The following is a 144,179-nucleotide window of genomic DNA, read 5'->3' on the forward strand; positions in this document are numbered from 1 at the left end:
AACCAAACGAATAGCTGTCAAATGGTTCAAATGGCTCTGAGCACTATGGGACTCAACTGCTGAGGTCATTAGTCCCCTAGAACTTAGAACTAGTTAAACCTAACTAACCTAAGGACATCACAAACATCCATGCCCGAGGCAGGATTCGAACCTGCGACCGTAGCGGTCTTGCGGTTCAAGACTGCAGCGCCTTTAACCGCACGGGCACTTCGGCCGGCATAGCTGTCACAACTGGGATTTTATTGTCTCCAAACCTCAATGTTAAGAAATACAAATGACGTATTTTGTGGGCTGATGGCATGATGCCCAAAAAGAGAAGCTTGGGAACACGTCTGGTCAGGAGGAGAGACCTTGTGGTATTGGTGCGCTCTCGCCAGCCCGCTCTGCGTCCCTCACGTGACTGTTTCTTGCTATCCAACTGGCTGGCAGCGCGTCTCTCTGTCAGCAAAGCGTTTACTGTAGCGTCCCTTGCTCAGCAGTGCTCATTGTGGGAAGAGCAGAGAGCAGCCAAGTGACCTGAACGTTGGTAGTTGCGTAGCTGGTAAGATCTGGTACTGCACAGGTCAAGGCCCGGCCACTGTTCCATTAGACGCAATACCAGAATCATAGAATACAATGGAATAACAATTCTGAAAAAATTTCTTCAATCCCTTAGGTAATCCTTTCAGTCTGACTGCTCACCTCGCACATCCCCCCCCCCCCCCCCCCCCCCTTCCGCAGGAGCTACGTGCGTGGTTGGAAATAAAATAACAGTTACAATTGATAGCAAGAATTTGAGGCTCTCTTGGATGGGTTTGCCGACATTTAGTAGGCTTTTTATTGTGTTGGACAGTGCTCTAAAACGAAATTCATTAAAATGGCTCAAGTTGTACAGACTTTGGTAACGTTGTTATTTTACAGAAGCTGAGTACATTAATTACATTCCAAGCTGACCGCGTGGACTTTTACATGTTTTACAAAATAGGGAAGAGGGTGAATCTTCGGACCTTTGCGCTGATGCGATGTCCCTTCGGAGCGAAGTTAGTGCCAGGGCGGCAGTGGAGGATGAAACCAATGGAGGTGACCTAGGGCTTCACACGGGCAGCGGCTGAGCTGGTGCACCAGCAATGCCTGTGCGCAGCGATGGTAGTCTGTGGTTGAAACTAACGGCGTTGGTAGGCGTTGTGATCAGTCCTCACAGATTACATGAAAGTGCAACATTCAGTTAAGGGGGCACAGCAGTGGTGGCTCATGGTGAGATGTGACAATAGAAGAGGTTTACAGGTAATCGTGATATAAGGTGTTTACGGTAGCAGTTTTCAGATAGCAGTAAAGGTAGTTATTGACCAATACTTATAAATCTGAATTAGTTAAATACCTGTGTTTTTCTTCTACTTTAAATGGTATATAGCATTAAGAGTTACCAACAGAATCCTACTCCCGATATGGCACACTACCCAGTTGGGAGTTGATCAAGTGCAGAAAAGCACTTACGTATTACTACATCTTTTTACACGCAGTTAAATCAGTTCTCCAGTATAAGGTGCTAAGGAATGCAAATGTAAAACCACTAACTATTGTGAGCACTTAATTCCTAAATCTTAAACTAGGATGGGGGGCTATGCCTGAGAGGTACCATGTTCCTTAGTGTTCCGGCCATGATATTCACCGGACGCTGCTGCTCTGGTACTGCTTGTTGCTGCGATTTACCACATTTACACTGACCCTCGTCATGTGGAACACGTATAAGAAAGTAGATAATGATCAATGTCAGAAGAACACGTGTCACATTAGTAGTAACTGTTTATTTACGTAATCCGTAGTGTTCCAGTCATCAGTATGGCAAGTCGCACGGTTAAGGCTAATTTGTCCTTATTTACGAGTTAATAAATCATTGATAGACTTCAAGAGACGTATCTTGGTGCAATATGACAATACAGGCAGGCTGTCAGGGTGAGACAACACCAGGGGAGCTTCAGGCAGGTAAATTAGAATGGGCGTAATGCTACGATTACGTGCATATGTTAGGCGGGCAGATAGTCGGGCGGTGATCGTGAGAATGTCACTGCTAGAGAGGAGTCCACTATTAGCCAAATTGACCCGATATCTCTGACACATAAACGCACAATTATAGCAAAGTAGTGAGTTGTGGTACAGAATGTAGTAAACTGTTATCGACACAGACCCCAATGTTCGTATATCGCGACAACAGTACGTGTGCAAGCAGGTATATGAGTATCCTTTAGAAACAGCACCATTTCACAGTTGCTCTCACCAGAGCTAACGGATCAGGTAAGTCACACTAGTAATTAATATGAATGAAAGATTTCCATTAACATTTAGATTAAGTAACATTTAGATTTAAGTAACATAGCCGACTGCGTCTGGCGATCTTTACTGATCATGTAAATATTTTTGGTTTGCTAGAGGACGTATTTCTAGTGAGGTGTCGATGAAACTGAAAAAGGATGAAGATGGTAACACTAAATTCACAGTTCGTGCAAGTAACAGGCTCATTGCAAATTTTGTGGATGTATGGGCCGTGACAGTTGTACACTGGCAGCTGCATAGTAATGCGGCAGAGTTGATTAACATTTGGGGTAAATAATCTGCATAAGGGGCGATAAACGAGAGGCAATGTTTGTTAAAGTTTACAAAGAGCTCTCGGCGAGTAAGAGGTTCGGTTTGAGGTCTGTTGTAGTTCCAGCTGAATGATGGAATGTAAAGTGTTGATATGTAACTGGGTTGCATGCGTATTGCATAGCAGGAATTTTTAACGGTTTGGTTACATTCAAGGTAGCGGTCAGGTTTGATAATTCGCTATGTACAGTGGCTATCTCACGTGGTATGACTTTTTAAATTCTTCTTATTGTTAGAGTAGCTTCGTAATTACGCTCCGGATTTTTGTGGTAGTGGCCAGAAGGTTGCCTTCAATCCTTCAGTATGCGAAAGACGCGCATGCTGGCGAACAGGGTCTCATGGTTTTGAGCAGCGAAAAAGATATCCTGAAGGAATGGTTTGTTCCAGCGATCAGTATCAGTCAGATCATGGCTAACGAACATTGTCTCCAACACGGCTCCGTTTCCGTTGAACCAGGCAAGCTTGGCGCCATGGAGCGGCAGGGCAGTTTCCTCACAAGATGGCAGGCAGTCGACAGAAAGTAGGCATTTACCTGAGCGCTGTTGTGCGATTGATAGACTGATATGGGTGGTGTCCGCAGTATACTGGCTAGTCAAGTGCAGGATTCGATTACAGATAGAACGTCCTCTGACTGAACAATGTTCATAACACGGTGGTGGAAAGCCGAGTCATCTCAAGAGAGGGATACAGGAGGCAGGAGGCCTAGTGTTGTCGAGAATGCTTACACGAGACTCACCTACACTACTGGCCATTAAAATTGCTACACCAAGAAGAAATGCAGATGATAAACGGGTATGCATTGCACAAATATATTATAGTAGAACTGACATGTGGTTACATTTTCACGCAATTTGGGTGCATAGATCCTGAGAAATCAGTAGCCAGAACAACCACCTCTGGCCGTAATAACGGCCTTGATACGCCTGGGCATTGAGTCAAACAGAGATTGGATGGCGTGTACAGGTACAGCTGCCCATGCAGCTTCAACACGATACCACAGTTCATCAAGAGTAGTGACTGACGTATTGTGACGAGCCAGCTGCCCGGCCACCACTGACCAGACGTTTTCAATTGGTGAGAGATCTGGAGAAAGTGCTGGCCAGGGCAGCAGTGGAACATTTTCTGTATCCAGAAAGGCACGTACAGGACCTGCAACCTGCGGTCGTGCATTGTCCCTCTGAAATGTAACGTCCAGTGTTCAAAGTGCGGTCAATGCGAACAAGAGGTGATGGAGACGTGTAACCAATGGCACCCCATACCGTCACGCCGAGTGATACGCCAGTATGGCGATGACGAATACACGCGTCCAATGTGCGTTCACTGCGATGTCGCCAAATACGGATGCGACCATCATGATGCTGAACAGAACCTTGATTCATCCGAAAAAATGACATTTTGCCATTCGTGCACCCAGGTTCGTCGTTGAGTACACCATCGCAGGCGCTCCTGTCTATGATGCAGCGTCAAGGGTAACTGCAGCCATGGTCTCCGAGCTGACAGTCTATGCTGCTGCAAACGTCGTCGAACTGTTCGTGCGGATGGTTGTTGTCTTGTAAACGTCCCAATCTGTTGACTCAGGGATCGAGACGTGGCTGCACGATCCGTTACAGCCATGCGGATAAGATGCCTGTCATCTCGAGTGCTAGTGATACGTGGCCGTTGGGATCCAGCACGGCGTTGCGTATTACCCTCCAGAACCCACCGATTCCATATTCTGCTAACAGTCATTGGATCTCGACCAACGCGAGCAGCAATGTCGCAATACGATAAACCTCAATCGCGATAGGCTACAATCCGACCTTTATCAAAGTCGGAAACGTGATGGTACGCATTTCTCCTCCTTACACGAGGCATCACAACAACGTTTCACCAGGCAACGCCGGTCAACTGCTGTTTGTGTATGAGAAATCGGTTGGAAACTACCTCTCGTCAGTACGTTGTAGGTGTCGCCACCGGCGCCAACCTTGTGTGAATGCTCTGAAAAACCAATCATTTGCATATCACAGCATCTTCTTCCTGTCAGTTAAATTTAGCGAATGTAGCACGTCATCTTCGTGGTGTAGCAATTTAAATGGTCAGTAGTGTACGTGGATGAGGGCGTAACATGATACCTGAACTCGTTTGTCGTATGACCTAAGTAATCGGTCAGCAAAATCGACCAGAAATCGGTGGGTGCAGGTAGGCCCGAACCCTAGCACAAATTGTCCACTTTCAATAGAGTTTGAAGTGAGGCGTTGCTTTAATGAAGCTCAGAATTGAGTAATGGTACTATCAGATTCATTGACAATGGTAGAAAGTAGGGGAGCCTACAGCAACAGATAAACGTGAATGTCCGAAGAAACATTTCAGACATGCCTCAAGGAACTCATGAATTTCGCGGGACAAAAGGGCGATGAGTAATGTAAACGCACATGTTAATGAAAATGTAAGATGTATCATGGTTAAGTGTGTAACGTTAGATGCCGCAAAGGCAAGAACTTTAGAGTGCTAAATACGTAGCAACTCTCTCTAATTAAAGAAGGTTTAGTTGGTGAAACTTCGTGCAGAATACATCATTGTGTGCGAGTCGAGTTATATAATATTGGTACCGTAATATTCCGGCCCGTGTCGACGATGTTCGAAGGGCGGAAGCTACTGTAAGTTTTGTACTGAATACAAAGACGTGTAGTTCACAAACAGAAGGCACCGAAGTGGGTAGTGGGGGTAGCCATATAAATGTGACCCTCTGAGGTTGGAGCGCGTTAGCCGAAGGTAGGGAAAACAAAGTTAGAAAGCGGAGAAATCAATGGTGCGAGAGTAGCGGTGCCTGAATTAATCTCATTACTGAGGTGTGTTTGATTTAATAACTGGCGCGTAGTCGGGGTGAGTCACACAACAGTCAACTGTTGAGGGCCTAACAAAGCCATAGATATGTTTTTCAGATATAATAATAGCATAGGTCACATGAATAATGACAAAAAATCGTTCAAATGGCTCTGAGCACTATGGAACTTGACATCTGAGGTCATCAGTTCCCTAGAACTTAGAACTATTTAAACCAAACTAACCTAAGGACATCACAAATATCCATGCCCGAGGCAGGATTCGAACCTGTGACCGTAGCGGTCGCGCGGTTCCAGGCTGAGGCGCCTAGAACCGCTAGGCCACACAGGCCGGCGGATAATGACACAATCGAATAGCAAGCAGATGACAAAATATGTCTGAAAGGGTATTCAGATGCATAGCAAAATGTAAGTAAGCGTATGATCAGCTGGGAAGGTGATTGCAATCATCTGTTGGAGCTCGCACCGTCCTAAGTAAAGCGGAGCGTCGCCCACTACACCGAGGCGCTCGCTGAGAGGCAAATAAGGTGCTCACGGCGCACGGTAAAGTACTCAGCAGTTAAATTTTGTATGATGCAGCTTTTCAACAACTTGATTGGCCTATTATTTTAGCTAGACAAAGAGCTAACGAAGCATGGCAATATAGAAAAGAGGCTTTTTGTGTAATGGGGGTGGAACACAACTATTCTTCGACGTGCACGTTGTACACAAGAAATACCAAAGATAGATATTCTTTCCCAGAATAGGGTCCTAAATTGAGTTAGCTGAAGTAAATATGTGACTGTTGCATCAAGTTCGCATTTGCCACTTGTCTGAAATGCAGATACAAACAAGTGCACCAAGGATAAGGACTATAAAAATGGTTGGGTGGGGATTGTCCGTATCATGCGGAAACAATACGCATCCCAGTGGTTAGATGACATTTGTTCGGTGCAGCAATGTTGTGCTGGAAAAGAGCGTAACGATTTGTAAGTGTCTGGAGTGTTTTGAACGTCGCGTAAGTTAATCGATCAGTGTTTTGTGATCACATATGACAAGCACAAACACCATAAAATAGTTGGTGCCTGAGAAACGGCTATCAAATTCTCCCCGACGACAGCATCAGTAGCTGAAGGTACCTGATAAGGGCAGTTCAGATGATATTTTAGCATCAGGATTCTTATCGGCTCTGAAGGAAGTGTCGAACATGGTGTATTAGTAAGACACCGAAGCGCAGAGCACACGAACTAAACAAGGTAAGTTAATGCTTCCTGCGGCATCATCTTCGTCAAAATTAATTGCATTGAAATAATGTAGGTAACATTTGTAAAATCTAAGTGTGGCGAACCATCAATAAAAATTGTGCGATTACACAGACATCTAATGTTATATTAGCTCGTCCATTACGCATTAATTCATAATGTCATCACAAACTCAAAATCCTGAAGATGTTAGAAAGCAAGTGTCAGTGAGTACGAATAACTCAGAGAGTATGATCAGATGCATTAAAACCGTGCGCGCATATGATCAGGGTTTCTCTCTTGGGTGGACCACTTTGAAAGTGGTACCTACATATGTATAAGGGCTTGCAAGCAGAAAACGGTCTGTCACATGTCTTAATAACGTCGAGGCTACAAAGAGTTGGATAACTCAGTACTTCTGACTCGTAGGTGTGAATGGCTAAGGGGTTTTGTAAAGGTATTGGGAATGCGGTATTGGCCTCAGTATTGTCCGTCACTTTAGAGAGTAATGCAAGCTGGGCACGAAGGATATTGATGGGTAGTCAGGACCATCATGTGGTCATGTAACTGCAGTGGCAGTATATATTTCCGATCATCGCTCTGTCTACATTTCCACCAGAAATGGAAGGCTATTCCAGCGTTTGTGGCATGCCGCCCATTATAGTATGTCAGTAAACTGTCATGATACTGCGCCAAGATGCGCTGTTGCAGCTCTTCATGTATTACCACTCTGTTAGACATTGGGGTCTTGCAGTATCGGATACTAACCTCTGTGACGAAATGTGAATAGGAAGCATACCGACGACATTTTACATTTATTTCCTGTGCTTCTTTTAGTTATTCTATCGAAACATCATCTGTTTGAACCACTCTGACTTTATGGCTGAGTGAATCAGCATTCTGATGTAAATGACCTGGTTGTATGATACTTCGTTGTCATATTACGACTGTTTCAATGCCCATGGAATGAAGAAACTATTTGGTTCCTCAAACTTAACATCCACACACGGACATCTTGGTCAGTGACCACAGTAAATTTTCGCATGTACAAATATCGTTTGAAACATTTTACTCCAAAATTAAGGACTAACTACTCCTTTTCGGTAGTACTTCATCTCCGCTGAGATCATTTGACTAGAAGCATAACCTGTCGGTCTTTTTTCACCATTATATTCATGACTAAACGCAGGACGGACAACATGATTCGAAGCATCCGTTGAAAGAATAAAGGGCTTCTCATAATGTGGGTAAATTAGCAAAGATGAACTTATCAAAATATCCTTAATGTGTCTCATGACTATCTCACCCTCAGCTTTCCACACAAGCACAGCACTTTTGTTTCATAAATTTGCCGATGGTTTAGCCACCATAGCATAATCCTTTACAAAACGATGGTGATAATCAGAAAGACCAAGAAAACTGTCTGTCACATGTCGTAACAACGCCGAGGCTATAAATGGGCGGATAAGTCAGCACTTACAACGCGCAGGACTCAATGGCTAAGGCAGAAGTACGGCACCTCAACTGAATCTGTAGTCTTGGGTTGGGCTAAACCCCATCAGCTATAGTGATATGTCCCAGGTACTGAACCAGCGATTTTGCGAAATAATACTTTCCTATTTTGAAGCTTAAATGTCCAGCTTCCAAAATTGACAACACACTTCTTAACAATATGTTCCTCAATTGTTCTTGAAAACAAGTATGGTATCATTTAAATATATGAGACACACAGTGGGCTTAAAGCCTCTCAACAAAAAGTCAGCGAATCTTTGAAAAGTGGTAGGTGCATTCCTTAGACCAAAAGGCATGCGGAGATACTTATACAGTCCAGAAGAACCACGAAAGAGAACTTTCTTTGGTCGTGTGATGCAATAGAAATTCGGTGGCCACAGAGCATCGTAAAATACTTAAAATTCTCTAATCTGTCCAGTGTTACACGGTACAGGGTAGCGGGTAAGTGGGGGGGGGGGGGGTCACATCCTTATTCTCTACTTCATAGAGATCATGACAGTTGGTGATGACCGTGTATTTGAATAAGGTTCAAATATATCTGCAGCCAGCTGTTGTTGAACAGTAAGTTCAACAACGGTTTCTGAGAAATCGTTCTACCACGTCCCTCAGGAACTTCGTGTTATACGAGGTCTGTTTTTCGCAAATACTGTCTTTCCTCAAATAATCATGCATATTCCTCCAGAACTGGGTGCAAAAGGCTTTGGTATAAGTCAGAAAAATGTACAAACTTCTCTCGTAACTGATTTCATAGTTATAGCCGTAACAGCAAGAACCTTTCCCACTGGCAACTGTTTCCTTCCGTTATATTTAAACTGCTTTTCAAATTCAACTGCTGCTTCCAATACTTTCTCATCAGTAGCCAATATAGTTCCAGGTGGAATCTCAGTGTCCCTCTGATCAAAATCATCAACATATATTGCCACACGAATCCACTTTCCTACTGCTTGTGGTTTACTTACACATCTTTTGAGAATAATATGCAAACGAGGAAGTCGTTCTGGCTGTGCAGACCAACCAGAAAGAGTGATATCGCTGGTGTCTGGGTTTAACATCAGTCCAGAGAACATTTACCGTACCACCGCTGATTCTGAGAAGGGTGCTAGGTAATAACACCCATTTACACGGTTCTATCAGAGCCCGTGGAGGAGGTCATACATCATAGGTTCCTCAGGACAGAGGCACGCGCTCAAATTTGAACGGAATTGTGCAGTTCGCATCGTATAATCTGTTATCGATTGAAAGAGGATTAGGAAGTCGGTCCCTAAAGTAACATCAAAATCCTGTTGGCATTTGCTCACTACTTCCATGTCAGACCTATACTTCTTCCCATCGATTTGCAAATACACAAAACACTTTCCCACAGGTACTGTTAGCTGTCCACTTAACCCACTTACGTTATATTGCTGCAGCTTGAGCACACGCTTTTCATTTCGCGAGACAAATGAAACACTAATCTGAGCTTCTTCCTCTGAGCTTGCCTCCTAAAACGACGTTTGCCACCTCATTAATTTCTCCTTTTCGTAATTGATTGATTATTGTTGTAGGTATCGAGGGTGGATGGCACCGCCAATTTCAGGTTCGTTTCCCCACTGTGCGGTAGCAATTCCCCATTGTAGCCTCTCATTTTGTTTATTGCTTTGCGACGCATTTCGCTGTTTATAGCTCCGCGTCTGATTTTGTAGGCAACAGCCACCGTATGATATTTCGTGCAACAAGGAGTGTGACAGCGCCAGGCTGTGTGGTTCGGTTTTCCACACCTCTGACCATTTCTATCATTTATAAAGGTATGGCGTGGCTCATTGCTATGCGTAGGTGCTGAAACAAATCGACTCACTTTTTCACGAAACAGGGCCAATCTCACGGTTTCGTGCTATGTAACAGGCCAGGCCACTTTAACTTTTCTCCCTTTCTGCGGATTTATCCATAGAATGTCTTTGCTAATCTCTTTGCAAGGGAATCAGACGTAGTCCTTTCGTGCAAGGCATCTACTGATTCTTCAAAGGTGTGTGCATTGCCTGAAAGTTTCAGTTTAATTACGCTTAACAGAAAATTATACAGGCATGAAAAAGTGCGTCCCACGTCTCAGACATTATGCGAAAAGTTGATGACATTCTCGCAGCGTTTTCCTGAGTAAAGAAACTGCAAGAAGAGTGCTTTGAACATTTGGCACAAAAGCCACTGTTTCTATTGCGGAAGATCTGAAGTTGTTTGTAGTATTGGGTCAGTCGGTACAGCAGTACAGTGTGTGGCGTGGGCGACGGGTTTGTCAGCAGATTCCTTAAAACGAAAACCATGTAAGAACGAATAGTTGTCACAATTAGGGTTTTATTGTCTCCAAACCTCTCTGTTAAGGCATACAAGTGATGTGTTCTACGACCTTAGGAGGCTGCTGTAGACAGACTGAGGGCATCGTGCCCTAAGAGAAGAACTAGAGAACGCGTCTGGTCGGGAGGAGAGTTGATAGGCGAGAGAGAGACCCTGTGGTATGATTGCGCTCTCGTCAGTCCACTCTGCATCTCCCACGTGACCGTTTCTAGCGCTCCAACTGGCTGGCAGAAGGACACCTCAGCGCGTCCCTGTGTCAGCAATGACTTTACCAAAACGTACCCTGCTCAGCTGTAGGCTGTGGGAATGCTACCCATGTAGGCGAGGGTAGATAGGTGGGTATCTAGTAACATCCGGTACTGCACTGGCCAAGGTACAGCCACTTTTTCGTCATAAGATGGAATACCAGAATCAAAGAATAGAATGGAATAAAAATTAGAAAAAAATCCTCGTTAATTTAAATAATTCACTCAGTGTCACTGCTAACCACTTATAAAAATTTACTGTCGTTTGTTGTTAAGCAAATGTGTGCAATGTATTGTGTTGCCTGTGGGCTTGTGTCCATGATCTTTCCACGTCTGAACTGCGGCGTAGGATCGGTATCGCATAGGTTTGACGATTAGGAGGAGGTTATTGTTGAACGTTCCGTCGACAACTAGGTCATTAGGGACGGAATAGAAGCTCGGATTACGAAAGGAAGTCGGCTGTACACTTTCGGAGGATCCATCCCGGCATTTACCTGAAGGGATCTAGAGAAATCACGGAAAACCTAAATCAGGATACCCGGACGCGGGTTTGAACCGTTTTCCCCCGAATGCGAGTCCGGTGTGCTAACCACTGCGCCACCTCGCTGGCAAGGACTGACGAAGGACATCGAAAAAGTTTAAGGAGGGGCAGCTCGTTTTATATTAGCGTGAAGTAGGGGAGAGAGAGGAACAGATATGATACACAAAATATTAAAACAAAGGCGTCCTTCTTAAGGCAGTACCTTCTGAAGAAATTTGAATCACCAAATTTCTCTTCAGAGTACGAAAATATTTTGCGGGTGCCCACCTATATAGGATGAAATGATCATGATAAGAAATTAAGAGAAATCGCAAGTGTTTATTTTTCACGCTCGCTGCTTGAGAGTGAAATGGTAGACATGTAGCTTGAACGTGGTTAGATGAATCGTCGTCCAGTTGAAAAGTAATCGTGTAGATGTTTAAACACATTTAGGACTGAGCATAGCTTGCAATTCAGTTCACTGTTATCGAAGCAGATCAGATTATTGGTAAGAAAGTTTGGATTTGATCCATGATTTATGGGCCCAGCACACTTTCACTTGGTAGCAGACGCAAATTTGGTCATGACGCTTGGACCCGTGTAAGTCCAGGTACTGACTGTACTGACACACAAAGAAAGAAAATATGTTATTGCACATGTGTCCGGAAACGCTTACTTTCCATGTTAGAGCTCATTTTATTACTTCTCTTCCAATCACATTAATTATGGAATGGAAACACACAGCAACAGAACGTACCAGCGTGACTTCAAACACTTTGTTACAGGAAATGTTCAAAATGTCCTCCGTTAGCGAGGATACATGCACCCACCCTTTGTCGCATGGAATCCCTGATGTGCTGATGCAGCCCTGGAGAATGGCGTATTGTATCACAGACGTCCACAATACGAACACGAAGAGTCTCTACATTTGGTACCGGGGTTGCGTAGACAAGAGCTTTCAAATGCCCCCACAAATGAAAGTCAAAAGGGTTGAGGTCAGGAGAGCGTGGAGGCCATGGAATTGGTCCGCCTCTACCAATCCATCGGTCACCGAATCTGTTATTGAGAAGCGTACGAACACTTCGACTGAAATGTGCAGGAGCTCCATCGTGCATGAACCACATGTTGTGTCGTACTTGCAAAAGGCACATGTTCTAGCAGCACAGGTAGAGTATCCCGTATGAAATCATGATAACGTGCTCCATTGAGCGTAGGTGGAAGAACATGGGGCCCAATCAAGACATCACCAACAAATCCTGCCCAAACGTTCACAGAAAATCTATTTTGATGACGTGATTGCACTATTTCGTGCAGATTCTCGTTAGCCCACACACGTTGATTGTAAAAATTTACAATTTGATCACTTTTGAATGAAGCCTCATCCGTAAAGAGAACATTTGCACTGAAATGAGGATTGACACATTGTTGGATGTACCATTCGCAGAAGTGTACCCGTGGAGGTCAATCAGCTGCTGATAGCGCCTGCACACGCTGTACATGGTACGGAAACAACTGGTTCTCCCGTAGCACTCTCCATACAGTGACGTGGTCAACGTTACCTTGTACAGCAGCAACTTCTCTGACACTGACATTACGGTTATCGTCAACTGCACGAGGAATTGGTTCAAATGGTTCAAATGGTTCTGAGCACTATAGGACTTAACATCTGTGGTAATCAGTCCCCTAGAACTTAGAACTACTTAAACCTAACTAACCTAAGGACATCACACACTTCCATACCCGAGGCAGGATTCGAACCTGCGACCGTAGCACGAAGAATTGCCTCATCCATTGCAGGTGTCCTCGTCGTTCTAGGTCTTCCCCAGTTGCGAGTCATAGGCTGGAATGTTCCGCGCTCCCCAAAACGCCGATCAATTGCTTCGAACGTCTTCCTGTCGGGACACCTTCGTTCTGGAAATCTGTCTCTATACAAGCGTACCGCGCCACGGCTATTGCCCTGTGCTAATCCATACATCAAATGGGCATCTGCCAACTCCGCATTTGTAAATATTGCACTGACTGCAAAACCACGTTCGTGATGAACATTAACCTGTTGATGCTACGTGCTGATGTGCTTGATGCTAGTACTGTAGGGCAATGAGTCGCATGTCAACACAAGCACAAAAGTCAACATTACCTTCCTTCAATTGGGCCAACTGGCGGTGAATCGAGGAAGTACAGTACATACTGACAAAACTAAAATGAGCTCTAACATGGAAATTAAGCGTTTCCGGACACATGTCCACATAACATCTTTTCTTTATTTGCCTGTGAGGAATGTTTCCTGAAAGTTTGGCCGTTCCTTTTTGTAACACCCTGTATAACACGATCTTAGATTTGAGCCTTGTAAATACGGAAATCGCCAGTCGTCTACAGATTCAGCAATTGCTAGGTGATCTGTGTTGACACCAGCATAGAGTTAGTTTATTCTACTGGCAAGGAGGAATGGAACTTGACGTTCCACAGCTAAATAAAGGTGTAGTTGTTCAAACTGATGGTCAGGAAACTAAGTTTACTTTGAGTTATGCTTAAGTGCCAAATCTGTTAGTGTCAATTAAGAGTAGTTATCTCAGTTTGTCCTTGGAAAATCGTAAGGAAATCGTGAAAGTTATGTTGTTAACCGTCAATTTGCAGGATCAGGAGGCCTTTTTACGGTTCTAACGTGGTTTTATGTTGAAAGTATTGTAGCAAGTGACTGTAGGACTTCTAAATATGTCCGAAGTCACTAAATATGCAAATTCAATAAAGGATTTCCATAGTAGAAATTTTCAAGAGATGGGTGTGCGCATGAGGAAATTCTTTGTTAATGTTTTTCGAGTGTAAGAAGGGCAAGAAGGGTTGAGTATTTATGTGGAAAGGTTTTGTTCGCCGGCATACCTTTATCTGTACATTATCAAAAAGTGAGATGACGTTCGTAATACTTCAAGGGATGCATCCAGGGGATCGGTCGTCTAAAGCGTTTTGTGACATACCGACTTCGTTCGCCGATCTACGTGAAATGATTTCAGCAGTCAGGAACATTAGGTTTGCGGACCAAAAGCATAAATTACCATCGGAGGTGGACCGGTGGGAAACACCTGAAAGTGGATGAACACCAATTAGTACATGAAAACGGTTACAGGTTTCATTGCCGTCAGCCTGGTTATGTGGTCAGAGATTTCCAACAACCACGAGGGTCCTTTAGGAGCAAATGATGCCTTCTTTCGGTCCCCAAATCATCACTTAATGTTCGAAAACGTGTTCTCTTTTAAATTCTTAACCGGTCTTTGAACAGGTTGATTATGGCAGTGCAATATTTTCATTAGCAAGCAGATACTACCTTCGGTATCATAGCGTGGGAGGGTTTGATCCGATAACTCCCGTGCGAAAGAGATGTTTTATTTCCAATGGCAGTTCGCTATCGATAGTTGACCAGAATCGCTTGAAATTTGCGTGGCCTATGAAGGTTATGGTGGTAAAAGGGTTAATGAATTAGGTAATATTAAGGTCTGATCCCTTAATGAAGACTGGATGTACGTTGAACTATACTGACAAACTTAATTTATTTTGAATTTCAAAGAGGAGGTGAAGTTTCCATTATGCTAGGAAACGGTTCAGTAGAGGATTTGTGCGGTCAGTGGTGCGGCCAGATCGAGCGAGGTGGCGCAGTGGTTAGCACACTGGACTCGCCTGCGGGAGGACAACAGTTCAAACCCGCGTCCGGCCATCCAGATTTAGGTTTTCTGCGATAGCTCCAGGCAGACGCCGGGATGGTGCCTTTGAAAGGACACAGCCGATTTCCATCCCCATCCTTGACAAAATCCGAGTTTGTGCTCCGTCTCTATTGAACTCGATGTCAACTGGACGTTAAACGCAATCTTCCTTACTTGGTGGTGCCAGCAGGTCTAGCGAGAGTCATTTGAGTCAAGAGCAAGCTGAACAGGTGCTCGATGTTCTTTAGGAATTTCCCTAGGTTCTTCACTGATAATTTGGGAGTTACTAACTCGATCTAATGCCGCATCCGATTGACTTATTCACTCCTGCGAGACAAAGAAAATATATCATCACCGAAAATATGGTAGATGCGTAAGATTGTGAATCGGCCTCTGATGCAAGGCTTTATTAGATCTTCGGTCTCCTCGTATGCCTCGCCTATTTTTTTTTTTTTTTTTTGTTCCTAAGTAAGAGGCCTTGGGGAGGGAGAGTATCGCCCAATGGACTATTGGGTCTTGAACCAGAAAGCCGTAATGGAATCAGTTCCAATGCCTGATCTCCGGGGCCAGCATCTCGTGGTCGTGCGGTAGCGTTCTCGCTTCCCACTCCCGGGTTCCCGGGTTCGATTCCCGGTGGGGTCAGGGATTTTCCCTGCCTCGTGAAGGCTGGGTGTTGTGTGCTGTCCTTAGGTTAGTTAGGTTTAAGTAGTTCTAAGTTCTAGGGGACTGATGACCATAGATGTTAAGTCCCATAGTGCTCAGAGCCATTTGAACCATTTGAACCTGATCTCCGGAACTGTTTCGCTTGGTTATCTGGAGCTTGTATTTATAGCGATATGGATTTGAACCAAGCTTACTATCAAATCCCATTGGCAGAGGAATCTAAAACAGTTACGATGTTATGTACCAATTACAATCCCTTCGAGTGTAATATTGTTCCCTTTGGCTTGGCCATAGGAGCTTTCCGACTTCTGGGACGCTGTTTTGGGGAATATAACATTACGTTGTGGCTACAAGTACCGTGATGATGTTGTGATATACAGCAAGACTTACGACGAACATGTGGGGCATCTGGGTCAGGTTTTGCATGCTCTCAGGGAGGCTGGCTTAACTGTTAATTTCTCTAAGGTCAGCTTGGTTCACAGTCAGATTTACTTTCTTGGGCGCACTGTGTCAAGCCCTGGGGTAACCATGGATCATAGTAGAACTAAGACCATTTCAGACTTGAAGCCGCCGAGGGACAAAAAGGCCGTGGAACGGCTCATTTCCATGCTTAAGTACTTCTGTAATTTCATTCCAGATTTCTTCCAGCATGATGCGTCTCTTAATCAGCCACAAAAAATTATGAGAGTTTTTGCTGGACTAATCTAAGAAAAGCATTATTCGATTCCTTGAAAATGGTTGTCACCAGCACTCCAGTTCAGGCGATACCAGACTTTAATAACGACTTCGAGGTGCAAACCGGTGCCTCGAATAGTGGTGTCGCTTCATGTTCTTTCATGGTGATGAACGTGAACGCAGTACCTAGCACATGTCGTCAGACTCACAACAAAGATACTCAGTGTATAAGTTAGAGGCCCTTGCAGTCCTTTCTGCTTGGAGAAGTTCAGGCTTAGGTTGAGCATAAAGAATTTGATTTGGAAGCCGATATCCAGGCATTGAGTTGGGTGTTCGAGAAGACTCGAGAGACTGGCCGCGTTGCATGTTGGGCGGTACACACACTTCAGCTTTCAGTCTTAGGTGGAACATACACGTGGGTCTGAAAATCAGTTTTCGGACAACTTGAGTTGCATGTTTCAGGAGGAGTCATCCAGATTGGATTCTGATTGACTCAGAAGTCGTCGCTGCTGCTTTGACGGATATTTCATTGCTCTTTTGGAATTTAAAACAGGAGAAGGAGCAGGATCGCGAGATATACCATATTTTGCAGAGGTGGGACCAAAGAGAGAAATTCGATCAGTGTTCCGTTTAAGGGGATTTATAATTTTCCAGAATCATTACGATGGCTGCTACAAGATCTACTTGCCAAAGTATCTTGTAATGGCAGTGTTCAATTAGTTTCTTCGTTCCTTTTGTGGCGAGAGTGTGAATTTCGTGAATACTGCCTAGAAGGTTAGAACACCTTACGTGGAACGGTATTTTGAAAGATGTTAAAATATTGATTGCGCAATGTGAGTTGTGCAAGACAGAAAAACCAAATTCCAATCCCCACTGGGGGTTCTTATGTTCCTCTTGGAAATGTAGTCCCATGGATAACTATTTATTGACTATGTAGGGCCCTTGCTGTGCACAAAGAGTGGGAATCAGTATCTCTTTGTCGCAGTACATGTGTTCAGTAGGTTTGTGTGGTTTATGCCAAGCAGGTCAGTTACAGCCGTAGTAGCTATTCAACATCTTTTAGAGATTTTCATAAGTTTTGATCTGCCCAGGGACTTGGTTTCTGATAGTGTGGCAGCATTTCTTTCTAACCCATTGAAGAGGTTTTGTTTTGATCGCACCTTCTCTCATGTCACCACAATACATTTTTCTATAGCCATCCTTTTCCGAATCTGAAGCCCACATTGGTTATTTACCACTCTCATCATCTGTCGAAGTGGGATAGTTTAGTTTTGTGGTTGGCCTTTGCTTTTTATACAGCAATATAAGACCACACTGGCCAATCTCATGTTGGCCTACCACACCAATACCCCATATGGTAAGCTATGGATAATCACGAATCTCCTACCTGAAATGGAAATGAGCGTGCGGCATTGTGGGCTGGGAGTTCACCATTCGGGGAAGTTCAACGGCCGAGGGCAAGTACTTATTGCATCCGGCGCCACATTCGGTGACTTGCGCATCGGAGATGGGTACGAAATGATGATAAGGACAACACAACACTCAGTCCCTGAGCGGAGAAAATCTCCTTCCCCAGCTGGGAATCAAACCCTTGGGGTGGCATTCCGAAGCGCTGACCACTCAGCTGATGGGGGCGGACACCTCCAAGCTAAGAAGGACCCAAATTGTTCCAGCTGAGAGGGGGAGTTGCAGAGTGTGTCTTGCGTATAAGGGGCTGTTCTAGCAGTGGCTTCTCTGGCTACTGAGCTGTTGTTCACTTCGTTTGAGGGAAGAACTACTGTGGACTGTACGGCTTGGCTGTAGCTGATGGACACATAATTGTCATTTGGTGGTCGAATCAGTGAGCACTATAGAGGAAACCAGCCGGAGTAGTTGTAGAGCACAGTTCGCAAATTTGGTCCATTAATAGAGGTTTTATTTGGTAGCCGAGCGATGGACGTCGTAGGACCTGTCTCTACTAAGTGTGAATTGTGGATTCTTGGGATACATAGATGATTCACTGTAATGGTGAAAAATTACTAATATTTCAGTGCATGAGATGATGAGCGTTATATCTATATGAAAATATTTCTTAGCTTGTTTTGGGACAAGTGATTCATTTACTTAAGTGAAATTGAATGGCTTTGTCTTCAAGATCTCATACATGGCCAAAGATATGTGTACGTTAAGCAAACATGTCTATTTACTAATTTGGCTTTCTTAGTGTAATGTGTTAAGTTAATTATGCGTCAGCTCACTTATTCTGGTAAAGTTAAATTTTCCTGTAACTGCCCTTCAGGGCGATAAGAGTTAGTATGTTTTGGTGGGTTTGCATCATGTAACTGGGACAACTGAGAATGAGAGCCATTATGTTATAAAGTGGCCAAACATTTGTTTTATAAGTTTTCAACGAACCTTAATTAGAATTTGACTAGGTAAAGAATTTTAAGTCTTTCAAATAATCACGGCTCACATAGCTGATATTCTTTCAGTAAAATTATGTACCTATTTTAATCACAGCTAAGTTTTATTAATTGGAGCTTTCGTAATTGTGGGAACAATAGCGAAAATTGTTTGTGTTTTTAAAACAGTTTTCTGGTTAAGAATTGGTGACGTTATTGACGACTTCGTTTGTTGATGCTCTTTGAGTAATTACTAGTACTTTATAAGTGTGTTCTGCATTTTCCCTGAGCCTTGTATTGTTGTATTATCAATGTATTTTTGACGGCAGCAGCGAGGAAGATCGTAAGGCGTCATCTGGTTGTGAAACCTACGTCGTTTGTTGTATGTGCAACACCAGTGCAATCTGAGTTTTTTTGTTAATGGTGCAAATCCGTACATCGTGTTTGTTGTTATAACTTACAGATTTAATATAATTTATAGTTACATAAATGTGTGGAATTTATTATGTTGCCTATAGGTTTTTGTCCACGATCCTTCCACGTCTGAACTCAGCAAAAGCTGCAGTTGAATCTATTGTCACTAAATTTGGTCAGCTAAGACATAAAAACTCTGGGTCCTTCAATCTGTTACACTGTGCCAGGCCTTTCGTCCAATGCAATGTGTAAAGGACATGCGTCGACATTGAATTATTGACTGATGTCGACGTGCTGCTCTTTCCAAACACAGGGTGCACCCATCTGCAGGTGGTCGCTCATGTCGGCACCAATGATGTTTGTCGCTATGGATCGGGGGAAATCCTCTCTGGCTTCCGGCGGCTATCTGATTTGGTGAAGACTGCCAGTCTCGCTAGCGGGATGAAAGCAGAGCTCACCATCTGCAGCATCGTCGACAGGACCGACTGCGGACCTTTGGTACAGAGCCGAGTGGAGGGTCTGAATCAGAGGCTGAGACGGTTCTGCGACCGTGTGGGCTGCAGATATCCCGACTTGCGCCATAGGGTGGTGGGGTTTCGGGTTCCGCTGGATTGGTCAGGAGTCCACTACACGCAACAAGCGGCTACACGGGTAGCAGGGGTTGTGTGGCGTGGGCTGGGCGGTTTTTTAGGTTAGATGGCCTTGGGCAAGTACAAAAAGGGCAACAGCCTCAACGGGTGCGGGGCAAAGTCAGGACATGCGGAGACCAAGCACTAATCGGTATTGTAATTGTCAACTGTCGAAGCTGCGTTGGTAAAGTACCAGAACTTCAAGCGCTGATAGAAAGCACCGAAGCTGGAATCGTTATAGGTACAGAAAGCTGGCTTAAGCCAGAGATAAATTCTGCCGAAATTTTTTAAAAGGTCCAGACGGTGTTTAGAAAGGATAGATTGCATGCAACCGGTGGTGGAGTGTTCGTCGCTGTTAGTAGTAGTTTATCCTGTAGTGAAGTAGAAGTGGATAGTTCCTGTGAATTATTATGGGTGGAGATTACACTCAACAACCGAGCTAGGTTAATAATTGGCTCCTTTTACCGACCTCCAGACTCAGCAGCATTAGTGGCAGAACAACTGAGAGAAAATTTGGAATACATTTCACATAAATTTTCTCAGCATGTTATAGCCTTAGGTGGAGATTTCAATTTACCAGATATAGACTGGGACACTCAGATGTTTATGACGGGTGGTAGGGACAGAGCATCGAGTGACATTATACTGAGTGCACTATCCGAAAACTACCTCGAGCAATTAAACAGAGAACCGACTCGTGGAGATAACATCTTGGACCTACTGATAACAAAGAGACCCGAACTTTTCGACTCTTTAAGTGCAGAACAGGGAATCAGTGATCATAAGGCCGTTGCAGCATCCCTGAATATGGAAGTTAGTAGGAATATAAAAAAAGGGAGGAAGGTTTATCTGTTTAGCAAGAGTAATAGAAGGCAGATTTCAGACTACCTAACAGATCAAAACGAAAATTTCTGTTCCGACACTGACAATGTTGAGTGCTTATGGAAAAAGTTCAAGGCAATCGTAAAATGCGTTTTAGACAGGTACGTGCCGAGTAAAACTGTGAGGGACGGGAAAAACCCACCGTGGTACAACAACAAAGTTAGGAAACTACTGCGAAAGCAAAGAGAGCTTCACCCCAAGTTTAAACGCAGCCAAAACCTCTCAGACAAACAGAAGCTAAACGATGTCAAAGTTAGCGTAAGGAGGGCTATGCGTGAAGCGTTCAGTGAATTCGAAAGTAAAATTCTATGTACCGGCTTGACAGAAAATCCTAGGAAGTTCTGGTCCTACGTTAAATCAGTAAGTGGCTCGAAACAGCATATCCAGCCACTCCGGGATGATGATGGCATTGAAACAGAGGATGACACGCGTAAAGCTGAAATACTAAACACCTTTTTCCAAAGATGTTTCACAGAGGAAGACCGCACTGCAGTTCCTTCTCTAAATCCTCGCACAAACGAAAAGATGGCTGACATCGAAATAAGTGTCCAAGGAATAGAAAAGCAATTGGAATCACTCAATAGAGGAAAGTCCATTGGACCTGACGGGATACCAATTCGATTCTACACAGAGTACGCAAAAGAACTTGCCTCCCTTCTAACAGCCGTGTACCGCAAGTCTCTAGAGGAACGGAGGGTTCCAAATGATTGGAAAAGAGCACAGGTAGTCCCAGTCTTCAAGAAGGGTCGTCGAGCAGATGCGCAAAACTATAGACCTATATCTCTGACGTCGATCTGTTGTAGAATTTTAGAACATGTTTTTTGCTCGAGTATCATGTCGTTTTTGGAAACCCAGAATCTACTATGTACGAATCAACATGGATTCCGGAAACAGCGATCGTGTGAGACCCAACTCGCTTTATTTGTTCATGAGACCCAGAAAATATTAGATACAGGCTCCCAGGTAGATGCTATTTTTCTTGACTTCCGGAAGGCGTTCGATACAGTTCCGCACTGTCGCCTGATAAACAAAGTAAGAGCCTACGAAATATCAGACCAGCTGTGTGGCTGGATTGAAGTGTTTTTAGCAAACAGAACACAGCATGTTGTTATCAATGGAGAGACGTCTACAGAAGTTAAAGTAACCTCTGGCGTGCAACAGGGGAGTGTTATGGGTCCATTGCTTTTCACAATATATATAAATGACCTAGTAGATAGTGTCGGAGGTTCCATGCGGCTTTTCGCGGATGATTCTGTAGTATACAGAGAAGTTGCAGCATTAGAAAATTGTAGCGAAATGCAGGAAGATCTGCAGTGGATAGGCACTTGGTGCAGGGAGTGGCAACTGTCCCTTAACATAGACAAATGTAATGTATTGCGAATACATAGAAAGAAGGATCCTTTATTGTATGATTATATGATAGCGGAACAAACACTGGTAGCAGTTACTTCTGTAAAATATCTGGGAGTATGCGTGCGGAACGATTTGAAGTGGAATGATCATATAAAATTAATTGTTGGTAAGGCGGGTACCAGGTTGAGATTCATTGGGAGAGTTCTTAGAAAATGTAGTCCATCAACAAAGGAGGTGGCTTACAAAACACTCGTTCGACCTATACTTGAGTATTGCTCATCAGTGTGGGATCCGTACCAGATCGGTTTGACGGAGGAGATAGAGAAGATCCAAAGAAGAGCGGCGCGTTTCGTCACAGGGTTATTTGGTAACCGTGATAGCGTTACGGAGATGTTTAATAAACTCAAGTGGCAGACTCTGCAAGAGAGGCGCTCTGCATCGCGGTGTAGCTTGCTCGCCAGATTTCGGGAGGATGCGTTTCTGGATGAGGTATCAAATATATTGCTTCCCCCTACTTATACCTCCCGAGGAGATCACGAATGTAAAATTAGAGAGATTAGAGCGCGCACGGAGACTTTCCGACAATCGTTCTTCCCGCGAACCATACGCGACTGGAACAGGAAAGGGAGGTCATGACAGTGGCACGTAAAGCGCCCTCCGCCACACACCGTTGGGTGGCTTGCGGAGTATAAATGTAGATGTAGATGTAGATGGGATTTGAGTGGCACCTTGCCAATGTGTCCATAGACATGCTAAGGCAAGTAAGCCCCGAATGGGTGGAGAGTTCAGAGTATCTGAGCATTAGAGTAATATCATATGTCTCGATCTAAACAACTTATACGGACATGCCAAGCAACTACATCTACTTGCCTGGGGCGTTTTGATGGCTGTCCGATAAGGACACTCAGACCATTTTGTGTGCGTAGCAGTGAATTCTGGTGAAGGATATGTGGTGGAGGGATCTCTTGTACATCCTGCTAGTGTGCATGCCACGCACGGTGATGAGCGCGCTATCCTAGCCCCGTGAAACGGTTCCTTCCACAACCTGATGAAGGTAGAGGAAAAATAGAGTTACATTAGGCACTGTGGAAACCTCCAGCAGTGTCTCAGTGTCGAAATACGACTTCTTAGAGTCACTCTTGGCATTTCCTTCAAGAGCCACGCTCTTTTAAAGTCTATATTGACGTTAATGCCGCAAAATGGTCGCAGGCCTGATGAAAGATGAGGTAAATGGTTCACAGATTGTGGTGTTTGTGGGTCTTAGATCAGAAGTATATTTGTACCTTAGACAAACAAGTGACATGCCAAGGAAGGAAAAGGGTATGCATAATGCAGAATCAATGAATCTCAAGACTGATGATTACTTCGACTGCCTGCTACCTGGTCAGGATTTGTCGTCTTCTCCACATTTGGTGCGCCAAGTGCGTATTCCATTGCGAGACCACGAGGTGTATACTGTTTTGCAACTTAATATAGGTCTGTCACGCCAAACCATTCATCTCGCAGACGGGACTGGGACTCCCCTGCACTCACATTTCTGATCTGAGTGACAGAGTGTGTGAATCGATATTTATTGGTAAATAGCAGATGTGTGTGTACAAGTGTTTATGGGATAGTTGCATCAATAGTTTGTCATAGTGTGCAGTTGTGTATATACATGCGTGTGTATGGGAATGGTTGCACACTTCATGTGCCTGTAAATTTTGCTATAGTGTATGCGTACGATGTGAATGACAGGATGTGTGTATGTATATGCATACACTATGTATACATTTTTTCTTCGCCTGCTCCTAGATATCCCAGTATTATTGGTGTGTGATTATTCATATCCCATTTTAAAATATTAAGTCTGTTGTCAAAGGCGAAAAAAATTATAGTGGCCTTAAAACATATATCTCGAAATAATCTCTAATCTAACAGAAGCTATATCAGAAAAATATTCTCGCTAATATTGCATCAGAAAATATCACATTTATCATAGAACACCATGGGCCATGCATTTGTACTGTCAAAAAGTTTCTAGTCATAGACCATATGAAATGAATCTTTGTGATGCTTTTCTTTCAGTCTTCAGTGTCTGGTCTTAAAGACATTCACCAACGGAAAAGGTAAGTCTGTAATTTCTAGCCAAAGCTGTGTATCTCAGTAAAAAGTCTTTATTGTAATCTTGTGAATAAACCAGAATTATCAAATATGTATAATTCTGTCTTAACCTTTTTATTTTGAAAAGAGAGCTATCGATCTGTCACATATTTTGGACACTTCCGCTGTTTGTAAAAAGATGCGTAGCCATTAATAGCTTAGAGTAAGGTGGTAATTGAGACAATCTCTTTATTTCTCTTACAAGGAACACCTTGAGGGTGAGGTCACAAAAGGCCAGTTATGATTATGGCACTCGTTGCCCCATATATTGTGTACCACGCAGCCGCAATATCGGCTACAAATAGCGACAGAGGGAAGGACTGGAGGTAGCTAGTGGTGGGTCCGGCATGAGGCTACGGAGCGTAGGTAAACTGTCTTAATCGACGAGTTACTCACAACAGCGCTACAGTGCTAGCGGTGTTGATAAAAAGCAAAACAGTGGCAACGATAAACAAGGCAAACGTTGCATTACATCTACAATAACAACTGCCGAAGTTGAACCTTCGTCATAAAAGAGCCCAAGAAATTTCTCAGAGTGAGACAGAAGTGTCAGATGTAATATCACCGTTTCTGCAAGGTGAGTCAGTGGAATGTGTGGTGTCGATTATGTTAGACTGTGCGGACAATGTACTCGAGGAGAACAATTATGATGACACGTGCTTAACAAGTGTGAGTGATTTTGAAATATGTGACGAGCCATATAGTTCATCGAGGCAGTGGATACACCGGTTCCTGTGAGATCACCGAAGTTAAGCGCTGTCGGGCATGGTAGGCAGTTAGATGGGTGACCATCCTGGCCGTCATGCGCTGTTGCCATTTTTCGGGGTGCACTCAGCCTCGTGATGCCAATTGAGGAGCTACTCGTCCGAATAGTAGCGGCTTCGGTCAAGAATACCATCATAACGACCGGGAGAGCGGTGAGCTGACCCCACGCCGCTCCTATCCGCATCCTCCACCGAGTATGACACGGCGGTCGGATGGTCCCGGTAGGCCACTCGTGGCCTGAGGACGGAGTGAGTGCATATAGCTCATCGCCCTTGTTGGATAGGGAGCCACAAATCCCGTATCCAGTGAAACGTAGAAAAGGACAGTCTTTGTGAGAGGAGCGGATAGCAAACATAATTACATCCATGGAGTATCATCGGCAGCATAGTAGAAAAATAAATGTGAACAGATTTGGAATAAGTCCGAGGGGATATGACAGTGCAGTGCATAAGAAAAGCTATGGATATTCAAGGCGCACTTTTTACAACAACCGGTGTTTGCTGATTCCAAAAATGCTCGATAGAGTTCACGGGATGTGCATGATAGGGACCTGCTGTGGTATGCACATCGAACTGCGAGTGGCATCGATTACAGTGATTTCGATGGAAGCAGTGGATGGTTGCACAACTTCAAATAGTGAGATAGAATTGGAGGACGTTAGATAACGAAATTTCATAAACGCGTCAACTTGACGATGGACAGCAAACTGCGGAATAAACCCGAAAAGTTGTAAATGAGATAAACAAACTTATCCCATCGTTCAGTAACGAATTTATTTTCAACTACGACGAATCGGGGTTTGAAGAGGATATGCATATCAAAGGAACCCTAGCATTTAGAGGTACAAAGAGAATTGTATCAAGATCAACTACCATCAGTTTTTTACAATAATGCCGACTGTTAATCTAGAAGGTAAATCAGTTGGAAAGTTATGTGTTGTGCTGCGAGCAGTTGGAGGTGCTCTGCTGCCTACGATTATTTCTCTTGTACATTATCTTGCAAGGGCCGTAGGGTATATTTAAGCAAGAATAGGAACATTGGTGTAACAGGAGTACAAATATAGTATGAGCACTGCTTTTGACCAATAGCTGGTCAAAAAAACTTGCTTTTATTTGATTCCCGGACTGCGTATGAGAATCATACTCCTTTAGAGGAAACTATCCCTCGTGAAAAACGTGTGACATTGCAGCTCATACCACCTGGAACCAATGGACAAACTCAGTCCCCAGACGTCTGATATTTTCCGCGCATATAAAACATCCTATCGTACTATTTGCCGCTACGCCTTGAAGGATGGCCATTTTCACAAGCTGCACGACAGACTGCTTCGCATTAGTTTGCATGCCATCACACAATAATAATGATGACTGTTATGAGCCACGGACTACGATTGTTATCATCCATTAATTACGTCCTAAATAAACAAAACAAGGGCTGAAACGTGTGGGTTGTTTATTTAAGGCCGCTGATGCATGTTTTCGGTTTGTTTACATAAGGAGAATAGTAAGGTCTTTCTCATAGAATCGGACCAGCCCCCTTCTAACAGCAGGCTTGTACTAATAGGAAGCCAAAACCCAAGTATCATTGTATATGTGTCAATTCTGTGGTCAGTTAAAGATTAACTAATACATCGGCCACGTCTCACACTACTACACAGTTGTTCCGTAGATAGGGAGGATAGACATCTATCTTATTGGCCATCAGACCCAGTTACGAGGCTTGCATAATGTTAACGTTACACTGGAACTCAGTTAAAGGTCGTAGGTAGACGGCCAACTGTTGCCCCCTACCGCAATTACTGCTGACCCTCGACTGCTGCCAGCTGTGACTGCAGAGAGGTTGGAATTTGAAAAATGGTGTGCAGAGAGAGTTTTAGTCAACGATTCGTACTTATGCTCGTAGTTTGTTTCACCTCAAATAGATCACAATTTAGTCCTACTTGTACCGCACGAGGAAAAACCTTTTCACCGTGCTTGAATTTTTCCCCCGTAGTTTTAACATTGTTTACAATAATTGCAACATCCAGAAAGAATAGCCGAAACGAATTCGAACTTTCAGAAGAGAGAGGAGAGAAAGAGCCACAGCAACGTCATTTCTTGTATTACTGGAAAACTCTGTGTTTCACCTAGTATTGTCAGCCAAGAGTTGGTGGGTGAATGAAAGAAATTCACCATTGCCACGTCTGTCACGTCTGCATCTGGTACCACACGTTATCCATGATTCAAGGTATGTTAATCAAACTGTATTGCTACAGAACGTGTTCTACAGCTTAATTTAATTAAATATTTCCTCCTTACCCGTTGCAATTGTTGAGAAAGTGAGTTTTATTTTTTCAATACTAAAAGGAACTGGATATTTCGTTTATGACATGAGCTATGTGAACACTAAATTTTATTGTCTGTGGTGCATAATTTTCTTGAAAATTTTTACTAGTGGGCTACGTATATTTACTAAAACACTCACACTTCTGTCAAAGGGATAGTTGTCATATATTAAACAACGATTATTACAATATTTACTGTAATTTTTGCCGGTTTTGCAAGGAGGAAGAGGATGAGACTGTGTTATCTGCATTGCGCTATGTGAGGACGAGCGGGAAGCGTAACAGCGTGCGGCCGTCCAGGGTTTATGGCACGTGAGGGATTGGCGCGCCTCATTAGCCGGGCAGGGGCTTACGGCCCGGATTCACAGCAGGCCTCACCTCGCTCCACTCGCTGTACCAAATTTCACTTGCGCGATTTCATGTGCACGCTGGCTGCCAACCTGAAACTGCAGCGACGGATTAAAACGTGTAACAGTATTTTCATTATTTTCATGTTGCTCCCTGAGAAAATACTTTATGTGCTAGTGAAGCTGTGTACTAGTGTGTGAGGATGCAGCTGGAAACAGGGCTTATTAAGTACATAAGCTCGTGTTTTCTCATATTAATGTAAGCAATAAGAAGTTGGCTAATAAGGGATAGTGATAAATACGCGAACAAATTTGACTAGCTATCTTTGTAGTTTGGTAGCATTACACTGTGGTGACAGAAGTCACGGGATAGCGTTATGCACGTATACAGATGGCTGTAGTAGCACGTACACAAGACACAAAAGGGCAGTTCATTGGCGGAGCTGTCATTTATACTCAAGTGATTATGGCTGTACGACGGGAATTCACAGACTATGAACGCAAAATGGTTGTGGGAGCTAGAGCATGGGGCATTCCATTTCGGAAATCGTTGGGGGATTCCGAGAACCGCAATGTCAAGAGTGTGACGTGAATACCAAATTTTAGGCATTACCACTCACCACGAGCAATGCAGTGGTTGACAGCCTTCACTTAATGAGCGAGAGCAGCGACATTTGCGTAGGGTTGTCACTGCTACAGACAAGCAACACTGCGTGAACTAAGCACAGAAATAAATGTGGGATGTACGGCGGACGTATCCGTTAGGATAGCGAGCCGAAATTTGGTATTAATGGGCAATGGCAGCAGATGACTGAGGCGAGTGTCTTTGCTAACAACACGACATCGCCTACAGCACCTCTCGTGGGCTCGTGACCACATCGGTTGGACGTTAGACGACTATAAAACCGTGGCCTGGGCAGATGAGTCCTGATTTCTGTTGGTGAAAACTGATGATAATTTTCGAGTTTGGCGCGGACTCCACGAACCCATGGACCCGATTCGTCAACAAGCCACTTTGCAACCTGGTATTGGCTCCATAATGGTGTGAGCTGTGTTTACATGGGACTAGGTCCTCCGGCGCAACTGAAGCGATTATTGACTGGGAATGATTATGTTCGGTTATTTGGAGACCATCTGACGCCATTAATGGACTTCTTGTTTCCAAACGACAAACGGAATTGTTATGGATGACAATACGCCATGTTACTGGGTCACAACTGTCCGCGAATGATTTGAAAAACATTCTATATAGTTCGAGCGAATGATTTGGCCGCCCAGATCGGCCGACATGAATCCCATCGAATACCTATGCGACATAATTGTGAGGTCAGTTCATGCACCGCATCATTTTCGCTATTATGGAAGGCTGTAGTGGCAGCATTGAAACATCTCCTTTGAAAAATTAATGAATTACTATGCTGATAAACGTCTATGTTATTTTACTTTCAAACAGCTGAGTAAAACTGAACGTACTCAGACATTACCCTCGTTACTTATTCTGATCAACACTAAACTGATACACAAAGTTTTAGCGCAACGCAATCTGACTTTCAAAAATCCCTACAAAAGAATGGCCCTGACTAACAATGACCTATACCTTTCATGAATCACTTACCTCACAAAAATCTTCGTTACTCGAACTACTGCAATACAGCGAGCGCCACTACTGCCAGCTAAATAAAAGATTCTAACTACTGAAGGCTCTAACTGCTGATAGGCATAGTCAGCAAATGAAAGATTTTGATAGAGAACAAACAATGTATTTACCTTAATAATGTTCAAAAGTCATAATATATATATCAGTTCATGATATCCAGTATTACAAAATTACTCTTTCTGGCGGACACACGTCCAGATCGTCCGCTCTTAAAATTCTGCCATCTGTCTCCCCACATCCACCACTGCTGGCGGCTCACCTCCAACTGCGTAACGCTACGCGCTGTTCACGTCCAACTGCCCAACACTACAATAGCGAATATTCTAACAATGCCAACCAGACACAGACTGCACACAGCACAGCCAGTGATTTTCATACAGAGCGCTACGTGACGTTACCAACATAAAAACCTAAACAGCTTACTTACAGCATGACTAAATGTCTTTGCAGGGTCTTCCAACTACTTGTTGAGTGCCTGCCATATCGATGTCCTGCACTACACCGGGCAAAAGAAAGTCCGACAAGATTTTAGGAGATATCCTTTGACTTATGACAACTCAATGTTTAGTCTTCTACCTTAGTTAAAGTTTTGATACATTGAATGTACGAAGGCACTCTGAAGTTCGACGCAGAGCAATAACACAACCGTGTATTCGCCAAAGACGACAAACAAGATTTAGCTTACCATCAATGATGAAATCGTTAGACTAAAATCGAAATATGGAGCACGAATTATGGAAGGATGAGGCAGGAAATCGGCCGTGATTATTCACAGGGATCTTAGCAGTATTCGCCTCATTCACTGAAGCCGCGAGATGTCTACATCTTGACGTCGATTGACAAGAAACGGGAACATGCATACCAAGATCACATGACAATTCATAATAGCAGCAAGCCTTAGATTAACGTTCTTTGAGACTAAATCAGATTTCTTCGAATTAGCTTGTCCGTACACTCCTCGCCGTACTGACGAAATTTTTGGTAAATGCTACACTCAGACATACAGTCAACGGAATATTTAACGCTATGACGTTGCTCATTATATTTTGTGGTAGGTAACCAAATATTGCACTCCCCCTAACTTTACTCTGCTGGTGCGATTTATACTCCATCGTCCTAATTAATATTGTTGCATGGCTCATCCATAATCGTGTGCATTTTCCATCAGTATTGACAGTGTTTTCTCCTCCACATCGTCAATAAACCGCAAGGCAAAGCTCCACCATTCTATACACAGATGGGCCAATCAGAACCCACTGACCCTGTCATCATCAGAGCAAGGCATCATCTGGTTGTGGTATAGGTGGGCGTGGGGTCAGTAAACCGCTCTCCGGGCCGTTGTCGGCTTACAGACCTTGTAATCATTACTTCTTATTCTTGTAGCTCCTCAGTGCGTAAGACGCAACTGAATGTACTATGTTCCAGTACTTACAATGAAGAAAAATCTCTGGCGGTATTGGGAATTGAAACCGGGTTCTCTGCATGGCAGTCAGCAAAGCTAGTAGCTCAGCCACGCAAGATGATCTCAGTAAACTGACTGACGTTAGTAACAAGCCGTCAATCACATCCTCGAAGACTTTTCCACTATCACTTTGCTGAAGAAAAGGAACTGAGTCCAAATATAGGAAAGGTAGTGTCTTCTCAAAAGAAAAAATCGCTGTATTTGTCTATAATTGATTATGTGAAATACTGAAAATGGATGGTCAGAGTTTTGACCCGTCCCCCACCCCCACTCTTCACGAATATGAGTCCATGGCCTATATCACTTACCTATCTCACTCGGTATCACTTTGGGTGCTTGCCCCTTTGGGATAACAACGTGCACAATTTTAAACTGGAAAGTAACTGTATCTAATTACGTGATCAGGTTAATTACCGTCGAAGTCGAGATTACCGTCTGCTTAGTCGAATAATACAACCCTCTCGAGAATAGTTGCTATAACAAATTTTAACCCAAGGGGCAGCGAAGTGGTATTAAGCCTCATCGAATGCGCTTCCCAGCGACACAGAATCGGTAAATAGTTCCTGGCGTTATAATTTTTCAACAGACAATTAATGCTCATAGCTCTTAAGGTATGCATCTTACAGACCATGTTAGCTAGGCATTTCATCTCGTTTCGTTCCATGCTATGACCTCTACAGTCCTAACCTACAGTCTTAGCAAAAACAATACTGGTACACGTATCCCACTATCAGACCTACTGGCGGTCGTTTCCGGACGAGGATCCCTTGCCTAAAATTGAATTGATACATTTACTAGTCTCTTTCATCGTTGAAGGTTTGTAATATCATCACGGATCACACTGTATACAGCTGAGCGAGACACGCACCTGGGTCACAGACAAAATGCTCGGTTACACAGTTATTTTGAAGAAATTCCGACTTGTGAATTATGGAAACATATACATTTGTAGAAATCGTTGGACTTTGCTGTACAGTAAAGGCAGATATTAGTCCTGTAGCAGAGTGCTTCCCTTTGGTGTAACGTTTATTGGGTTAAAAGGAGTATTTCTCGAACATAGCCTGCTCCGAGTCTGCACTGCGAACATAGCGGAGCGAGTAAAAGGTATATTGAAAGAGATACGAACATCAAGTTTCCCGCTGTAGCAGTATACCGCAATGTTTGAAGATGACCCTTCACTTTCGTCTTCCGTGGTGTCATCGTATCGTTTAGTAGCTCCGTGTACTAAGAACTGCTTAAGTAGCGGACGTTGTTATAACTCAGAAATTAACTGGAGTCCCTGAGGGTCTGGGCTCGTCTGAGGTAGAAATGGAGCTGGCTGAAGAGGCACCATATACCGCCCAAACAAAATCTGTGACACAGATACGCCGTAATTTTCTACTACGTTCCGATCGAACTATCGGTTTTGTGCATAACTTCGCAGCGTTTTCTCTAAATTACAACAGATACACATAATAGAAATTTTAGTCGTCAGTAATATATTCTCCTCCACTATTCATAACATTCTGTCAATGGTGACTTAACTTCTCGACTCCGCGACTGTAGAAATAACGTTGTTTCAGGGTGAAGACCTCATAGTGCATTTTCGTCCAGAATGTGAGTTCCTTGAAGGTTGTTCGATAGAGAACGAAAAAGGTGAAAATCTGAGGGCTCAAGATCAGATGAATAAGTCGGGTCTGGAATGATTTCCCAACTCAACACCTGTAGAGTGTTTTTTGTCAGTCTAGCAGAATGACTGCGGGAGTCATCTTGGAGCAGCATCACTTCACGCAGTGTTCCTGGTCATTGTATTTTGACTGCGTCTGCAAAACGTCTCAGTTTTTGACAATAAATGCCAGTAGATGTGATTATACCTCGGGGAAGCAGTTCGTAGTACACCACACCGTCGTCGTTCCATCAGATGCATAACATTATCTTTTGTGGATGCACGCTGATCTTTGTACGCGGCGTTGCTGCTTTCTTTGGGCTCCATCATTCCTTTCTGTTTCTTCTGTTAGCATGTTGTCATCAGTAGCGATACAGGATAGGAATGGTCGGTGTTGCTTACGAGTCAGTTGATGACGAGTAAACGTAGGTGCACATAGGGCCACCCGCTGATTTTTGTGACTTTGACTTAGAGTGCCAGATTTTTTAATCTTCCCCATTGCATGCAAATGTCGCACGACTGTGGAATGGTCACAGTTCATCATATTTGCTAGTTCTCGAGTACACTAACATGGATCATTGTACTTTAAGGCCTTTGAACAATCTTCATCAAAGCCCGTAGGTCTTCGTGATCGTTGAGAGTCGCTAATGTCAAGACGATTCTGGTTTAAACGAGAAAACCATTTTCTTCCAGTTCTCTGTCCAATGGCATTACCTCATACACGGCGGAAGTTTTTCTGTCTTCTCTGCTGCTGTCACCCTTTGGTTGAACTCAAACAGAAGAATATGTCGGTAGTGTTCGTATTTCTCCACTTGGCACTCCATTTTCTAGCTTGCAAAGCTCCACTCACAGCTCTGTATCTGTTACCGTACGTATGGTGCCACACACTCGGGTTGCCTGCAGGCGGGGTAAGGTGAGCGGTGGGACACTTTGTCAGCTAAAATCTGACTCAGATTCATCAGTTACTGCTGTAACTTAGCGTTTCGGTGTGTGGAATGTCTGAATCCTTTATAAAAATACGTAAGGTTGATCAGAAACACACAACGAGCCACACAAACCATCCAGTGGTGTTGGCAACAGCACAATCGTCTTTCTTGTGGGCAAATATTTAGACGGAATGAATGCAACAAATACCTTATGCACACCCTCTCCTACCAAGTAATGAAAGAATTGTGAATTTTATCGAAACCTAACTATTTTGTGAAACCTTTGTCTCGTTTTCTTCGTATGATTTCTTCAGTTTGGTGTGCATGGTATTTGAAATTTTTTAGTTGTGTTGCCCCAGAAACTTCCTGGATATTCTAGTCCAAATCGCAAAGTCAGTAATTCCGATGTCAGGTTATAGCTGATGAAATTGTGCTTGTCATCCTCCAAGTCGTTCGTTAGGGGTTAGGGTTTTTTTTTTTTAACGTCCCGTCGACAACGAGGTCATTAGAGACGGAGCGCAAGTTCGGGTTAGGGAAGGATGGGGAAGGAAATCGGCCGTGCCCTTTCAAAGGAACCATCCCGGCATTTGCCTGAAACGATTTAGGGAAATCACGGAAAACCTAAATCAGGATGGCTGGAGACGGGATTGAACCGTCGTCCTCCCGAATGTGAGTCCAGTGTGCTAACCACTGCGCCACCTCGCTCGGTAAGTCGTTCGTTTCAGATATCGTTGAGGCAGTGGGCCTAGATATATTCAGGGTCAACTTCCCCTCTCCACACAACCCATCACCGGCCCCATTTCGCTCTTCACCATTCGCACATTGACGTCATCATGCTCTCGGCCAATAGCCGCGGAGCACCACTGCCCTTGCGCACTTTGATCTCCATTCCAGTTCTGTGTCCTGTAGTGAGAGGGCTACATTTAACCTGGTGCTAAATCTCGAAATTGGAAGAGCCTTCAGTAGAATTGGCCGATTGGTCGGATATGCAATAAAATTCGTAAATGGGCAGTATAAGGCATAAAATTGGCAGCGGATTCCTACGCTGTACTATTAAAAATTGGCAGGACTGGCCATAAAATGGGAAACTGACAGGATATGCCATAAACTGACAGATTGGTAGGATAAGCTGTACAACTGCTAAATCGGTAGGACAGGTATAAATGGTGTAAACCCCACCACCATTCACCTGGGTATCTGGGAAAGATTTGACATCTATTCTCAACAAGTACCACAGTGCATTATTTAAACAATTTCACATTTAAACAATTGACAATTCCTACGGTCTTGGAAATTCGCACTTTACATAGATTAGATGTGTGCTACCCTTTTGCTTAAGCGTGTTACAAACATTGTGCTACATATTATGATGTAGCCTAATAGGAGGAGTTTGTGCACTGCGTACTTCTGACTAAAGATTGAAAATGAGGAACTTAACTATAGTCACATCACACTCAAGTACACAATAAACTGCAGTTACTACCAGGAAATACGTGTAGTAGGAGGTACGAACTATTTAACGAGTCCTTTGTTATGTTACGCAGCAGCTCAGTGTAGGTAGTATGGGTGTAAGGATTTTTGTTGTTGTGACCAGGATCCAGGAAACGCAAGGGAAAGATCAAGATGTGCCCAGGACAGATGACGTGGGCCGCGCGATGTGTCAGAGGCAGGATCTGGCTTGCTTCTGAGCTACCAGACACACGTATCTTGCTCGGCGGCTGAGGGCCCATCGCGGCTGCCCATCAGCCAGAGGAGACTATGTGAGTCTCTTTAGGTCTCTTGACAGTTGCAGCAATCTTTTCATCAATAGAGTAATTATAGAACCCATTATTGGACTATCTGCTTCCATTTTAGCGATATGTATACTGTATACACTGATCAACTAGAACATACTGACCAGTGACCTACTATCGATATAAATCTGCCCAGGCGATAGCAGCGTCACCTGGCGAGGAGCGACTGCTAGACAGACACACGCACGGTGCATGTAGTATCAGCGGGAGTGTTGCCCGTGTGTAGAATAGGGAAGGCGCGAAATCTGAGTTTGACTGAGGGCAGAGTGTGATGGCCCGGAGGTCTGGCTGGAGCATTTCGGAAACTGTACGACTTGTCGGGTGTTCGAGGAGTGCTGTAGTGCCTTCAACACCTGACGAAACCATGGTGGAACCACTTCCGGACTTCGTGGGGTTGGGCAGCTACCCCTCATTACAGATGTCGGACGTCGAAGGCTGGGCAGACTGGTAAAACAGGACAGGGGACGAAATGTGGTGGAACCAACATCAGATTTGAATGTGAATCAGAGTAAAACTGCGTCTGAACACACAGTGCACCGAAAATTCCTAACGATGGGTTTCTGCAGCCGAATACCCATGCGTGTGCTGATGTTAACACTACGACATCGACAACTACGACTGAACTGGGTACATGACCATCGGCTCAGGAAGTTCGCGCAATGGCAGAGCGGTGTATGGTCTGTTGAATCCCGTTACATTCTTCATCATGCCGGTGGGAGGGTGGGAATATGTCTCCTTCCAGGAGAACAGCCCCGTGACACCTCTACTACAGGACGGAGAGAAGTTGGTGGAGGCTCTGTTACCCTCTGGGGATCAGTCACGTGGTTATCCATGGGTCCAGTGGAGCTCCTGCAAGACACCATGGCGGCCAATAAGTATCGTACACTGGTTGTAGACCACGTACATCCCTTCATGACAACCATGTTTCCCGACGGCAGTGGCATTTTTCAGCAAGATAATGCGCCATGTCACAAGGCTAGGAATGTGATGCAGCGGTTCGAGGAACACAGTGGCGAGTTCCAGTTGATGTGCTGACACCCGATCGAGCACATCTGTGATGTGATCGAAAAAGTCGTCAGACCTCATCTCTCCCCACCCCCACCCCCCTCCCCCTCCCCGGAATTTACGGGAATTAGGTGACCTGTGTGGGACATGTGGCGAGAACTCGTTCCAGCGACCTAGCAAAGCCTCATGGCTTCAATGCGAGGACGTGCCGCCGCTGTTATCCGTGCCAAAGGTAAACACAGCGGCTATTAAGCAGTTGGGTATTATGTTCTGGCTGGTCAGTGTATGATCCGAAGTACCTGGGAATTAATATGAGATCCGTCTACTGATCGAATCGGATACCATGTATATACTACTAAATAACTAGTGTGCCAGTGACATCGTTCTAGCACACTGTACAGAGCCACCCACGGTTAGTGTGTAAATTAATGACGTCATGGCATACTCTGCAAAATCGTTGTGGACATTACAGTTTATGGCTCAATAATTATAATTTTGTGATGTCATAGCATATTCTGCAAGCAGGTAGAAAGTTATGAAAAATGTGTACAGTGAAGTGGAAGAGTCCTACATATTCATTACACAACATAATATTTTTCTAAAATTTGGTTCTTACGAATTATTAGATGTTGTCCATTTCAAATTCTACAAAATGGAGGAAGATATACTCCTCCAAGCAAATTATGTGGAACTGGGTGCGACCCTATTTAAAAATCGTTGTCAGTAATACCATAATTAATGCTCTAAACTGGTTACATTCCCATTTCGTATACTGACATCAAAGTATTAGGCATTTTTCTGTGAACGTTTCACAAATATCCATTATAAATACGAGACTACAGAAGAAATAAGCTATTGCTACGACAGAATGCGCCCCCTGAATTCTTTGTGATTGCTTTGCGCCGCCCCTGCCAGTCTTTCTGTGTCCACGATCTTGGTAACGTTAACCTGGAGGAAAAACTCCGAGCCGTGAGGGATTAGCCGAGCGGTCTTAAGGCGCTGCAGTCATGGACTGGCGGCTGTTCCCTGCGGAGGTTCGAGTACTCCTTCGGGCATGGGTGTCTGTGCTTGTCCTTAGGATAATTTAGGTTAAGTCGTGTGTAAGCTTAGGGACTGATGACCTTAGCAGTTAAGTCCCATAAGATTTCACACACATTTGAACATTTTTGAAAAACTCCGTAGCTTCCTTCAAAGGTGGGCAGGAGTTTCGCAGTGCGATTCTAGAGACGAAACTGCCATATTCCCATACACGTAAATCATTCTGTATCAGTAATGGGGATGTATTAACGACAAATACGGAGCTGCTTATACCTTGTGTAAGTAGACTGAAGAATGATGACATCTCTCCACTACTGTTTATTGGTATCTAGGATCAATGACCAGGAAATAACGCAATGTGAAACGCTCTATAAAGACCTATCGATGTCGTCCTACATTGCTAGTGTGTGTGTGTGTGTGTGTGTGTTGTGTGTGTTACCACAGTCTGTTTTAAAGCGGATGCATTGTCACATCGATGTAATTACAATAATTTAATGACGTCATGGCGTGGGCTGTAAAGCACTACAAAGCATAACCATCGCCCAGTATATCCAAATACACACAAAAACACGAGACGCGATTATTCTGCTCTTCACCAGTTATATTATAATAAAACACTTTCTTCCTTCCTAAAATACAACACATTCCTAAAATTGAACACATTCTTCCTTCCTTCCTCCCTTCCTTCCTAATATGGTGTTTCATTTTCATTTTGGCTATTTTGTATCATGTACTTTTATTAGATGATGGAGTTATCTAATAGTTAATAATAGGAAATAGTCAATAAACATGTTAGAGAGTGTTGGTCCCAATGTTCTAATTGCAAACGTTATCGTATGTTGGTGGTGTAGATAACCTTCAGTAGACCTGTATTCTATGATCTGATGGTTTATTGTCACTTACATCAAGAGCAGACCTAGATATTTACATTCAGACTGCCAATCTGATTGTGTTCTTGCCTGCCTAAAATAGTAGTTAACAAACACATTTTTTCTACAGTTATGGGCCTGTTCATGATCGTTTTACGAAATCGATTTCATTGCCCTAACGTCTAAAATGTGAACCATTACTTGTAATTGTTTAGGTATGGAAAGGACATTCTAGTACTTACCTTAGAGTTTTAGCCACAAATTTCACGACTGAATGTGTATGGAGAAATTAAAATAACCTGCCTTCCCGCAGCTATAAAAAGCTGCCACAGCAGCTGATAGGAGCCAGTGGTCTCACTGCAAATAACCGACAAGCTCTCTCATCTGTGCTGTGCTGCCCTTACAATACGACGATCCTGGGGGGCGTCTGTGCTGGTTATACGTCCAGAATCTCGTCTGCGTGTGTCAGAACGTTCACGTGAGCACTGATACAAGCATTGCCTTGCAACTCATGCGTCACATTCAACTTGTGTGGCAATCTCCCGAAAGGACACTCCCGCCCAACGGAAGGCCACGATTTGACCCCTTTCAAACTTACTCATTTGGTTGTAGGTAGCACACGTGAGTCTCAGTGGCGTGGTTGTCCGCTTGCTTCACACGTTTGCACGACACTGAGCCTTCTGTCTGTGAGCTTTCCCTGTTAAATGGTAGGCACGGACGGTGCTCCGGTAGCTGTGCCACTATGCTATCTGTTAGCGGACGACGCTGAAACATTTATGAGTACATCTACTGTGCCGTTGGTGGTATATGCTATCGTCGTCATTGCAGATGTATTTTTTCCTGGCAGTGTAAACGGCTGACTACAATAAATAAAATACACTCCTGGAAGTGGAAAAAAGAACACATTGACACCGGCGTGTCAGACCCACCATACTTGCTCCGGACACTGCGAGAGGGCTGTACAAGCAATGATCACACGCACGGCACAGCGGACACACCAGGAACCGCGGTGTTGGCCGTCGAATGGCGCTAGCTGCGCAGCATTTGTGCACCGCCGCCGTCAGTGTCAGCCAGTTTGCCATGGCATACGGAGCTCCATCGCAGTCTTTAACACTGGTAGCATGTCGCGACTGCGTGGACGTGAACCGTATGTGCAGTTGACGGACTTTGAGCGAGGGCGTATAGTGGGCATGCGGGAGGCCGGGTGGACGTACCGCCGAATTGCTCAACACGTGGGGCGTGAGGTCTCCACAGTACATCGATGTTGTCGCCAGTGGTCGGCGGAAGGTGCACGTGCCCGTCGACCTGGGACCGGACCGCAGCGACGCACGGATGCACGCCAAGACCGTAGGATCCTACGCAGTGCCGTAGGGGACCGCACCGCCACTTCCCAGCAAATTAGGGACACTGTTGCTCTTGGGGTATCGGCGAGGACCATTCGCAACCGTCTCCATGAAGCTGGGCTACGGTCCCGCACACCGTTAGGCCGTCTTCCGCTCACGCCCCAACATCGTGCAGCCCGCCTCCAGTGGTGTCGCGACAGGCGTGAATGGAGGGACGAATGGAGACGTGTCGTCTTCAGCGATGAGAGTCGCTTCTGCCTTGGTGCCAATGATGGTGTGGGGAGCGATCTCCTACACTGGCCGTACACCACTGGTGATCGTCGAGGGGACACAGAATAGTGCACGGTACATCCAAACCGTCATCGAACCCATCGTTCTACCATTCCTAGACCGGCAAGGGAACTTGCTGTTCCAACAGGACAATGCACGTCCACATGTATCCCGTGCCACCCAACGTGCTCTAGAAGGTGTAAGTCAACTACCCTGGCCAACAAGATCTCCGGATCTGTCCCCCATTGAGCATGTTTGGGACTGGATGAAGCGTCGTCTCACGCGGTCTGCACGTCCAGCACGAACGCTGGTCCAACTGAGGCGCCAGGTGGAAATGGCATGGCAAGCCGTTCCACAGGACTACATCCGGCATCTCTACGATCGTCTCCATGGGAGAATAGCAGCCTGCATTGCTGCGAAAGGTGGATATACACTGTACTAGTGCCGACATTGTGCATGCTCTGTTGCCTGTGTCTATGTGCCTGTGGTTCTGTCAGTGTGATCATGTGATGTATCTGACCCCAGGAATGTGTCAATAAAGTTTCCCCTTCCTGGGACAATGAATTCACGGTGTTCTTATTTCAATTTCCAGGAGTGTATATACGAAAAACCTGATCATTCCCGTTGCTTACGTTCATGGTAATTGTAATCACATGACTGTAGAATCTCTGTTAAGTTATACACTTTTGATTACAGATAAAAACATTTCACCCGGTACCATGCTATGTGTGATCTAACAAATTATAAGGCAGATTTCATCAAGTAGAATATGTGACAGGTCCTATGAATATTTGACATTTCATTAATCATTTTTTATTGCCAATATCTTCCTTATACGTACCTTAACAACATACTTGAAAGCCTTCGCATGTGTCAATGCAAACCTCAAAACTATGTGATATGTAGCAGGTATCGAACTGCGAAAGAGTCACTAACGTTTCTCCAGTTGCTGATATGTGATAGTGAAATATTTCTGCACCGCATCACTGCATATTGGCAACGTCAATACCATATCTGGAATATATCGTAGATATATACAAAAGACATGTAGAATTATTGCATTTCCCCACAATCGGAATATGTGTGTACATCACCATGGGAAGAATGACTGCTGGTAAACCTCGTTTCAGCTCGAAACTCTCCAATTTTAGTTAATAGTCTTTTCTTGAGATACATCTAGGAGGTAGCAGTATATAAGCGGACACGTCTGGGAACGTCCAGTCTCTCAAATTTAGCAGTAAACCACACAATGATGGAAAACGCCTCTGCCGGTCGATGTAGTCGAGCGAGTCTAGGCGCTTCAGTACGGAACGGCGCGACCGCTACGGTTGCAAGTTCGAATCCTGCCTCGGCATGGATGTGTGTGATGTCCTTAGGTTAGTTAGGTTTAAGTAGTTCTAAGTTCTAGGGGACTAATGACATCAGATGTTAAGTCTCATAGTGCTCAGAACCATTTGAACCATTTTTGAAAACGTCTCTCTTGCTGCATCTGCCATGGAGATGGATGAGTATGTCGGAGAAATACATGCCTGGCCACAGAAATACTTCCACGGGGAGGCAAGGATCAGAAGTTTCCAGTTTTTGTACAACAGATTCGACGTGTTTCAAAGCATTTCACAAGTAGAAGAAACCAATCTTTTGTCAAGTCGTTTGTTACAAAACAAATACTATGTCAGGAAATTTATAGTTACGTTCATGTTATTCTTAAAGTAGATTATTTTAGTACCCAACGGTAAGGATATTGCAATGGTACATGAGAGTGCATTTTTTAACGTTATTAAGATAAATTCAGATGCCACTGGTTTCATTCAACCATCTGAAATTACGAGAGCGTGCTGAAAAGTAATACCTACGAAGATTTCCGAACATTTTACTCTGAAAACTCTTAAAGCTTTTTCACTAAATCAAACGTCATTACCGAGCGGTCTAAGGCGCTGCAGTCATGGACTGTGTGGCTGGTCCCGGCGGAGGTTCGAGTCCTCCCTCGGGCATGGGTGTGTGTGTTTGTCCTTAGGATAATTAAGGTTAATTAGTGTGTAAGCTTAGGGACTGATGACCTTAGCAGTTAAGTCCCATACGATTCCACACACATATGAACATTTGAAACGTCATTAACGCCCTACATTCTTATTTTTCATGTCCACAAGTCCCATTCAATAAGCAACTGAAATTGTTTCTGAAACAGATTGGTTTTATTCAGGACTTCAATACATCATGTTATTCCCACTTCATTTGGCTAAAAAAACTATTTTTCAACGTCAGTTAAGCGAGAAAGCCTTATGCCACTTCACTGAGAGAGCGCGTATGCCCTCATGGTACCACTCTACTGGTCGGCGTCGGAGTCACCATCTTGAAGCACCATGACCTACCCACTCTCCTCGTACTGCTTTCCGCGATGTGCATCCTTTATTGGGCTACACGGATGAAAGTCGGAAGGTGCGAGATTCATGCTGTAAGGTGGATGAGGAAGAACAGTTCAATGACGTTCTGTGAGCTCCTCTCGGGTGCGCAGACTTGCGTGAGCCCTTGCGCTGTCATGGAGGAGAAGGCTCGTTTGCATTTTTGTGGCGACGAACACGCTAAAACCGTTTACTTAGTTTCCTGATGATAGAGCAGTAAACTTCAGAGCTGATTTCGCTCCATGAGGCAGTAAATAAAACAGAATAACCCCTTTAGAGTCCCAGAAGACCGTCGCCATCACAGGGTGCGATTTTGAGCTTTTCTTCGGAGAAGAGGTGGTGTGGCGTCAGTCCATGGATTACCATGATGTTTCCGATTCGAAGTGATGTACGCACGTTTCAATCACCTGTGACGATGTTCGACAAATAATTGTCACGATCAGCCTCGTAACGCGCAAGCACTTACGCACAGATGGTCATTCGTTGCTCTTTCTAGTCTTCTGTTAGGCACCGAGGAACCTAGCGGGCACAGACACCTTTCAGTACTCCAACTGGTGGACGAGTGTGTCAGCACTGTCAGTAGAGACATTCAGTCGTGCAGCGAGGTATCGATTGTGATTCGTCGATCACCTCGAATAAGAGTATCCACAATTGGAACACAGCAGGAGTCACAGCCGTTTGCGACCTGCCGGCATAAGGGAGATCAGAAAAGTTTGCGTGACCTCGTTGGGATGAAGATAGACGCCTCATCGTACTTTTGTTCACTTCCAGGTCTCCGTATGCATTCGGCAAGCGTCTATGAATATCTGCAATTTTCTGATTTTCAATCAAAAGAAACTAGCTCTGTGATTCGAACGCACCTCCGTTACAGACGCCGTTTCGAAGTCTGCACATAGCGACGGCGCCTATCGGAACTTCACGAAACTAAAGAGGATGAAGCGTGAATATTGCACTATGTACCACAACAAATTTCCAGTTTTTTTCGTTCGAAACTGACCGATAAAAAAATATGTGTTACTTTACGAACTGAATGACAGCCGCATATTATTGCGACCACAGACTGGGTTCTCGTTTTAATGAAGAAGTTGGACGAAGTGTGAGGGCTCGTTGTCTAGTGCACACCCGGATGTGTAAGTGATATAGTGTTATCTGTAAATATATTTACTGGTCGAGCAATGTTTGCAACTGTTTACCTTCTTTAAAGCTGCAGGCGGCAAACGGGAATGAGTGTACGTGCCACAAACGAGAGGTGACTCCTTGCCAGTGTTTCGTGATGTCGCTGCCGAAGGTCAGTGCTTAGGCAGGAGGGAGGGGCAGGGCTCCGCGTACCGGATATACTACGGTGATCCAGATCGGCAACCACCTCAGCGCTCTCGATGATAGCGAGCCATGCGCTCAGCTGGAGTTTGCCGGCTGTGGTCCAGGATGGCAGTTGACGCGCAAAGAGGACATGGTCGCTCTTCATGGTTCTTCCAACACTGTATCGAATGTTCAGGAGTAGGCCAGGAGGCTGTATGGACGCTCCTCGACTGGACGGTGCGAAGATCGCAGCTCGCAGATTTTCCGTGATGACCCAGAGGAGGAGGAGGGCCGGTTACTCAACAGTCTTCTAATGCACGACAACCAAGTAGACAGCAATGGTAGACCAAGCGTGCGGTATGGATTTTGTGCGGTTGCCTAGATCCTGAAGCCATCAAGCGTGTGGCAGGCTACTCATCAAAGAGTAGCTCTTCGTGGTTTCATTGAAACTCATTGTTTTCGTCATGGACAGAATGGCAGCAGGAGAGAATGTGTCTTAGATCGTCGAGCTCGGTCTTTCTGTTGACCTTTGATTTATAGCGGTTCACAGACGTAAAGTTACATAGTGTCGCCTCACTGTGCCTTGTTAAGTAGTGCAGTGGTGCTTAAATTTCTGCCAGTCCTGTTTGCTGGATTGACTGTACGTCATATTGACGTAATGACTGGAACATCAGCTCAGCTCTAACATAGCTCGTTTCATGGAACCTTAACAAAATTTCTAGGTTTTCTCAATAAAATTCCTCTGCTGCACACTATTTCTCCCTTGTTTCAAAAAATGTGTCCCAAATTTTACATCTGCTCAGGTTCTGCACTATTTCATTTATCTATTTATATAATTATACTTGGTGCAAACTCCGCTGCACTCAAATACTGGTTACATACTTTGCTTCCTTATTCTACATCATTATTCTAAACTTTGAGCCCTTACTTACATTTCTGCTCCGTTATTCCTGCATAGAATTCCCTTATTCCAGGTTTATGCTGGTTGAACACTTGACTGATATCTGATGCTTGAGACAAAAGAAAAGTACGCAAATTACTATCAGTAACACACCAAAGATAGCAGTCGTAGCGCTTGTGGTTACTACGTTTTGTCGTCGGTTCTCTTGGTATTGCTGAATATGTTGTATTATTTGCCTCATCTAAATTTTGTTCTGATGAGGTGCTATCAATGTGCCTAAGGAATATAGGAGATGATCATTCAGGGTTTCATGAAGGTAAGTCAAATTCAGGTTGTTACCACAGATGACGTGTCATTGATTTCACTTGTACTAAGACTGCAGCACACGCGAGGTGCCTATTTGCTTCCACCGCCTTGTGTGGAGTCCCTAAGTTCTAATTAATGTTCACCAAGCTATAGTTTTCTATAGCTTTTAGCCGCTGCGCAGGAAACAGCACGTAGGTCGTGAATCCATTATCTTAAAGCTGTAAGAAACTCTTAGCGAGGAACTGCCATTATGAGAACGATTAAATTTTCAATTACTTTGTTCATACGTGATGCCACTCTTCTTTTTACTAGCAGAAGACGAAAAATTACACAATTAAATTCCAGATTAGAGTTGAAAATAATTTCTATTCTTCAACAAAATAATGAATGCATATTTCTGTAATTACTATTACACTGTCCTCAACTACATGCCCAAATAACCAGAAATTGCTAATAAAGTCTAAACTGACACCGTCCGCGGCAGACTACATGTCTGTCCTCCGAGGCTGCCGAACCAGCTCTCACATTTTCAAACTAGACATACAAAATTAAGTCTTAACTGATACGAAACGCCGGAGACAACATGTCTGTGCTCCGATACTGCCGAACCAGTTCTGATCTTATAGACGAACCACTTTAAAGACCCGCCATCCAATTTAGGCGCGATGCGAACATCTCCGAAGTGCTTCGTCTGCGTTTTCATTTAGCAATTATTTATTACTCTGCTGCTTATTGATACCTCTGAAATAATGGAATGATAACACGTTATCGAGAGATGCTTTATTTTGAAATGCAAGTGATTACGTTGTTTAGTTTGTCTGATATCGATAACAGAAGATAATCATTTTGCGCGCAACGTCCGAACACAGCATCCAATCGCTGAGAAGGATCACAATTTAGGCGGTCTTTCTCACGATACCCATACCGAAAAAATCATCTGCCATCGGTACTTCACACCACATTACGTCATCTTCCCACTGCTGCCTGCACGAGTGCTCTAAGAAGAGCTTCTTATACCGGAATATGATGTCTGTAAAGCCAGAAATATTACAGTTCTAACTATCTCAAATTTTTTCTCGGGCTAATGAAATGCAGAAGGAGTGAATTGGAGTACAGTCGTACCCGTGAGTGTAGCTGGGAGGCGGAAGGCTCCCCCGACTATCTCACATGTTGTACCGTTAACCAAAATAACACTATCACGTAACACGAATTTTGCCATGCCCTGAGAGTTCCCTTTCCTGAAACAACTCATAATTACAGTTTATGACGTAAAAACCGAAACCAATGCTTTTCTTTTGAAAATGAGACTGTAGTACCAATTCTTTTTTCCGTCACTCCGTTGGCCCTGTTCTCCTTAGAAATAGTTGCATCTCGCATGTCTGTACGTCATTCTGCACTTCCCCAGCTGCAAAAGTAATGATCTTCTCCTTCAGATGCCCTTGTAGGTCGCTGAGTGACATGTGAGCATGAGCTTCTCCACGCTCTGAAGCAGTTAGTACTTCACGCATCTTTACTTGAACCAATTATTTGTATCTGTCCCTTTTACTGGATAAGGGTAGCTCTGTCCGTTTTACTGGATAAAGATGAACCGGGTAACATCACCACTACGCTTTCATCCCTACCACTGATAGTCGAACTAACACTACTACTTCGCTCCGTCCTCTTCTGCTTCCAAGTTTGCTATGCGGTAGAACATGGCTATGTTTTACTCTGACATTTCTACTATTCCCCGTCGCTCTACAGAAAATTCTTTGTTTGTCAATTGCATCCCTGTCAATAATTGTAGCAGCTTCAGTAATGTCAAACCTAACTACTTGTTTGTCACATGGTAGACTGCCTCTTACAGTGACTCTACTTCAAATCTCGCATCGCTGATACTTCTTACAGTGACTCTACTTCAAATCTCGCATCGCTGATACTATCCGCTAACGCACGTTAGAATCTGGCTATCGCTGGCTTTCTGTGGAGTAAGGTTAGTTGTTTCTGTATTTCTCCTACATATCAACTGTTAACCTTAATGCCCATTTGTGACACGTCAACGACAGACTCGTTTGCCAAAAAAAAAAAAAAAACACACGTGACTCCAACGGTTAATTGCGAACTTTAGACACTACTCCTCCATTGATTCCACGCAGCGACATCAGGATAATCACAACCCATCCGGTTGCTCTTGGTGATTCGTCACCTAAGGAAAGGAGCTTCCGCCATTCTCCCCCTCCTTCTAAAACTCGTATTTACAAAAATTAAGAAACAACACGTCACTCTTAGAGAAATATACAACCCACAATACAGCTCTGACTGCATTTGACAAGAATACAACAATTCATAGAAATAAGTCAACTAGGTTTAAATACTACTGTTCCTCGGGTGACCTTAATGTGTTCGATACGATATAGAATCCTGCCTGTCTAATGGTACACACTTTCGAATATTTCTCGTCCTGTGTCTCTCGACCCAATTGTCGGGAAATGTGGCAATGTATCTACAATTCCCTTACACAGTTTAACACGACTCACTTGGACGATAGATGTTTAGGTTTCAAATTTACTGGCGATGTCATGTCGCTGATCTGAAAAGGACGATAATACTTCGTCAAAAACTGCTTCATTTTCCCTTTAGCATTGTAAGGGTTGTGGTAGCTTTGCATGCTGTGTGGACTTTCCTGTCGTTCCATCGCTTTGGTACTGTCTGGTTTTACGTTTCGACATAACTCAGGTATACTTTTAGAGAACTTCTTAACTGATTTACTGAGTGTTCCAATCTTAGGAATCAAAACGTCACTGTGGGATAGCATTTCTCTTTTGTACACCACCTTGGAGGGCGAAAGCCCCGTACAGCTATGCACTTGGAGTTTGACGTGCAAACTACATATTGCCAATATGTATCCCAGTCACGCGACTGCTGCTTATATAATAACTCGACAGTCTGGAGATTGTCTTATGCCATTAGTCTGTGCATGGAACGAGCTTGCTTTTAATTTTCGGTCACATAGTACATGACGCAACTATTTCATCAAACTTGACATAAAAGTTGTGCCCTGATCCGTAGCCAAGGTGTCAGGTATTCCAGTTTATGAATCCAGTTATTCACTAAAGCCTGGACTACTTTATTAGTCTGCTGATACAGAGAACGTAATTGTCCATTTACATTATGGAAATATATTCGTTATAAACCTGAATATGCGTCCGTACTGACGTAAAACCGGTATTTGCAAACAAGCATCTTCATATAGTCACACGGCTTTTCGAAACGCGTCATCATTCTTGACTTTCTTCATTGTCATAATTATTATGATAATTAGAGTGGTTATCGAGTTTTCAGTGTGTTTTTTATCGTTATTCACAATGTCTCTGAACTATTTTTCTCATCTATCTTGTTTCTCAACTCTCTATTGTTCGGATGATAAAATTAATTTTAGTTTTCTGAATACTGTTACACGCATTAGGGCCTTGTACTGCTGTAATATCATTCAATACTGTATGTGTGTATCCTGAATCTAGCCTAAAAAGTGCGTCCGTTTGATTCTAGTAATCACAGGGATTTGTTTCCTTTGTTTGTGGCTCCAAGTTACACTTTCTGCAAGATGCTCCCTCTCCTACTCAGGTGCAGGCCATTATTAGTGTTCCCCGTCTCTCAATGCAGCAATAGGCACAATATAGATACAAGACTTTGTTCCAGTCAAAACCATTTCTCTCAGGCCTTTGATCACATGGATAACAGCCGTGTTAACCCAAGGCTTAACATGTTGATGCAAAACCTCTCCAGCCCCACAAAAGAGCATGCTGCTGCTGCTCCTACATAGCGTGAAAAGCAGTATTTCGTCTGTGTATCTATTTCTGCACTGGCAAGTCCTGTTGGGGATGCTTTCTGTCGGCAGAAGAACTCCAGTTTATGTCTAATGGCTGCCTCTGTTACCTTTTCTTTGTTTTCCATAATTTCTGCAATTCTTCGGTCAGTGCCCCATTTAGAAGCACCTATAGTATTAAGGTTGTTGACACTGTCTCCGTACGTGACCCTTACGGCCACATCTGTGACATTATACCTCCACAGAGAAAACACGGTGGTCCGTATGTGCTTTAGTCACAATGTCGACTTCATCTAGCTGTGTTGCGACCTTAAGAGGGCAGCTAAATCTCCTGATCTTCCACTCCCACTGTACGTGACATTGCTGCAGGAGTACCACGTAAGAAAACGTCCAAAGCCGTATTTTCAGTTTTTCGAAGCAAAAGTCTATCAGCTTCCGCATTTTGCGTCAGACGGTACTTACGTGCATGAACCTTCGGATCCTACCTAAAAACGTCTCTATTGACTCCTTATGCTACTGCCTTAAGATATTCAATTTTTCCCGAAAAGTCCTTGTGCTATTCTGTTTCTGATAAGGTTGTCTGATCTATCATCCAGCTGACGAGCGTAACTTGATAAATAAACGCAATTACCTCTTCTGGTGATTTACCATTGTTACTGCAGCAAGTGTCGAAGGAATAAGAGGTAGGTACATATAGCGCTGCCTTGGCTTCATTCGAATCTGTTTGTAATTGCCGAAACACAGCTTCTATTACCTCTACTTCCCTACATAATTCTTCTTTTTCCTGCCACTGCTTTGAATTTAACTCTGATAATATTTGCCCCTGTTCCGTCAAAACGAAAAAAGTCTCAACAGCGATAGCAGACCATGTGTCTGGCACTTTTTGTATCTTATTACAGATGTTTATAGCAAAGCTTAAATAGAAAAATGTACCTCGACACACCAACAAAAACTACACATTAATCATCCCGGAATGTCATCGCCCAGTGAGTTTCAGAACAATTCTGTACCACATGCCAAAATAGCCTACACCTATCATGGGAGCTCATGTCTATAAATCTTACACGGAACTGATATTAAATAAGTTCCCCTAACATTGTTTTTAAACAGTGCCAAATTTACAGGCTACTCTGGTTTAACAAATGACATCTGATATCTGTTGATATCTGTTGTATTGGTGGTAAGTCATGTTGACATAACAATTGGTACATCAGTTTAGGTCTAACCTACTCCTTACCGAGGAGCTCGCTTGATGGAACCTTAACAAAAATTTTAAGCCAGGATCATAAAATTATTGTGCTGTGCAACAACATACTCGCAGTCCTCTGTTGGCAGGGTGCTCCGGACTGTGGTGTATAACAAGGTGGTGTGTTACGGAACCATGTCGATGCGTGGGAAACAGTGTGCTGTAATGGAGTTCCCAGTCTGAAGAGTTCGTGCACACATGGAACACCCTCTCCTTCAGCATGAGCGCTTGGACATCTGCAACAACCCGAAACCTTGTGTTCACTGTTATCGTTAATACTCTATACAGTCCCCTGAATTGGGCACACCAGATTTTCATTTGTTATCAGAGATTAAAGAACGCCTTCGACGACTTCACTTCGATAATGACGAAACGGTGTTAGTAGAGTTGAGATTACCGCTCTGTCAACAAAGTCAAACGTTCCACAGTGACGGTATCAACAAACAAGTGTCTCGTTGGGAGAAATGTGTTAGTCCTCAGAGTGACTACATTGAGAAATGAATATATAGATATGAAGAATAAAGATTTAGAATGTTAATAACATTTTTTTCATTTAAAAAGCCTTAAGAGTTCCTATATTAAAAATTCGATGGCATTATTTTTCCGATCGCGCTCGTATATATTCATATGATTAAATTCACTAATTCCAACGAGGTATGAAATGAAGCCAGACTAAATTAAGAAAAATAATTTTAATATACTTCCATAACGTTACGTTGCAAGTAAAAATTAAAAATTTTAAACAGAAAATAAAATATAGAAAAGTGTGATATTATAAACAATACGCTCAACAGTTGTACAAATAACGACAAAATATTATGCAGCCACATATACCTGCTACCGTAAAGTGCACTTTATCAACAGTGGCGTAAAAATAACGTAAACAACGATTATGTAGAGGTAAAAATTTTTCGAAGTGTCACGTGACGTATACGTAAGTCATAGACGAGTAATTTGAAACAGTGTAAAAGTGATTCGTTCATCTTAAAATAAAGGAACTGAAAACAGTTTAATAAGGCCAGAGGCTGAAAACACATGATATATAATAGATTCCTCCATATATGAATAATATATATATATAATAAACGACAAAAAACAAAAGTAAGAAACAACCTCACAGTACATTGTGCATCGTACATTTTAGTTCTTATTTATGTATTTTAAGCGACAGAGCCAATAAACAAACGTACCTAATCTGCATACCGCCAATGCTTCTTCTGTTAAAATAAACTGCATAATAGGTATAAAATAAAGCACGGGACTATAGATAGAGAGATACTGAATGAAACGCGTTTGGCACTCAACAGAGCAATGGGTCACGCCTTCTGTCATAGCAGAATATTGTCGAAAGATCTTTCATAAAACCCAAAGAAATTCTGGTCGTATATAAAGGAACTTAATGGCACCAAAGTTAGTGCCCAGTCACTTGTGAACAATGCAGGAGATGCAAGATGAAATTGAGAGTTTTCAGAAGTGCTGAACTCAGTTTTCACATGTTTCTTTACAAAGGAAAAGATAGGAGTATTGTCACAGCTTAATTCTGATGCCACTGAAAAAAGGAGTGAAATAAACATTAGAGTCAGCGGTGTTGAGAAAGACCTGAAATTGCTAAAATTAAACAGACTTCTAGATGGTGATGGACTCCCTATCACATTCCACAGCAAATTTGCCACTGATTTAGCCCCTGTATTAACTATAATCTATCGTAGAACCCTCGATTAAAAGACCGTGCCCAGAAGCTGGAAGATAACACATATCACACCCGTCCACAAGAAGTGTAGCAGAAGTGATCCTAAACTTCCGTCCCATATCATTGACATCCATTTATTGCGGACTCATAGAACATATTCTGCGCTCAAACATTATGATGTATCTCGAATAGGACGACCTTCTCCAGCGAGCGAGCATGGGTATAGAGAACGTAGATTATACGAAACCCAATTCTAGCTTTTCCCACATGCACCTTAAAGGCTATGGATCAAGGCAGTCAGGTAGATGCTGTATTTCTTTATTTACGAAAAGCATTTGACTCGTTACCACACAGACGCTTATTATTAGAAGTGCGATCGTAGGGGTGTCAGTCGAAAATTGTGAAATGAGAATTTCTTAGTAGGGAGGATACAGCAAGAGATCTTGGATGGAGCTTCATTGGCAGATGTAGAGGTAACTTCGGGTGTACTCCAAGGAAGTGTGTTGGGTCCCTTTCTCTTCTTGTTATATACTGATGATTTTTCGGACAGTACTAGGAGCTCACACTTCCCACAGATGATGCAGTTGCCTACAACGAAGTACAGTCAGTCAGACCGTGACAGATTTGAAACTGGTACAAGGATTGGTAATTTGCTTTAAATGCAGAGAAATGTAAGATTGTGCGTTCCACACAACACAAAAACACAGTATCCTATGAATATGGTATCAATGCGTCATAGTTGGAATCTGTAGCCTTGTACAAATGACTCTGTGTAGCGCTTAGTAGGGTCATGAAATGTAACGATCAGATAGGCTCAGTCGTGGGGAAGGTAGGCAGCAGACTTCAGTTTTTAGGCAAAATACTAGCGAAATGCAATCAGTATACAAAGGAGTTTCCTTACAAAACACTTGTGCGACCCATCCTAGAATACTGGTCAAATGCGTGAGACTTGTGCCACATAGGACTACGAGGGAATATTGAACGTATACAGAGAAACACAGCACTTTTGGTCACATATTTGTTTGATCCGAAAGGAAGTGTCACAGAGATCAAGAAACTCAACTGCCAAACTGTTAAAAATAGGCAGAAACTATCCCGAAGTCTACTAACAAAGTTTCAAGAATGGGCTTTAAATAATGAGTAGCAGTAGACTACGACGGGCGTTCAACAAGAAATGCTAAACATTTATTTTCTGAATGAACTTTGGTTTTATTCCGGATTCTAATACACCGTATCATACCCCATTCATTCGGCTACCAAACACAATTTTTCTACATGATTTACGTTCAGTGCGATGGCCTAGACATGTATGTCTGCATGGTACCAGTCTACTTGTCGACGTCGGAGTCAACGTCTTGCTGCATCAATAAGCTCCCCATCATCCACGTACAGCTTCCCGCTGAGCGAATCCTTCATTTGGCCAAACAGATGGAAGTCAGAAGCAGCTCCAGACTGTAGGATGGATGGGGAACAACAGTCCACTGAAGTTTCATGAGCTCCTCTTGGGTGCGCAGACTTGTGTGAGGCCTTGCATTGCCATAAAGACGCAGAAGTACGTTTTCATTTTTGTGGAGACGAACACACTGATGTCGTTTCTTCAGTTCCCTGAGGGTAGCACATTACTTTCTAGAGTTGATGGTTGCACCATGGGGCAGTACATTAAACAGAACAATCCCTTCAGAGTCGAGAAGTGCGTCGCCATGTCTTCACCGGCTGAGTGTGCGGCTTTGAACTTTCTCTTCGAAGGAGAGGTGGTGTGGTGTCTCTCCATGGATTTCCGTATTATTTTAGGTTCGAGCTAATGAACCCATGTTTCAAGCCTGTGACAACGTTCAACAAAAATTTGGCACAGATGTTTGTCCGGTGCTCTTTATGGTCTTCTGTAAGGCGGCCAAGAACGCAGTGGGCACATACCTTAGAATATCCCAACTGGTGGACGAGTGTATCAGCACTACTAACCGAACCGTCCATCTGAGCAGCGAGGTGTTTCCTTCTGATACGTCGATCACCTCAAATGAGAGTGTCCGCTCGTTCCAACATCGCAGAAGTCAAAGCTGCCTGTGGTCGGATGGCCGGCATATGGGAGATCGGACAGGGTAAAACGACCGTGTTTTGATAATGACAGACACCTCTCCCAACGACTCGCCGTGCTTTTGTTCACTTCCAGGTCTCCGTAGACATTCTGTTAGCGCCTATGAATAGCTGTGATGCACTGATTTCCGTCGAAAGATACTCAATGGTAACTCTACTTGGAAAGCACCTCCGTTACAGATGCCATTGTGAAAGCTACTTATACTGCAGCGACTCCATGAAACTATAGAGGATGAAGCCCCAATATTCAGCGATGACCCACAAAAAAGTTTTTTAACCGAAATTTGTCAATAAAAATGTGTTGCAATACTTACTGTTTTTGTTTCTCGTACAACTCTTACGTACCACTCCCACAGTGATCGTGAGGAAGAGATTACATTAACTACAGCATCCACAGAGACATTTAAATTTTCGTTTTTCCCGCGCTCCAAATGGGAATGGGATGGGAAAAGCCCCAATAACTGGTACAGTGGGAAGTAGCCTCTGCCGTACACTGTACAGTGGTTCGCTGAGTGTAGATGTGGATGGAGATGCACATCAACTTTAAGAACTTTAGCAAATAAAAGTTAAAATACATTGAGGACTCGTACTCCAAGTTAAAAAAAAGGAAACATAAATATAGTTACAGGAAGAACTATAGTTCCTAGGAGACAATTATCGCAAACAACAAAGGTGCTCAACGAAAATAGTTCTGCAGTACGTTTGCGTTCTCTCTCTGATAAAATTTTATTTTGTCTTCTCCATCATCTTCGTCATGATCATCATCATCATTATCTTTCTCATTATATTAATTTTCTTCTTCTCTTCCAGTGTTTCCGTTCCATCTGTGCCTTCTGTTTTCGTAGACATATGGATTTCTTTGGCTTTATTATCTTAGTCTTCTTCGGCCTCCATAGCGTTTGAGAAGCTAATATAAATGCTGTCCCCGTCACGGAACTAATTTCAGCTCCCCTTTTCTGCAGTGGGCAACGGCTTTGCCACAGTGGATATACCGGTTCCCGCGAGATCACCGGAGTTAAACGCTGTCGGGCGTGGCCGGCACTTGGATGGGTGACCATCCAGCCGCCATGCGCTGTTGTCATTTTTCGGGGTGCACTCAGCCTCGTGACGCCAATTGAAGAGCTACTCAACCGGCTAGTAGCGGCTCCAGTCAAAGAAAACCATCATAACGACCGGAAGAACGGTGTGCTGACCACACACCCCTCCTATTCGCATCCTCAGCTGAGGATGATACGGCGGTCGGATGGTCCCGATGGGCCACTTGTGGCCTGAAGACCCAGGGCTTTTTTTTTTTTGCAGCAATGACAGATGTTTGCGGATATTTCGATGAAATGTGAACAGCTGGCTCTTAAGACTAATTTTTCATCCAGAGGAATTGAGGGCTGTTGACAACTGCAGCTCATTTTGCATCTTAACTGATTACAAACAAACATCTCAATTTACAGCACAAAACAGAACTACTCGAATGAAGTAGATTATGATTGTCCTCCACTATTACTCCCGGATTTCAGTAAGATAGCTTAAACACAAATGTAGACATCTAAATTCATATGGTAACGTCCATTATTTAATTCATCAAATTTTCTTATAATTAGAAAAATGTTTGCTCACTGTATCCTCCTTTACGCTTTAAAGTCATATCAGGGATAAAACTATCACTGGATTAGTCCCTCAAAATTACCTTTATCTTGTTTGAAATAAATAATTACATTAGCGTCGTCTCTATTTAATTACTTCTGAATGTTGCTGGATGATTGGCATGTACAAAAATTGTCTACGCTATAGTGGTGGTCTATAAAAAGTATGCCTGCATATGACTGGTCTTATCATGAGCAAAACCATCAAAAACTGAAACTGAAAACACTAGCACCTCATTGGGCAGTATTATATCATTCTCATTCAAAATTGTGAAGTGCACAAATCATTCAAGTAGTCATGCTAGAAATTTGTATGTAGGTAACTGAAGAGATTTGGAATATATGTTTGAGACCAATTCCATGTACGTATTACTATCATTTGTTTTTGTATAGTTGGAAGGGGTCGTACATTACATCTAATTGTACCTGGAAATACACTCCTGGAAATGGAAAAAAGAACACATTGACACCGGTGTGTCAGACCCACCATACTTGCTCCGGACACTGCGAGAGGGCTGTACAAGCAATGATCACACGCACGGCACAGCGGACACACCAAGAACCGCGGTGTTGGCCGTCGAATGGCGCTAGCTGCGCAACATTTGTGCACCGCCGCCGTCAGTGTCAGCCAGTTTGCCGTGGCATACGGAGCTCCATCGCAGTCTGTAACACTGGTAGCATGCCGCGACAGCGTCGACGTGAACCGTATGTGCAGTTGACGGACTTTGAGCGAGGGCGTATAGTGGGCATGCGGGAGGCCGGGTGGACGTACCGCCGAATTGCTCAACACGTGGGGCGTGAGGTCTCCACAGTACATCGATGTTGTCGCCAGTGGTCGGCGGAAGGTGCACGTGCCCGTCGACCTGGGACCGGACCGCAGCGACGCACGGATGCACGCCAAGACCGTAGGATCCTACGCAGTGCCGTAGGGGACCGCACCGCCACTTCCCAGCAAATTAGGGACACTGTTGCTCCTGGGGTATCGGCGAGGACCATTCGCAACCGTCTCCATGAAGCTGGGCTACGGTCCCGCACACCGTTAGGCCGTCTTCCGCTCACGGCCCAACATCGTGCAGCACGCCTCCAGTGGTGTCGCGACAGGCGTGAATGGAGGGACGAATGGAGACGTGTCGTCTTCAGCGATGAGAGTCGCTTCTGCCTTGGTGCCAATGATGGTCGTATGCGTGTTTGGCGCCGTGCAGGTGAGCGCCACAATCAGGACTGCATACGACCGAGGCATACAGGGCCAACACCCGGCATCATGGTGTGGGGAGCGATCTCCTACACTGGCCGTACACCACTGGTGATCGTCGAGTGGACACTGAATAGTGCACGGTACATCCAAACCGTCATCGAACCCATCGTTCTACCATTCCTACACCGGCAAGGGAACTTGCTGTTCCAACAGGACAATGCACGTCCGCATGTATCCCGTGCCACCCAACGTGCTCTAGAAGGTGTAAGTCAACTACCCTGGCCAGCAAGATCTCCGGATCTGTCCCCCATTGAGTATGTTTGGGACTGGATGAAGCGTCGTCTCACGCGGTCTGCACGTCCAGCACGAACGCTGGTCCAACTGAGGCGCCAGGTGGAAATGGCATGGCAAGCCGTTCCACAGGACTACATCCAGCATCTCTACGATCGTCTCCATGGGAGAATAGCAGCCTGCATTGCTGCGAAAGGTGGATATACACTGTACTAGTGCCGACATTGTGCATGCTCTGTTGCCTGTGTCTATGTGCCTGTGGTTCTATCAGTGTGATCATGTGATGTATCTGACCCCAGGAATGTGTCAATAAAGTTTCCCCTTCCTGGGACAATGAATTCACGGTGTTCTTATTTCAATTTCCAGGAGTGTAGATAACCATTTTTGAAATATTGTGGTCCTAATCCAATTTTGGCAGTATATATCATACTGTGGTCCAGGAATAAGTGCGCAATGAAACCAACATTCCTTACGCAATGAATCTAAACAGTCTGTCAGATAGACGTCCAGCAGACACGTTTCTAGCTCAGAAAGGATGGTAGTGAGTGGAAGCAAATGACGCTAATCTCAGTGCAGAATTAGCTGCTTCAGCAGTGACTGGCGCAGTTAAATCAAAAGTTAATTAGGGGATAGTTATGAAAAGCGGAGGCCACAGGGAATGTAATCAACAAAATAATTATGAAATTTCGAAGTAGTCTTACGTGTATGAAACCGGGCAGTAATCTCATAGGAGTTCTGAAAGTTGTTCGTAAAACTGTTTTACAGTTTCCTCCAAAAGCAAAATCGTATAATACCGATCCACAGACCAAGTGGAATACTACTAACATTTCGATAATTACTGCCTTACGTGTACTCGGATGATTAGCTGCAGATGCACTGAGAATTGCTAAAGGGGTTACTGTTGCTAAAACTTCTCGCATACGGCCACCCGACATGCAGAGGCACATGCATATGTTACAAGCAATAGCACTTCGTGAATTTGAAGGGTTGTATTTTTAGAACACATACAAGAAAAAAAGGAATGTTCCACCAAGACCGCTTGACTTACAACATTATGCAAAAGAACAGCAAATACCCCATTTTCGAAGCCTACTTATGAGAAGAACTCAACAGGAAGAGACTGAAATATATGAAATTGCAACTGCTGTTAGTTAGCCTTCACACCGAAAGTGAACCAGTTTCGCTCTAGATAACTTACAAGAAAAATGGTAATGTTCGATATGACTTCGATAATTTTAGCATTTTATCATCTCCTCGAGAAACGGATAGGCATTTCAAGAACTATACAAGAATGTATAAACACGACACGTTCCATTTATCTGAAAGTCATGGGTGTGGCCACCTTTGTTTAAAGTTTCTGAAATCTAGCTGAATGAGAAAGTTTCTTAGCACATACTGATATTATCACAATCGATGTCATTGAACACAGTGTGGCAATTAAACTATAAGGTATAAATTCAATTATAAATGCGGTATTTAACCACATTCTAAATCTGTCTCATCAGGTGGCGTATGAAACTGCCTAACTCAACTTATTCGTCTACAGTTCCATACATAATATTACACTGAGAAGCAATAATTTCTATATTCTGAAAGTCGATCAGGAAATAATGAACAGAATTACTTTGAAAATTAGAACTTACGAACTCTACGGCATTTTTTGTACCTCGTGACCGCTACGGTTGCAGATTCGAATCCTGCCTCGGGCATGGACGTGTGTAATGTCCTTAGGTTTGTTAGGTTTAAGTACTTCTAAGTTCTAGGGGACTGATGGCCTCAGCAGTTAAGTCCCATAGTGCTTAGAGCCATTTGAACCATTTTGAACAATTTTCGTGACATATTTTGGAAATGTTTTCCTGCATTCGACGTTGAGTTGAGTGGAAAAGAGGAAGACGAAAATGAAACTGATTAGGTACAAACCGAACGTGAGAGAAAAATGTGGTGTCACCGCCAGACACCACACTTGCTAGGTGGTAGCTTTAAATCGGCCGCGGTCCATTAGTACATGTCGGACCCGCGTGTCGCCACTGTGTGATCGCAGACCGAGCGCCACCACAAGGCAGGTCTCGAGATACGGACTAGCACTCGCCCAGTTGTACGACAACTTTGCTATTGACTACACTGACGAAGCCTTTCTCTCATTTGCCGAGAGACAGTTAGAATAGCCTTCAGCTAAGTCAATGGCTACGACCTAGCAAGGCGCCATTAACCATTAAGATAGAGTCTCACTTGTATCATCAAGGAATGCTGTATACAAATAATGGATTAAAAGTTACGTATAATAGCAGCTACGTACTTTTCTTGCTACCATTCATTACGTATCCTGTTTCAGACCTCTCTCTAGCCTACGTGAGATTAACGCGTGCCTTTCGGCTACTTCAGTGTGGCGTAGCTGTCTTATTACGCCACAACAGTTGGCGACGAGTCAACGGAAAGGGTCTTGTTCTTTCTAATTGCTTACGTTTACTTGTCATGGCTTCGCCAGATGTACTGTCCGAATTTTATCGCTTGCAGAATCAGCAGACGCAGGCGTTATTGGATGCCCTTGGACAGCTCATCCAGGGCAACGTGCACTGCAACACGATGCGGCCGCCGCCGCTTCACCGCTACCGCAGCCACAACATGCAGTTGCACCGCCGTTTCGCAAGTTTGACCCAACCCAAGAGACATGGGCTGAGTGGTCACGCCAGTTTGGATTTCATCTCGCCGCCTACAGAATTCAAGGTAACGAGCGGCAGCCTCATTTATTGTCGTGTGTAGGGGTGCAAACGTACCGTGTGATAGTGAAATTATTTCCCCGACGTGACGTAGCAACTCTGTCCTACGAAGAAATTTTGACGGCATTGGACGCATATTTCAAAGAAACAGTCAATGTCGTTGCAAAAAGGTACACGTTCTTTCGTACAAAACGTACGGCCGGTCAGACTAGTAGGGAGTGGGTTGCAACATTGCAAGGCCTTGCAAGGGATTGTGCTTTTGAGTGTGAATGTGGACTCCCTTATTCAGATACAATGGTACGTGATGCAATTGCACAGAACGTTTCTGATGTTCGTATACGGGAGCAGATTTTGAAACTAGTTAATCCCTCCCTTCAACAAGTGATAGACATATTGGATAGACAAGACACACTTGACTTTGCACAGGAATCATTTGCAACTTCGCAAGCCGTGTGTAACATTAACCGGCCCGCCGGGCGCACTGCGCGGCCCGGTAAACTGCCCTTGCGCACGTCCACGCAGCTGCCGCCACGCTCTAACCCAGGTGTGCCGCGCCAGCATACAAATGTAGTGAAATCATGCCCGCGGTGTGCTACTAGACATTCGCGTGACAACTGCTTCTCACGCCAAGCTATTTGCTTTTACTGTAATAAGAAAGGACATGTTCAAAGTGTTTGCCAGAAAAAGCTCAGATCAGACACTCTTAATCATTCCAGGCCCTTTGCTTCGCGCCGGAATCGAACCAAGAATACTCAGGCTCGTGAACCTTCGTCCATGGATATTCATGTAGTTAATTCCACTTCGTCCAGAGCCACTTTCTCTAACAGGGACTGTGTTCGTCACACACAAAGTGTGCGTCGACGTCGCCGGAAATCACGTAAATTAGCAAATGATGCTGTACCTGTATCAGTTCACATTGCACGAGACAGTCGCTCTTGTCGCCAGCAGGACAATAAACTTTTTGTAGATTTGGACTTTAATGGCAAAGTGATCCCATTCCAGCTCGATACCGGAGCTGCAGTTTCATTGCTCAATCGCGGCACGTACAAACAACTGGGCAACCCTCCGTTGCGTTCCGCAAATGTTAAGCTAACTACATATTCAGGACAGCAGATCCCTGTGTTAGGACAGTGCACTCTTCTTGCAACATACAAAGGACAAACAAAACTTGTGTCATATTACGTTCTTCGTTCTTCTTCTGCAGTGAACTTGTTTGGTTTAGATATGTTTCAATTGTTTAACATGTCTATAGTAAATCAGGTCCTATCAGTGAATCAGACTCTGCCTTCAGACAGTGTTTCTCGTCTGTGTGAAGAGTTTGCAGACATTTTTGCACCGGGCCTTGGTTGCGCTAAGAATTATGAAGCATATTTGGAACTGAAAGTAAACGCGCAACCGAAATTTTTCCGAGCGCGCAATGTTCCCCACGCATTGCGTGATGAGGTCGCAAGAACATTACACGATTTAGAATCACAAGGTGTGAGTAAATGTGCGCAATGCCTCTCCCCATTCAGCTCCGCTTCATCGCTTACGCCGTACAGGTGATCCGTTCGTCTGGACGACGGAATGCGAACGCGCCTTTCGCCAGTTGAAATCGGCGTTGCTTTCTAATACCTGCCTTACGCCATTCGATCCCCAGAAACCCCTTTTGTTGATGGTAGATGCATCGGATTTCGGGATCGGTGCTGTGCTTGCGCACAAAGATGGGTCGCATGAACGCCCTATTGCCTTTGCATCCAAATTGCTCTCGTCTGCGCAAAGAAATTATTCACAGATAGAGAAAGAGCTTTGGCTCTCGTGTTTGGTGTTACTAAGTTCCATGATTTCTTGTATTGTCGTCACTTTACCATCATCACAGACCACAAACCTTTGACGTCGCTTTTTCATCCGAACAAGCCTGTACCTCCGCGTACAGCGCAGAAATTCATTCGCTGGTCTATTTTCCTCTCGCAGTACCGCTACGATATCTTGTATCGGTCCACTGCTAAGCACGGAAACGCCGATGCGTTGTCCCATTTGCCTGTTGCTGAGGATAGAGCATTCGATTCTTCTGCACTTGCTTGCATGTTCATTGATGCGGAAACCGATGAAGTAGTCGAATCGTTTCCGATTGATTTTCGTCGTGTAGCTACAGCCACAGCTGCTGACCCGGTCCTTGCTACCGTTTTGCGTTTTGTTGCTACGCAATGGCCTTTGTCAAAGTCTCGGATCGAGGATCCGTTGGTTCGCCGATTTTTTGCTCACAAGGAGAGACTTTTTGTTCGACGTGGTGTTTTGTTGTTGCGTTCTGATAATGATCAGTCCAGAGTCGTGGTCCCACGTTCGTTGCAGTCCTCTGGCTTCTTCACCAAGGACATTGGGGTATAGTGTGAACGAAATAAATTGCTCGTCAGCACTGTACTTGGTTCGGAATCGATGCTGCGATTACGAATATGTGTTCTTCTTGCATCGCGTGTGCCGACCAACAATCCGCACCGCCACGGAAAGTCTTTGCATGGCCACAAGCCACTTCCCCTTGGCAACGCTTGCACATCGATTTTGCAGGTCCATTCTGGAATGCTCGATGGTCGGTTGTGGTAGATGCCTTCAGTAATTTTCCTTTTGTTGTCCGGATGTCTTCCACGACGTCCTCTGCCACCATCCAAGCGTTGTCTGCTATCTCTTGCATTGAAGGTCTTCCGCAGACTATTGTTTCCGACAATGGCCCACAATTCATGTCCGCAGAATTTCAGTCATTCTGCCAGGCCAATGGTATTCAACATCTGACATCCGCGCCGTTTTCGCCTCTGTCAAACGGTGCCGCTGAACGATTGGTCCGGACTTTCAAGTCACAGATGTTGAAGTTGAAAGAGTCGCAATCTCGGGAGGACGCGTTGTTGCTCTTTTTGTCATCGTATCGCTCTCAGCCCCGAGAGGGTCGCTCGCCGGCTGAGTTGCTCCACGGTCGTCCTCATCGAACCTTGATGTCTTTGCTGCACCCGCCGCATCAGGTTCCTGTGCAGCGGCAGACTCCTGCTTTTGCTCCAGGCGACGTTGTATTCTATCGCAACTATCGAGGTTCACGGCGTTGGCTCGCAGGGCGCATTCTTCGCTGCCTCGGCCGCGCGATGTATTTGGTTTTGGGGGCCTCTGGTGAGGTGCGTCGGCATCTCAATCAGCTGCGCCTCTGTCGTCGCACGGGTTCTGCCGCTCCCCGTCTGCTTTCAGCGACGGTGCCGTCCGGTCAGCGACCTGGGGACCCATCTACTGGCTCGCCTCATCCCCAGGTGTTACCGACGATGCCTTCCATTTTGCCCCATGGCGACGCGCCGCCGCAGCCGCCGCCGCCGCCGCCTGTCCTCCAGCCGGCGCCGCCCGCAGTGGACGCTTCGCTGCAGCCGCCAAGCGCCTCCCTGGGTCACGCGCCGCCGATCGCTTCCCGTGACCAGCTGTCCTCCGCCATGGAATTCTTGCCCGCTCCGGACCACATGGCGTCTTCGCGCGTCAAATACCCCGACGCAATGGAGGTCGACCCTTCGGCCCCTCCTGTCTCTTTACGGGCGCATACACCGCATGTTGACGTGCACCCTGGACTAGGTTTTCAGGCGTTTCCTAGCTCCCCTCGGACCGAATGGCCGGGTGCGGGTGGCACAGCCTCGCCTGTTGTTAGGCTCCCCACCTCATCGCATACGTCGACATGGGGTCCTCCCCACGGCGGGCGGAAACCTTATAACACGACCGTTCGCCGATTTTTGGGGGAGGAATGTGGTGTCACCGCCAGACACCACACTTGCTAGGTGGTAGCTTTAAATCGGCCGCGGTCCATTAATACATGTCGGACCCGCGTGTCGCCACTGTGTGATCGCAGACCGAGCGCCACCACAAGGCAGGTCTCGAGGTACGGACTAGCACTCGCCCAGTTGTACGACTACTTTGCTAGCGACTACACTGACGAAGCCATTCTCTCATTTGCCGAGAGACAGTTAGAATAGCCTTCAGCTAAGTCAATGGCTACGACCTAGCAAGGCGCCATTAACCATTAAGATAGAGTCTCACTTGTATCATCTAGGAATGCTGTATACATATAATGGATTAAAAGTTAAGTATAATAGCAGCTACGTACTTTTCTTGCTACCATTCATTACGTATCCTGTTTCAGACCTCTCTCTAGCCTACGTGAGATTAACGCGTGCCTTTCGGCTACTTCAGTGTGGCGTAGCTGTCTTGTTACGCCACAACACAAAAAATCTCTCGTACGCGCCTCTACTACTCGCTTTGAATGTCATAGGCACGAACCATTTGGTCAACTACTTTTCGCTGACAACACTTCCACGTAGAATGCGATAAAAAATGGAAACATTTACCCACTGCCACGAGACCATCGCCTTTATCTCGAAGGAAGAGTTCTCGGTGAAAGAGGAGTGCTAAAAGCTGTTGGCGTTGCATTAAATCAATACTGCGCACTTCATTTGTTCTCAGACATTCACTGTCGTTTGAATAACGAAATTATTTGACCACGGTCACACTCCAGGAGTTATGACGTTGATGAAACGATACGCATCTTTTACGTCAAGTAACGCTCTCTCATAGCGGAATGCTGGTTTTGGAATGAGAGATGAACTAATATACTGAGGATGCACAGCGATATCACAAATAAGACTTATGGCCAAGCACAATGACTGAAAGAGCCCTCTGTCTGAATAAAAAGCACACTACACGAATCGCTATCTAAAGTCCATGCCAGCCAACTTGTAACGATTACATCTTGTTAACAATCGCAACAACCACAGACTTACTCCATTTTTCTCAACCTGTCGTCCAACAAATTCACTCTGACGACACTTGTGAGCTGCCCGTCAGTAGAACTTGGTCATAAAAGCACACACTTAGTGCTCTGTGCAATACGGCAATAACTAATCGCCAACGTGACTGTGGTTGCCGTCTTCCTCGGGACCTCAGGGAAGGACACCACCCTCTCTCGAAGTGGACAATATCCAAATACAGTTTCGTGACGTATCACATCGACCATTGGGCAGGGGGTCAAGAATTCGACTAGCAACCTGAGACCTTTATCATATGCCACAGCGGTCAGCCTGGCTGCACACTTCCCCGACCGATATACCATACTGAGTGGGAGGCGGGGGACAAGGGAGAAACTACGAACGCACCATATTTAGATGCATTCGCACTTAATATGACTTTAATATTTCAAAACAACACAGATCACATGCAAACTAATTTTCAGTATTATTGAATTATTTTAGGTGTGCTGTGGATATAACGAAATTTTTATGTGGTAGAAACTTCGGAATACCGACAGTTTCACAGATTCTCGCAGGCAGATTGCGACATAAACGTGACTTATTTAGTTTGATAATCGAAAAACGTTATCGACACACTTTTGCTACCTCATGATGGAGACGTGGAAAATCTATCTGAGGAAAACAATGTGGACGTCATGGACAATTTTAACGTAAAAGGATTTGTCTTTAAAAACGGGAATTGAACTGCAGACCAGTTACGTCTGCGCATGCACAGGGGCGCTCTCAGCTGAAACGGCGAACAGGCTCGGAAACAGAATTAGGGTCAAAAAATCCGTAGAAAACCAACCTTTCAAGGCCGCAATGAATTCTTCGGACATTACGTTTCCTTTGAAGCCAGTGAGCTTGGAGAAGAGGACTGTGTTTGTCGGAATATGTCCCTTCCACAATACGGAATTGTGTTTTAAATGCATCCTTATCAGATCAGCAATAAGATGTTTCTTACTTTGCAGTGTCTTACTTTGAGCTGTGTTCAGTGAAGTCCACTTAAAATGCGAGGTTCGCAATCCATTCCCGATGATGTAGTTTTCTTCCTTCATAAATCCAACAATAGCGAGTTTAAGTTCGACAAATCGTTCCTGGTATGCCCCTTACTTAACCAACGTACTTTGCAGTAGTATATAAAATCTCCATACTCTTTGTACAGTTCCATAGAAAGCTGTTGCAACTGACGATGTAATAATACGTGGATCCTCAGGTATTAATTTCTTCACATCCTCCACGCCTGCAAATTTAGCACCAAGAACTTCTTGAAATAGAGGACAGTGAATCCCGTCCGTCGATCGTTGTAATTTCTTACGCTTCCATTGTCAACTGAATATTTAAATTCTTTCTACGTGATACTGCAATGACGTATCACATCAAATATGCTGTACCCGTCGATTATGCGACTGCGTAAAATATATTGAGTATCTTCATCCCTCTCTTTTGTCACTCCCATTCATTTTTAAATGCTTGTGACGACAGATCGCTACAGTGCTACCTTTTATGCAAACAGCCACTGAACCCGTGAATGTCCTACATTCCACGAATAAATAGCAAAGGGCAAATAGCGCGGACACCACGATTCTGCTAAACTGCAGAGCGTTGTGCCGACCGAAAAACGCCACATTGAAAAACTAAACGAAATGTCGCATTGCACCAGGTACTTCGAGAGACCGAACAAAGAGGAAACAGGCTTGCCCGCACAAATGGCTGATGTGCGGTTTGGGAAGCGGTGGTCAACCCTGCCACTGAAACTCTCCATACGCTGCCCAACCAAATGGCTATCCACACTTGGCCCAATGGTAGTAAATCCGGTCCCTATCACCTAGCAGTGGGCGATCCAGCTTTCTTCGTAGGCAGGGGCTGTAGGGATAGTAAAAGTATTTTCAAGTTATACGATTCCAGAGATATCTTCAATTCTCAAACATCTTTGATGTATATACGCAGACTGAAGCGAAGATTGAAACTCTGTACCAGGGCTGGAATTCTAGCTCAGATCTCCTGCTCACTAGGCAGATGCGCTAACCGCTATATCACCCTGGCATAGTTACCTTTCATAACTGCACGGACTATCCTACCACACCTCTCTCCTTAATCCAAATTCCCATTCCCTCTTCACTGGTTCAAATGGTTCAAATGGCTCTGAGCACTATGGGACTTAACATCTGTGGTCATCAGTCCCCTAGAACTTAGAACTACTTAAACCTAACTAACCTAAGGACATCACACACATCCATCCCCGAGGCAGGATTCGAACCTGCGACCGTAGCAGTCGCGCGGTTCCGGACTGCGCGCCTAGAACCGCTAGACCACCGCGTCCGGCCCTCTTCACTGGAATAGCATTGTATAGGCTCTTCAACTGTACTGGAGTAACACCTCAGCGTAAAACGAAGGAAGTATGCTAGGATAGTGCTTGCAGTTGTACAAAGCAACAGTGCCAGGGTGGCGTAGTGATTAGAGCATATGCCTAGTGAGCACAAGAAGCGGGTTCGAATCCCAAAATTGGTACATATTTTCATTCAGAGCTTCAGTCTGCATATAGAAAAAACATCTTCATTAGTTTTTCATAAAATTTTGACAAAATATTTACTAGAATACTATTTACGTATGCTTTAGCTTGCTGTCACTCTACTTTATATATTTTTTTTAAATTAAAGTTACTTCCCTTCTTTATAAATCACTGTTACGTGGTGCTGGTAGTCGATTGGGAATAGTTTTATTACTAACAGAGACCCAAAAGTGGGCGTTACGTGAATAAGGTTAACTACCCTAGTCTACCCTACTCTCGTTTCCGTCTCACTTGCTGGCAGCCAACGAATTCGCTCCCTTCCAAACTGCAGCACGTGGCGACTACTTGGGCTGGCAACGCTGAACCAAAACTGGTGTGGCTAACGCTCCAACAGAGCGCAGCACGGCCCCACGACTTTTCATCTTCTTGACACTGGCGCTGGCTCAAACTAGTGGCGCCGTTTGTACTCTGTACTGCTGACCGACGAGTCTAGGGACAACCCAGTGACAGACAATCCTAGCTGTTACGCCAATGCCTTGACTCGGAGACTTGTGACAGGCTTGTCAGCTTCTTCCACAGTGGTCACAACACTGACCTCCACGTATCTTGATGGTACGTCTCTGTACAGCCATTTGCACTCCCACCAAGTCTCGCCAAAGCAGGAAGCCTCTGTGTGGCACCGCTGCAGACTGCACGCCACCAGATGTGCTCTCCTACACACAGGAGCTCCTAGTTGTGCTCGCCGAAAGAAAGCCGCGGCAAAAAATTTTCATTTCACGGGACACCCTGTATGCAGTGCAATAGAGATAACAGAATTGAAGGAATATCTTAATTCACCTACATATCCTGAAGAGAACTATCCAATCGATTTTACAATGAAAAATCCAGTGCAGTTTACAGTAAGTGCATTATGAAAAGAGAAGAACAAAGAGAAATCCGCTCATGAAACGCACAGAGATCCAGAAGTGCAACAGATAGCGTCACTCGTTCACGTCAGTATGAGCAAATAGTGAAATTGTTCGCCATTCTTATGAGAACTGAAATGCAAATGAAAAGACCATTCCAAAGGAATACGATAGCAAACTACCTCGTTATTCATCATTCCGTTATAGAAATGATGCCTTCCACTAACTGGCAAAAAATGCAGTCCTATATACAGGGTGAGTCACCTTACGTTACCGCTGGATATATTTCGTAAACCACATCAAATACTGACGAACCGATTCCACAGATCGAACGTGAGGAGAGGGGCTAGTGTAATTGTTTAATACAAACCATAGAAAATTCACGGAAGTATGTTTTTTAACACAAACCTACGTTTTTTTTAAATGGAACCACTTTAGTTTTGTTAGCACATCTGAACATATAAACCAATACGTAATCACTGCCGTTTGTTGCATTGTAAAATGTTAGTTACATCCGGAGATATTGTAACCTAAAGTTGACGCTTGAAACCTCCGACGTTCAGTTGCGTGTTGTAACAAACACGGGCCACGGTCGGCGAGCAGCATCTGCAGGGACATGTTTACGATGACGACCGTGTTTACGAGTGTGGTTGTAGTGCACTGTTGTGGTTTGGTCTAGCTGTCGCAGTGTCCGCATGTAGCGCTTGCTGCTATTGTTATTCTGCATTCGTCTCCGCACGCTGACCAACTGTAGTGAACCGTGTTACCAGACGTCTGTGATAGTGTAGTGTTGTAGGAACTGTGACCATGGTGTATTAGAACTCTGAAAAGGCGGAGATGATACTCATCTATGGCGAGTGTCGACGAAATGCAGCTGAAGGCTGCAGGGTGTATGCAGAACGGTACCCGGACATAGAGCATCCAACGTGCCGCACATTGCAAAACATCTACCGCCAACTGTATGCAACAGGTATGGTCGTAGCACGCAAACGGGTCCGTAACAGGCCCGTCACAGGAGAAGCGGGTGCAGCTGGTGTGTTAGCTGCTGTTGCCATGAACCCACACATGAGTACACGGGACATTGCTTGAGCCGGCGGAGTGAGTCAAAGCAGTGTCATGCGCATACTGCATCGTCACCGCTTTCACCCGTTTCATGTGTCGCTACATCAGCAATTACATGGTGATGACTTTAATCATCGAGTGCAATTCTGTCAATGGGCAGTAACAGAGAATGCGTTGCAGTTCTACCTGTTTGCCGATGAAACGGGTTTCACAAACCACGGGGCAGTGAATCTACGGAACATGCATTACTGGTCCGTGGACAATCCTCGCTGGCTCAGACAGGTAGAGCGACAGCGACCGTGGACTGTAAATGTATGGTGTGGAATCATAGGCGACCACCTCATTGGTCCTCACTTCATTGCAGGGGCCCAGACAGCTGCAACATACATCGCGTTTCTACAGAATGATCTGCCAACGTTGCTCGAAAATGTCCCACTGGAAACGCGTCGACGTATGTGGTATAAGCATGATGGTACACCTGCACATTCCGCAATTAACACTAGGCTGACCCTTGACAGGATGTTCGACGGGCGTTTCATAGGACGTGGAGGACGCATAAATTGGCCAGCCCGTTCTCCTGATCTTACACCTCTGGACTTCTTTCTGTGGGGTACGTTAAAGGAGAATGTGTACCGTGATGTGCCTACAACCCCAGAGGATATGAAACAACGTATTGTGGCAGCCTGCGGCGACATTACATCAGATGTACTGCGGCGTGTACGACATTCATTACGCCAGAGATTGCAATTGCGTGCAGCAAATGATGGCCACCACATTGAGCATCTATTGGCCTGACATGTCGGGACACACTCTATTCCACTTCGTAATTGAAAACGGAAACCACGTGTGTACGTGTACCTCACCCCTCATGGTAATGTAGATGTGCGTCAGTGAAAAAGACCAATAAAAAAGTGTTAGCATGTGGACGTAATGTGCTGTTCCAGTCTCTTCTGTACCTAAGGTCCATCACCGTTCCCTTTGGATCCCTACGTAATTCGGTGCTCTCCGATACACACGATCGAACAGCGGAGGAGTGGTACTCAAGCGTCAACTTTAGGTTACAATATCTCCGGATGCAATCAACATTTTACAATGCAACAAACGGCACTGATTACGTATTTGTTTAAATGTTCAGATGAGCTAACAAAACTGACGGGATTCCATTTAACAAAAACCTTGGTTTATGTTAAAAAACATACTTCCGTGCATTTTTTTGTGGTTCGTATTAACCAATTGCACTAACCCCTCTCCTTACGTTCGGTCTGTGGAATCGATTCGTCAGTATTTGATGTGGTTTACGAAATATATCCAGCGGTAATGTTAGGTGACTCACCTGTATAAGGAATGTAGTTCTGTTGTGTGGAGAAAAGAAACGGTGCACTGATGAAAGTTTACGAAGAAATCCAAAAATTTCTTCTAAATAATTCAGTCTTCTATTTTAATTAATTTTCTACTTCTACAAGAGTTTTCTGCAGTTAGTTTCACTCAAATCTAATTATATCCGTGTCATAGACCCGCCCGCAATATGTCATGCTAATTCTCCCTTATCCGTATACTTACGCGTGGTCAGCATTCATAGAAAGACGTATAAATTGTGACCTTTCCAGAAACATGTACACCGTTTTCTTATATTCCCTAGGATTCAGCATCATATAAAGTAAGTGTTTTCTGAAGGAACTTCCTTTTGGGTGTTGTGTGGCGCTCGTAGTAGTGTAGTTGCTTTTGGCAGTTTAATTCTACATTGCACTACAGTGACTACACCTTGCATTGAGCTGGATATAACTTCAACAAAACGGTTAACGAAGAACTGTTATCATCGCAGAACAGTTTCAACTGGTGTGCCACTGGAGACATCGCTGAATGGTTTACGCCAGAGTCGTGTACGTTTGTGAATAATTTGAAGAAAGTGATCTGGGTCAAATACTTGTTCCCAAGAGACTACGTCTATAATACTGAATACAAGAGTTTCTCCTCACTTTATGCACTAAGACTGATAATAGTGTTGATATAAATCAGCCACTTACCAACAAGTTAAATGTGATTATGTTGGATCAGTGGTGGTGCAACTACCAATTGAGAATTTTGACTTTTGTCACGAATGAGTGGAATGCACCTTGTTGTTGAACAGAGAAGGATGTGTCAACCTGCTGTTATGTTTTTATAACAAAACTTATATATAGTTTATTTTCATTTTATTCTGATCTAATGTACATTATATAAAGCAACATTTTATTGTTGATGTCTCACTGCAACTAAATTTTACTCTTGTTGCTGACTTCCCGTAACATAATCGTCTTTGTAATGAGCATACAAGCTTAGGTAGCTGAAAAGTTCGCATAGCGCAGCATTCAAAATTTTCTTCTTTTAAAACATCAGTTGTGATGCGACTCCATAGAACTCTGTAGGTTTACATGTTTACATGATGCACTGCTCAAGTTTCATTCAAATGACTTGATTTGGTGCAAGATCTGGTGAATCAGTACAGTCGCACAAAACATACCACTTTTAATACAGGGTCTGTTGATGGGAGGAATAATAGTCTTTTTTTCTACCACGTAAAATAAAATCTATGAAAAGCTGAATTCACAGCTGACTATTTTGCTGGAATTAGCAAATACAAAACAATTTTAGAAAATGCCTCACACTCAACTAGTCTATCGGGATATGTCAAATACTAGTAGTTCAGGAAACAAACCCAAGATCGTTTCAGTGGGAGACCACTTGGCATTCTGGCCCAAGTTGCGGAGTCAGCACTTGTGCCGTCAGGTCACAACTGATACAGCTATGCTTGTTTTCATAAAAGTCACTGGTGTCAGATTACAGTTAATGCAGCTGTTATTGTTAAATTCAAGTTCACCTCTCCACCCCAACCCCTCCACTCCCCTCCCCAGCTCCACCCCAATGTTGCTCTTGGCCATTATCACATCGACATCATGATGCTCTCGGGCAACAGCTGCGAGGCCCTAATGATGCCGGGCAATTTGCTCTCCATTCGAGGCCGTGCTCTGCAATGAGAGATCCATAACTAATTCGACGCAAAATCCTGAAACTGGAAGGATAGACTACAAATTTGGCAAAATGGGGCAACAGGCCCCCAAAATTGACAGGAAACTGGTAGTATTGGCGGTAAAACTTGCGATTTCGTAAGGTAGGCCATAAAATCGGAAACTGGTAGTGTAGGCCATAAATTGAGGAAATAATTACATAAGCCATAAAACTGGCAAATTTATAGGATAGATAAAAATGGTACAACCCCTCCATCAACCAACAATCTGGGTTTCTAGGAAAGACTTGTCATTCTTGCTTATCAAGCACCACAGCGCATTATTTAAACAATTTACACTTTTAAACAACTGAAAGCCTACTATGGTCTTGGAAAATAGCACTTTACATCGATTAGCTGCGTACTAACCTGGTGCTTAGGCGTCTTACAGTGTCCAACACATCTTGATGTAGACTAAGTGGAGGAGTCTGTGCACTGTATAAACATGGTAATTAGGAAGTTCTCTACCGTCACATCACCCTCACGTACCCTATACATCGCAGTTACCACAAGGAAAGAAATGTAGGACTTATGAAATGTTTAACGCGCCTGTATTACGCATACAAAAATGGTTCAAATGGCTCTGAGCACTATGGGACTCAACTGCTAAGGTCATTAGTCCCCTAGAACTTAGAACTAGTTAAACCTAACTAACCTAAGGACATCACAAACATCCATGCCCGAGGCAGGATTCGAACCTGCGACCGTAGCGGTCTTGCGGTTCCAGACTGCAGCGCCTTTAACCGCACGGCCACTTCGGCCGGCTTACGCATACACACACTCTTGTATCCTGTGGGGCAGGAAGGGTACAAAAATTTTATTATACTGACCAGACTGCAGAATACGGTAGCCAGTGACCCGGACACGCCGACTACAGGTCACGTGCGCTGCCATTGCGTCGAAAATGCTGGCCTGTTCGCTTCTCAGCTACCGCACACTCGCGACAGGTCTTGCTGGGCTTCAGCACACGCATCTGCCCGCCCGCCAGACAGATATGATAACGCAAGTCTCAGTAGGTCTCTTGGCAGCTACAGCTATCTTCTTCTCCGTGCACCATCTTAGTTAGAAGAAAAGATACCATGGGTAACCAGCTTCCATTTTACCCATATGCCAACCGCATAAACTGATGTGACCAGAAGTATCTGGATATTAATATGAGATCTGTTTATTGGTTGAGTCGGATGCCACGTATATACTAGTAAATGACGATTATGCCAATGTCATTGTGCTAGCAAACTGCACGCGTCCTGCGAGGTTTATCGTGTGTATAAATTAGTGACTTTATGGGGTATTCTGCAAAATGGTGGTGAACATTAACCAAAATTACCTAGATATCTGTGGCGAAGCTCTTCAGTGGCCTTTCAGCAATGGCCTACCTAACAATTTCAATAAAATATACAATTAGAATTAGAATATAACATCGTGTTGAAAAAAGTGTAAATTTGTTTCTTATATTACTACAGTTTCACTTCACCCACCTATGAGCTAAGAGTTCACTGGGTTATGGATGCTATTCAGCTTAAAAGTTCACCAGAGGTTTCTACAAATAGGTTCTAGTTTCCATGTAGCAGCCGGCAGCGTCACGTGTGTCGTAGGAGCGTGGGACTCAGGTTTGCCTAAGCTCTGAAATTATATATTAGTCGCACGTTGTTGAGTTCTGTTTTTATAGTTGCTTTAGTAGTATAATTCGTGTTTAATTGATTATATTGTGGATTGTGCAGAGGAAGCATGTGTGTCTTTATTTCGTGAATTAGATGACAAACTTTTTTCAAGCTGTACTTACGAAACCGAGTGCGATCAAAAAGATAAATGATTCATGCCACACTTAGACATCAAAATACTTGATGGGAAACAAAAACAAAAATTTCAATTTTCATGGTTTCAAAAGTATCCTTGGCTTAATGGTTGGACATTAAAATGGTTGATGGAAAACAAAAAGGAAAATTTAAGTTTTCTTGGTATCTAGAGTATCCTTGGTTTAACGTTACTCTGTAACAAATGAACAGCATTGCTACGTATGTAATTTGTTTGGTGGGTCTGGAACTGAAAAAGAACAGACGTCACCTTTTTTTCGGTGTTTCTGTGACAAAAAACGTTGACAGAAAAGCCGAGAAGCATCGGAATTCAAAAACACACATTCAAAATGAAGACAGTTTTTGGTTGTTAGGTTATGGACGGAACAAAATAGATTCGTAATCGAGAGACTTGCTGATGTTTGTTTCTTGGAAAGGCAAGAATTTTCTTTCGGAGGACACCTTGAAGATGAAAGTTTCGAAAACGTAGGGAATTATCTTGAATTATTGGAACTTTTGTCTAGACAGGAACAGTTTATTCGTGATCATTTACAGAGCACTTCTGTGTTCAAAGGAGCATCAAACAGAGTTCAAAGTGAGATAATTCAATCTGTTATCACGTGAAAGAAGAGTTACAGTCATGTTAATTTGTTGGAATGCAAACAAATGAGACCCTGGATGTTTCTTGTACCTCACAAATGAATATTATTTTCAGGTTTTGCACACAAGACAGTCCAATGGAAACATTTATTATTTTTCGCAATGTTGCTAGTGAAAAAGCTCTCACGGTGTGTTACAAGTCTTACTGAATGAACTTGACGTTTAGGGAGTTACTGACAAAATAGTGAATCAAACATATGATGGACCTTCATTGATGGCAGGTAAACAAAGAGGCGTCCATAATCTTGTGAAACAAAAATGTCCACGTGTTATATTTTTGCACTTTTGTGCTCGTAGGCTTAATCTAGGGCTGTTACAGTGTTCTAAAAATATCAAAGCAGTCAGGCTTTTCATTTACAATCTTGCAGCTTTTCATTCATTGTTAGTTCTCAAGGAAACCACAAGTCTTAGAAATTAAAGGATTCGGATTGCTTCAAACGTGTACTACAGGCTAGAATTCCAATTCACGAGACATTCAGACAATCTATATCGGATAACATAACTTGAAAGACATTTTCCAAAATTTCACCACAGATTATGAAGATTGGGGTGCAGCGTCGTTGAACAGTGCTTCTGGCTTGCTTAGTATTTTTAATAAAACTCAATTCCTTCTTCTGCTTCGCCTTTACAAGGTAAAAAATTGTTTATGTTGGTCATCTCAAAGTACTTCTTCAACGCAAAACTGCATGTGCTATTCGTATTTGCAGTGATGAAGTCAAGAAGATCAGCAATATGTGAAACGATATCAAATCACACAAAAATGTGACTTCATGTATTGAAAGTTGTAACGAGAGATTTCTCAGTGAAATAAGGTTTAGTGAGCGTGACATCCAATCCCTTAAGATGGTATCTTATGAGATCTTAGATATGATGATAGGACAAATGGAAATGAGTCAGGACAACTTAACCAAGATATAACCATCTTCAACAAAGAACGACTGGAAAATGAGTTAGGAAGCATATATATTCACAAATATGAATGTTTACCATCTGCAAAACGTTCTTAAATTCATATCATACAAGAATAATCAAAATATGTAGAATTAGGTAACAAAGCTTACTAAACTGATTCTTACATGCCTGCCACTACAGCTTCTTCCGGAATAAGAATGAACACCATTTGTAGAATCAAAAATTGCATTTGATTTTCAGTGACAAATGATAGGCTCATTTATCTCTGCACAACTGCCACCAAAAAAACCTGGTGAAACAATTTAAAAGTGATCAGAAATTTAAAAATTACGTGGTTGACAACTTTGCTACCACGATCAATCGACGCATGCGTCTACTGTAGAAGAATATTATGACGTAAGTCGACCCACAATAGAGGTAGGTTGGTATCGATGGGCCACCTAAACCAAATGTGTAATAAAACCATCATGTAAGTTGAACATCAACTTTTCAATTTCACCGTAGTAGACACAGATGGCTTAAATGTTGACTACAAAGCAAATATTTGGAAAATAAAATCCAGTGTCATCGGCTCATTCAGTGGGGACTGGTTTCCTTCATTGGCACTCTCCGTGAATTGGCTATACTCCAGTAACTTTTAAATACTACGTACATCTAACTAAACGTCAGTAATTTCATATTTTTGTTTGCATCTGGTACCGAATAACATGTGGTCGAAGCCAAGGAGGTTAAAAGTAGAAATGTCACCTTTGTAGGCAAAAAAAAGAATCATTAACAAAACGTTTACATAATATTAGAAAACTTCTAACGAAAACGAATGCTTAAATTTTGTTCTTAGTGGCCTACTTAGACCTAAGATTAGATGAAATTCGAACTGGCTCATTCAGGGCAACTCGAACTTCATTATATAACAACAACTTGTCTCTGTCCACAGCACGTACCTTTAAAATGAGAGTATGACAAAGTGGTGTAAACTGCTGGTACTCTCCAATGGTGACTATATCATTATAACTATATCTCTACAACATCACAAGCATTAATATAATCAATTACAAGAACATAGGGCAAATCCCACAATTAGCCACCGTTCCAGTGTGTCTTCGTCTAATAACTCACAACTAAGAAGGTGAATCATTTGCAACACTGGAAGACTTAATGACCGCTATAGTGCTACTATTGTCAATATACACAAAGAAATCGACCCGATTCGTAAATGGAGCGAGGCTTGTGGGTAGCTATCTTCCCGTAATACATTAGCTCCGTGTGTGTTATTAATGATGCCATGGCATAATATGGGAGGGAGTGGTAAAAATTAATGTAAGGTACTTTGAAATTACAGTGAGTGCCTGAATAATTAGTATTTTGTGACGTCGTAGCAGTCCGTAAATTGGTGGTAAATTTGAAAAACTTTGTCCAGTACGGTGGGAGACTGCAAAATATTCATTGGAAGGCGTGAATTAGTTCCTTTGGTTATTGCGCATTATTAGACGCTTTATGTTTCAAATACTGCAGCAGCGCGAAAATGTTCGAATTTCCACTCGTGTAGGCGAACTGTGTGTAACTGCATGCTACAGTATTTAAAAATGATAGTTTATACTACCATAATTAATGCTCCAAAATCGCTGCATTTAAGTTTCGTGTCATAATTAACACACTTAGCAGCAAAGTTCTAGGCATTTTTCTGTAAGGGCGCCGCAAATACCACTCTAAGTTCGAATCTGTACAACAAATAAACTATTACTACTCGAAAACTCATCTCCTGAATTTTTCACGATTGTTTTGCACTGCCCTGTCGATACTTTTGTGTCCATCACCGAGACAGGTTTAATCTGATGTAAACAACCAGCAGTTTCATTCAAACGAGGGCAGGAGTTTCGCCACCCGATTCAAGATACAGAATTGCTGTATTTCCCTGCACGTGAGCCACGCTATACCAGTAATAGAAATATCTGGAAAAATTAATGAGAAACACATACCTGCTTATAACTTCTACAAGTACACTGACTAATCATCACAATCCTCCATTGCTGTTTGCTGGTAGACCTACTTTGGAAGGCTGGCCAAGAACGGCTATTATGGAAACACTTTCTAAAGTATCTACCTACGTCGCCTACACACTAAAGGTGTTTGTGTGGGTGTGTTTTAAAACGAGTGAGTTGTCCTATAGACGTAATTACAATAATTTAATGATGCAATGGCGTTGGCTGTAAGCACTACAACGCATGACCATTGTCCAGTATTCCCAGGCACATACATCAATACGACTCGCTATCATTCTGCCGTCTAAGTGTTCTTCATTCCTAAGATCGAACACATAGCTAAAATCGTATACGTTCTTCTTTCCTTCCTCCCTTCATAATATGATGTTCGTTTGTAATTTCGGCTGTGTTATATATATATATATATATATATATATATATATATATATATATATATATATATATATATATACCACGTATTTTTAAGCAATGATAGTATTCTTTAGTGATTGATTATAGAAAATACAGTCCTTAATCGATGTAGAGACCCGAGGTACCATTGTTTGATTACAAACTTCGTCGAAATTTGGTATTGTACAGAACCATCAGTGGGGCAGGTCATTTCATTTAATGGTGTATTGTGATTTACATCAATATTATGCCCCATTAATAACATTTACTCTGCCAATCTGCTTGAGTGTTTGCCTACTAACTCATAATTTCTGCAGTTATGACTCTGCACAGGTTAGTTTTACGACACTGATTCGTCACGTCTAATTTCTAATATTTACAGTAATGATGTGTTATTAACAGTCTGAGTATTGGCGAAGGTCTTCTGCATATTCGCAGTGAGTTGGTTGCTTGAGCGATGCAATGGTCTGAAGAGGATGTAATGTTGTGGATAGAAGAATACATATGTCATAGTTTCGTCTGGGATCTAGGAAATACACATTACAAATCCTGAAAAGAACCACAAAAATTATTGGTGGGAAATTAATGAAGGTCTCAAAGGAGACGTGCAAAACACAATAATTTCGTTAGATGCTTGTACGGAGCGGAAACGGAGCTCAATCCTCGTGTTTTATTATCAAAAAGGAAATGCAGTACCAAATTTTATAGAAACTGAAATAGTGCAAATATGTATCTACTACACTGACTACATTTTAAACTATACGACAAACTTGATGATTTTCGTTGCTTACGTTCATGATTAATTTAATTACATGGCTGTTGTATCACTGTTGTCATAGTCATCTTTGAAGATAAATAAAATTTGTTTACTTGGTATAATGCTATCTCTCGCTCACAACTACGCAGTTTTTCAAGTATATTACGTGGCAGATCGTATGTATATTTGATATTTCATTAATCATATTTTATTGACAATTTCTTCCTTATACATACTTTAACCAAATGCTTGAAGTGCTTAGTTAATTAGTTAGTTACATGATCCATAGATCATTTCAACGATTATTTGATCGGAATGATGTGGACGAATCAGTTTCCAGGATATGTACACATGATTAATATTAACATTAAAGAACACACCCTTATCTTTAGTCCTACTCATGGAACAACACTTAATTTTTTCAAACTGACTACCAGTTTTTTAGTAGAAATTCGTCAATGAAATGGAAAGAGTTGTCCAAGAGAAATAATTTTAAATTTAAAACTATGATCAACAATTTTTGTTGCTGCATTCTGAGTAAATGACAGATTTAACAATGACTAATAAAAAGGTCACTTTTCCCTCTGACGGTGTAGGTATTGACATCATTGTTATTCTCAAATTGTAATGGATTATTTATGACAAATTTCATTTCCAAATATATGTATTGTGACGAAGCAGATAAATTGCCTAGCTCCTTGAAGAGGTATCTACATTGTCGTAAGTGGATAAACACCACGTATTATTCTCAGTGCTCGCTTCTGAGCAACCAGTGTCTTCTTTCTAAGTAATGAACTACCACAGAAAATTATTCCGTAAAGCATTATTGAGTGGAAATATGCAGAATATGACAGGAGGATGACACGTTTGTTTCCAAGATTAGCAATGGTAAGAAGTAAATAGCTGAACTCAGTTGTTTGAGAAGCTCGCTAGTACACTTATTCCAGTTCAAGTTTTCGTCGATATGTACACCAAAAAGTTTGTAGGATTCTACCTTATTTACTGACTCCTACTCAATTGCTACACCAGTTGTTGGTATGACTCTATCTGTAGCAAAGAACTGAATATAGTATGTTTCTTAGCACATGTCACAGCATACAGCTGAAACTATTTGACAAGTACCATCTTTTGAAATTCGAAAAAATTGACTAGTGTGTCACCGTTTTCTTATAGGTAATTGGCACATCGATAAACTGTCAATATAGCTAATCATACTCATACCAATTATATTGTAGGTTCCTACGCGAAGTATGTAAAGTGAGATGGTTTTCCACACATTTCGCATTTGTATCTACATTTTTTAGCGTTGTGGGTCAACTACCAATCCATGCACCATAGTCGATCCTCTGTAGGTCTTCCTGTATTTCCCTACAATTTTCTAACAGTACGGCTTCTCTGTATACAAAACCACCAGCGAAAAGTCTCCTAGAACTTCGGCGGTATCCAGTAAATAGTATTGATTCCACATATAGGTGTACATAAAGGTGACATAGACACTTGTTATGTTTTAGTGAGAGACTTGTAGACGATCTTCGCCTATTGCAAAATAGACTGCTGGTTAACTAAATGTAAAGTTCTGTGAATTTAATGTGAGGTGCCCAGGAATACAAATTGCATTTACAGGGAAAGTGATGTTCTAAAATAGGGAAAAGCAATAGTGAAAATGAAACGAAAATTTCTCTTGTACTGAAAGATGGATAGTCTGCTGGCAACGAGATGAAACATCTTGTTCCTTCAAAACATGTAAGAAGGAGCTGTAAACGTAGTAAGTAATGCGTGCATAACGCGGCATTCGTAAATAAAACTGATTTCAACCGTATAGGAATCGGAAACTGAAAAATTTGTGCATCTTCAAGATTTTCATGAAATTATCAGTGATGGTGGTCTACAAATAAAACAAATACAATGTGGTGGAAGCAATTCATGTTTTCTCTTACGCCATAGACTGTAAAAAAGTATATAACAAAATTAGTACTCGTTAAACTAGTTCGTGGTTTGTTGTTCTGCTCTGCAATAAGAATTTCCTGTTGTTGCCTACATATAAACTTCTGGATCCAGTATTGTCTAACATTGGAGGTACTTGTATTCTAGCTCGAGCGGCTAAAACGATATAAAAAATTATTTTAAGACTTCGGGACGTATCTATTCAGCAATGCATGAAGTCCATGAAGATCCTTTAATCTGTAAGTCTTTGTATTTGTGTGTGATCAGCGTCTGAAGCCTAACATACCTGAATACTACTGAAGAACAAATCGCTGAATAGACAATACCGTGTAGCTGCAACAGACAGTTCTGTTCACGGATTTCGGTGTAATAATGAATGAGATAGTATTTGAAAAATACTGAAGAAGTACATGTTAACACATACAGTAATCACAGCACGATTTTTTGAAAAAAAAGGAGTCACAGTGTTGGCGTTCATTCTTCCTTTATGTGGAGCCTCAGTGAAGTGATTATGAAACCCTGCGGAATGGAACGATGTGGACGCGCTTGACAAGGACAACATGTGGACATCCTAACGTCATTTTCGGTGCCCCCGCACTGCAGTAGTGCAATACAGAAAAAAACACGAAAGTGGCATTATCCAATCAATTTGTTTTTCGTATGTGTAGGGGAAATACTACAAATGGCCATCGAAACTTAAAACACATACATAAAATAATGTAACAAGGTCAGCCATTTGCTGCATACGAGATACAACCTCATACACAACAGTGTCTCGATGTCCACTTTAAATGATTAAAACAATAGACAGACCGATAGTAGTTTGCATTAGATCCCCACCTGTCAAACCCAGTGCTCTAAAACTGTTTTACACATTTGTTCTTGTGGTGTGCGTACTGTAAGACCTTCGGTACACACACCATCTGATTATTTGACTCGTCGCTCTAGTGAAGTAGGCGAGTGTCAGCAATATGTCTCGTGGTCTTATCGTGGCGTGTTTATCTTCTGCCGTTAGGTCAGACGATAGAAATGCCACTTGCACGCTTAGAGTAGCAGATTGACGGTGACCAACTTCAAACAGAACTTGATTAAGTTTCACACACATCTATTAAAATAATAACAATCATAAACCTTACTTAACTTGATTCTGGATGCTATTTACAATTGAGAATCTGAAGTTCCTTTGGTCTTGATACGTTAATCTTATTCTCACGTATCTCTGATACTTGACAAAGTGTCTATACATTTATCTTCATGCCTATGTACAGGAATATGGTAATCTTATTAGGTGCAGACTAATGCAGACTATGCAGACTGACTAATCGGAGGTCTGTACACTCGTTATAATACCTCGCGCGTTCAGTTATCACTGCGCGAATGTGATCGGCGAGGATAAAAGGTTCTACGTTAGCAGCAATCTCATTGACTGCATTACATTATGCAGATCGGCGGAAGCAGAATTTGGCCCGTCTCTAAGACAGCGCCATCTCGTAGTGCGGGAGACGGACGAGTGCTGCGCCTGCACTGTTGTGCTTAGCGGGGCGCGCTCTAGTGGGAAAGTTGTGTACGCACTGACTACGTGGGACTACGTACACAACAGTTCTATTTCTTGTTGTTGTTGTTGTGGTCTTCAGTCCTGAGACTGGTTTGATGCAGCTCTCCATGCTACTCTATCCTGTGCAAGCTTCTTCATCTTCCAGTACCTACTGCAACCTACATCCTTCTGAATCTGCTTAGTGTATTCATCTCTTGGTCTCCCTCTACGATTTTTACCCTCCACGCTGCCCTCCAATACTAAATTGGTGATCCCTTGATGCCTCAGAACATGTCCTACCAACCGATCCCTTCTTCTAATCAAGTTGTGCCACAAACTCCTCTTCTCCCCAATCCTATTCAGTACCTCCTCATTAGTTATGTGATCTACCCATATAATCTTTGCATTCTTCTGTAGCACCACATTTCGAAAGTTTCTATTGTCTTCTTGTCCAAACTATTTACCGTCCATGTTTCACTTCCATATGTGGCTACACTCCATACAAATACTTTCAGAAATGACTTCCTGACACTTAAATCTATACTCCATGTTAACAAATTTCTCTTCTTCAGAAACGCTTTCCTTGCCATTGCCAGTCTACATTTTATATCCTCTCTATTTCGACTATCATCAGTTATTTTGCTCCCCAAATAGCAAAACTCCTTTACTACTTTAAGTGTCTCATTTCCTAATCTAATACCCTCAACATCACCCGACTTAATTCGACTACATTCCATTATCCTTGTTTTGCTTTTGTTGATGTTCATCTTATATACTCCCTTCAAGACACCATCCATTCCGTTCAACTGCTCTTCCAAGTCCTTTTCTGTAATATTTTACCCAAGAGGACGCCATCTAAGACCTACAAAATAACATTGCTCTTAGGGTCCTTTGATAATTTGCTAATATCTTCATTTGACAGTATTTAGGTGACAACATGTTTTGCCCTCTGCTTTAATATAACACTTCCGTATCGCTAGCATTTAATACTCTTAAGCAGCTCTCCACGTGATCAAACTAATACAATCCATTCGGCATGCACATATCACAGCTTAACAAACAAGTTCTTAAACGAAGGAAATAATGAGCGGGTTGTAACTTTCAACAACAATAATTTAGAATATTTTTTCACGTGTTTGGACTTTCAATACATACTCAGTTTTATGGCATCAAAACCGTTTTCCATACAACTGTATTTCAGAAATAATCGTTTTCATTTAGGTTAAATTTATGATTTATGTAATCTTACCCGCTTGCAGCTGTAAATCGTCAAACTTGGGACCCACACAAAGTCAATGTTACATCATATTTCTCACGGAGTTACTGAACACAATTTTCACCTTTTCACTTATCGGTTTTATTTGATGGGCAGCAAAACGTATATTACCATATAACGCCTCTATATTTGCGACACTTTGATGCTTTAACAATACATTATGTGTCGTCACATGATGCAACAGATTAGGTGTTGTGATGCCAAGCACGATTACTATCGAGGCACTAAGTTGACTGCTGAAAATTTCCTTTTCTCTTGTTACAACTTGGACGTAATGATGATCTGCAGCACATATTTAAACAGGTTGCCGGGAAGAAAAATGGGTGATCCAGGCGGTGTTTCTTTATTTATTATAACAAACGAGATGACTGTTCCTAAAGTATGGCGTCAGATAGGACAATAGTTCAACCTCTCATCAGAAATACAATACTCAAGGCATTTATGAAAACAATTTATTTTACAGTACTGAAAAAAAACCATCAAAAACGCGAGTTCAAAATTATAATACACATATCTGATGCAGACTGATGGGAATAGGTATCCTTCTTGCGTCATAGCGACATTGCATTCGCATTCATTGCGTACCATATGTACAACGATAAGTATGGTACATAGGTTACTAGTAGAAAACAAATTACAGCCTAAGTTCATGTATACGTATGTATGTATAGTAATAGAGAACCTGACAATGTTTTACAATTTATTAATGGGAAATGTATAGTCTACCTAATCTTCTTCTCCTCCTGTCTCTGTACATCTCTCCCTCCCCATCTCTTTATCCATGTCCTCCTCTTCCCCCTCTCTTAATCCACATCCTCCTCCACCCCTCTATACTGTCCACCTCTCCCTCCCCCAAACACTCTCAGTATCCTCCTCACCCCTCTGTCTATCCATCTCGTCAATCACCCACTCTCTGTCCATTTTATCCCCTCCCCCTCTCTTCCATCTTCTGTTCCTCTCTCTCTCACTCTCTCTCTCTCTCTCTCTCTCTCTCTCTCTCTAGATCTCCTGATTTGTGTACTGTTATCGCAAACGAAAAATTTATTAGAAAATTAGGTAACGTAATATAAACGGGTAAATCAGTTAGGATCATTAATATAAGGAATGCAGGAGAGACAGCTGATGGAAGAAACAATCTGTCTAGTGGTTTGTATGTCCTGATATCAAAGTGAAAATTGCTGCGAAGAAGAATACACAACCTCACATTTTTTGGTACACAATAGCATTTTCTTTTTCGCCGTCAATGTTAAAAGATCTGTACTTCTCTAGTTAAAAATATACAGCCTTTATTCGTTTGAATGTTAGCAGAGTACAGTGTAACAACAATAAGTAATTTCATCAATAACTCTTCGAGATGTTTGTTAACAACATTACCCAGTTATATAGTGTGTATATACTTATGTACCACATACACTTAAAAATTTATGCCTATGTCCGTCCGAACGTTTATTATAGTATCGTGTAAATATTCGAAGAAAATTGGTGACGAACATCTCAGAATTCTTAGTAACAGCGTTTCATATCATATACAGTATATACCGTATACATTTAAAGATATGTAGCTACGTCTGTCCAAAATTTTATTGGGGTAGCGTTTAAAAATTGGCAGTAAGTCTATAAAGAACTTTCCGAGACATTTGCTAAAGGCCTTTCCTTTTTTTGTAGTATATATACACTACCGGCCATTAAAATTGCTACACCAAGAAGAAATGCAGATGATAAACGGGTATTCATTGGACATATATATTATAATAGAACTGACATGTGATTTCATTTTCACGCAATTAGCGTGCATAGATCCTGAGAAATCAGCACCCAGAACAACCACCTCTGGCCGTAATAACGGTCTTGATACGCCTGGGCATTGAGTCAAACAGAGATTGGATGGCGTGTACAGGTACAGCTGGCCATGCAGTTTCAACACGATACCACAGTTCATCAAGAGTAGTGATTGGCGTATTGTGACGAGCCAGTTGCTCGGCCACCATTGACCAGACGTTTTCAATTGGTGAGAGATCTGGAGAATGTGCTGGCCATGCACATTTTCTGTATCCAGAAAGGCCCGTACAGGACCTGCAACATGCGGTTGTGCATTATCCTGCTGAAATGTAGGGTTTCGCAGGGATCGAATGAAAGGTAGAGTCACGGGTCGTAACACATCTGGAATGTAACGTCCACTGTTCTAACTGCCGTCAATGCGTACAAGAGGTGACCGAGACGTGTAACCAATGGCTCCCCCCACTATCACGATTGTGATACGCCAGTATGGCGATGACGAATACACGCTTCCAATGAGTGTTCACGGCGATGTCGCCAAACACGGATGTGACCATCATGATGCTGTAAACAGAACCTGGGTTCATCCTTAAAAATGACGTTTTGCCATTCGTGAACCTAGGTTCGCCGTTGAGTACACCATCGCAGGCGCTCCTGTCCGTGACGCAGCGTCAAGGGTAACCGCAGCTATGGTCTCCGAGCTGATAGTCCATGCTGCTGCAAACGTCGTGGAACTCTTCGTGCAGATGGTTGTTGTCTTGCAAACGTTCCCATCTGTTGACTCAGGGATCGAGACGTGGCTGCACGATCCGTTACAGCCATGCGGTAACATGCCTCTCATCTCGACTGCTAGTGATACGAGGGTGTTGAGATCCAGCACGGCGTTCCGTATTACCCTCCTGAAACCACTGATTCCATATTCTGCTAACAGTCATTGGATCTCGACTAACGTGAACAGCAATGTCGCGATCCGACAAACCGCAATTGCGATAGCCTACAATCCAACCTTTATCATAGTCGAAAACGTGACGGTACGCATTTCTCCTCCTTACACGAGGCATCACAACAACGCTTTACCAGGCAACGCCGGTCAACCGCTGTTTGTGTATGAGAAATTGGTTGGAAACATTCCTCATGTCAGTACGTTGTACGTGTCACCACCGGCGCCAACCTTGTGTGCATGCTCTGAAAAGCTAATCATTTGCATATCACAGCATCTTCTTCCTGTCGGTTAAAATTCGCGTCTGCAGCACATCATCTTCGTGGTGTAGCAATTTTAATGGCCAGTAGTGTACAATTATATACGATAAACGAGAAGAAATATGTAGCCTATGTTTTTCAAAGCGTTTATTAGAGTACCGTGTAAAAATCTGAAGTTAATCTGAGAAGGACCTTTTTGTTAACAGCCGCAAACTACAACTTTTCTTTATATACACTGCTGGAAAAAAAATTCCTACATCCTTTTAGAGGTTTCCAGTGTTCTCATATTTATTCTTGCACTATCAAATATGAAGAATATGAAGTGATTACATATACACATCAATATCACAATCGGTTCCGAGGTACCGGGTATGTGTAAGTTATATGTTGTTGTTGCTGTTGCCTTCAGTCCTGAGACTGGTTTGATGCAGCTCTCCATGCTACTCTATCCTGTGCAAGCTTCTTCATCTCCCAGTAGTTACTGCATCCTACATCCTTTTGAATCTGCTTAGTGTATTCATCTCTTGGTCTCCTTCTACGATTTTTACCCTCCACTCTGTTCTCCAATGCTAAATTTGTGATCCCTTGATGCCTCAGAACATGTCCTACCAACCGGTCCCTTCTTCTTGTCAAGTTGTGTCACAAACTCCTCTTCTCCCCAATTCTATTCAATACCTCCTCATTAGTTATGTGCTCCACCCATCTAATCTTTGCATTCTTCTGTAGCACCACATTTCTAAAGCTTCTATTCTCTTCTTGTCCAAACTATTTATCGTCCACGTTTCACTTCCATACAAGGCTACACTCCATACAAATACTTTCAGAAACGACTTCCTGATACTTAAATCTATACTTGATGTTAACAAATTTCTCTTCTTCACAAACGCTTTCCTTGCCATTGCCAGTCTACATTTTATATCCTCTCTATTTTGACTATCATCAGTTATTTTGCTCCCCAAATAGCAAAACTCCTTTACTACTTTAAGCGTCTCATTTCCTAATCTAATTCCCTCAGCATCACCCAACTTAATTCGACTACATTCCATTATCCTCGCTTTGCTTTTGTTGATGTTCATCTTATATCCTCCTTTCAAGACACTGTCCATTCCGTTCAACTGCTCTTCCAAGTCCTTTGCTGTCTCTGACAGAATTACAATGTCATCGGCGAACCTCAACGTTTTTATTTCTTCTCCATGGACTTTAATACCTACTCTGAATTTTTCTTTTGTTTCCTTTTCTGCTTGCTCAATATACAGATTGAATAACATCGCGGACAGGCCACAACCCTTTCTCACTCCCTTCCCAACCGCTGCTTCCCTTTCATGCCCCCGACTCTTATAACTGCCATCTTGTTTCTGTACAAATTGCAAATAGCCTTTCGCTCCCTGTATTTTAACCTTGCCTCCTTTAGAATTATTTCGACTCAGGTCTGTCAGTGCTCTGTCTAACTCTTCAGGCAGTATCATATCTCCCATTTCATCTTCATGTACATCCTGTTCCATTTCGATAATATTGTCCTCAAGTACATCGCCCTTGTATAGACTCTCTATATACTCCTTCCACCTTTCTGCTTTCCCTTCTTTGCTTAGAACTGGGTTTATATCTGAGCTCTTGATATTCATACAAGTGGCTCTCTTTTCTCCAAAGGTCTCTTTAATTTTCCTGTAAGCAGTATCTATCCTACCCCTAGTGAGATCAACGTCTACATCCTTACATTTGTCCTCTAGCCATCCCTGCTTAGCCATTTTGCACTTCCTGTCGATCTCATTTTTGAGACGTTTGTATTCCCTTTTGCCTGCTTCATTTACTGCGTTTTTATATTTTCTCCTTTCATCAATTAAATCCAATATTTCTTCAGTTACCCAAGGATTTCTACTAGCCCTCGTCTTTTTACCTACTTGATCCTCTGCTACCTTCACTACTTCATCGCTCAGAGCTACCTACTCTTCTCCTACTGTATTTGTTTTCCCCATTCCTGTCAATTGTTCCCTTATGCTCTCCCTGAAACTCTGTACAGCCCCTGGTTTAGTCAGTTTATCCAGGTCCCGTCTCCTTAAATTCCCACCTTTCTGCAGTTTCTTCAGTTTTAATCTACAGCTCATAACGAATAGATTGTGGTCTGTCCCTGAAATGTCTTACAGTTTAAAACCCGGTTCCTCAATCTCTGTCATAGCATTATATAATCTATCTGAGACCTTAAAGTATCTCCAGGCTTCTACCATGTATACAACATTCTTTTATGATTCTTGAACCAAGTGTTAGCTATGATTAAGTTACGCTCTGTGCAAAATTCTACCACACGGCTTCCTCTTTCATTCCTCTGCACCAATCCATATTCACCTACTATGTTTCCTTCTCTCACTTTTCCTACTCTCGAATTCCAGTCATCCATGACTATTAAATTTTCGTCTTCCTTCACTACCCGAATAATTTCTTTTGTCTCATCGTACATTTCATCAATTTCTTCGTCATCAGCAGAGCTAGTTGGCATATAAACTTGTACTACTGTAGTAGGCATGGACTTCGTGTCTGTCTTGGCCACAATAATGCGTTCACTATGCTGTTGGTAGTAGCTTACTCGCACTCCTATTTTTTTATTCATTATTAAACCTACTTGTGCATTACCCCGATTTGATTTTGTATTTATAACCCTGTATTCACCTGACCAAATGTCTTGTTCCTCCTGCCGCCGAACTTAAACTAATTCCCGCTACATCTAACTTCAACCTATCCATTTCCATTTTTCAATTTTCTAACCTACCTGCCCGATTAAGGGATCTGACATTCCATGCTCCGATCCGTAGAACGCCAGTTTTCTTTCTCCTGATAACGACGTCCTCTTGAGTGAGGATGCCATCATCATTTAACCATACAGTAAAGCTGTATGCCCTCGGGAAAAAATTACGGCTGTAGTTTCCCCTTGCTTTCAGCCGTTCGCAGTAACATAACAGCAAGGCCGTTTTGGTTAGTGTTGCAAGGCCAGATCAGTCAATCATCCAGACTGTTGCCCCTGCAACTACTGAAAAGGCTGCTGCCCCTCTTCAGGAACCACACGTTTGTCTGGCCTCTCAACAGATACCCCTCCGTTGTGGTTGCACCTACGGTACGGCCATCTGTATCGCTGAGGCACGCAAGCCTCCCCACCAACGGCAAGGTCCACGGTTCATGGGGGTATGGAAATATATATATATATTATGTGAAAATATATATTAATCTGAAACAGCCATATTAATACGTGGTGTATCCTCCACGGGTGGCAATGCGGACGCTTATCCTAGCATTCAGTCAATCGTACAGATGGCCAATACTGTCCTAGGAGACGTTATGACACGCCATCTCGACCTGTTCTCATAGTTCGGCAATACCTGTTGCTTGACGAGTCGCATGAATCACTTCTCGTCCCATCATATGCCATGCGTGCTCAATTGGAGACAAGTCTGGAGATCATGGTGGCCTGGAAAGTTGTTGCACGTCTTGCAGAGCACATTGACGTTCACGGGCAGTACGTTGGCGAGCATAATTCTGTTGCAGCAACACATCACCTTGCTGCTGCAAAAACGGCAAAATAGCGGGTTTAATAACATTCTGACGTACCCGAGCGTTGGTCAGCGTCCACTCCAGAAAAACCAGAGGTGAACGAAGTCGTAGCTTATCGCACCCCAGACAATAAGGCCTGGGATGGGCCAGTATGTCTTGGATGAACGCACTCGACGAGACAGCGCGCTTCCTCACCACTAATCCTAAGATAAATCACTAGCGTGACAACATAATCACTTATAACAATTCTCCATATATTACCTAATGGTAACACTGTAACTCACTCACTACTGCTCTTTAAACTAACCTGCGTTTTACAAAGTTAATGTCATACCAGCTGTAAGAGAAATGTCGCAGTTTTTCAAGAAATACAGGTAATGGAACCTCACTGTATAAAATGTACATACATAAAATGTACATACACAAATAGCCGCTCTGACTAGCAAGGTCTTTAAATATTCGTGTCTCACCTGGCTCTGAATCCCTTCTAATCCTAATCAGCATGCATATAGAACTACTCGTAGATTCTTTACCTCCCCGGATCTGTGTGGATATACACACTGAATTAATGAAAACCTATAAAATAATTACTGGCTATGCACCACACAAAATACTGCTGTCTGAACACAGAAACATATTACTACTAGAGGAATTATAAATGCATGATAATAATTAACTACTGTCGCAGTTAACAGTCCCTAACCAACAGGACTTCCTAGATATCGGTTTGATCCCGAACTGTCTCACTTCAACTCCATTTAGACTCAGAAAAAGCCTCTTTCACGTGGGAGAGACTGAAATCTTCGTAGTATTATTTCAACACTGACGTCGTGGCTCCTGCATAAATCCGTTTTCTACATCGGCGTACAGCGTTTGGCTGATTTGTGCAATCCGTTCTCTCATTAGTTTGATTGCTATATTTTTAGTCGGCTACATTTTTTTTTTTGCCCTGTTTAAATTTCTCTCTCTCCGTCAACTTTTTTATTACGCGAGCATTATTTGTCGCAACTGTGGGTGTGTTTTCGTTATTTTGCTCCAACTCATTCATTAACGCTTGTGCTGTCGGGCAGCACTGGCGCTTCGACATTAACGTCAAGCATAATTTGTATGTCACATAAAACATGAATTACGCCGTTTATTCCACGCGAATCCTCTCCTATCGGCCACTCTCCTCACTCTTTCTCTGCATGCGTTCACTACTCCTCCAATTTTAGGTTTCTAAATGAATGATACTTGTTATCAGAATTAAACTGACCATACTTCACACTTATTTTCGATGCCGCAGCATTCCCATAATGTCTATGGTGCACGTTGATATTGCCTTCCTTGTGTCTATCTTCTGCATAGTCCCACTTAACCGGTTCCTAAACTATTTTCGGAATGCTTCCACAGTCCAATTAATCAAGTATTGTAGTTCATTACGTAAAGACGTCACTTCCGCTATGGCATCGATCGACAACCAGCAGATTACAAAAGTAATAACCTTAACTTTATTGTCACATATATTAGCGTAATGAAGCCTTGCAACTCGACTTTCTTCCTTCTGCCACAGAATGAGGGCTGCAACGTGACTACCGTTACAGAAATCTTATGCAACTTTCATCCGCTATTGTCGATAGTTTCTAACGAAAGTTCATGACATATGGATTAGACTTAATCAGAGTTGCATCCCTGATACTCCGCGGTTGCGTAGTAGAGAGCATGATATCTTCGTTTCATTCATTCCCATTAGGAATGTACATTCTTATCTCTCATTTTGCCCAACTTGACGCTGTCTACAGGTATGCACGGCGCTCATTGTCGGTGAAGGATGTGGTCATTTCGATACAGAATGCTACTGTGCAAGTATTAATTGTCTCTCGTTGTGCGAATACCTCTGCAATATCTGGGAAATCTGCCCCGGAATGCTGTTATTGCTTCCATTTAGCGAGGTCCTTGCAAAACTAATAAAGCGCCCTCAGGGGTATTAAATGCCTCAAGAACTATAGAGATTCATTCCCTTCTTTTGATTAGATTAATGCTCGCTGAAAAACCAGAAATAACATCTTAGACTGTACATTACGCTGTCACTGATTGCTCTTATTGCGACGAATGTCACATCCAAATCCGTATTTTGTCAACAATGAGTGTAAATTGGAACCAGTCGGGGCCGGCTGGTGTGGCCGTGTGGTTCTAGGCGCTTCAGTCTGGAACCGCGTGACCGCTACGGTCGCAGGTTCGAATCCTGCCTCGGGCAAGGATGTGTGTAATGTTCTTAGGTTAGTTAGGTTTAAGTAGTTCTAAGTTCTAGGGGACTGATGACCTCAGAAGTTAAGTCCCATAGTGCTTAGAGCCATTTGAACCCAAACCTGATGTTTGTTGATATTAAGTTCAGAAACAGCCCCACCCACCGAATAGGAGAAGGGGAGAGCCAAGTGACGTCAAACTCCGTCACTTCTGGCCATAGTAGGAATGGCAGTAACGTTTAGCTTTCAGCTGAGCGCTGTTGGTAACAAATTTGAAGTCTGTTAATGTAAAGTCCAGAAGAACTGTGAGGTGGTTAGACAGAGGCTACCTGGAGGTGCGCAGCCACATCTCAGATTGGCTGAAGCCTGTAAGGCGCCCATTCCATGTCTGTTTTCGCTCTATCTTCTATTAGGACACGACATACATAAATATTTTCTGGTGCCAGATGTGGGAAATCCTTAACAGTATTTGAGCTGGGTCGGTACTTCGTACATTCTCAGCCTAACGTCAAGACTGGGCTGACGGCCTTAAGATTCTTACGAAGAGCAACACTTGTGCTTCAATGGGAAAAACGGAGCAAAAAGAGCAGAAGAAAGAATTCCTTACAGACGAATGGAAAAACTGGTAGAAGCCGACCTCGGGGAAGACCAGTTTGGATTCCGTAGAAATAGTAGAACACGTGAGGCAATACTGACCCTCCGACTTATCTTGGAAGAAAGATTAAGGAAAGGCAAACCTACGTTCCTATCATTTGTAGACTTAGAGAAAGCTTTTGACAATGTTGACTGGAATAGTCTCTTTCAAATTCTAATGTTGGCAGTGCTAAAACACAGGGAGCGAAAGGCTGTTTACAATTTGTACAGAAACCAGATGGCAGTTATGAGAGTCGAGGGGCATGAAAGGGAAGCAGCGGTAAGGAAGGGAGTGAGACAGGATTGTAGCCTCTCCCCGATGTTATTCAATCTGTATATTGAGCAAGCGGTAAAGGAAACAAAAGAAAAATTCGGAGTAGGTATTAAAATCCATGGAGAAGAAATAAAAACTTTGAGGTTCGCCGATGACATTGTAATTCTGTCAGAGACAGCAAAAGACTTGGAAGAGCAGTTTAACGGAATGGACAGTGTCTTGAAAGGAGGATATAAGATGAACATCAACGAAATAAAAACGAGGATAATGGAATGTAGTCGAATTAAGTCGAGTGATGCTGAGGGAATTAGATTAGGAAATGAGACACTTAATGTAGTAAAGGAGTTTTGCTGTTTGGTGAGCAAAATAACTGATGATGGTCGAAGTAGAGAGGATATAAAATGTAGACTGGTAATGGCAAGGAAAACGTTTGTGAAGAAGAGAAATTTGTCAACATCGAGAATAGATTTATGTGTCAGGAAGTCGTTTCCGAAAGTATTTGTATGGAGTGTAGCCATGTATGGAAGTGAAACATGGACGATAAATAGTTTGGACAGGAAGAGAAGAGAAGCTTTCAAAATGTAGTGCTACGGAAGAATGCTGAAGATTAGATGGGTAGGTCACATAACTAATGAGAAGGTACTGAATAAAATTGGGGAGAAGTGGTGCTTGTCGCACAACTTGACAAGAAGAAGAGACCGATTTTTAGGACATGTTCTGAGACATCAAGGGATCACAAATTTAGTATTGGAGGGCAGCGTGGAGGGTATAAATCGTAGAGGGAGACCAAGAGATGAATACACTAAGCAGATTCAGAAGGATGTAGGTTGCAGTAAGTACTGGGAGACGAAGAAGCTTGCACAGGATAGAGTAGCAAGGAGAGCTGCATGAAACCAGTCTCAGGACTGAAGACCACAACAACATTTAGACGCTGTAGTAACTTTTGGTCCAATTGTGGAAGAACATAAAGCCCACTTGGACCAGGCTATCGAGAGGATGGGGCAACACAGTTTGAAGTTACAAGTGAATTTTTAGGGAAAGAGATGACATATCTGGGGCATGTGTTAACCGAGGGTGGCTTAAAGCCAGAGCCAAAGTAGTTAAAAGCAGTGGCGTAGTATCCACAGAAAAACGCAACAGAGGCATTAAAAGGTCTCCTCGGTTTAATTGGGTACTACAGGCGCTTTCTAAGTGGGAAAACACTGAACGAGGTGGGGCAGTGGTTAGTACACTCGACTCGCATTCGGGAGGATGACGGTTCAAATCCGCGTCGGGACATATCGATTTCCCTAAATCAGTTCACGGAAATGCCGGAATCGTTCCTTTGATAGGACACGGTCGACTTCCATTTCCAATCCGATAGGATCGATGACCTCACTATTTGCTCCCCTCTCCCGAATCAACCAACCAACCTAAGTGGCAAAACCACTACATGTCTTGTTGGAGAAAGGTGTTAGGTATGAAGGCAGCGCATGGTAGGAAGATGCGTTCCAATTGTTAAAAGAGAAGTTACTCAACCCCCCCCCCCCCTATATTGTAGTTCTCATATTTTTTTCAAACGGGTTTATAATCAAAATGGCTCTGAGCACTATGGGACTCAACTGGTGAGGTCATTAGTCCCCTAGAACTTAGAACTAGTTAAACCTAAGTAACCTAAGGACATCACAAACATCCATGCCCGAGGCAGGATTCGAACCTGCGACCGTAGCGGTCTTGCGGGTCCAGACTGCAGCGCCTTTAACCGCACGGCCACTTCGGCCGGCAGGGTTTATAATCACGACTGACGCGAGCCAGGACACTATTGGCCCGGTTCTTCGCCAAGGGTTGATAGATGAAAGCCTTTGGGTTGCATATGGGTCCAGAACACTGAAGGAGGCAGAGCGAAATTATAACACCATTAAGAGAGCGTTATTAGTCGCAGTTTGTGAGTATCCTTCCTCACGTTTAATGAATTTCAGATTTAAATTACATGAGTGTGGCTATGAAATTGTATACAAAAAGGGCAAGAACAACGGTGTAGCAGATGAACTGTCGAGGATACAGGAAGTAAATTCAGCTAATATCGAAATTGTATACAAAAAGGGCAAGAACAACGGTGTAGCAGATGAACTGTCGAGGATACAGGAAGTAAATTCAGCTAATACCGATATTGCGGCAAATGAAAGTGAGAAAGAGCTAGGAGTCAAGAAGTCGAACAGCCGGAGGTAACAGCAGAAGAAAAGGCGTAAATATTGGGGCAAGTCCATGACGCACCAACAGGTAGTCATACGGTAGAGTTAAAAAATGCCGAACGTGGTCAGGTATAAAGAATGATATTTAATGCTACATCAGCAAATGCGTTAGTTACCACAAAAGCAAGACAACACAAAGTGAGACAAAAACGCTGTTGGTTATAACAGCAACACCAGAAGGCACAGTTGACAGGTGTGATATTGATATCGTTGGTCCCTTGAGTAACAGACAGAAATAATAGGCATATACTAACATTTCAGGACGCTTTAACAAGGTTCATTGTTGCAAAACCGATAGAAAAGCGCGATGCAGATACAGAGGTTCGTGTCCTGGTGGAAGATCGTTAAGGAATGACAGGGTAGAGGCCTCCTCTTACCATCCCCAATCGAACGGAGCGCTGGGAACATCAAACAGAACTGTGACAGAATGACTGAGACACTATATCAGTAGGGCTAAATCTAACTGGCACGAATGGTCTCCATTCGCAGTGTTTTTCTGCAATACAACACTCCATAGCACCACTAATTATACACCACTTGAGTTATTTTTCGATATAACATGTAATATACCGGTTACAACGCAAAAAGACCCCACAGATGCTACTTATACTTACGACGACTATGTAATCGAATTAAAGGAACAATGAAACACTTACACCATTGTGCCAAGAATTATAACTAACAGATAAAAAGAAGAACAAAGAGTACTATGGTAGAGACCAGAATCAGAAAGATTTTGAAACAGGTTCTGTTGTACGATGACGCAGAATTAATAAGCTAGACACGCAGTGCGGTGGGCTGTACACGGTAGTAGGGGCAGAGGATCCGGATGCGGTCAGTCGTTTAAGAAGAAACAAATTTTTAACGGTGAGTGCCATAATAACTTCTGTTGTACTCGATAACTTTCCGTCAATTACTACGAACTGTGACCTCTCTGGCAGGAAATCACTAGTCCAGTCATATAACTGAGACGATATTCAATAAGCACGCAATTTCACTGCAAGTGGCTTGCGTGGAACAGTGTCAAACGCCTTCCGGAAATCTAGAAATACGGAATCAATTGGAAATCTCTAGTCAATAGCAACAAAACTTCATGTGAGTAAAGAGCTTGTTGTGTTTCACAAGAAGGATATTTTCTAAATACAAGTTGACTGTGTGTCAATAGACCGTTTTCTGTTGGTGTAACCTGTGCAACTTTCCTTCCTTTGGGTACGGATCTTTCGGCGAGCAAACGGTTGTATACAATTGTTTAGTATGGAGCTATTGCATCCGAACACTCTGAAAGGAACGTAATTGGTATACAGTCTGGACCAAAAGACTTGCTATTATTAAGTTGCTTCTCTACTCCGTGGATATTTATTTCTAAGTTACTCATGTTGGCAGCTGTTCTTGATTGGAATTCTGGAAAATTTACTTCGTCTTCTTTTTTGAAGGCTTTTCGGAAGGCTGTATTTAGTAACTCTGCTTTGACAGCAATGTCTTCGATACTATCTTCATTGCTATGCGCAGAGAAGGCATTGGTTGTGTCTTGCCGCTAGCATACTTCACAAACGACCAGAACCCCTTTGAATTTTCTGCCAGGTTTCGAGATAAAGTTTCGTTGTGGAACCTATTATAAGCATCTCGCATTGAAGTCTGCTCTAAATTTCGTGTTATGTGTTTTCCTGAGACCCTCTAACCTAAGAGACCGCCCAATCCATGCCACACGGCCCTTGCTATCAGTTAAGCCGCCTCCTGCATATAGTGGACTCCTGACCTATTCAGCGGAACCCGAAACCCAAACACCCCTTGGCGCAAGTCGAGGAATCTGCAGTCTACACGGTCGCAGAACCTTCTGAGCCTCTGATTCAGACCCTCCACTCGGCTCTGTACCAAAGGACCGCAATCGGTCCTGTCGAGTATGCTGCAAATGGAGTTCCCCAAGGTAGTGTTATAACTTTCTCCTCCGAATGCGAAAATACTTTGTTGACACTGACCTAGATAGGGAGAAACGATCACCACGATAAAATAAGGGAAATCAGACGTCGTACGGAAAGGTATAGGGGTTCTTTCTTTAAGCGCGGTATACGAGATGGAAATAATAGAGAATTGTGAAGGTGATTCGAAGAACCCTCTGCCAGGTACTTAAATGTGATGTGCAGAGTATCCATGCAGATGTAGATGTAGAAACAGATTAAATGAGTTCTACTGAAACATAAATTTTTGTTGAATTTCTGATGAGGAAACTAACGAGAGTGTTACGCCTGGCGAGCTGTATTGCCGAAATGTACACACTTGAGTAATTTCAAGATTTTAGCACAGAGAAGTTTTCTTCGTCGCCAGGCTTGTATTATGGTAGTACCGACGATGTACAAATCTACAGTATGACGTGGAAAGTCGTTAGATATATTAATGTGGGAGAACTTCTGGAAAAAGCTGATAAGACAGAGAGATTTGCCCATTTGTCTGTAGGATAATATAAAAAAAGAAATTAACCAGCTTGGGAATAGTTTTGACAAAGCATATACAGCTGTAGAGTACACCTTAGAATGGCATTTCAAAAAGATCCTGAATCCTGAATGTCTAGTTGGACAACTAACAAGAAATGAGACATGTAGTAAAGGAAGTGTCTTAACATTTGTATGTGAAATTAGTAAAACATTGTATAGATCATTAGATGAAAAGGATGCCTCTTATTTCAAATCACATATTGATTTAATGGAAAATGAAGAGATGCAGCTGCATAATTTGACCAAAGAGCAAGTAACACTAGTAAAAGCAGCTCTGACAAATTTCAGTCATACAATAGCTAGCCTATCACGTAATTAGGAAATGACTCTTAAAAACATGGAAAATCTCCATAGGTACATGAATACATATACTAATAGTACTGATCAGAAGATGCAGCATTTAGCTGTGACCACTACTGCTGATGCCAGTTAATACAGTTGCTATGGATTTACACTGAGTTAGAATACGAGATATTAATTTTTGCCACAGAAAATGCACAGAAAGGAACACTGGAACCTCACATAATTAACCAGTGAAAACAGTTAAGTACTTGTATTAAAGCGACACGAATCCGTAACAGACGACCTCTTCGGTCAAGTAGAGGAAATAGTGAAGAGTGAGATGAAAGCTCAATTACTATTGAACATAATGAAGAAAGAATCTCGTTACCTACACCAGCTCGACGCAGAGATCAAAGATAATGCAAGGCACTCAAAACTTCCTTAATATGTAGGAAACTAGTACTGTTAAATACATAAGGAAGAAGTAGACAATAATTTAGCAGATCTATTACTGAAATAATGATCAGTAATGTTCCGTATTTCTATATCTATGTGCATGTAACGTGAAGAAAAAACAAATGTTGATGTGCGTATGTAATTTACTTAAAAAGGAGAGATTCATGGTATGTATCGGTAGTGCGAAACTCAAAAGTTATTTAACCAATAATTCAAACTGATGTTTCTACGCATCTGTAGTGTAGAGTGAAAAATGAACCTGTGATATACACTTATGCTGCTGTGTGTATGTGTCTCCGCTTATATAAGGGCAGTGAAAAGTGAAATAATGGTTCATATTTATACGAGTGCAAAAGTGAAGTGAAATATGATCTTTACAAAGTGCAAAATATCGAAACGACTAAAACGATTAACCAAGAATGTATATAATGTAAATTTTAGAACTAAGATGTTTTTACTGCCACAGAAGCCAGATTACAAATTTGTTGCCAAGTGATTGTCAAGAAATCTTTCCCATGGGGGAGATCTCACGTACTGACGATGTAATAACCCGTACATCATTATGCTTAAGGCTGCTGGAAGCCAGCAGGGGCATTCCAAGATAGGAAATCAGAGAAAAATTACAGAGACCACGTAAAAGTGGTGGCGATTAGGTTGCGGGTGATCAGTAGTAACGCTACAGACCTGCAAACTGAGTTGCAGGCGCTCTGAGCAGCTGTTCCATGGAAGAAATTTCACTTCATAGTATTAACTTGTAACTCCATCCACAGTGTAGACACTGTTGCGAGGTGTGACTGCAGAATATGGTAATAAAAAGACACGTCTTAGCACACGCAGTAAGCTTGATATCGGCCCATGAGAACCGCAACGCCAGTGGGATTAAACAGGCCAGAGCGCTACACCAGCAGTCACCACTCACGAAGATGTGAGAGAGGCCAAGTGACTCAAAACACTGTTGTTGATGGATATAAAAAGAATTGTAGTGACGTTTAGCTTTCAGCTGAGCGCTGCCGGTTCCAAACTTGAAGATTGTTGATATTAAGTCCAGAAACAACTCTACCTACCGAATTGGAGAAGGGGAGGACTCTGAATGTGGTTGGACAGAGGCGCCCTGAAGATGCAGAGTCACTCGTCAGTTTCACTGAATCCTGTAATGCACTGGTGAATTAATTGACCGAATGTAGGGGGGGGGGGGGGGGGGGGGGGAGAAATACTGCGCCGACACAATCCTTAAAAACCCAGATTTCTCAGTCAGATGATTGAAACACCATCTCCGTGTCACTTGTTAGCAGCCTCAGCAAGCCCCTACAAGTCTGTTTCTCTCATTTCGAGTGCTGTTCTCGAAGTTTGTAGTTAAGATGCTGCTTGTGTTCGCTGCTTCCTTTAGTGCTCATGCCACAGGCTCGAACGTTGACTTCTATTGCGCTTTGCTCTTTCAATGGATAGAACTAGCCTTCAGTGTAGTAGTTACTATGATTGCAAATAAACGGAGTTAATCAAGCACAAGAGATGTTTTTTTCCTTGCCAGCTGGCTTATCCCGTAAACAAACTTTATTCGAAGCGCATGTCTAGACTTATGAGAAAAGCTTTAGGATATATGCTTGCGTTCGTTTCCAACTTTCGGGAATGGATTTTCCACCGTGTATGTACAGGTAGTTCCAGGCATGAACGTTCCGGATTACTGTACCTGAGAGAAATGGCTGCCAAAATTGCAGCTAAATCCTTTTCACTGCTGAAACGTGATCACAGTTCTAGTCCTACCCTGCACGAGTTTGCAGACGGTTTGGAGCCCTTGCTCAGTGTTCACTGTGGTTTAAAGCTTCATACACGTGTTTCATGTTCTCTCTATGTACGTCAGCCATCAATGACCTTTAGCTTGTGCTAGCTGATTGACTTACTCAGTCGTTGCATCGCATTCTTCATTTATTATCATTCTGGACCCTATTCATAAGTTAGCGGCTTTCTCTTTCATTTCTTTCATAGTATTTATGATGTAATCGTAGAGTTCCTTCACACAACCATCGATGCTGCTTTTGATTTTCGTTTTTTCCTTGTAACACTCTTTATTTTTTGATCTGGTGTAATACTTACCCTGATTTTTCCCGAAATCGTAGAAAACAGTCTGCGCATTGAGTTTGATTCACGCTTTTGCAGCACCTGCTCGCGGTTGGTTCCACTCAAAATTTTCGCTGTGTCAGTCTGTATTGACAACCAAATTTTAATTGTCTATTTCAACACGTTTTCCGGGACGTCAATAAGAAATAAAACTCAGTCGCAACATACTATGATCAAAACATATAACACTTACATCAACATCAAGCATGATATTCTTGCGCTAACAGTTCTCATTGAAAGTGCAGTGTCACGTTACATAAAACAGCTCATATACATATACAGAAACGATTGACTGAGGCCTACAAAGATGAATTTGGGAAACGACCATGTGATGCAGCAGTGACTGCTCGTAATTCGTACATAATGTAATGTAATGGTACAGGATACCCTCCACCACGCCCCTTATGGTGGCTTTCGGAGAATCTATGTATATGTAGATTACTATGCATTTCGTCAACTCAGCATGTAATGTGAACAGTGCAATTAACCCTAACCTGTCTTAGTGCAACCCCACATGTCAAACGCATCATACTCCTACGTCAGAAGTGCAAAATCATTATTCCATAGGTATCATTCGTCATTTCAGCAGAACCACTAGTAATGTCTAACGAGGCCTGCGCTTGTGGGCATTGCAGGTATTAAGACATTTACACAGACAATTAAATCATTAAATACATACTAAACGTTGAGTAAAAGGAGCATGATTCATAATGAAGTCCACTTAATCTGAGGATTGCTTGACCTGGGCGACATGAGAAAAGGTACTGCGTGGAGAGTAAGCAGTGGTACTTGGTCCACTAGTTCAGTGACAACTGAACACACTGCTGGTTTACGTGTTGGAAGGAGGGTGCGTGGTAGCGGCCAGCCTGTCTTTGTCCTATGGCAGATAGGAACTAACTGGAGGTAAAATCACAACCAAGGGATATATCAAGAAAGGTCGGACTAACATGTTGTTCCTCAAGGTGGCAGCAGAATTTTCATTATTTGCAGCAGTTGATACGCTTGCCTGATCTGGTCTTGCAACGACAGCCGACAGACCCTTGCCGTATTGGTGCTGAAACGCAGCTGAAAGCAGCGAGATAATACAGCCGTTACATGTCACGAGGACATACAACTCTACTGTGTAGTTTAATTATGATACTGTCCTCTTAGGTATACTCTCTGAACAGGGACTACTCAGTTTATTCTACGTGTCGGAACGAGGTACGCCTGATCGTTTAATCGTGGAAGTTGGTCAGTGAAATGAAAGGTAAACAGATAGGTGGAAATCAGATATGATGAGAATTAGCGAACCATAGTGGCAGAAAGAAAAGGATTTCTGGTTTGCTGAGTACGGGATTATCAATGCTAAATCACACAAGAGTAATCCAGGTGTGGGTATAGTAATGATCAGAAAGATAGTGGTGAACAGCGTAGTGAATTAATAGCCGAATCCGACAGAAAACCACGATCCACCACCACAGTATTGTACGTATACACTACCTGCTCAAAAGCATCCGGACACCTTCTAGTGGACATTAATATGGAGTGCGTCCAAACTTCGCCTTACGGCGGCTTGAGCTCTGCTGGAGACACTTTCTATGATGCGTATCAATGCCTGTGGCGGAGTAACAGCCCACTGTTGGCCAAGATCAAAAATCAGAGAGGGTAGTGAAGTTGGGCTCCAAAGTTTGGAGCAAAGCTGACGTTCTAACTCATTCCAATGACGTCCCACTGCGTTCAGTTCTAGACTTCGGGATCTACAGAACATTTCTGGAATGGTATTGTCCATGAAACATTGCCTCACACATGCTGCTTTATCACATAGGACATCTGACGCTGTTACAAGCAATCATCGTCTTCGAAATGTTACTCTGCTATACGCAGCACACAGCGCTTCCACATACAGCGTCACACTCCAATGTAAAATATCCCACTTCCGCAACTTAATAGTTGGCACTACATATGGTGGCAGGCAACGTTTTTCTTGAATTTGCCTGACCCATACCCATCCATAGCACAGGGTATATGGTGATTCATCACCCCTAATCACTCGTTTCCAGCCATCCACTGTCCAGTGGCACTGCTATTTACACCATTTTAAGTGTCACTGAATGTTGACCACGGTAGTGTGTTACTTATGAGAAGTTGCTCGGTTATTGTTTTCTATTATTTTTAACTCCCTACACACAGTCACTGTGCTAACCGGACTGTTGGTACCACTTTGGAACTCATGAGTAAGAACTTCCCCTGATTTCATGCAAGTTTTAGTAACCATCCTCCGGGAGGCTTGACGCTCCCTTTTCGTCAGCACATGAGGTCCTGGGGTTGGTTTAGCTGTGGTCGTTTTTTTGTGTCTCCGATTCTCTGTCACATCACCAAAAGTTGCCTTGTGCAGCTTTAAAAGGGTTGAAACGTCAGTGACGCATTTATTCTTCAGGTGACATCCCATGACTAGCCCACATCGAAAGCCGATGGCCGGCCGAAGTGGCCGTGCGGTTAAAGGCGCTGCAGTCTGGAACCGCAAGACCGCTACGGTCGCAGGTTCGAATCCTGCCTCGGGCATGGATGTTTGTGATGTCCTTAGGTTAGTTAGGTTTAACTAGTTCTAAGTTCTAGGGGACTAATGACCTCAGCAGTTGAGTCCCATAGTGCTCAGAGCCATTTGAACCCATTTGAAAGCCGATGAGCTCTCCTGACGAACCCATTCTTCTGTTACTACTTCTTAAGCGACAACACAACACTCCTCGTCTTCTTTTATATTGGCGGGTCCGCCTGTCGTGACGTCTAGCGATCAATTCCGAATTACGCAGTGGCTTCTGGATACTTCTGATGAGCTAGTGCATATGTCAATAAGCCCTGGAAACGATTGAGAAACTATAAAAAGTGCTTGAAGAGCTAATCAAAAAATTCAGTACGTTAAGTGGGATGACAATAAAATTAGGATTTGGGACAGGAATTCGATAGCAGGAGAAGGAGGAGAACAGAACGTAGTAGGAGAACATGGAATGGGAGAAAAGAATTAAAGCTGAAGCTGTCAGTTAGAATTTGGTACAAAGCAAAACTTTGTCGCTGCTAATACTAAATGAAAGAAAGTTACGCAAGAGTCCAGGACACGCTGGTATGTTTCAGGTGGATTATGTACTGGTAAGACAGAGAATTCGACACTAGACTCAAACTACAGAAGATTTTCAAGAGCATGTGTATATTCGAACCGTAACCTATTGGGTACTTATGAGAAACAGTTTACTGCTGATGAAATCGCAAGACGGCAGAAAATTAAGGACAAGTTGGAGTAACGACAAATTTTTGAGAGTCCAAAAGGGAGCAATGGGCAAATTCTGATTGAAACACACGAATGACATAGAAAAGAACATACGTACTGGAGGCAATGGAAGAACAACTAGATATAAAAAAGTCCCATTCTTTATCAATGAAGAGAAGGCTGAAAGGTAGAAGGAATCCACTCAAGGGCAATATAAAGGAAAGCACTTAGGTCGCAATATAATGGAAAGGAGTAACGTACGAGTGGTGGAAAAAGATGAGATTAGGACTCTGATGCGTGTAGAATTTGACGGACCACTGAAAGAGCGGTTAAAACAAGGACGACATTCATTTAAAAATACTGAGATCCTCGGGTGAGTCAACTATGAGAAAACTGTAGCATGCAGAACCTAACTCATGTAAGACTGGTGAAATAACTATAGACCAGAAGAGTATTGTAATAATTCCAAAGCATAAAAAGGCTGATGTTAACAGGCATGACTATTACAGTTCCGTTAGTTTATATGTAAATGTTGCTAGATACTACCACGAATAATCCGTAGAAGACTGGAATGATGAGTCGCGTCCGACCTAGGGCAAGAGCAGTCAGGGTTTTGGAGCAATGCAGAAGCGTGCTAAACAATACTGACTCTCATATTTATCCTAGACGATAGACTGAATAAGGGAAAGCCTATATTTGTAACCGTAGTCAATTTGTAAAAGGTCTTTTGACATTGTTGACTGGAATATCCTCTTTGGCACTCCGAAGTTGTCACATACAAAAAGTAGGGAACGAAAGGATATCTGCAACACGTATAGAATCAAGACGTTTGTTCTGAATATCGAAGATCAACAAAGGGAATGTTAATTGAGAAGCGAGCTGGATTGGATCTCCCAAGTTATTCAGTGTGTCCTTAGAGCAATAGTCGTCAAAATGTGGCCCGGGCCGCATGTGGCCCGTATCAAATATTCGTGCTGCCCGCGGTTCTCAGCCGTATCTTATAGCGATATCCATCTAGCAACTAACAGCCGATTCCAAAAATGTGAAGTAATGTAAAGAGCTTTTTAAGGCTGCAATTTATCTTTTCAGTAACAAACAAAAATACTCACAGAGACAGTAATATTTTAAGATGTTCTTAATTTCAATTGACGTCGGTGAATTCGGCCGTGAGCTAAGTACAACTGACCAACTTCAGCGGCTGATGAGCAAATAGCGTGGCCACTACGGGGTTAGGGAATGTGAGTAGGCGATTGTTTTATTGCTTCTCTTCCAGTGCTTACAACTCATGGGCGTGTGTACCTCACATCGATCAGCTGTACTTGCCTTGTCTTTAAAGAAAATTAGTTCACAGCTTTTACCTGTGTTTCTTGGCAACCAAAGCCTTGGATCTTAGTTAGATTAATTAGCCTACTTTGCCATATTGCCCTAGTTAACTATGTTCTTTACATTTTCTTCTTCGATTACTTCTTTCTGGTACGAATCCCTTTTACAGATATCTGGTGACAGTTTCCCTCATTTGAATATTTCTTACACTCTGTACATAAATTAGTTGCACAGATATATATTAGAATCTAGATAATGCTTGTCACTGATAAGCTCTTAATGATTGTGTCACTGATAAGCTCTTAATGATTTTGTTTTGTCTACGTTTCTCGTGATACTGATTCACGGGCTGCAATATTTGATCGACTGAAATTTGTCTTTTTCTGGAGTTACTAATTTGTGTATTTGTTGTAACGAAGCTAAATCTAAGGTATCGTCAATAAAAGTTAGGTGCTGATTAGATATGTGGTGGTCCCTCCGGCCAATATAACATTGTTCGAGACTCGTTAATCATTGTTGTGCCCGTGGTGGTAGCTGGAAGGAGAAACTGTCTTCCTGCTACCTCACACCTAGTCCCATTAATTAACAATCTATTGCCTTATAATTCTAGTTTCATTATCCTAGTTGGTTTACCGTTTCCGTAGCAAGTAATAATTACAGTTCCTGGTGAAACTATGGAGTAAAGCCAGTGATCTCTAATTTTTTGAAATTTTGTCTGAGGCGCAAAGACTTTTTTCACGCACTCTCCTGCTTCCAACCAACCACGTTTTTTTTGTGGTACAATTTATATTATCAGACGCAACTGCGCTTTCAGTTTCTCATATGCGATCTTTAATCCCTGATATTTGTTCCGCATGTATTCTAATAGTCCTCTTTTTTCTACTTCCACTTGTAAAACGTTTAATCTATCTTGCAGTCATCGTACATCATTCCTTACTTCCTAAATGTTAGATGTAAACGCTAGTAAACCTGGTACTGGTTAGCAGAACATCTGATAGCCTAGAAAATAAAATTCTATTGTATAGAGGTCGATTCCGTGTCAAATTTCTGCAACAGTATAGTAACGCTATGCTCAGAAGACATTTTATGATCAGCATCTTGGCAAGCCCCTTGAGAGAAAGGGAAGCACCATCAGTCTCCTTGCTTCTTTATACAAGCAAATAAACATAGAACTGACAAGAAAGGAAAATTAAGACTAACCTAAGTAACAAACAAATGCGATATATGCATTGTATCCCAGAACTCACAGGATTTACTCCTACATATCTGTACACAAGGTACGATCCGTGACGTATCTGCTTCCTTTGTATGTCTGCTTCTTCCGCAATGGTTGAAGTAATTTGTGAAATTCATAAATCTTAGCATTAAAGGATTAGACGCTAGTTACATCTGCTATAGAGGTTCTAGTCGGCTGCTGCTATTTGACTTGGACTTCTAGCGTTAAAAGGTTTTTTGCTTATCGTATTTAACCAAATATAACATTGATGATGATAATTTATGGCAATGTTTGCCGACAAGATAAAGAATGCAACCTTTTAACACTAGATTGCGTACTCACGGCAGTTCTCCTTGGCCGTTTTTTTTTTTTTTTGGTACGACTTGGAAAGAGAGAAAAATTAATGAATGATCGACGATGCGTCGGTTCTCGATTGTGTTCAGGAGACGTACAGATTGACTGCGTGAAAATAGTTTCTCAAATGACCTCTTAACCCGGATTGCTTTCACGCAATCAGAGTCTTCAATGAAATTACCTAAGGGGCCTATTTGAATAATAAAAAAAATGCAAAACAGTGAAATTTTGTAAAAAAAAGTTGTCAGATCGGAAACTGAACACATTAATGGTCCCCCAAATTCAATCGAGACACCGCGGTAAAGAGCGAACCTGTAACAAAGTTCATTTAAACATAAACATTATTTGTGGTTAATTTAAAGAAAAGAATAAGCATAGATTTTCTGTACAGTGAAGCATCAGTATATTCTTAAAGAACAAAGGCGTTAAACTATAAACATTAACAAATTTACAATGTATACAAAACTTACATTTTTATGTTTTTCTCATATATGGAGCAGTCCAACAATCGCTGCTTTTGTTTGTGTGATATTCTGTAAAAATTAAATGTCCTGGCGTGCGCGTAAGTATTTTTATCGTCTCAAGGTTTACAAAAGCGTTTTCTTTCTTGATGATAACGTGGTTTTTCGCACTAAATGAAATATAACTTGTAGCGGTGCTACACAACACGTCTTAACAAGGCGGCGACCAAACATCAAAGGTAATGAAGTACATGTTAACATATCGGCGACCAGAAGTACAACTAACTATAAAGACTCTAGAACTTTCCTAACAAATGATAAATTGTTCTTTCTTCTGTTTCGCAGCTTCTTGCTATCAAGCGCTGCAGCAATGGTTTTAAATATCTGCGCCCAGCGAGTCATAGTATTTAAAAGTACCTTTTAAACGTTGGCCGCGCGTCTTGGTGTAGGCGCACGTTATAAACAGATTTCGTTTCTTTACTCTTGTGTTGTCATGCTTAGTATCATTACGAACTACAGCTCGGTGGCTGTCCTTTTCTCATATGCAAAATGTCTGAAATCCAATAATATCACAGACTGGCGATGTCATTTCAATAACCTGGCAAGGCCCATTGTATTGCGTTAAATACATTTTCATGTTGTCCATTGCGGTATAGAGATTAGCTAGTAATACGCACTGTCCTAACCTGTATTGTGACAGTTTGATCGACCGTTGCCCAAAACGCTCTTGCTTCTCTAAAGCTTTTGTGTTGGCACGCGTTACCCTTTGCCAAATATCTTTCAACTTCTTTGTAAAATTCTTCACTGGTTTACCCTGTTGAGCTGCATCAGAAGGTGACGGAACTTTCCCCTCATGTACGGTGTCGTACGGCGAAAGACCAGTTCCCGTATGAACTTTTGAATTATATGCACGGACAACAAAACTTGAATATACATCCCACTCTAAATGCTGTGAAGTCAAGTAATGGCTGAACATTTGGATAACGTAAGGTGGACTCGTTTTGTTCGTCTATTTGTTTGAGGATGGAACTGACTGGTACCTAAATTCTTAAATTTTAGTAAGCGACGCAGCTGTTTCATTAAGTCTGATACAAATTTATAGCCTTGGTATGTGATAATTCTGTCACACCACATTTTAATAACCAGTTGTTTGCCGTTACCTGTGCTATCGTACTCCCATTCTGATCTAGAAATTCGAGCAGAACTGAATATCGTGAAAAATGATCTAACATCGTAAGAACGTATTTATTACCTGTAACCCAGGACGTCTACCCCCAACAAAGAGAATGGTTTGTGAGCTTCTGGCAGTCTTTGAAACTGAATTTTCTGATGACTCATATCTGCTCTTTGTGCACATGTGATGCATTTCCTTAAATATTGTTCTAGATCACTGAAACGCGTAATTCCACCAAAATCTTTCAACTACGCGTCTATCAGTCGTCCGTTTCGCTCCGTGACCCGATAGTAGGCCGTAGTGCGCTTGATGTAATACTTCTAGACTTACGGCTGCAGGAACTACAATTCGAGGTCCGCATTTTGTAGATCTCCATAGGAAACTTCTTGCGTTTCACATTGAGGCTGCCATCGAGGCAACTGACATTCACGGTGAGCTGCTTTTGCCCTTATCCAATCTTTCTACCCTCCACCTACTACTTGCAAAGCTGCTACCTTCCTGTGTAGTACACCAGCATTTTTATGTTGGACTCTGGGCTTACGAAGTACCTCATAAGCGAACTCACTTAATTCACTTAATTTTGATGCCCATCTTGATGCTCGACTACATGGATATTTTAACCCTAACAGCCATATTAAGGATACGTGACATGTAACTACTTTGAATTTAGGATTGCGCAAGTCGCAACGAAAATAAGAAATTCCGTATATAACTGCTAACATTTCTTTTTCAGTTGTTGAATAATTTGTTTCAGCTGTATTCAATGCCAAGTATGTTCTTTTCCATCAACATTCTGACTTACGACAAGGCACAAAGCATTTCTGGACGCATCTACTCAACTATGAACTCCGGTTCATAGTCAGGGGATATTAACACAAGATCTCATATTTATATCTCCTTGAGTTTCTCAAACGCTTCTTGGCATTTTGATGTCCACTGAAAACTAACACCTCTCCGTAGCAACTTACAATTAATTAATAGTCGTGCAATTACAGAGAACCCTTTCTCGAACTTGCGATAATAATTGCATAACCCAATGAATTACTATAATTGTTTATTAGTTTGTGGTGTCTGAAAGGAGGTACGGCGGAAGTTAGTTGAGGATCCGTTCTAACCCCGCCTTGACTGGTAATATGCCCAATGTAAGTTGCTTGTGTCTGAGGAAAATGACATTTCTTCACACTTAGTGTGAGGTGTGCTGCCTTCAATCTACTAAACATTTCATCCAGACGTTTAAAATGACGGTCTATGGTTTTTGAATGAATGAAAATGTTGTCAATATATACCATACAGATTTTCTCTTTTAATGCACGAAGTACACCATCTAATAGTTGCTGGAAGGTAGCTGGAGAATTTTTCAATTCAAACGACATTCCTCGTTGTTAGTAATGACTTGAATTTGCTGTGAAAGCTGTTTTGAGTCAGTCTTCAGGAAACACTTCCCGTTGGTGATATTCACTTTGAAGATCAGTCGTTGAAGAATACTTGCATTTTACTAGGTTGTCTAATGTATCCGTTATGTTCGGTGATGGATATGCAGCCACTGTGGTTGGTGTGTTCAAGTAGTGACAGTCACAGAAAAATCGATATTTTGCGGTACCAACGACTGATTTTTTGGGAAATTTTTTTTGGAAATTTGTGGTAAGTTCCCATGGGACCAGACTCCTGAAGTCATCGGTCCCTAGGCTTACAAACTACTTAATCTATCTTAAATTAACTTATGCTAAGAACAACACACACATTCATGCCAGAGGGAGGACTCGAGCCTCCGACGGGGGGAGCCGCGCGAACCATGTCAAGGCGCCTAGTTTTTTGGGTACAAGAGCCATCGTTATGCTCGATAATACCCCCACGCAACAGCTGATCTAAAAATTCGTCTACTAGAGGCTGTAGGTGTTTCGCTATCCTGTATGGTTTCCTATCAACTGGTAGGTTATCGCATATTGGTATGCGGTGTTGTGTGATAGGTATTGCTGCTATTGTACCACCTGAACTCAAGAAGTCTGAATATTCTAACAACAAAAGCTTCCATGGCTTCTCGTTCATTATCTTTCAAGCGAAGAACCTTGACACGTGGTACAGACGCATTGGCGGTTTGTTTTATGCTGTGATCACAGGTTGACGCTGCAATATCTTCATCTCGAGTATTTCTAAATTCGCTATAAGTACTCGTTTCTGGAGATTCACTTCATCTGACCCAAAGCTATCAAAACTTGCCGGAATCATAATTTCCCCATTAACGTTGGTTAGCGCGTGACCCTTCTTCGTATAAAATAACGCATTTCATGTAATGCTTCATTGTTCTGCAGAGTCCCAACCTCAAAAAATCTCTGCTGTGGCGTATCGACATCTCCAGATACTCAACCCAACTTCCCTGTGCCAGCAGATACTTCGTCATGCGGTAATAATCTTTAATGTTCGTGTACGCAGTTCAGTTGGTGTCACCTTAGCAATCGGTGTACCTTGCGACATTTAAATATTAATAGTTGTTGGACTCATTGGAAACAAGTTCCAGCCACGTTCAACTGTGCGCTGTGAAAGATTATTTTTTTCATGACACATGTCCAGAAAATCAAGTCCAAGAATCGCAGAATACCCTTGTCCCACAGTTGGCAAAACGTCCATATGCTCACGAAACTCTATAGTTCCAATTCTAAAAACGAGCCATGTTGTCCCAAATGAAATCAAGTCATTATTTCCCACTCCATGTAATTTATACCTTGGAGTTTCTAGTCTTCTCCTATCCACTAGGTCTAGACTAATAACAGGTACACGTGCACCAGTAAAGACTAGAAATTTACGTTATTTACCATTTACCAACTCCAACAGACAACAATCTATCTCTGCCTTAGTGTCTGCAATATTCTGGCCTACTGGGTATGTTTTTCCACCGATGTAACACCCCGAATATGTTCAACATTTCCCGTTGATTATTTCTTTCAATTTGCTTCTTATTCCCACACTCGGTTGCCTTGTGACCAAAAGACTCGCATCTGTAACAATGTGGTTGTTTACATTGCCCCTTCAAATGCCCATTCTTCCCACAACGATAACAGTTCTTTTCAGAAGCAAAAAGTCCCTTATCAGTGCGTTCCCATGTAGCAATATCTACCTCCTGCAGATGCATGGCAATACGCAGTGCTGCAGCCAAATCCTTTGAATTTTCCATTCGGACTCTTCGTGAAAACTCCGTAAGAATCCCTCGCAAAAACACATCGAGAGATCTGTTTTCTGACTTCCTGAATGTAACGCGTTCTGCCTGAGTCAGGATTTCCCGTCAATTGATATGTTTGCGCATGTATTTTATGGATTCTATCTGAAAAACTCTCTACAATTTCATTTGCCTTATGTGTCAACCCACCCAAATTTTCCGTAAAAAACCCGGCACCTTTTGCTTAAGGTGTCTCTGACGCAAAACCTCCGTTAACTGTTCAGATGTACTTACGTTGCTCAGTGCCTCATGATACATCACGTAAGTTCTGGCTTCACCCGCAAGGCAGAGTAATTTCATTTCAGCAGTTACGCATTCTGACTGTCGCCAAGACATCATTAATGACTACTCTGACATCCTCCGTGGTTCTGACGGATAATGGTGTGATGAGGTTAGCTATTGAAGAATCTACTGAAAAGTGGGGTGTTACTACTGACAACTTAAATTCACTCGAACCCATCTGTGAATCTCGCGAGACCCGCCAGTTCCTCATGGCGTCACTTCTGTTGGGCATTTTACTCTAACAATTGCTACATTTGATCCGTTAAATCGGCTGTACTACGACCAGTTGTAACTGACCTTCTGCCTAGTATATTTGTGCAGTTTACCAGTGTCTTATATGTATACCAAAAATATCTGCGTCAACATACACTGGACACAAAAAATTCGACTGCCTTTCAACGAAACGAGACTCACTTGCTTCTTTTACCTGATTATCGCCTAGCAACGCTCAGTACACTTCTGTGCTGCATGGCTACAACGTCTACAAGTATAACAAGTTACCGGTACAAATTTAATGCATGGTTCACTATGACCCGTTAAATTACAAATAGCACGTCTCGCTGATAACAAATATGTTTCTTTACAACTGCTTCTAAAATCTGACAAATCAACGGGTTCCGTTGGCTTTACAAAAGATACTTTTGACATAGTACGTCCATCAATTGGCCTAAATTCTGCCATATCACAAAAATTCAAAATTGTTTTTTGTGGTCACCGTTTTGCAATTACTGCTGCAAAGTGTGGATGCTCCTAATTCTAGGCTCTGGAGTTGAACACGTCCAATGCCAAATCCGCTGACGACTGCCTCGGGGTGCAGACTTACGACAACAATTTACAGATGGTCCGAGCGGAGACACCTCTGCATCCAGTCAGGATAGTAGTGGGTTTCCTGTGAAGGGTTTCTGACGCTAGTAAACCATTGTCAGGGTTTAATTATTTATTAACCATGTCTACAGTCGTCTTGTTCCACACTGGCCTTGTAGCCGACGCCTCACACAACTGCATGTTGGATTCCCGCTGACGATTGCCGAGTCAGCTCCTCAACTTGAGCTCAGGTGAAGAGTGAGTGAGCTCGCATCGCGGAGCGCTGCCGGTGCGGCTATGGTCCAACACGAATGGTCTCGTACTCGTAGCGTGTGTGTGGTCGGTCCCACTCTGAATTCTATGTTAACCCTTGATGACCATTCCGCGATGTGGTGTTGTCGGAAATTGTGTGGTCGGTAGATCTCCTTCCTACTGACCAGGTAGGTTTCAGCACCTGGAGGCGCCTAAGTGTTGAACAGGAACGTGGACCCCACAATCACCTGCTGCCGGTTTCGGCGCTGAGATTTGATACTGTCAGCACTCCACGTTGTGGTGTTGTCGGAAGACAGTCTGCTTCTCCATTACAAATGCTGGGTGGCGAACAGTATGAAGACTGTCATCTCATGTACATCTTCTACTGGTTCATAGACTGATCTGGAGTATCTAGGATACAGATTCGGTACAGTATCGTTATCATGGAACGCTGTGAAGGCCATCGATCCCAGCGATTTATTCAATGAGAGCTAGAAATTTCGAGTATTTACAGGGAACTAACACCAGGCTACGACGCGATGGTCGGTTCGTAATGCCCGCATTTGTCCTTGTTCTGCCACACTCGCTTAACAGGCTCTTAACTGCTGCGTAGGTTCTCTGATACTAGTTCTTACGAAACAGGTTCAATTTCTTCCGACATCTCTCACGAGCTAACAAACACGCGTTATCTGTCCCGTGTTGTTTCCTGCTAAGTTTGTCCTCTCTCTCTCGGCACGGTGTTGTAACGTGCTGAGGCGTGACCCACTTGTGACATACCGCTTATTTGCTGGTTCTATCTCTGCCTTTGGCGTGAACGCACTATTTTTATAGCAAGGAGAATAAGTTTTAATTGCGATTTTCAATCCCTTACTATTCAGTGCCGTAACAATAGGTGACATCTAACAATGTCAGTATTTCGCCGTTGAGCAAGAAAGTTAATTTGAATTGAACGGAACGCATATGATCTTAAAAAGAAAGTGTAAGATTACCATCAACAAAACTGAAACAAGGGTGTTGAATTGGAATTTAATTATGTCAGATGTTAGTGGAATGAATTATATTAGGAAAAGGAACTCTATATGTAGTAGATGGGTTTAGCTATTAGAGCACAAAAATTAACATACACATTGACAGTAGAAGGAATATCATTTTTTGGTGTATTTCTGGAGTGTGGAGTTATATGGACGATAGATTGACTGGACAGATCTTGATGCTTAAAGAAATAGATAATTTGGTAATGGAGATAAGTATTTGTTTAATAATAAAAAATTGGAATACCTAGGCTTAACAACAGTAAGAAAGTTCGAAACATGTATGTCGTGCTACCTATGCAGAGATAAAGCAATAAGCACGGAATAGATTAGCGTGAAGAGCTGCATTGGATCATCTTTGGATTGAAGACAGAACAATACTCTCCAGATGCTGGAGGCGTGGCTCGTATCCTCATGACACGCATTTCCTGTTTTCTGGTGTCACGTAAATGGCCGTCAGAAGAGCCCGTCTAGTGAAAGCTAGGTGCGTCCCACACCCTCCTCTTCCACTGCGTCTTTCTTGCGAATGGAAGCGATTGTTACGTATCTTCTGTAGTCGTGAGTATTGTACCTAAGTCATTGCAGCAGCTTCTTACTCTTTGTTCCTCATACTACCAATACCTGTGAAATTTTTGAAACGTCCGTAAATCGTTCCTTCTTGTGCAGGTGACCACGAGGGTATCCAGCCTGTCAGCCCCTCCTTTAGTCTGCATCTTTAGTCTGGCGAAGAGTGGTGGTCGGGTTCGTTTTCCTCTAGCAGGTAGCCGTCAGTATAGCCAACTCGTGTAAATCCTAAGACGTGACATCGAAAAGTTATACCTATTCTTCGGTGCTTCGGGAGCTTTTTATGTCTACATCTTCTCCGCTGAACGTAGAATCAAAAATTTAAAAGATTGAAGCAATGTGAAGCGAATATAAGTAGAGGAGTACAGGGTGGCTATAATTAAACTTTCCCAACTTGATCCACTGTAGACGTAAAATTATTTACAGTATGGGTAGTAAAAATAGGATTTATGTTCAGACTGTGAGCTGCAGAATTTGAGTTGTTGGTAGTGTTAGTGTGAAATGTTACTCGTATATCATCGAGCTAGTCGGGCTCCTAGAACTGATACAAGGTAAGGTCAATTTGTTAGCGAAGCCGTAGGGCCCCAGGGCCGATAGCACGACAGAATCGGGCGGGCCGCCACGGCCGCTCAATGCAAGCCACATGCGTTAGCAAAAGACCTGTCTTGCATAAAATCCCAAAGTTGGGTTTGGACGGTTGCTACTAGCATGACCTTTGTGCAGAAAGTACTCCAAGGAATGGTGGAGTGTCAAATAATCTTAAAGATGGCTAAGCTATAACTCGCTAAGAGTCTATAATGACTTAAGTCAAGTACTAAATCCAAATTTCAATATGTCGGCGATTCCAGAAAGGTGAGGAATGTCCAGTGACACACCAGTAATAACAATATCTTTAAAACAACAAAAGTTAATGTTTCACAGTGAATAAACATTAACTCAATGAACCACTGAATTAACAACTTTTATGATAACATTGCACTATCTTTATCATCACTGAAAGCTACGTACCTGTATCTATTTCATTCACTGATTTACGACGTCTTTTATACATCTTGTGATCAAAAGTATCCAGACACCCGGCTGACAATGACAAGTCCGAGGCGCCCTCCATCGGTAGTACTGGAATTGGCTATTGTGATGGCCCGCCCTTAGCCTTGATGATAGCTTCCACTCTCTCAGGCATACGTTCAGTCAGTTACTGGAAGATTTCCTGGGGAATGCCAGCCCATTTTTTACGGAGCGCTACACTGAGGAGAGGTATCGATGTCGGTCGGTGAGGCCTGGCACGAAGTTGGCGTTCCAAAACACCCCAAAGGTGTTCTATAGGATTCGGGTCAGAATTCTGTGCAGATGAGATTGTCGTGTAACCACTCCGCCACAGGCCGTGGATTATGCTCGATCGTATTGAAAGGTGCAATCGCCATCCCCGAATTGCTCTTCAACAGAGGGTAAGCAAGAAGGTGCTTAAAACATCATTGTAGGCCTGTGCTGTGATGATGCCACGCAAAACAGCAAGGGGTGCAAACCCGTCCATTAAAAAACACAACCACACCATAACACAACCGCCTCGGAATTTTACTGTTGCAACTACACTTTCAGGCAGATGACAGCTTCTACTTATGCAGGCATACGTTAAATCAGGTGCTGGAAGGTTTCTTAGGGAATGGCAGGGAGTGCTACGCTGAGGAGAGGTATCAATGTCGGTCGGTGAGGCCTGGAACGAAGTCGGAGTTCTGAAACATCCCAAAGATGTTTTATAGGATTCAGGACAGGACTCTGTGCAGGCCAGGCCATTACAGGGATGTTATTGCCGTGTAACACTCCACCGCAGGCCGTGCTTTATGAACAGGTGCGCGATCATGTTGACGGATACAATCGCCATCCCCGAATTGCTCTTCAATAGGGGAAGCAAGAAGGTGCTTAAAACGTCAGTGTACGTCTGTGCTGTGATAGTGCCACGCAATACCACAAGGTGTGCAAGCCCCCTCCATGAAAAACACGATCACACCATAACACAACAGCCTCCGAATCTTGCTGTTGTCACTATACACACTGGCAGATGACGATAACCGGACATCCGCCATACCCACACCCTGTCATCGGATCGCCACATTGTATACCGCGATTCGTCACTCTACACAAGATTTTTCCTCTGTTCAATCGTCCAATGTTTACGATCCTTACACAAATCGAGGCGTCGTTTGGCACTTACCGGCGTGACGTGTGGCTTATGAGCAGCCGCTCGACCACGTATCCCAAGTTTTCTCACCTCCCGCCTAACTGTCATGGTACTTGCAGTGGATCCGGATACATTTTGGAATTCCTGTGTGATGGTCTGGATAGATGTCTGCCTATTACACATTACGACCCTCATCAATTTCCGGCGGTCTCTGTGAGTCAACAGACGAGGTCGGCCTGTATGCTTTTGTGCTGTACGTGTCCCTTCACGTTCCCTCTTCACTATCACATAAATAAATCTTTAAGTAGTTTTTAGCGACAGTCTGTTGTCATTTAACGTAAGCGAATTTGCTCAAGAATGCTAGCTGCTTTATTAATGAACAAACCTTTATTCATAAGTATTGTGAGTAATCTTAGGACAACCGAATGGTTCTGATATTTCATTATTTAAATATTGTTGCAACATATTAGTTTAGTCCGGGATGTGGTCAACTTGAATCAAATCATGTCCGTAGAACGTATTTCTGGTGGACGGCCTTCAGTACACTGCAGTGGAACACTATGGGAGTCAAGTGGAGATTGCACTTTTCTAATAAAGAGCTCAAGGGAGCGATTTTGGACACTTTACGTTGAGTTCTTGAACGTAACGTGCGTGATTCAATGGTAGAGGCGACTGATCCTGGGCGGTGAACGGCCGCTACCAAAACCTAGCTTCTGAAGGGACTTTACATTTCGAGAGGTCTGAGTATATTCCCGGATTGTATTCTGATTTTGTCCACTTATATTACTGAAATAAGGAAAGACAGAGTATAAGTTAGTATTCCCCTTATCACGCGTGTTAATCTGCGAATCATCATATTGAACTCTAAACTATTTTGAGCTGAAAAATGTTTCGTGCATTGTGATCACGAAATGGACTTAGTTTGCGCGAGTCTTTGATGTCTTTTTAGTTTGGGGAATTTTCTACCATTCTCGTAACGCTCTTGACGTAACTTTGCTACATTTGATAAGCGTATTTTCTACCTTTATTTAAACTGAATATCGTAGGATCACTTCCTGTTTATCTGAGATGTCCGTTCTTGAATAAACATTATTCAACATAATTTTGTGCCCTTTACATCAATTATAGACGTTGGAATAGAATCCTTGTCATTAAATTAGACATTCAACTTTCATTTTGTATTTATGTGCATTTTATTAATTCACAATTCTTGCCAATGCGTAAATTATTTTAATGCAGGATCACAGCTATACGTTATTATTTGCAGCGAACTAGCAGCAGGGCATGACTATTTCGAACTATTATTTTTTAAACTGAGCCGTGCATAGCCCAGGTATCTAACCACCGGTAATTACACAACTGGTTTACACGTATGGGATGCTGTCTGGAAGCGCGACTACACTCAGGAGTAACCGTTAAGTATCTTCGCAGGTGTCATGACTTACCGTTAAGCGACGGTGCTGGTACGGCAGTGTAGGCTTCAAACACAAACAACGGTGTGCATTACAGTTTGCAGCTAGTGAACATGGGTCTGCACAACGCAAGCACGACTTTGCTCGTAAAGCTCTTTCCTCAAAACGATAGCAGCATTGCCGGTGCCCTTTGTGAACATAGACGCATTAAAGGAATACGAAGAGGTCCTCTTCACGCACCGGGACATGATACGGAAGTTTGAATTAACTGGCAACTTGGGAATTGCTCCTGCAAGAGGCCTACGGATAGTAGCACGACAACTTGTTGACTAAGTTACTGTTGCCATGGCTGAGACTCCTGCACGCAATGTGTGACCTTGAAGCAGTGCACGAGCTGTGTCACGACAGTTGAACTTTCCATGGTCCACTGTTCGAAAAGTTCAGCTAAAAATCGTGAAATGGTATCTCTAGTGCTGTTCCATGCTCTCATGGGTGCAGGTGGTCGTCATGTTTAGCAACGTTTTTAACCTGGAACGTAAACACCGTAAGCAATTAACAAATGTTACTTTCTCATGTGGAAATCAAAATATGTTTCTTTCAGCATTATTTCTCTTCCGCATGTCCTTACAAATGTTTCTACAAATTTTAATTTTCTTGCGTTCAGTCGTTTTCCATAATGAAGCTCGCAAGTAGCGGAAGTGTAATTACACTAAAGCGCCAAAGAAACTGGTATAGGCATGCGTACTGAAATACAGAAATATGTAAACAGGCAGAATACGGTGTGGTGTCGACCACGCCTGTATAAGACAACAAGGGTCTGGCGCAGTTGTTAGTTAGGTTACTGCTGCTACAATGGCAGGTTATTAGGATTTCAATTGAGCTTGAACTTGGTGTTGTAGTCAGCGCACGAGCGAGGGACACAGCATTTCCGAGGTAGGGATGAATGGAGATTTTCCAGTACAACTATTTCACAAGTGTACCGTGAATATCAGGAATCCGGTAAGACATTAAATCTCTGACATCGCTGCGGCCAGAAAAAGATCGTGCAAGAACGGGACCAACGACGACTGAAGAGAATCTTTCAACGTGACAAAAGTGCAACCCATCCGCAGATTGCTACAGATATCGATACTGGGCCATCAAGAAGTGTCAGCGTGCGAACCATTCAACGAAACATTAACGATATGGGATTTCCGAGCCGAAAGCCCACTTGTGTACCCTTGACGACTGCACGACACAAATCTTTTGCCTCGTCTGGTCCCGTCAACACCGCTTGGGACTGTTGATAACAAGAAACATGTTGCCTGGTTGGACGAGTATCGTTTCAAATTGTATCTAGCGGATGGACGTGTACGGTTATGGACACAACCTTATGAATCTATGGACCCTGTATGTCTGCAGGGACTGTTCAAGTTCGAGGGGGCTCTGTAATGGTGTGGGGGGTGTGCAGTTGGAGTGAAGTAGGACCCTTGATGTGTCTAGACACACGTAAACATCTTGTACGATCACCTGTATGTCCATTGTGCATTCCGACGGACTTGGGCTATTCCAGCAGTACAATGCGATACCGCACACGTCCAGAATTGCTACGTAGTGGCTCCAGGAACTCTCACATGAGTTTAAACACTTCCGCTGGACACCAAACTCCCCAGGCACTAACATTATTGAGCATATCTGGGATGCCTTGCAATGAACGTACTGTTCAGAAGAGATCTCTACCCTGTCGTACCCTTACGAATTTATGGATAGCCCTACAGGATTCATGGTGTCAGCTCCCTGCAGCACTACTTCAGACGTTAGTTGAGTCCATGCCACGGCGTGTTGCGGCGCTTCTGCGAGCTCGCGGGGGCCCTACACGATATTAGGGAGGTGTACCAGTTTCTTTGGCTCTTCAGTGTATAACCTCTCTGTATCGAGATAGTCTTAAGTAAATCAGTAATTTATCGTAAGACTTTGACGGTAAAACGACTTCAATTATTTTGTAAATATGCAACTAAACAAAGTTTTCACAAGTAGTAATCTTACAATGGGCAATCCCGCATAAATAATACTAAGAGAAAACTCAAAAGGGCTGAGTGCACCCTGATTGCCAGCAGCGCTCAATAGATCCGAACGTTCACCCATCCAAATGCTAGGCAAGCGCTTAACTTCGGCGATACGATGAGAACCCATGTTGATGCAGTTTCATCTGCAGGTGTTTCCTCTGCACTGTCCAAACAGCTGGCTGTGGAATTTCTAGGCAGCGACTGGCAGAAGACGTTGACTTTTGTGGAATTCTGAGAAACGTATCCTTGACCCGCTGAACCTGTTATGGTATTGGTACTCACATTAGAACTACACTCCTACTACGATTACTGATGGCAATTTATTTGGTCGCTGACTCTCAAAACACAGGTAAGTAGTATACTATATAGTCTCACTAACTGGTCTCCACATAAAATATTCTACTTGGAATATTTCTCTGTATTTTCGTGTTTGTCTTGCCTTCTTTGTTTCCAAGGTGCCATAGTCAAGTTACAGCACAGCACGTATGGCTGGCAACAAAAACCACTTTGGTCACACACAGCACTGAATGTGCGGGTTTGCGTCACAATCAGGCGGGAACCTTGATAAGTATTTCGTGCGATATTTCTTCATGCTCAGCTGAAAAGCCAACCTCTCCGAGAGCACGCTCTCGGTTTTCTGACCTCGAACGTAACTGTTACTTCCTCCAAACATTTAATTCGTGCCTGCTGTATCGCGGGTGACTATGGTGCACCAATAGCCATACTAAATTATAGACGTCATGCTTGGAGCGACTCACAGTTCCTCTATTCCTTTATGTTCTCCTGGATTCACACACTTCATTCTTACTCGATGGCCCCTATAAGACGTAGTAGCTCTCTTGCTTAAACATACCAAAGTCTCTTTTTATTTTCTAATCCAACTCACTTATTTAGACTAGATCCAATATCTAATCCTTGTCCACAGTTTCTCTTCTCGTCCTTTTTGGGACAGCTGGCGGCAGAAATGAGATTGATACGGAACTCGCCAAAGTCATTCCTATTTTTCAGAGACCACTTAATTGAAATTTTTACCTAATGTTTTCCTTTTTTTTTTTTTTTTTTTTTTTTTTTTTTTTTTTTTTTTGGTCATCAGTCTACTGACTGGTTTGATGCGGCCCGCCACGAATTCCTTTCCTGTGCTAACCTCTTCATCTCAGAGTAGCACTTGCAACCTACGTCCTCAATTATTTGCTTGACGTATTACAATCTCTGTCTTCCTCTACAGTTTTTGCCCTCTACGGCTCCCTCTAGTACCATGGAAGTCATTCCCTCATGTCTTAGCGGATGTCCTATCATCCTGGCCCTTCTCCTTATCAGTGTTTTCCACATATTCCTTTCCTCTCCTATTCTGCGTAGAACCTCCTCATTCCTTACCTTACCAGTCCACCTAATTTTCAACATTCGTCTATAGCACCACATCTCAATTTTTTTCTATAAAAGGTATTAATAGAGGCTATGAGTCATTGGTTACGCACGTGAAGCGAGACGTTTCCTTGCTAAGCGTCAGGCAGGTGTAGATTTAATGAGAAGCAAGACGGACTGCCGTCTGAGAGCCAGGTCGTTGTCACCACACTGGATCGTTTCAGGTGATTGCTGGTCCCATTATTTAGCATTTTTACTGCATGAAAACAGTTTACAAAATTAACTCTCTCTCACTCTTTTCATAAGTTACCTAGCTGAGTAAATTTAAAATTTCTTCATACACAGTCACTACCATATGTAACTGATAAATTAACCGTTTTACATGTAGATGTAGTAAGCATGGGATACATAACCATGATAATAAAATGCAATGTTCACTAAACGTCGAATCTTTGGACATGGAAAAAAATAATGAAAATTTAGTGTAAAAATTAAATAATGAATTCAGGTACATGCAAATGCTTTCACTCTTGTACACACCCCTGAGTGGTTCTGGTGGAAGTTTATGCACATTTTGTGGCATAACACAGTAAGAAAGAATATGGTGCTATCACTCACTTCACGAACCACAGGGAAACTGCCAAATATTGAATGAAGATGCGTCTCAATCTGTGCCATATATTGAAGCTATATACAAGTATGGATTAATACAGGACTTCTTGAGTTCCCCTGACAAATATAACTCCGCAAGTAATTAAATATTTAAAGTGCAGCATTATTTGAACACTCCCAGATCAAGATGTGCTCATGGCATATGTCTCTCAAAATATCCTTTTGTAGAATATTCTTGTGTGACGATAATTATTCAAGGAATGATAATAACTGAGAAAAGAGTTACCTATTTTCAACGCATATCTGCTTGTCTGGAATAATTTTAATTGTATTTTTAAGCACGCATACACATTTACAGGCTGACACGTCACAGTGAAGCCAATCTCAGCATGAGAGTAGTAAATAAAGGAAATTTTTAAAAGTACATCATTACTACTTTAGTAATTAATAGTTTAACTTAATCACCACAGTAACTTAGATATACCAACATGTTCCTTTCAGGACACCCATAACTGATAGTAGATGTTGGTTCCTACAGAATCTTTTACGATCTAGAAGTGCATACATATGCATACGGTGCCAACTAACGTTCATTAACGAACACTTGTTGGGACGTTACACATACATATGCACTTTAGTTTCTGGTATCAAGTCCCACACTTTGAAAACTTGTAATCAAGGTCTCCATTTTCCTCGCCTCTTTCACAGAACATTAGTTGGAACCATACACATCTGTATACACTTTCGTTAACGAACATCAGTGGGGAACATACACATGTGTATGCACTTCGTTTACTACTATTTTGATAAATATTGTACTTGGCAAACAACGTTTCGTTTCTGAATGGGCGGGTTCAAAATCAATAATTGACTAAACAAACATCCAGTTTAGCTGCAACTCTGGCTGAGAAATGTATGTGCTATTTGATAGACATTAACTTGCAGACTGTGATGAAACAATCAACAGACAGTCTCACTCCTGTTTCCAAAAAAATTGTACAACGTGTGGTAGGATACAATTGTCTCATACATTGGTTGGTTTGAGAATGATCTTAGACTGAATATGGTCTCTAACGAAATAAACATAAATTATAGTTTCAACTCTGGCCTTCTCTTTTTGCAGCACAATGTAAAAATAAGTTGTTGCCCACTATACCCACCAGGCTGGAGCTAAGAAAATAAAGTCATAAGTATAAAATATGGAAATAATCATTAAGTCTGCATAAAACGAGTAATAAATAATAACTAATGAATGAAACCTGGTAGATAATTAGGTCTATAATGTACCAATAATGTTAGCAACTTCTCATTTGACAACAGTAACTAAAAATACAAAATAAAGGAAATCACTCTAAACTGACAGCATTGTGTTTGCAAGAAAATTACTTTCCATTAACTGCTTTGCAATAATCACATGGGTTAACAGTTACCATAACACTAGTTATTTATCACTGCAGGTGATAAAGACACTGATAAGGACTCCCCGTATCAGGTTCCACACTTGGACTACTTATAATCAAGGTCTCCATTCTCCTCATCTCTGTCACGGAATCACCAACATATGAATGTGGTACTTTGAAGGTCATCCAGGGCAGCAACCAATCCTTTCCCCATCTCTCTCCTTCTCTCTCTCCCCTCCCCTACCCCAGAACCAATGTGATTCAAGCACCTCTTCCCACATTCATGTTTTAGAACTGGGTGGCTTCAGTTTGAAGTTCTGGAGCATAGAGGGAATACCAACATGTTGTCTATTGATTAGTTAATAATTAATGTTATTGAACTACATTACATCATATCACTCAAGGTCTATTTGTTAATAACAACTTTAATTTAATGTTGCATGGTTGTCATCATTTGAGGAACCAGCAGATGCCATACAAGGGCAGATACGTAAGTACCCTCATTTTTCCATACTTTTGAAAATTCTATGTATTTTTGTAGTTTTCATATTGCACATATTTTTCACAATTTTACCTAATTTTTCACAATTTTTCGTACTTTTCCACAATTTTACATATTTTGTGTAATAACACGAGTTCAGTCACATTGCTCTCGATGTGACATCAGTATCGTGTCACGTTTCGTTGTGTTACAACATCATGCCAGTAGCACACGATGCTGTCACAGTGCAGGATGACTCCAAATACGTTCAGATTATTTTCATTACTTAACCACCACTACATTGGTAGCGTGTGTGTAAGATGTCATATTGTATGTATTATAAGCAATCACATTGCTAGAAGTAATGCTGCCATGACATAGCAATGACTTCAAAGGAAGTATTATGAGCTCTGTAGTTTTACCAATTTCCAGCCAAAGATAATATATGTACAAAAAATACCACACTGCAACAGAAAACCACTGGTAAGGAAACATTAATTTACTAGAATGTGTGATATCGAAGTTTATGTTAAGACCAGCACATTGTTGGAAATAATGGCATCATCGTAAACGTATGACTCCATAGAACAATTTTGAGGTTTTACAAATTCCCAATGCCACATACTGCGTGTAGAAGAATTAGCACAGTGTTACTAAATACATTGAGAGAATGATGTCGCTTCTAAATTTCATTCCTGTGAGTTATTTGAGATTTGCAACATGTTAGTCCACACATGCATCTAGGAGAATTTTGTGTCCATCACCTTGGTAAAGGTAGTAGTGCGGTGGGAACATCTAGCAGAAATACCACAGTGCAATACATAAATCCGTCGTAAGTCAGCCCTACACTATCTCTGTGTGTTAAAACAAGTTCTTTCTCACATTGGTAGAAATAATGATGTCACACCATACTCCCATAAATACGAACAAAATTTATGACACCAGTTTTTGATATCACAGCAAAATTATGAGGTTTACAGATTTCCAAGACCATCAATTGAAGATGTCTGTAAATATAGTATGTATAAAGAAGGCATACTGCTACAAATACACACCTAGATTATGAGGAACTCGCCTATGCATTCACCAGATAATTCAGATTGAGTGCACCAAGCCTCAAGCAGCCAGAGCCACCCCCAAATCACTGGCAGCAACTAAGAGAGGTCCACTTCTGCAGTCAACACTGAGCCAGATGATCTCCCTTGAATTGTAGAGATAAATGCATTATTTAAACAATATTTGTGTGTAATCACTGCGTCTATGAGCTATCAGGTGAGCTGTGGGTAGAGAAACGACAAGCAAAATGTGTGGGCTTTGTTTGTGTGCATAGTGCTACTCTGCAAAACAAATGTGCGTACTTAGTGGTGTGTAGTCATTATTATTAAAGTATCAGTTCTGATATCTATAAACAAAGTATGAGATGCCACTCCCAAGCCCAACAACTGTAAGAAACAAGGTGACATGAAGATTCATCATAATGTATGGACGACTTTGACACCATTTAAAGTAGACCTTATATGTGCATCTGGATAAAATAAAACGTACAGTCTACACTTAAAGTCAGCAAACCAACATTTACGAAACCTCTGTAGTCGTAAACGTTTCAGGACAGATTATTTACATGAGCACAAGGACAGCACAAGTTTCCATAATCGTATTCAACACTAAGTGATTCAGATTGTATACATATAGATAATACTTCGCATTACATCCCCACAGAACAAACACAGTTTAGTCGATGATAAAATTCAGTAGGTAAAAGACATCTTGTTAAATACTAAAAATAGCAGGACATTAAGTTAGGCTGTCTAATTGTGGATATAATTACGCTCTCTCTCTCTCTCTCTCTCTCTCTCTCTCTCTCTCTCTCTCTCTCTGTGTGTTTGTGTGTGTGTGTGTGTGTGTGTGTGTGTGTGTGTGTGTGTGTGTGCTTCAATGTGGATACCCCAGAGCAAGGGGTAAGGTGGCTGTGACTTTTTTCTGTATGCATGGTTTTCTCAATGTGCATACTAACACAGAAAATCCACATTAAATACACAGAGGACGACTTAATATCAAGAGTTGGATTGCTTATTTAAATAATAATAATTATTTATGATGGTAAAATACGAAATATTTAAACCATAGGATGGCGACAGGAGCTGGCAGGCTGGCAGATGGAGCAAATGAACGACGCTGATGCATCAGCAGTGCCAGGCATATCATTACACACTGTGACGATGAGACATGGGTAGTACCAATGCTGACTGCATATTCGGCTGTGTCCCTCCAACATGTGTTTCTCTCCTGGAAAACACTCACTATCATACATGTCGAAAGCAGTAAATGTTCCACAGAAAGAATAATCGAAAAAAATTGTTAAATGTTGGATACGCGGTTTTATAACGTCAACGGCAAGAAATAGAATTAGGTGATACTCTACATCGTAAAGTTAAAATTTTTGTACCTGTGATCAGCAAACAACCCGTAATTTCATCCATAGTAATGTCAATATGCAATCCATGGCGAAAAATTTTCAGTTATGGGATCATACCACTTTCCATTGCATCTAAATATTTGTACAATTCCAAATATCTGTGACCTGCAAGTCGCATGTATTTGGAGGGGGGGGGGGGGGGAATAATACACAATTCAGAATAAATTGACATTACCGTTGTCTCACGCACACGAAACTAGTGGGAGTACAGCAGTTTTGCCTAGTCACCATGACTCTCTAGAATGAAACACTTTTCCACTGTTAAAACAAATGTGGTTCCAATTCCTCTCTTTTACAGGCAATCTCTACGAACTACTTCATCTGTGTGATGCTTTTTCTGTTTCGAAGTGTAAGTGTGATGTCATGTCTCCCCTTTCTTTGCTCTGCGTTTTGAACAAGCCCCATATATTTTTCCAAGGTGTCTGTGACGTCTCTCAACTCGTATCATTGATCTCTCAGCCACTTTTTAGAAGAAGATGATGCCGAGATTGTAACTGTTCGCTCTTCCTTGCCAAAAATTTGTAGCTCTCTTGAAAATTATTCAGGATATATTCAGACACTTTGATCAAATGCTTACGTCACAAAAAGTTTTCGATATATATATATATATATATATATATATATGTATATATATATATATATATACACACACTCCTGGAAATTGAAATAAGAACACCGTGAATTCATTGTCCCAGGAAGGGGAAACTTTATTGACACATTCCTGGGGTCAGATACATCACATGATCACACTGACAGAACCACAGGCACATAGACACAGGCAACAGAGCATGCACAATGTCGGCACTAGTACAGTGTATATCCACCTTTCGCAGCAATGCAGGCTGCTATTCTCCCATGGAGACGATCGTAGAGATGCTGGATGTAGTCCTGTGGAACGGCTTGCCATGCCATTTCCACCTGGCGCCTCAGTTGGACCAGCGTTCGTGCTGGACGTGCAGACCGCGTGAGACGACGCTTCATCCAGTCCCAAACATGCTCAATGGGGGACAGATCCGGAGATCTTGCTGGCCAGGGTAGTTGACTTACACCTTCTAGAGCACGTTGGGTGGCACGGGATACATGCGGACGTGCATTGTCCTGTTGGAACAGCAAGTTCCCTTGCCGGTCTAGGAATGGTAGAACGATGGGTTCGATGACGGTTTGGATGTACCGTGCACTATTCAGTGTCCCCTCGACGATCACCAGTGGTGTACGGCCAGTGTAGGAGATCGCTCCCCACACCATGATGCCGGGTGTTGGCCCTGTGTGCCTCGGTCATATGCAGTCCTGATTGTGGCGCTCACCTGCACGGCGCCAAACACGCATACGACCATCATTGGCACCAAGGCAGAAGCGACTCTCATCGCTGAAGACGACACGTCTCCATTCGTCCCTCCATTCACGCCTGTCGCGACACCACTGGAGGCGGGCTGCACGATGTTGGGGCGTGAGCGGAAGACGGCCTAACGGTGTGCGGGACCGTAGCCCAGCTTCATGGAGACGGTTGCGAATGGTCCTCGCCGATACCCCAGGAGCAACAGTGTCCCTAATTTGCTAGGAAGTGGCGGTGCGGTCCCCTACGGCACTGCGTAGGATCCTACGATCTTGGCGTGCATCCGTGCGTCGCTGCGGTCCGGTCCCAGGTCGACGGGCACGTGCACCTTCCGCCGACCACTGGCGACAACATCGATGTACTGTGGAGACCTCGCGCCCCACGTGTTGAGCAATTCGGCGGTACGTCCACCCGGCCTCCCGCATGCCCACTATACGCCCTCGCTCAAAGTCCGTCAACTGCACATACGGTTCACGTCCACGCTGTCGCGTCATGCTACCAGTGTTAAAGACTGCGATGGAGCTCCGTATGCCACGGCAAACTGGCTGACACTGACGGCGGCGGTGCACAAATGCTGCGCAGCTAGCGCCATTCGACGGCCAACACCGCGGTTCCTGGTGTGTCCGCTGTGCCGTGCATGTGATCATTGCTTGTACAGCCCTCTCGCAGTGTCCGGAGCAAGTATGGTGGGTCTGACACACCGGTGTCAATGTGTTCTTTTTTCCATTTCCAGGAGTGTATATACGTGTACTGTATTACCATTTCGTATCCATACTTTACTATATCTTTGAAATTGCTGCCATTTTCCACACTTTTCTATATTCTACTGTGGTTTTCATTATCTTTCATATTCTATATATAAATATACAAGGTTATATATCCTATTGCCGCAGTGGTAACATCGGTTCCCGTCAGTTCACCGAAGTTCAGCCCTCTCTCCGGTCTCGTAAATTGACATACAGGTGCGAGAGTGGTGTGCTGACCACACGTCCCTCTATATCCACATCCAGTGACACCTGTAGGCTGAGGATGAGACGGCAGTCGATCATTGCCGCCAGGGTCTTTCGATGCCTGTGCGGACGGAGTTTACTTTAGTTTAGTTTTATATATTCTCTTATTTCTTTCATTATCAGGTGCGGATTGCTATATTCTTACCATCCAACTCTGATACAGTATCCAAATCCAGTCATAGTATTTACAATGGGTAACTTTTCCAAATGTTTAGACACATAATACAAAGCGCCAAAGCCAAAGCTTAAAGACGTATTTTTACATGGATTGCTGTAAGGGTTGTGCGTTGACGTTATTCTGTTGTAAAAAGACTCAATAATAGCTCAGTTCCGCTGTTCTGTTTGTCAGCTTCCAGCAGGGGCCACTCCACACCCTCACCACATCAGGGGCAGTGTTGTTGGCAAAGGGGGAAGAGCGGGAGCAGCGGTGGTGTCTGCGGCGTCAGCAGTGCTGGCCAGCTGTGGTTGGATTCCATTTCCAGATGCTGCACCACGTCATACATGGATGGCTCCACACCGAACTTTATCCAAGAATGTTTGCATACATAGAACCACCCCAAACATCATCCTAAACTTTGTGCAGGTGGGCCTGCTACGTACAGTCTTCCTGCATGTAGCACATGGGATCAGTGGATCCACAACCAACAAACATCATGAAATAGTTGCCCAGATTGATCCATCCCAAACATTATTCTGGAATTAGTGCTGGTTGATTTGCTTAAAGCGATGTTCCCACAAGTAGCACACTGTGTATTTGCACCAAATAAAATTCCCAAACATAGTGCACTGTGGATACATCACAAACAATATACCATACCTAATGTGGGTTGATCCATCTTTTGTACTCTATTCTGAACCCTTCCTGGGACACTGTCGTTGCTGTCACTACTTGCCACCCCCATTGTCGTCATACAGAAAATCTGTAATTATACGTAGATTTTTTGTAATATAAGAACTAGTTCAAAGTGCCTGAAGATATTTCTGATACTTTCCTGGAAAGCTACAAGTTTGTATCAAGGAACAGAGAACTATTAGAATCACAGAATAATCTTCAGGCAAAAAATAACTTAGACATCTGCACTGAAGGTTGAGAGAGCTCACAGACACATTGAAAAAAATGTTTGGGGCTTTTTAAACATACGAAGGGAGGGAGGGAGAGACATGGGATCACTCAAGCACTTAGAAACTGAAAAAGTATCTACAGATGGAGCTATCGGTAGAGGGGAACTGTAAAAACTTGATATAAGGGAGGTGCTGACACCACAATTTTTTTCACAGTGGACGAACGTTGCATTCTAGAGAGACATAGTCACTAGACGAAACGGTCTATACCCACTACTTCTGTGTGTGTGGGACAGCAGTAATGTTACCTTATTCTGATTTTTATGATGTTCTCTCCTAACGCATGCATGTTGCAAGTGGTATGTATTTGGAATTGTAGAAATATTTGGATACAACGTAAAGTGGTATGATACCAGATCTGAAAAGCGATACCCATGGAACCCATATTGACGTTACTATAGATGAAATCACTGGAAGTTTGCTGATCACCAAAAATTTTATCTACATGTCGCAGAATATCATCAAATAGTATTTTTCGACATTGTCTTTTTAAAACCAAGTATAGAATATTTTACCATTTTTTCTATTGCTCTTTCTGGCTGTATCAGTTGTGATACATTTACTGCTTTCCACACATACGATATTGTGTGTTTTCGAGGAGAGAACCACATGTTGGAGGGAGACAGCCGAATATGCAGTCAGCATTGGTACTGCACATATTTCATCGTCACGGTGAGTAATGTTATGCCTGGCACTGCTTATGCATGAGGGTCGTTCATTTCCTTCATCTGCCAGCTGTAAGTTCCTGTCGCCTTCCTGTGGTTTTAATATTTAACATCTTAGCGCTATACATTTTCGTTATTTCAATAAACAAGTACACTCTTGATATCAAGTAGACCTGTGTGACTATAAAATAGTTTTCCTCTGTTAGTATGAATTTTGAGTAACACCATTTTGACGAGCTTCTCACCAGGCCGTGAAGTGCCAGAGGATCACTACTGGCCACTGTCTCATTCTCCACCAGGCCACGTGATGCATGATATAGAGGGGCATGTGGTCAGCACATTACTGTTCCATCAATACTGCAGTCTTTTAAGACCATGGAATCGCTACAATTGGGTCAAGTATAGCTCCTCAGTAGGCATAACGAGGCTGAATGTACTCCACAGCAGTTCTATCACCAAGTAAAACTCATTAGCAGTGGTGGGAATCGAACGCAGGTCCTCCACATTGGAACCTTCTATGGTGACCCCTCAGCTATGGAGGCACACTGCCTAACGAAATTCATACACAAAAATATCACTTTCGTTCTACCACTAGCCCTGGGGTACCCATGTGTCAACACAGACAGACAGACACACACACACACACACACACACACACACACACACACACACACAATAGTGTGTTCATGTCCACATTATGACCTGAAGTGCTGCCGTCTTGAGTCTTTACCCAGATATATGAGTCAGGGACTAAACTGTGTCTGCCTTGTGGCGATGTAATGCGAAATATTATGTAGGTGACCTAATGTTAATTATTTAACATGAATACCGATTATGCAAACTTGTGCTGTTTATGTGCTCTTATATAATAACGTATTCTGAACTGTTTACTGCTTGCTACAGCGTGTGCAGAAGTGCTTGAGCGAGCATCGAAGTCTAAATTTATTATGATGATCCTCCATTCTTGAATAACATTACCACATTCTTCCTTATGGTTGTCAGGTTCGGAGCAAGATTTTTGCGTTTTTCAAGCACAGTGGTGCTGATATTTTAATAATAATAAATATACACCGCCAAGTATGCTGTTTTGTTGTGCACTATGCACTATTCATACTAACATAACACAAGCATATTACTTGTCATTATTGCATGTACACCCCATACTATGACCCTGGGGTACCCACGCACGATCGTCTGATCAACTTCCATTTAAAGAAAAGTGAGGAATCTGTGTGCTTCTATTTCTCAGTGCAGATATTTGTAATGCACTTCTGAAATAACCTACACATACGCCTAATTGTCACCATGGCAAGTAGTTGAACAGATCTCTCACATTTTCATCTTTGTGGAAACGTCGAAGCAGCTGACACTGATACTTGTTTGCGCCAATCTACCTCCAAAATCAAACAGAACAGACCTGGACGAGACTCAGCACCAGACTATGGAATAAACATTCGAGATATAGCACCTCGTGGTTCGAAAAACCGTGAACGATTCCCGTTGAGTGATAGCCGAAACCTCCAGAGATACAAAATGCATCACTGAAGACACAAAGAAACGACCCGAAAAACTTATTTCGGCCAATCGAAGGCGACTGTACCACAAACACACGAAGCTTTACAAAGACAACTCACGATTGACGAGAATAAAAAATGTTGAGAGAGGAAATGAAATTATAATTGAGCAGGCATTTCATCATCCGCTCCAGTTATTTGGAAGAGATTTGCGATGTTCTCTGGAAACATCATACCATAGTTTTAACCCTCGCTATACCATAGGTGAGTACTTCATGCACACCTTGTGAAGGTGTTGTAATATAGTCAGTTACTTTACACTTTAAAATTTTGAAAAATGTATTCATTGTTTCTCATGAATTCTACCATATTCCGTATTATGCTTTAAATTTTTCAGATAAATTGAAACAAAAAAATTAAGTCGCAGTAGTAGATTTCACTTTCTCCAGTAAATGTCATATTCAGTATTTCCAGGTTCAGCGCCTTACATACACATCAATATCTCTTTAAGAAGCATATTAAGTGTGACAGCAAACAACAATGAACGAAATCTGCATTTTTAAAATTATTTTGTGACGGTCATAAAGCCAGTAGCATACGTTACTGAATGTGCTTTGATATTGTTAAGAGTGTGCTAGAAGCTATTTTCGGGTTCTGGGTCCTACTCACACATCGGTACTTCTTTAAAAAGTATCTTATAATTTAATTTTTCAACAATCAATAATTTTGTAAATTTTTACGGTGAGTATAAGGTATCACCTCCTTGGTATTGCGCAATATGGAAAATACATTGGTATTACCAGAGTTAAGGTAACGAACTGTCTAATAAGGAAGAACCTAATTATAATATTTGTTTGTTTACGGAGATTAAATCAAGGTAACGTCATGTCAGAGCGTATTTGCTTGAGATTACAAGTACTAAACCTTAAGTTCCAAAACTGCGGATTTCATTCTCTAGTGCACTTTGCAGTTAACAGTATGATAGAACTATAGGTTTGTTATTAAACAAAATAAAGCCATGGGTCTCATTTCCTTTTACTCAATGATCTTTTAAGACTGATATATATATATATATATATATATATATATATATATATATATATATATATATATATAATACAAAACGATAAACATGAATTAAGTCTGTGAATAAAAATGAAATACTCCAAATTGAGCTAAGTAACTTTAAAGGAAGTTAAATATTTTAGACTACTATCCTACTCATACTATGAACAAAATGCTAGAGAAGATCTTGAAAGAGTGTCACTAATGACATTCTCCTTACCAGTAATGCGCATAATAGTTTAGGAACACTCTTGTAAGTGAACGGCTACCTGCCCAAAAGACCGTGAGTAAACTTCACACTCCCCAAATATTCTAAAGCTCGGTGATTTGCATAAACGTTGATCATCCAACCAAACAAGTAACATGTAAGTCTTGTAAGACTCTAAGCAACAACCTCGACTTCAAGTAAATGACGAAACAGTAGCGTTCAGACTTAGTGAGCATCCAGATCGCAAAAGCAATAGTATGACGCATCATAACTCCATCTACTTCAAATTCTTGGAAGAGCACAGAATCATGATATATGTTAGAAGTATCTCAGCATACTAAAAATTCCCTACAAAAAATCAGGATGTCATAGGGGCTTCCAAAAGAATCTGTTCTCATCCTCACATTCTCATTTTGTTTGGGCACCTCAACTCCAAGAAGTGTTTTCGCACATTAATGCACACTCGCATGGTGTGGCCAAAATGATCAAACCCATAAATCTTTTATAAAAGTTAATTAATACCAAGAATGCATGAATCTGTTTTTTCGTTTTGGAAACAGAAAATGACGAATTTCCTAGATCTTACCTGGATCTTTTAGACTCCCTGATACAGTGACAATATGTCCAAGGAATTTCACCTGACTCCTTCCAAACTCTGACTACTCTGGGTTCACAGTGACACTATAAATATATTTAATAATCAGTCGAAAACCTCATTATGTTTTCCTAACTCTCCTAAAAAATTAATACATCGTCTACGTAAGTAGTTAACCACCTTCTCAAATCTGCTAGAAGAATGCTACTGAAGTTCCTAATAGATGCAGCTGAAACTAACATTCAACCTGACAGGCAACTTACGAAACCGAAAATAAGAGCGAGACCGTAATATGTTGTGAATTTTTACATGAAGGATATAGCCCAATCTGTCAATAGATCGTTCTTAAAACAGTGGGTTGCAGTACTGTAAGCTCCTTTCTAAGGAACCACCAACAATGGATTGTTTGAATTGACAGCAGGCTCAGTTACACCTTGCTGCAACTTTTTCTCAGTCTCAGCTTCCACCCTCGATTTGAGAAACAGTTTTGTGGGATATGCTCCTAAACCTTGAAATGATATGAAAAATGCTTGATTGCTTCAGGGTGATATGAAAACCCCAAAGAATAACGTCGCAATACACCAAACCGATTTTCTTTCACGATTTCATCTGTATACTCAACGCAGCGATGAACACTAACCACACCCACAACGGGTCTCGATTCAAAAAACAATAGAAGTCTGGTGAGAAATTTGAGACAACGTTGTTAACACCTCCCCCTAACTGCACATTTATCAAAATTCATCCTCAGTGTAGCACCATTACCCTTCAATCGAACTTCACTACAAAACATGTTCATCGCAGCTTCGTGTATCTACAAAAAATGAGCCCTTAACTTCACATCAACTTTGGCACAGTTAAAAAATTTGCAGGAAACCTTCAAAAAGACATTCAATAGCTGCTTGTCTCTTCATCTCCACACTTATTCCAATAATTGCCACTTTTGCCTTTGTTTGCTGTATAGGAAGAATAAACTTTACACCTTCACCTTCACACCTCTTAAATACTGGCTTAGATACCACAAACAGACTTCTGGATACCTATATCCGGAACACAAGATATAATAATTCCATTGACATTTATTTGAAGCACTGAACGGAACAAAGAGTTTACATTCTTCTGTTTCTCACTAAGAATGAGTTCCCCCACATCTTTAGACTCCAACATATTCGATTGTTCACATTTACTGTTCATGATATTAGCAGCAGCTTAATGAGTTGCTGGTAGCAACTGTGAATCACGTGACTGCAGGCTCTCCACTTACATGTTGTTTTGCAGGTCAGCTGTTCGGACCTCCACAGTCTGTGGACCTTAAACTTTATCATACCACCTGCCATCTCTACCACTTCCCCACTATCTCAGTTGTGACCAAAATGTCCATCATTCAAAGCATATACATTTGCTCTAAAACTGTTGCGATCAGGTACTTCATCCCAGTGTCTCCATTTACCATTTCCGCCTCTATCATAACGTAAATCATTCCAGTCGCAATCATAGTTATGGCTCCTCTGAGTCCTCATATAAGGATAACAAAACTGATTACCAGTCCTACTGCGCCTACTTTCATCACTACTGCAGTACCGTATTCCAATTTATCTAGTAAGGTTTCAAAACTCTACAAGTCACCTTTACAGCTACAAGCCAGTATAATTTAACGTGAAGATGAAGGAAGTTTCATCAGACAGATGTGAACAAATTCAGGAGAACTATAAGCATTGCACTGAAATTGATTTTTCAGTAACATATGTTCAAAAAACGGAGCAGAATTGCTAAGACCAGAATAATGAAACGTTCGCAACATTATGATACCACGCTTTACTCTATCTTGTGCTGTCCCAGAACAATATACAGACAAGACAAAATCAAACTCCTCATGTGATGCTGTTGTGAAGACTGGTTTGATGCAGCTGTCATGTTACTCTATTTCAGGCAAGCCCCTTTCATCACCGAATAATTACTGCAACTTACATCCTTTGAATCTGCTTACTGTATTCATCCCCTCTGCAATTTTTACCCTCCTCCCCACACACACTCACACACTTCTCTCCGATACTAAATTCCTGATCCCTTGACATTTCAGAATGTGTCCTATCAACCGATCTCTGCTTCTAGTCCAATTGTGCCAGAAATTTCTTTTCTTCCCAGTTCTCTTCGACACCTCCTCTTTGGTTACGTCATCTACCCATCTAATGTATAGCATTCCTCCATATTCTCTTCATGAGTAAATTGTTAGTCGTCCATGTTTCATTACCATACAGCACCATACTCCACACAGATACTTTTAGGAAAGAATGTATTTGACGTTAAAAAATTTCTGTTCTTCAGAAACACTTTTCTTCCCATTTCCAGTCTGCATTTTATATCCTTTCAATTTCAGCTGTCTTCAGTTATTTTTCTACCCAGATAATAAAACTCATCTACTACTTTAAGTGTCTCGTTTCCTGATCTAATTTCCCAGTATCACCTGATTTAATGCGACTACATTTCATTATTCTTGTTTCCCTTTTGTTGGTGTTCATCTTACGTCCTCCTTTCTAGACATTGTCCTTCTGTTCATCCGCCCTGCCAGGTCGATTGCTGTCGCTGACTGAACCGTAATGTCATCAGCAAACGACAGAGTTCTTATTTCTTCTCGCTGAACTTTAATTCCCATTCCACATTTTTCTTTGGTTTGCTCAATGTACAGATCGAATAACATCAGGGTTTATGCCCCCTGGACTCTTACAACTACCGTCTGGTGTCTGTAAAAGTTGCAAATAGCCTTTCGCTCCCTGAATTTTTGTCCTACTACCTTCCGAATTTCAAAGACAGTATTCCAGTCGACATTGTCGAAAGCTTTCTATAAGTCTGTAAATGCTACAAACGTAGGTTTCCCCTTCCTTTACCTATCTTCAAAGGTAACTCGTAGGATTAGTACTGCCTCGCTCGTTCCTCGAACTTACGTTCTCTTAGGTAGGCTTCTACTAATTTTTTCCTTCTTCTGTAAAGAACACGTGTTATTCTGCAACCGTCACTTATTAAACTCGTAGCTCGGTAATTTTCACACTTTTCAGCACCTACTTTCATTGGAATTGTGATTATTACATTCTTCTTGAAGTCTGAGGTTATTTCACCTTCTTCACGTATGTTTCAGACTATAGGGAAGAGTTTTGTCAAGGTTGGCTTTCCTATGGCTGGCGGTAATTCCGACGGAATGTCGTCTACGTCTGGTGCCTTGTTCCGTGCTGCATTTTTCAGTGAGCCATCAGATTTTCCTCTTCCAGTTCTACAACATTTTCTTCAAGTTCATCTCCCTTGCGTATAGTCTCTATATACTCCTTCCACCTTTCAGCTTTCCCTTCTTTGCCCAGGACTGATTTTTCAGCTGATGTGTTGATATTCATCAAGCTGCTTATCGTTGCTCCAAGGGCCTCTGTAATTTTCCTGAAGGCGGTGTCGATCTTTTCCCTATTGAATTAAGCTTCTAAATCCTTCCATTTGGCCTCTAGCCATTCCTGCTTAGCCATTTTGCAATTCGTTGTAATCTTATTTTTTGTACATTTGTATTCCATTTCACCTGCTTCATTTGGTTGCATTTTTATACGTTTACCTTTAATCAGTTAAATTCAATATCTCTTGATCTACCTAAGAATTTCTAGTAGGCATTGCCTTATTACCTGTCTGGTCTTCTGCTGTCTTCTGTATTCCACCTCTCAAAGCTTCCCATTCGTTTTCTACTTTATTTCTTCCCCTTATTTTAGTCAACGTTGCCTAATGCACCCTCAAAGACATCAGATTCTTTCAACGTATCCTGGTCCCATCTCCTCAATTTCCCACACTTTTGCAATCTCCTTAGTTTCCTACAGTCCATAACCAATAAATTGTGGCCAGTGTCCACATCTGCCCCTTACAGATTAAAATCTGCTGTGTTCAAAATTTTACCTGGCGGCTTCCTCGTTCATTTATTTCCCCCAGTCGATATTCATTTACAATTTTTTCTTCTGTTCCTTTTCCAATTATGGAATTCCAATCCCACACCACAATTAAATTTTCGTCTCCCTGAACTACGTTCGTAATTTCTTTTATCTAGTCATAAAATTTCTTCAATCCGTTCGTCTTCTGGGGAACTAGTTGGCATATAAACTTTTAATAAGTCCCTATATGACTCACAGCTGCTTGCTTAAGTGTACGTACACGTGGGAGACCCACCTGCGAAATAACAACATACACACTCAGTCCTATGACTGGCTGACCAAGTTCTAGGAAGCAAAAAATTCAGTTGCTCTGAGTATGAGGTTGAATACTATTTAATGTGTTTCTGAGAACGTGAAGCTTTTGTACAGACGAGAAATCACTGTATTCAAAACCAGGCACACGTCACAGTTCACATTTCTGTGATTCAAATGACCATGGCTGCAATGAGTTCTCCGTCTTTCGTAATGAGACACATGATCTGACACATCTTCATGACCATAATCCGTATCATCGAGAGGTATATGGTCTCTGCTTTAACAATGATCTTCAGCACTACCCTCTCCTAACTTTTCTTCAGTATTAGATCCCCAAAGTTGTAATACTGGATATCATGATTTGTTATATAAATTGACTTTTGAACATTATTAAGGAAAATACATTGTTTGTTCTCTATCAAAATCTCTCATTTGCTAACTATGCCTATCAGTAGTTAGTGCCTTCGGGAATCTTTTATTTAGCTGGCAGTATTGGTGCCGCTGTATTGCAGTAGTTCGAGTATCGAAGATTTTTGTAAGGTAAGTGATTCATGAAACGTATAGGTTATTGTTAGTCAGGGCCTTTCTTTGTAGAGATTATTGAAAGTCAGATTGCGTTGCGCTAAAAAAATATTGTGTGTAAGTTTAGTGATGATCAGAATAAGTAAAAAGAGAAATGTCTGAGTACGTTTAGTTTTGCTCGGCTGTCTGAAAATCAAATAACGTAAGACGTTTACTAGCACAGAAAGTTATAAATTTTTCCAAAAGGGACGTTTCAACACCAGGAAATGCAATTCCCAGATTGCAACATACACCAACAAAAGTAATGGTGGACACAGAAAAAATATAAATATTTACTACATCAGTATACAAAGGTCGATAAGAAAGGTGTGTTAATTCATTCTGTAACGTCTGACAGTAGCCTCATACCCTTCTAACACTTTATATCTCTGTATTTCGAAATACACATACCTTTTTAATGCATGTTTAAACTTGAACAAAAAGTACTGACTACACCCTTCCTCCAAAATAGATTACCAATTTTCCACACTGTATTGTTTCATTTAACAAAATTGTATCAGTAAGTGATGACCAATCGACTGCATTATTCTTTTAAACCACATGTGACAGATGAAAACAGTCAAAGTATTCAGTTTCATTCATGCAGTACAAGTGAGGAGGTAAGAGTGTAATATTCACGTAATTTACCTTAATATTCCACCTGTCATATCATACAAGGAAACGCAGAGCATATAACACCAAAAAATCAAAAAATATTCCCTACATAATGTCATTACTTATCGCAGTTGTTCATACCTAAGGCTAGGAATACAAGTTTCACTATTTTTTACCAAAGTTCACCATTCTAAATTGATATTAATTCTAAAATATGTATATAGGCCACAATTTTCATGTAACTGACCTAGAAACGCTAGCATTAAGCACGAAGTGTCCCACTTCCATTCCATTACTGTTGGTGCATGCCTGGTAATGCTTAACAAAGAGACGATAAGCCACGTGGGATTTCAATATTCATAATGTGATGTACCCTAACTGGCTTCCTTGGCTGCTGTAGTAACTTGCTCGTATTCCCTTCTTTACTTTTGTTCCAACATTAGCAGAATGAAACCCGTGTGTTGTAAGTGAAGAAAGATGTCCTCTAAGTTAGGGACAGTTTTCTGTACTGGGTGCTTTAGTTATAGGGCCTGAAGGGCGTCTTAAGGATATTGGAGGTGGATGAGAGTCTTCTTCGCTTAAAGGAGCTCAGTATTCTCCATGAGCCTTAGGATAGAGTAAAATCAATGTCTTCTACTGGGAAAATATGGGAAAATAGGTGAAACCAGTTGAGTGGACAAAAGACTCGATCTACTTAGAGTGGCTTCTATCATTGTTATTAAATTAGTGTTTTCGTCTAACGTGTAATTAAAGAAACATATAACAAACACGTCATAGCTTTATTTCATTTCTATAGTTCATGTAACATAAAATATTTCAAGAACCACATTGAACGTGAACTACCTATTTACTCCAACCATTGTCTTAAAACATTAACATTGGCCACGCACCTTTCTCAAAGACAACTCTCTTGTTAAATGCCAACCTACTTTGTTGCTTGCAAGCAATTTGTAACATCTTTGAGCCAGTGTGAGTACAACATTTATATACCTGGGGTGAGGCATTTCTTTAATATGCTGCATAATGTATGAGCAGTTATCACCTGATATGAGTTGTTGGTTCGTCTTAATCGTTTCAGAGTATGCAAATGAGGCCGGATCAAAACATCGACGAGACCAGCGTAATCCTGCCATTGTTGAATGAATCCAGCACACTCTGATTTGGGGCTGCCCATCAAGAATCGAGCCTGGTCCATAGAAATGTTTAATGAAGCCGTCGGAGAGAGATTCGGTCGGTTCAGCAGCTCCTATAAGTCACGAATATGGCCTTCTTTGATGGCTCAAGTTCTCAGGTCGTCCTTGTAGGGTACAATCGAAAATAAGTCTCACAAACCTGACCATTTCATAAATATGTGAAATAATCTCCTCCATTCTAAGTTCAAAATGGCCTAAAACATGACAATAACTTCAAATACTATCAGTCATTGATTTTTTTCAGTTCAAAAGATTAATGAAGAAGTGTTTACTGTATTTGTTCAGTCTCTCAGCTGTTAGTCTCAACTGATGTGAGCGTGCCATAAAACTGGAGAACGAACTACTAAGTGAAAATCTTCCCTAAGTACGGACAGATGAATGTTAAGGGAGCAATACAACCTAAAACCATTAAAATAAATCCTTTAGGAGTATCTTTATTTTGCTTAAATCCTTAGTGTAGCTCATCGCTCAAAGTCTTAAGTCACACTTGCAGGCAGTGACTATGTTGTTGTTGTGGTCTTTAGTCCTGAGACTGGTTTGATGCAGCTCTCCATGCTACTCTATCCTGTGCAAGCTTCTTCATCTCTGAGTAACTACTACAACCTTCATACTTCTGAATCTGCTTAGTGTATTCATCTCTTGGTCTCCCTCTACGATCTTTACCCTCCACGCTGCCCTCCAGTACTAAATTTGTGATCCCTCGATGCCTCAGAACATGTCCTACCTACCGGTCCCTTCTTCTTCGCAAGTTGTGCCACAAACTTCCCTTCTCCCCAATTCTATTCAATACCTCCTCAAGAGTTACGTGATCTACCCATCTAATCTTCAGCATTCTTCTGTAGCACCACATTTCGAAAGCTCCTATTCTCTTCTTGTACAAACTATTTATCGTCCATGGTTCTCTTCCATACATGGCTACACTCCATGCAAATACTTTCAGAAACGACTTCCTGACACTTAAATGTATACTCAAGGTTAAGAAATTTCTCTACTTCTGAAACGCTTTCCTTGCCATTGCCAGTCTACATTTTATATCTTCTCTACTTCGACCATTATCAGTTATTTTGCTCCCCAAATAGCAAAACCCTTTACTACTTTAAGTGTCTCATTTCCTAATCTAATTCCCTCAGCATCACCCAACTTAATTAGATTACATTCCATTATAGTCGCTTTGCTTTTGTTGATGTTCATCTTAAATCCTCCTTGCAAGACACTGTCCATTCCGTTCAACTGCTCTTCCAAGTTCTTTGCTGTCTCTGATAGAATTACAGTGCCACCGGCGAACCTCAAAGTTTTTATTTCTTCTCCATGGATTTGAATACCTTCTCCGAATTTTTCTTTTGTTTCCTTTACTGCTTGCTCAATATACAGATTGAATAACATCGGGGAGAGGCTACAACCCTGTCTCACTCCCTTCCCAACTACTCCTTCCCTTTCATGCCCCTCGACTCTTATAACTGCCATCTGGTTTCTGTACAAGTTGTAAATTGCCTTTCGCTCCATGTATTTTACCCCTGCAACCTTTAGAATTTGAAAGAGAGTATTCCAGTCAACATTGTCAAAAGCTTTTTCTAAGTCTACAAATTCTAGGAACGTAGGTTGGCCTTTCCATAATCTTTCTTCTAAGATAAGTCGTAGGGTCAGTATTGCCTCGCGTCTTCCAATATTTCTACGGAATCCAAACTGATCTTCCTCGAGGTCGGCTTCTACCGCTTTTTCCATTCGTCTGTAAGGAATTCGCGTTAGTATTTTGCAGCTGTGACTTATTAAACTGATAGTTAGGTAATTTTCACATCTGTCAACACCTGCTTTCTTTGGGATTGGAATTATTATATTCTACTTGAAGCCTGAGGTAATTTCACCTGTCTCATAAATCTTGCTCACCAGGTGGTAGAGTTTTGTCAGGACTGGCTCTTCCAAGGCGTCAGTAGTTCTAATGGAATGTTGTCTACTCCCGGAGCCTTGTTTCGACTCAGATCTTTCAGTGTTTTGTCAAACTCTTCACGCAGCATCATATCTCCCATTTCATCTTTATCTACATCCTCTTCCATTTCCATTATGTTGTCCACAAGTAAATCGCTCTTGTATAGACCTTCTATTTACTCCTTCCACCTTTCTGCTTTCACTTCTTTGCTTAGAATTTTGTTTCCATCTGAGCTCTTGATATCCATACAAGTGGTTCTCTTTTCTCCAAAGGTCTCTTTAAATTTCCTGTAGGCAGTATCTATCTTAACCCTAGTGAGATAAGCCTCTACATCCTTACATTTATCCTCTAGCCATCCCTGCTTAGCCATTTTTCACTTCCTGTCGATCTCATTTTTGAGACGTTTCTACTCCTTTTTGCCTGTTTCATTTACTGCATTTTTATATTTTCTCCTTTCATCAATTAAATTCAGTATTTCTTCTGTTATCCAAGGATTTCTACTAGTCCTCGATTTTTTACCTACTTGATCCTGTGCTGCCTTCACTATTTCATTCCTCAAAGCTACCCATTCTTCTTCTACTGTATTTCTTTCCCCCATTCCTGTCAATTGTTCCCTTATGCTCTCCCTGAAACTCTATACAATCTCTGGTTTAGTCAGGTTATCCAGGTCCCATCTCACTAAAATCCCACCTTTTTATAGTTTCTTGAATTGTAATCCACAGTTCATAATCAATAAATTGTGGTCAGAGTCCACATCTGCCCCTGGAAATATCTTACAATTTAAAACCTGGTTCGTAAATCTCTGTCTTACCATTATATAATCTATCCGAAACCTTCTAGTATCTCCAGGGTTCTTACTGCCTTCTTTCATGATTCTTGAACCAAGTGTTAACTATGATTAAGTTATGCTCTGTGCAAAATTCTACCAGGCGGCTTCCTCTTTCATTTCTTCGCCCCAATCCAGATTCACCTACTACGTTTCCTTCTCTCCCTTTTCCTACTATCGAATTCCAGTCACCCATAACTATTAAATTTTCGTCTCCCTTCACTACCTGAATAATTTCTTTTATCTCATCATACATTTCATCAATTTCTTCATCATCTGCAGAGCTAGTTGGCATATAAACTTGTACTACTGTACTAGGCGTGGGCTTCGTGTCTATCTTGGCCACAATAATGTGTTCACTATGCTGTTCTTAGTAGCTTACCAGCACTCCTATTTTTTTATTCATTATTAAACCTACTCCGGCATTACCCCTATTTGATTTTGTATTTATAGCCCTGTATTCACCGACCAAAAGTCTTATTCCTCCTTCCACCGAACTTCATTAATTCCCACTATATCTAACTTTAACCTATCCATTTCCCTTTTCTAATTTTCTAACCTACCTGCCCGATTAAGGGATCTGACATTCCACGCTCCGACCCGTAGACCGCCAGTTTTCTTTCTCCTGATAACGATGTCCTCCTGAGTAGTCCCCGCCCGGAGATCCGAATGGGGGACTATTTTACCTCCGGAATATTTTACCCAAGAGGACGTCATCATGATTTAACCATGCAGTAAATCTGCATACCCTCGGGAAAAATTACGGCTGTAGTTTCCCCTTGCTTTCAGCCGTTCGCAGTACCAGAACAGCAAGGCGGTTTTGGTTAGTGTTACAAAGCCAGATCAGTCAATCATCAAGACTGTTGCCCCTGCAACTACTGAAAAGGCTGCTGCCCCTCTTCAGGAACCACACGTTTGTCTGGCCTCTCAACTGATACCCCTCCGTTGTGGTTGCACCTACGGTCCGGCCATCTGAATTGCTGAGGCACGCAAGCCTCCCCACCAACGGCAGGGTCCATTGTTCATTGGGGGGGGGGGGAGGGAGCAATGACTATAAGAAGCATAAAAGCGTTCCAATAAGCTCCACACGTCATACCGTCCGATAATATAATGCTTATTTTCCTAAGTATTTCCAAGGTCTAAAAATAATTACTAATTTTGTATGTGTATAAATGGCCATTGAACTGCTGACATTAACAGAGTCAAGTAATCAATGGTCGAATTGAATATCTCGAAATAACCCTGAAGGGAACTTCGTATCTGCTGAATTCTATGTTCCATAATAAACGAAAGTTAACCAAAATTTCCTGCGTGTTTCGCATACAACGATTAGGAGCTGAAATGTGATAGTTCTTCGTCAATATTGTTCCTTTCCGAGGCTTAAGAACACGAATAAAGCCAGCTTATTATGAACAGGAATGGTATTTTTCTGAATATCGTACTGACTTAAAACGTATTACGAGGTTCACCATACAACTACTTGTGAGGTATCACTGAATGTTGTAATGAATTATGATATGACCTGCTGCTGTATCGCATGCTACATAAGACGCTAA

The sequence above is a fragment of the Schistocerca americana genome, chromosome X (assembly GCF_021461395.2).
Source record: "Schistocerca americana isolate TAMUIC-IGC-003095 chromosome X, iqSchAmer2.1, whole genome shotgun sequence".
NCBI classification, from domain to species: Eukaryota; Metazoa; Arthropoda; class Insecta; order Orthoptera; family Acrididae; genus Schistocerca; species Schistocerca americana.